The 144,179-nt window shown below is 41.1% G+C and overlaps 4 protein-coding genes across 9 annotated transcripts in view; 3 read left to right on the top strand and 1 right to left on the bottom strand.

Annotated features, from left to right (window-relative positions):
- Positions 1 to 5,487, top strand: part of LOC127983547 (A-kinase anchor protein 7-like) — a 37,061-nt gene extending 31,574 nt beyond the window's left edge. The window contains exons 4-5 of the mRNA XM_052585736.1: positions 2,536 to 2,571; positions 3,450 to 5,487. Coding sequence (XP_052441696.1) covers positions 2,536 to 2,571; positions 3,450 to 3,628 — 215 coding nt within the window. The 3' untranslated portion in view covers positions 3,629 to 5,487. The remainder of the gene's footprint in view (positions 1 to 2,535; positions 2,572 to 3,449) is intronic.
- Positions 5,488 to 25,703: 20,216 nt separating this feature from the next.
- Positions 25,704 to 90,791, bottom strand: med23 (mediator complex subunit 23). Of its 4 annotated transcripts, XM_052586190.1 has the most exons (31): positions 90,596 to 90,791; positions 90,428 to 90,459; positions 90,112 to 90,199; positions 89,846 to 89,970; positions 89,493 to 89,604; positions 88,919 to 89,017; positions 88,377 to 88,478; positions 88,226 to 88,295; positions 88,020 to 88,132; positions 78,919 to 79,014; positions 78,450 to 78,467; positions 71,726 to 71,926; positions 70,796 to 70,939; positions 66,163 to 66,308; positions 65,644 to 65,889; positions 63,140 to 63,282; positions 62,894 to 63,068; positions 61,623 to 61,786; positions 61,325 to 61,449; positions 59,994 to 60,199; positions 46,808 to 46,988; positions 44,504 to 44,674; positions 42,650 to 42,866; positions 41,794 to 42,030; positions 39,460 to 39,625; positions 38,291 to 38,317; positions 37,948 to 38,020; positions 37,471 to 37,685; positions 32,014 to 32,134; positions 27,805 to 27,936; positions 25,704 to 26,124 (listed from the first exon to the last, which is right to left on the bottom strand). In XM_052586190.1, exons 1-31 carry the CDS (start codon positions 90,644 to 90,646, stop codon positions 25,960 to 25,962), a joined length of 4,161 nt encoding a protein of 1,386 aa, XP_052442150.1. In that variant the 5' UTR covers positions 90,647 to 90,791; the 3' UTR covers positions 25,704 to 25,959. The 4 variants fall into 4 exon arrangements, with proteins under 4 accessions (XP_052442150.1, XP_052442152.1, XP_052442151.1 ...); XM_052586192.1 differs by lacking the exon at positions 38,291 to 38,317; XM_052586191.1 differs by lacking the exon at positions 78,450 to 78,467.
- A 2,844-nt stretch (positions 90,792 to 93,635) lies between these two features.
- Positions 93,636 to 100,896, top strand: LOC127983615 (interleukin-20 receptor subunit alpha-like). 2 transcript variants are annotated; one of them, XM_052585814.1, is made up of 7 exons: positions 93,636 to 93,762; positions 94,479 to 94,608; positions 95,614 to 95,819; positions 97,766 to 97,941; positions 98,073 to 98,217; positions 98,301 to 98,428; positions 99,200 to 100,896. In XM_052585814.1, exons 1-7 carry the CDS (start codon positions 93,711 to 93,713, stop codon positions 99,785 to 99,787), a joined length of 1,425 nt encoding a protein of 474 aa, XP_052441774.1. In that variant the 5' UTR covers positions 93,636 to 93,710; the 3' UTR covers positions 99,788 to 100,896. The 2 variants fall into 2 exon arrangements, with proteins under 2 accessions (XP_052441774.1, XP_052441773.1); XM_052585813.1 differs by having other exon boundaries at positions 99,197 to 100,896.
- Positions 100,897 to 101,287: 391 nt separating this feature from the next.
- cfap206 (cilia and flagella associated protein 206) lies at positions 101,288 to 121,019 on the top strand. 2 transcript variants are annotated; one of them, XM_052585791.1, is made up of 12 exons: positions 101,288 to 101,579; positions 101,653 to 101,736; positions 110,770 to 110,860; positions 110,940 to 111,128; positions 112,634 to 112,792; positions 112,868 to 113,070; positions 114,849 to 114,968; positions 116,853 to 117,048; positions 117,408 to 117,545; positions 117,621 to 117,814; positions 120,301 to 120,444; positions 120,524 to 121,019. In XM_052585791.1, exons 1-12 carry the CDS (start codon positions 101,472 to 101,474, stop codon positions 120,737 to 120,739), a joined length of 1,842 nt encoding a protein of 613 aa, XP_052441751.1. In that variant the 5' UTR covers positions 101,288 to 101,471; the 3' UTR covers positions 120,740 to 121,019. The 2 variants fall into 2 exon arrangements, with proteins under 2 accessions (XP_052441751.1, XP_052441750.1); XM_052585790.1 differs by having other exon boundaries at positions 101,291 to 101,579; positions 117,405 to 117,545.
- The last annotated feature ends 23,160 nt before the right edge of the window (positions 121,020 to 144,179 follow it).

Here is a 144,179-nt window from a genome sequence, read left to right as displayed (position 1 = left end):
CAGAGGATCAGGGGGAGGGATGGAGGGCCAGGTTCATAGAGGGGAACAGAGACAGGAAGTGAAAAAAAAAACAACAACAACACAACAAGGAGACCAGGGTGGGTCAGAGCGTTCAGGGACCCAGGTCAGTGACGACCGGGCAGGATTTCAGGGTGGAGCAAGTGGAACTGGAGCCCACCACAGACATGCGATTGAGACAGAGGCCCACCAGGGCGGTGCAGTGGACCACCACAGTGGGATCGGATAAGCAGGAGAGCAAGTCTGGTTAGGCAAGTCTGAAATAGAGAACATGAACAAGTTAAGGGTGGCCTCCGTGGCCACGACAGGATCTTTCGAGTGCTCAGAGAGTTCGACTGAGACGTGAGGAGGCTCTGGAAGTTCAGCAGAGGCGAGGAGAGACTCTGGTAGTTCAGCCGAGACGAGACGAGGAGAGGCTCTTGTAGTTCAGCCGAGACAAGGAGAGGCTCTAGTAGTTCAGCAGAGGTGTGGAGAGGCTCTGATAGTTCAGCAGAGATGTGGGGAGGCTCTGGTAGTTCCACAGAGACGTGGAGCAACTCTGGTAATCTCATGGTGTTTAGACTGGATTCCAGAAGATCAATGCTGACTTGACTCTGCTCATGAAGATCATTGGTGACTTGCATTTGTTCATGAAGTTCATTGGTGACTCACCAGAATCACCAGTGTTCTTCATGGGCCGGGTCAAGTCACCGACTATCTTCATGGGCAAAGGCAAGTCACCATTGATCTTCATGAACAAATGGTAGTTTGTAGGTTTCTGTGTGTGCGTATTCACGCTTCAGTTTGAATCTGAATAGCGTTCAGCGCGGGGGCTTGGTCACATTAGATATAATGAAGGGAGACGTGAAAAACGGACATCGTGTTGTTTTCATATGGATTACTTTATCACAGAATATCTGTTAGCAGCACTTGTACACTTCATTTTAATGACGTGTTTGTAAATGAAGATCAGCGCAGAGAAAAGCTGCAGACAGCACACATACTGATAAGATGCTAATCATACTTCACGTTTTGATTCGGAGATGCTCGTTGGTCTAAATAAAGTTGGTAATGAACCCTCTTTTATGGCCAAACGCTTTGAAAATCCCACCTTGTACTCACCGAGATTAGAAAAGCAGTCATCAGTGAAATGTTGTGAACACAACAAAAGGGATTTGTCGTACTGCTCTGGTATTGTGGTAAAAATGAATTGGTTCTTCTGATCTTCATTCTTTGGCAGTGAAAATAAAACAAACTTGCCTTTACAATTAAAAACACACTGTCTCCTCGACATGATGCTCTCACACCAACCAGAGCATCTGTGTGTGTGTGTGGGGGGGGGGGGGGGCAGGTCAGAGGTCAGTTTCTCCCAAGACGGTAGGCGGAGATTATTATGCAAAGTGTTCTAGTGACGTACATAGAGATGGGCAAAAGATTTGAAATCTATAACGACTCGTTTCAGCGATTCAGAGTCGACTCCTTACTTTAGAAGCCAATAACTTTATAAATCGTGTACTTTTTGGTTTAATTATTTGCACATTGTTTACACTGATGGACAGCTACATCATACACTCTAATACAGGTAATTTTTGATTTCCCATCTGTGTGGCTCTTTAATACGTCATGACTCACGTGTGTTATAACAACACCCTTTCACAACTGTTGGAAAATTATACACACACACACACACTCACACAAAGCATGCATCTTACAGTAGAGTAAAGCTTGATGGACAACAAGGCTTCTCAGCGCAGTGATCTTGGCTGTTTGTCTGCAGTAAGGTCAGTTTATTGTCTCTGTGATTGAGAAAGGGTTTTGTGCAGTGTTGTAAGTTTCTCCCAGACTGACTTCACAAGAATCAGACGCTGAAGCTGGTGGCTGGCTGGATCGTGAGGAGAATGTGTGAGACGTTCAGTGAGTCAAACAGAGAGCAAGAAGTGAATTTCACTATGCATTGATTGATTGGATATTCGGCTGATGTGTTGCCTCTCAGTTTTTAACTGTATTTTAAGTGTGTCCCAAAGGCTCAGGCAGTTTAATGTAAGAATCTTTTTCAGGCGAGAGTCACTGGAGAGTGTGTGTGGTTGTGTGTTGTCCTGTGATTTGAGGGATGATTCAATTAACACCACTCAGTTAATGTTGATGTAAACGAGGCTCACAGTACACTGTGTATTGATATGAGTATCAAATCAACTGTGGAATCAAATAAAGCCACACAATTAAATGTTTTGGCTCTAGTTGAGCTATATTTTTCTTTTCACAGCTGCTCTTGTTCTAAACACCCAGGAGTAGATGTGGCCAAATAAGACATTTAATAATCACAATTACAGTATAAAGGGAAATAATCAATGCCATCATTGTTATGCTCGTGGAGCTGTCGAATCAAAGCCGTCGTAATTGTGGAGAAATCTACAGAAGATGATCAGGAGAGCACTAATCGGCTACATCACCTAATCTGTGTGATTCTGATGGTTTATGATGCTCAGATTCATCATGAGGAAATCACTTCAGGTTGATAATGTGTTGTTTATCTTGCAGATCTTCTGCAAAGCAGGCAGCGTGCCGCACGGACAAGTACGTGTTCCTCCCTTCATGTCTGTGTGTAGTGTGCTTCAACCCCTCACGACCTGAGGGACTAGACACACTGTGTTTGCAGTCTATACCTCATCTTATCCATCATTTGAGGGATGCACAGTATATCACCCAGCAGATCAGCATTTTAACTTCTGATTCGGCTGATATGCAGATAGTATCTCCGTTTATTGTGTCTGTTTTAGCCAGCAGTGAGGTATGATTCTGTGCCAGGTTACAGAAGTACTGGAGGAGGCTTCCTGATTTAAGAAGAACAAGTCTAGATCGTTGATCCAGTCTAACACACAAAATAGTATGTTTTTATACATATACATACAGTATATATATTCAACACTGATAATAATCAGAAATGTTTCTTGAGCAGTAAATCATCATATGTTCATGATTTCTGGAGATTGGAGGAATGATGCTGAAAATACAGCGGAGCATCACAGACATAAAATACACTTTAACACAGATTCACACAGAAAACATTGGTTTAAACTGAAATAATATTTCACATTTTTATCGTTTTTTTATGGCATTTTTGGTTCAAATAAATGCAGCCTTGTAGAGCAGATGAGATGTCTTTCAAAAACATAAACAAACTCATACTTTTCCCAAATATTATTATGAGTTATAATCATAATTATTATTGGCATCAACCAAAAGGTCAATATCTGTGCATCCCTACATTATTCCTGTTGATATCAATCTAATGATGGACAAAAGATCTGAAAGCTGAGAAAGAGCTTTAGCTGTAATTGTGACGCTCCTCATTCACACCTGAAACCTGAAGCAGATATGTGTGATCATCACACCTGTGTGTGTGTGTGTGTGTTGATTCCGCTCTCTCTCTCTGTGTGTGTGTGTGTGCGTAGGTGTTAAGAAGGCCCCGGCGCCGGACGATGAGGAGTTAGTGAGTCTGAGTAAGCGGCTGGTGGAGGATGCTGTGTTTCGGGCCGTGCAGCAGTACATGGAGGAGACTCAGCAGAACGGCGCTGCACCAAGAGACGAGGCTCCGCCGGGGACCGCCAGCAAACTCAACACCACCAAATGAGCGTGCGAGCCCTGAGCTGACCCCCGAGCCGACCGACAGAGAGCTGCAAACACCTCCACCTGCCAGCGGCGTCAGAGCCAAGCGTTGTGGAGCAGGAGTGAAGCCACGATCAGGGCAGATCTCTGGACAAACACTGACCTCAAACTCAACTTTACTTTCTCTGCCTTCCCCGTCCTGCATCACTCCTGTCTGTGGCAATTGGTAACACTCTTTTGTTGATCCCTTTTGAGCATTCTGTCGATTCTGAGATTTTCTGAACGCATTGCGATTCTCAAGTCGATCCTGAGCTTAGTTTTGAACAGCAGATGGCGATGCATGTTTTAGAAACAGACGTACTCCCTTTGTTTCCAAATCCTTTCACACTTGAATCTGAAAAAATCATTCATAAAATTCGGAAGGTTGAAGTGAATTACAAGGCTGTTAGAGTGCCATCTGCTGTTAAAATCAACGCTCAGAATCCATCCTCGAATCGATTCTCCATCGATTTATCATCACAGCTCTACTGTTGACTATAAGTAGCTTTGCACCTAAAGGTCACCTAACTCTCATTAGAGTAGACTGTGTACTTAATGTCTGAGAACTAGTGCGGTCTAACCATTAATCACATCCAAAAGACATAATATATGTGTGTGTACTGTGATTATATAAATACACACATGTGCATGTATATATTTAAGAGAAATTGGCTATATTACATATAGTATAAATTCTATGAATGTAAATATGTACATGTAATTATTTTCAAAATATATACTGTGTGTGCGTGTCTTAATATATACATAATAAATATACACAATACACACACATATATTATGTAAACAAAAACTTTGATTTTGGATGTGTTTAATGGTTTGCCTGCACTAGTGATAACTCTTTATAGTGATGCTGTCCAAACAGACATCTAATGACTTTATATAACTTTACAAGTACATGTGAACTTATTCAAGCCCTTGCAGTCTACTAATACTCTACTAACACTCTGGTGAGAGTTCATTACTTATAGTCAGTGGAATATGTTAAAGGGAGCATCAAAATGAAGTGAAACCTCTGCTTTTATTTGTGACGTACCCTTCAGAGACGACTGCTGTAGTGTCCGGAGGCCGTTTCAGTATGTCAGGGTTGCTCTGTCATCTTCACATCTGACAACTGCTCAGTTTGACTGTCCATGAACCGCAGACCTGAAGCCTGATCCAAAGCCAGAGCCGTCAGAACCGCTTATGAACTCTGAACATGCTGTTGTGTGTGTGTGTGTAACCCTGCATATGTGTGTGTCCGATGATGATGTGTGTGTGTGTTGTTTGTGCCATAGTGTGTGTGTTTGCTCAGAGCAGAATGGATCAGGAAAGAGACGCAGGTAAAGGCCATAAAGACACTGTTAGCACAGAAACACATTTGAGCTAAGAAGGAGTCCACACTGAAGCTCATGGACACACACAACCTTCTCAAAGTAAATCACACACACACAGACCTTCACCGACGTGCAAATCTCTCTCACACACACACAGTTCACACTGACATGTGGCCGGCCTGAAGTAAGCTTACTGTATGATTTCTGAGGGAATTCAAGTGTATATGAGCTGATTAGATTTGAGTGTTTGGTGTCTATAATGCTTCAGATACGCAGCCACAGTGGCCTTAGGGAAATCACTCCTGGTTACATTGCTGAAGAACATGCCCTTTCAGTTTCGATTCATTCATAGATGTGTATTTTCACCAAAATGTGTCTTTTTATGCTGATCCTGTCCTGATCTTTCTTCAGTTCGGCCGTATCGAGGCCGACGCACTATGATGTCATCGTTTAGCGTTTCATTTCCCATCTGCCACTTTTTTACTCTTCAAAATAAAAGGAGGTGATGAAAGCGTGTGGACGTGATTCATTCTCTGTGTGGAGGTTGAGATTGTTCTCTGACTGTAGATCAGTCTTGTGTCTCATCATGTTGGCAGGGTTTTTCTGAGAGCTGCTCACAGCTACATCTGCAACGCCTCCGACTTCATGTTTGACTATTTTTCTCTCGTCATCTGAAATAAGCATATTGCCTGGCGTCTGCTGAGTGTGAGAGAAATGAAAGCAGGAGCCTCAGCACGAGGTCGAGAGGTTTATTGGAGGTGAAGCCGTCACAGGCAGAAGTAGATTGAGTTTCTTAAGCCCTGTTATATGGAAATTATTTCTCAGCAAGGCGTCTGGTGAAAAGTGATTGCATGGATGAAACTCAGCAATTCAGATGCCAAATAATTCACTGAGGACAAGATTTTAAACCTTAAAAAAAAGAAATCTGATTAATTGGATGTTCACTTCTCTCATGGTCATTGCCACATTATAATATGTACTGCATATAACATACATTTTGTGTCAAAAGTTTTATATCAATTTAAAATTGTCAAATTAAAACAACTTATTTATTGAGGGTCATATAAACCTACACTTAATTTTTGAAAAATAAATTCAATACTTTTATTTATGTTACAAAATATTTCTATTTCAAATAAATGCTGTTCTTCTGAACTTTCTATTCATCTGTGAATCCTGAAAAATAACATGTATCATAGTTTCCACAAAAATATTGAAAATTTTTGAAAACTTTTTTCAACATTGATAATAATCAGAAATGTTTCTTGAGCAGTAAATCATCATATTATTCTGATTTCTGAAGATCATGTGACACTGAAGACTGGAGGAATGATGCTGAAAATACAGCGGAGCATCACAGAAATAAATTACACTTTAACAGATATTCACACAGCAAACTGTTTGATATTGAAATATTTCAAAATGTTACTGTATTTTTGATCAAATAATGAGGTATTGGTGAGCAAAGGAGGTAAAATCAGTCCTCCTGACTGCAAATGTCTGAACAGCAGTAAAATGGTGAAATAAACCTAATGAAAAGAAACTTCTTCTTCAAACCACATGATCAAAACATGCTGTAGGAGGTCAGAAACATGAAGCTATACTGTTTTAATGTCACAAATTCATAGGACTGAACAGAGAATGAAGGAACAGAGATAAATTGTGCATGATCTGAGCACTTACCTGAACCAAAGGTAAGTTTTCTGTGAGCAATACTCAACACAAAGAGCACACGTGTTGATTTCAGCCAGCAGGAAAAAGTTTGGATGTGGCAAAGGCTTCAAGACTTTGGTACAAATTAATCAAGTGCGGCGTTAGTTCAGTCAGGCCACGGAGGCAAGTCTGTGAACAGCTGATGAGATCAGCTGTCAATTCGCTCCAATCACCACCTCTCTCCTATTAGACACAGGACATATATATACGTGGCACTACTGCTCGGTAAGTATGCTCAAGGACTTGCAACCCTTCCTCCCTCCCCATTATAAGCATGAGCACACTACTGCGTACCTTCTGGCTGTTGTCTTGTTTGTTTCGGATCACTAAGGCTTCCAAAAATCTTAGCTGGTATGGACCTCACTGCTGAGAGACACCCATCTCATAACCAGGCTACAGGATAGACGTCCCACTGCCACATCTACATGATTATCACTGTTTGCTTTAAAGACTTCATTAAAAGTCTTAATTGTTATGTATTTCTAAATATGGTATTTCATGGTTCCGGGGAGTTAATGTTAAAGCTCTTGTATGTTCAGTTATTCTGGGAGCAAGAACCCCCATAAGGAACCATACCGCCAAAGATAAATATTTAATATTTAAATATGAAACAATAAACTCAAGTAAACTTGACAAAGTGGTTCCTGTCTGAACTGTATATATTGTGGCGGGGTGAAGTAGGACACGACTCGAGGATGAAGGTAAGTTCCCCGAAGGGTGGATTTTATTGATACAAGGGGAGGTGAAAGGCGTTGCTGTGAGGCGGTTTGGTGCTCGGTGCCTTGGCTTGTCGGTGAGCTGGTGCAGTGTGGGTCCGTGCTCTCCCGTGGCATTGGGGCTGGCGGTAACATGCTGCTCTCTATGGGCAAAGGAAAAGACAAAGTTAGCCGAGGCTTGCGGAGACATCTCTTACCTCTGTGCCTGCTTGCGGGGTTTATGAGATCAGTGGCTGATGGGGCACAGGTGTGGCCTCTCAGCACGTGATGAGCAGGTGCAGGTGTGTCTGCTCCGTTCCCAGGCTGACGCTGATGAGAGCTCGGCACACGTGTCACACTACCCCCCCTCCCCCCAAGCATTGTCCTATTCCTCTGCAGAAGCGGGTGATCAGGGAAGGGCGGGGAATGGAGCCTGACAGACCTGCGATAGCTGACCACAGGCAGGAGAGTCCGTTGGCATTGGCCGTTGGCGTTGGCTGTCCCAGCTCGATGTTGTAGGGTGAAGTTAAAGTCTTGGAGCACCAGGAACCACTGCATCACCCTGGCATTGGTTTCCGTCCCCCAGGCCATCCACTGCATTGGAGCATGGTCTGTGAGGAGGGTGAAGTGGCGGCCGAGGACATAATATCTGAGCTCCAGGACTGCCAACTTGACTGCCAACGCTTCCCTCTCTACCGTTGCGTACCGCTGTTCTGCAGGGGTCAGCTTTCAGCTTATGAACATCACCGGGTGTTCCTCACCATCGATAGCTGCTACCTTCTTCTCTTGAGGTTTGATCAGGCCGCGACCCACCTGATATCACAGGTATTTGGCTTTGGCGAGGGCCAGATGACACTTCCGGGGATTGGGGGTATGGCCAACCCGGCGTAGCTCTGTCAGCACCCTCTGCATCCGCTCCAGGTGGTCCTCCCAGGTCTCCAAATGGATAATGACGTCGAGGTAGGCCTCCGTGTAGGCCTGGTGTGGCCGTAGGAGGATGTCCATGAGCCGTTGGAAGGTGGCTGGGGCCCTGTGGAGGGTGCCGCGGGCTTCGGAAACCATGGCAATGGGGCTGGACCATGGGCTGCACAATGGTTCGATTACCCCTAACCTCAGCATCTCCTGTACCTCCTCCTCGATGGCGTGTCACTGAGCCTCTGGGACACGGTAGGGCCACTGACGGATGATGGTTCCCAGTGCTGTGCGAACATCATGTTCCAGAACGTGGGTCCGCCCAGGCTGGAGGGAGAACACAATCGGGAAACTGACTGACCAGGTGCTGCAGCTCCGACTTCTGAGGGGAGCTTGGTCTTGGTTTCGGCCTGCGGGGGTAATATCGAGGTCTTGATCAGGCTGACCGTGCTGCCGGAGTCCAGAAGTGCGCGGAACAGGCGGCCGTTTATTTTCACTTCTGCCCGTGGTGCATTTTCGGTGTGCACGGCGCAGCCCGCCAGCCAAGGTCGTCCGGGGGAGCGGGGAGCTTCCATGGGCATGGGCTCATCCTGTGGGCCAGGAACCGCCGCCTGCTCACCGGATGCTGGGTGCCCTCCGGCGTGCGCAGCTCCTGGACCACCCTTCAGGGAAACGATGGTCTCTCCCCTACCTCCCGGTGTTGGGTGGCCTCCGCCAGCTCTATGGCCTTGACGAGTTTGTCCACGTTGGACGGGTTACGCATGCCAGTGGCCTGACGTAGTAGGCGGGGAAGAGCACATAGGAGGCGGCCGACCACAACACGCTCCACTACTTGGTGTATGGTGGGATCCCTGGTTAGCAACCAGTGTTGAGCCAGACAGGAGAAGCTAGAGGCTTGGGCCCAGGCCAGCTGCTGTGTGTTGAAGGTCCACTCATTGAACAGCTGGGCAGCGCTGATCGGAGACAACCCCATCCGTCCTTCAGGATCTGCTTCCGTAGGTCCTCGTAGGAGGTGCTTTGTTCCGGGGGAGGCGCGAAGTAAACTCACTGAGCCTCTCCCGTGAGCAGGGGTGCAACGATGCATGCCCATTCTTCCCTGGGCCACGCCTCCCGTGTGGCTACGGTCTCAAACATCTGAAGGTACATTGTCACATCATCATGTGCAGTCATCCTAGGCACCAGCTGCGTTGCCTGGACACGGGGGTCAGGTGGAGTTTGCGGGGCTGTGGCAAGGCAGAGCGCGGCCAACTCATGTTCGGTTTCCCTCTGCCAGGAGGCCATGTGCTCTATAATTTGTAAAGAACGTGGGGAAAAAAAAACAAAAAAACAATCCAAACCAGTCCAATCGCAGCCCGCGGTGTGGGGATGGGTCGTAGGTGTCCTTTTCACTGTCCTGCCCGCATTCTCCACCAGTGTGGTGGGGTGAAGTAGGACACGACCCGAGGATGAAGGTAAGTTCCCCCGAAGGGTGGATTTTTTGATACAAGGGGAGGTGAAAGGCGTTGCTGTGAGGCGGTTTGGTGCTCGGTGCTCCCCATCTTGGCTTGTCAGTGCACTGGTGCAGTGTGGGTCCGTGCTCTCCAGTGGCGTTGGGGCTGGCGGTCACACGCTGCTCTCTATGGGCAAAGGAAAAGACAAAGTTAGCCAAGTCTTGCGGAGACATCTCCCACCTCTGTGCCCGTTTGCGGGGTTTATGAGAGCAGCGGCTGATGGGGCACAGGTGTGGCCTCTCAGCCCGTGATGAGCAGGTGCAGGTGTGTCTGCTCCTTTCCCAGGGTGACGCAGATGAGAGCTTGGGACACGTGTGAAAATATCTAATCATAATCACAGCTGACATAAACACATACTGATGCATTAATGAGTATCTGCCCTCTGTCAGCATCATGAACCCATTGATTCTAATATTCAATGTGATTCACAGTCTGATACATTTATGGTTCCAACTTTGAACGAAGACGTAAGTTCGATGTCAGGTTGTTCTGGAGAATATATTACTACCAATATTAAGATCCATCTCACGCTGCGTTTCCACCGAGCGTTTGTAATTCATTCCAATGGAAGTTGAGTAACTGTTCAGATTTAATTTTGCTGTTTTATCCAAAGCTAAATGTCTGCCATGTGATGTCTGTGCGTGATTTTCCCAAATCTACTTTCTAAACCAGGTTGTTTTCTTTGAAAGCTGCTCTTCACTGGGAATATTTGATTGACAGGCGAGTAGGCGGAGCTTCGCATGGTCCAGGGCACATTCAGGACGGATGAATATTTCCCGTACATGCCAAGCATTTCTGATGACCTCCATATTTGAGGGCATGTTTGTCTACAGTTTGTACTGCTACAAAATATACTGCAAGAAATAAAAGTTAAACATCAAATTGAAATACATTTTTTTCACTAGGTGTCACACATTTAAGGAATGTTACACTTTATTGTAATGGACAAAACTACACAATAGCAAAGCTGCACTTAAAAATCTAAAGGGATAAATATGTTTTTAGTAATTAATTCAGTATTTTACTGCAGTGAAGTTGGAAACATGGTCATAGATTTCAGACACCGTTTTCCTTTTCCTTTTCAAGGCATTTGTAACCTTAACAAAAATGTGCCTGAATACCAAAGCAACAACCAGCGGTGTAAATATTTTACTATCTCACCATGCCAGATTTCTAAAGGGTATTTCCCCAGCTCCATCTTTACTGCAGGAATAACTGCAAACATGCACACAGATGAGCTGAATCTACAGCCTTCATGTCCTCTGATGATTGTATTTGTTTGCAGTTATTCATGAGGAGAAACTTGAATGTGTTAAAGCTCATATTTTCCTGGCGCTGGGTTTGTTTGTGACTGCTGGGAAACTGCTGCATTACTCTGTTACCAAACACACAGGCTACATTAAAAAAAACTGCAAATCAGGATGTCTTGTTCATAATAACTATCAAATCAATCTATCATTGAATTACTGCTGCTCCTGCAAAGCTGTGAGGAGATCCATTGGGCAGCGAGTGCGACGTGGGAAGAGTAGCTGCTGTGTTCATGTGCTGGTAATTACACAGGATGATGTCCAAGAGAGAAAAGCTTCATCTCTGACGTCTGACAGTGCACATACAACACATGCTCTGCTCAATACAAGCTCGATGGACTACTGCTGCAAACCACTTCCACTGCATGAACACAAACACCAGTCCTGCTCTCGGTAATGCACTTACAGTGGAGGTCAAAGGGCAGGTGTGCCAGAGGAATTCAAAGCACAGATGTCAAGCTGGTATGTATGTTAAAGAGATAGTTCACCCCCAAAACATAGAACATTTGCTGTTCATTTGCTCACACATAGGCCATCTGTGGTTACCATTGTTTAACTATGGTAACCATGGTTTTTATTTTATTTGTACTAAAACCACGGTTCATTTTGGTAAACATCACTGTAATGGACATCCTGTCGTGATTTACTTTTGTCGTGGTTTCTGATTCAGTGTATTCAAGGTATTTGATACTATCAAGTGATCCAGTTTTGGATACTAAAGGAGAGCCTGAGAAAACAGCACAGAGTTAGTTTTCCAAACAGCTGATATTATTCTACTGTGACATTAGACTGACTTAATATCTTCTTAAACTCAAAAGTCCTAAAATCCTTTGGCCCACAGTGTGAGTCCTGAACAAAGCAATGTTTCTTGTCAGAGTGCATTAGTGAAGCTATTGAGAGTATATAAAGCTGCATAATGTACCTCACTGTATATCATGCCATCCATGTGTTTTAGTCTGACTCACTGCTCATAATGAGAGACAGAGATGTAGAAGAACAAATAGAGCGAGTCTGAAAGTCATTACAGAACAATTGTCTTTGGTGACGTTAACATCTAACAAAGCAGTCGCCCAATATCTGACAAGCACACATTGACTTTAAACCCATTAACTCATAGTTACAGTTCCTCTGTCTGGCCCGTTGACCTCGAATTACTGACCTCATGCAGAACAAAGCTGTCATCATTATCAGAATGCAGTCAGCCAGGCCTCCTTCATGAATGAGATCAAGCCTTTCTCGTGTAAATTGCTGCATTCGGTTGACACGTGCTAAACGTTTATGTAAAGGATTAACACAGATTCATCATGAATGAATAGTTTGATCTGTTCTCTGCAGTCCCTCAGCTCATCTCCTGTGGACGAGCTCACCGGGTTCAAGCAGCTGCTGACTGTCTCAACACTCGCTTCTCATTTGACATGCAAGAGTTGCATCATGATGTACCAGACACCTGCCCAACACACTCACTCACGCAGGGTTCATTCTTGAACTGCTTTGACTATTTTGAATGTTCTTGCACACAGTATGGGAATTTTCTTTGCATACTTCAACTGACACTGAAGAATAAACTGGTGTGAAATAAATTTAAAAAAAAAAAATTAGGTCAAAACAAAGTTTGTTGGGAAATTGTGCTCTGTTTAGACTTTCAAATTGTCATTGGTCTGTGGTGATGATGTCACATGTTGCTCTACCTTCTTAAAAATCTATAAAAACAAAACATAAAAATCTTCTCTGGTTCATTTCCTTCAGTTAAGTCAATCGAGGGTAGAGACCAGTAAAACCATGAACACATTAGAGAACTGTTTTAGAGGTAAAACCAAAGTTGTAATTTTAACTGAAAGCAACACTGACACTGTTTTTCATGTTTAGTACGGTTAAAGGGTTAGTTCACCCAAAAATTAAAAGTAGCCTTTGTTTTACTCACCCTCAAAGCATCCTATGTGACTTTCTTTTTTCAGAGGAATCCAATCAAAGTTACATAAAAAATTCTCCTGGCCCCTCCAAGCCTTTAACCAGGTGTTGGTTGTCAACGGTTCAGAAGATGTGAAATAAAGTGTGTGCATCCACAATAAAATGTGCCTTGCATGGCTCCAGGGGTGAATAAAGGCACAATATGCACAATTTATTTTAAAAAGCCACTCAACTCTCCTGCTCTCAGTTACTGAAACCCTGAGATTGCCAAGAGCAGGTTACAAATCTTTAGTACTCATCTTCCTGGATCTGTCTGCTGTTTCTGACACAGTTCACCCCCAGATTCTCCTGTCCACCCTAATAAAGATGGGCATCTCAGGAACTGCACTCCAGTGGTTCAAGTCTAACCTCTCAGACAGATCCTTCAGGGTGTTTTAGAGGAGTGAGGTTTTTAAGTCACAACTTCTTGCTACTGGGGTTCCTCAGGGCTCAGTGCTTGGACCACTTCTCTTCTTCATCTACATGTTATCATTAGGATCTGTCATTCACAAACATGATTTTTCTTATCACTGCTATGCTGATGACACTCAGCTCTACTTCTCATTCCATCCAGATAATCAGATGGTAGCTGTTCACATTGCAGTCTGTCTGACAGACATTTCTAGCTGGATGAAGCACCATCACCTTCAATTAAATCTTGCTAAGACAGAACTGTTCATGGTCTGTGCCAACCCAGAACCTTGGAGTTGTGATTGCTGTAGATATCATATCCACTGTACTTCGACCTGCTCTGAAATCACTTTGAGATTTTGGCAATAGATTTTCAGAAATAGTATTGACAAGTCAATGGAGCATGACCTTTGCCAGAACTTGGCCTGCAGCTTAAAGGAGTGAGATCGCCTTCCAATTTTCACAGCTGAATAAATTGCCAGTGTTTTTATAAATTGTGGCAATATTTGCATCCTTCCACTGTTGGGGAATATTTTTTTCTTGCTGCCACATTAAGGTAATGAACTGATGGATGGACCTCTTTCCTTCAGGAGCTCAGCAGGAATACAATAAGGTCCAGGGGGATTTCAGTTCCTTTGTTGCAGCATACACTTCATAAAACAACTTTATGCTTGGAAGAGTTGGTAATTCCTCCAGTATTGACAGATCAAGTGATGCCTTCTAGTCTAATAGACTTGAAAAAGTTTCCCCATCTTTGAACAATGCCTGCTTGATCCTTACTGAAGGTCATCTCGTCAGCTGTTCCCAAAGGGAATAAAGAGTGAGATCTTGGCCTTCACCTTGTATTGTAAAAAAACAACAAAAAAAAAACACCATTGATTCTGCAGTTGCCACAAGGTCTGTTGTATTTATTTTCTCTGTTCATGGCAGACCTGATTTAATGGTTCAGAAACAATATTTTTAAGGTAGGCATTGTGGGCACTGCACTGTTTTTTCAAGTAGGGTGTAAATATGTGTGGAATTTTCATCAAGCCAGTACTGATTTCTTTTTTTGAGCTTATACAAATTAATTCAACTGCTGCATCTTTTAATTATTCAAAAGTTAATTATTCCATTCCAAATGTCGCTATTTTTTCCTACTCTTGCATTGAAATCACCCAGCAGCAACATTTTGTTGCCACATGTAGCTGTCCTGAGGGCTTCGTCCTGTTTCTAATAAAACATATCCTTCACCTCCTGTTCTGATGGAAGACTCTGTGTATAAGCACTGAAAACAGTGAAAACAGTGGCATTTTTAAAAAGCCATGCAAAAATATTCACTCCATGAACATGGGAATCAGTGATAGAGGCATTTGCCTGTTGTTTGCAGCGTTGTTTTCTTTTCTCAGCCTCGAGAAATTAAGTTGTTATTCATGCTCTTTCAATCACGTAAATTGTGGGTTTACATTCCATCTGTTTACATTTGTTATGTTGCTGCCTTATGTTAAACTGCTTTAAATGACAATTTTTCCATATTAATCTACACTCCATACAGCATATTGGTAAAGCAAAAAACAAAACAAAAAACAGTTTTTTTTACCTCTTTGCAAATTTATATATATATATATATATATATATATATATATATATATATATATATATATATATATATATATATATAAACATGATTCCATTGCATAAGTATTTGGGACAATTTAAATTCATATTGCTTGTAGATTATACTACATTTCGGGTGAAGTTAATTTGTGGCAAATTCAGTTGAATGTGTATGATTTGGGATGGCACACACATCTTGATAAAAGGTCTAACATCTGAAAATGCATATCAGAGCAACAACCAAGTCCTGAGGTCAAAAGAACTGCTCATCGAGCTCAGAAGCAGGTGTGTGTTAAGTCACACATCTAGAGAAGAGTTCAGAAAAAGAGTGAGCTGCACTGAAGGGTCATAGAAGCATGTTCAGTAGTCTCTGTTACTCTTAATACGAGAAGTATGAAACTACCAGGACTCTTCCAAGAGCTGGACAAACTGAGAAATTGATGAAGAACATGTACTGTATACAGGTTCATAATTAATATGAAGAATGCAGAATTTATCATTAATTCTAAAGTGAAGGTCATGGTAACCCACTAGTAATGACTCAAGTGCCAAATCTTTTAGAAGGAATTACACATTTTTTGGATCAGTATTCTAAAGTGAATATCATGATAACTCCCTATTAATTACTGAAATCACTGTAAACTTTTTTGAATCGTTTTTTGTAAGGTTCTGGTTAGTATCCACTTTGCTAGGTCTGATAACACTTAAATCATTACTAGTGGGTTACTGTGATCTTCACTTACTTTCATTAATGTTGGAACAGTATTCTAAAGTGTTGCCCATTTTTGAAAAAAAACAAAAAACAAAGATTATTTAAAAAGGTTTTACGAAGGTTTCCCCCCAAAGCTGTTTCTTTGTAATTACTTTTATCAGTGTAGCAGCACAGAAATGACACTTCTTTCTTAAACACATCATAGTTGGATCCTAACAGTCACAGTACAGTACTGTCAGGAGAAGCTCCTCACACATCATTGCACTGTAGTCACTGTAAAGCATTCACATGATGCTGATCTCGTCTCCATGGAGACCTAACCAGGCCATTATCACAGGCAGCTCTTCTGAATGCATTCGATCAGTGCTGGCGGCGCGTTTATTTACTCACAGGAGCCAGAGATCTCCTGAGAGCTCTTGAGAACAGCAGCAGGACTCCACTTGTGTCATATTGTTAGTCATTTGAACTGCGCTGCCTCCAGAAAACCAGTGCTCCTTCAGACAAACACCCATCATCACCAACATGATGTGAAAGAAGCAATCAAAATCAATAAAATCACACCTGAATGAAAGACTTTCAGTAACACTATAGTAAAGGGACCCATTCTCACTATTAACTAGTTGTTTAACAAGAATGCTTATTATTAACATATTCTCTGTTTATTAGTATTTATTAAGCATTTGTTTTGCATGGCCATATGCTACACCCATAATCCCTAAACTTAAAAACTAATTACTTGTTTGCTTATATATTTATTTTTGTAAAATGGTCTTTTGTGTTATCATCTACACATGCAAAGCTGGTTGCTAGCTTGCTATATCTAGCCTCTCTGAAATCGTCTACCCTACCTTTACATTCATAAATACCTGCTCTAACACTGTAAAATATGAATGCTGCTTAGTCTCTGATGTGGCAATAGACATCAAACACGTTTCATAAATGAGGCCCCAGGACTATAACAAACTCTCCAGTCTAGCAGTTATAATAATACTGTGGTTAAAACAGTAGTTGTGTTTAGTGCCCTACAGTTACTTGCATAGGCCCGGACAGTAATCGGGCTCTCCACCCGAGGCCTGGAGCTCTCTCTTCAGGACTAATGTTGTTAATAGCAGTTTTTAATAGTGTTGTGTGACTCAGCATCAGTCGGTTCAGCTCTGTAAACATTTCACCATCATGTTCACAAATGTCCACTTAACAGCTCGCCCATAAACCAGCCGCAGTAACAATAAACACTGGAGCGCCACGGCAAACCTCTCAGCAGCCACAGGGGGATCATTAAATCCCACAAATCAGTGTTAAAGGAGCCGCGGGACCCTGGAGGCTCGTTGAGCTGTGCGTATGGCCCAGCACTGCCTCGTCTGTGGAGACATTTCTCTACAATCATTCGCTTGTCAAAAACCAACTGCTCACAGTTATGAAGCACTCTTTCAGTGAGGAGTGGTACTAAAAACGCTAAATATAACTATCCATATGGCATACTGCAAAACAAGAAGTTTATGAAAAGACTAAATAAAGGCAGCTCATAATAACAATAAGAGGAAAGATGACTAAAACAGTCTTGATTAACCCAGTCCTAGATGTGTGCTAGCAGCCTTCAACAGTTATGTGTCATCTTAAACCTAACCTTAAAGTCATGTCATTTAAATCATGTTCATAGAGTTTTATAGAAAACTCAGTTTTTATATGGCTTCCTTAGTAAAAAAAAAAAAAAAAAAATTTCTCTGTAGATATATTTAGTTCTTATTTTCTAATGGATTCAAGTTTGGATTCACTTTCTTTCTCTGAAACCAGTCCAGAGTTTCCTTGGCTGTGTTTGAGATCATTGTCTTGTTTCATCTTCATCATCCTGGTACTTTAGGTGTTGGGACTGAAGCAGCTAATATTAATTTCCACTGCTTTCTAATTACTGACAGATTTCTGCTGGTGTCTTGGCTTTTCATGGCTTTCTGCGCCTCTCTTTCTTCATGTGTTCAATACTTTATCCCTGGGTCAGTCTACTTTATTACGCAGAACTTCATTTCTGAACTTATTGGTATTGTTTAATTTGTATGTATTAATTACTTGAATTGTTACCAACATCTGGTGAAACTTTCATCTCAACAGCAGCTTTAGAAATATATCTACTGAGAAAAATGCTGTGTTCAACACTAATTTTACTCACCATATTAATGTATACTTTGGATTAAATAAATGTATTTCAAATATATTTTAGAATATTAATTTTTTCTAAGGTTGTCATTATAATTAAACAAAAATAAATAATCCATAAACATAAAAAGGTAAGTGCACAAATGTATAACATTGGCCCTAACTATAACCAAACTAATTCTGTAATCTGCATAATTGTATGACATTTCTCAAGTTCCTCTCACTGCAGATGACAAGCTGATTCATTCCCTGAAAAACCTGATGGTTATGGAGTAATTTGCTTCAAATGCAGTTTATAATTGCACAAGAAAACACTAAATATAATGGTAGAAGACAAGGGAAATAACGGGAATTACAAGACAAAGTGTTAAAGATGTAAAGCAGAAAAAAAAAAAAACATTAACACAGGAAAAATGTGTAACACTAGATGCAAACGGTAAATAAGAGTTTTTGTGTCTTTTCTTAAGGGGCGGTCATACTGCACTTTTCGTTCCATTGACTTCCATTCATACGCATACGAATGCGTCAGACCGGAAATGCAGGCTCATGCGAAAATTTTCGCATTTCGCTGCGTTCGAAAGTTCAAGTTTGGTGAACTTTGACCTGCGAATTCGCATCACGTGAAGTCGTGTGAGCAGTAGATGATCGATACGTCACTGCGTGACCTCTCTGTACAGAAATTTAAAAAATGAAGTGCTAATTTTGCCCGTAGCGCAGCATCCTATTTTATATAATACATATTTAAAAGATAATAAAAAAAGAAGCTGCATGGTTCGCAGTGTCAGTGGAAACAGGAACAGATGGCACATTTGAATGAGGACACGTTCTATATTTTTTTATTGTTTAGTGTGTATATATTTATAGAGAGAGAGTGACAGAGTACAATATAATAAGACACTTTCGACGCCGTCACCAAAGACACAGTAAAAGCACAGATTAACCCATGTTGTGATAACTGAGGGGAAACCGTTATATTTTGCTCCCGCCCATATTCGCAGCGGCGTCCAAAATAATTTTGCACGTTCAAAGGCTAGTGTGACTGCACCTTTAAAGGGTTCATTGGATGCAAAACTCACTTTTACATGTTGTTTGAACATAAATGTGTGTTGAGAGTGTGTGTACATAACCAGCCTATAATGATAAATATCCACCCAGTGGTATTTTTTTAATCTCTAAAAATATCCTCTTTCAAATCAAGCTGATCTCAGAATCTTGGCTGTGTGACGTCACACAGACAGGCCCCTCCCACGGTTTTTGATTGACACTGGTGACACCACCCTGAGTAACTGTCATCAGACCTCCATTGTTTCACCGCTGGAGCAGATGTAGACAAGAATGAATCTTAAGCGATTTGGCTGCTTTGTTGTTGGATCTAATAATGAACATAGTAGTTGTCATTTACTCCTGACATCTGAGCAGCTGAAAATGCAGTAGATTACATTTATTTCTGAAGGGAATGCACCCGATCTACCTAAATGCATCTATGTTCACACAAATCATTCATGATTCAGCAACACCAACAGACGAAGTGAGTCTAAGGATTTATTTTTTTAATCTTAGCAAATTGTCTTTCCTTATAATGTGCTACATAGCAAGTTTCACAGCTAAATGCAGCTAAATGCAGCTAAATGCGGCTAAAGTAAACAGGATGACTCATCACCCCACGGAAGAGAGGGGCGGGGTAAGCAGAGCTCATTAGCATTTAAAGGAACATGCAACAATTCAGGTTGCTCTGAAAAGAGCTGTTTTTCCACAGGGTAAAAAGGGTGTTTTTTACGCTACTACTGAGAAATTTTAACCAAACTATGTTACAGACTTTTCATTAAGACCCTAAAGAATCATATCAACTCGTGGAAAATGGGCATCCAATGACCCCTTTAAAATAAAGCTGGTTGTATGTCACATTATTTATTACTTATCATCAGAGTACAGTGACGTTGAAACTGGACATTTACACCACAGTCACATTGAACATTTTGGAACTGCTTTTGGCAAAATAACATCAATCCAAAAGAGATAACAAAGTTGAACTTGCATGACTTTGAATGCAGTGTCAGCAAACGATAATGCAGCGTGGATGTGAAACTGCACTCTTGAACTCATCGTCACATTAACCCTAGTATTAAACAGTGTTTGCTGGTTCTGTGTACAGCCAGTCATGAGTCATGAAGACAAACACAATCCACTTCAGCATCAAACACAGAGCTTGTAAAATCATTCAGACTGACTGCTGACTATGATCTTGATTAAAGCAGAGGAGGCAAGCGTGAAGGACAAACTAATTACATCTGAATGCTTAATTTAAGATCCTCAAACATGATTATCATTTAACTCTACAGCACCCTTCAAACCATGACCTGTAAAAATACACAAAACTCACATTAAAGCGGTCAACTAACTCATCCAGCACATGGGAGGACAGGACACATTTCTCACAGAAGCAAATCTGTCCCCTTCATTTATTGATTTTCTATTTGCTTGTTTGTTTTTACATAACTTTAAAGTTAGGATAATCTGAAGAGTATGCTCACCCACAAACTGACGGCCTGGTGGAAGATTTAATCAAACTTTAAATGCATGATTCGAAAGTTTGTTTACGAAGATGCCAAAAATTGGGACAAATGGCTGGAACCCCTTTTGTTCGTTGTGCTCGAGGTCCCGCAAGCCTGCCCGATCGAACCAATTTCATCCAGCACCATACTGAGACTAAGCCAAAGAAAACGCCATTTTGATTACAACAATTTGTTACGCTTCCTTTCGGGTTGTTCGGAGCGCCAGCCACTTTTCAGCGTGTCATGGACAGAACCCCCTGACTGCATACTGCCTATGCCACTTCCTGTTTGGATGACATCATCATCACCTCCAGTCAGGATTGGCAGCGTCATATGGCACATCTGCGGGCTGTCCTGCGAGTACTGAGAGGGACCGGGCTAACTATCAACCTGAAGAAGTGTGCGTTGGGCGTCTGGAGGTCAGGTATCTGGTAAGGTGGCAGGAGTTGTGAACTGTATGAGAACCAAGACCAAAAAGGAGGTGAGACAGTTCTGGCGGGATATTATAGAAGGTTTGTAACTGATTATTCAGACCTCACCAGGCCGCTGGATTTGCGCATCTTCTCAGTTAACAACGGCTCTGTGTAGTAACAGCTGCTCTATGTGAAATCACGCATCTGATGATATTTACCGCTGATTAGAGAACCAGCTTTACTGATGAGATGCACATTAATCATTGGCCGACATTTACCGCGCACCCCTATCTGTTTCCACACGCAGTCACTGCATCATCAAACTACGCTACATGATCTTTGTTTAATTTTAATACCTCCCTCTAGTGGCGAAAAATTACATATTGTGCCTTTAATAGTGTTCATTGTTTGATTACGTCTTTAATTGTTTTTACTGTTCATTTCTGACATATGTACATAAACTCACAGTCACCACTGATAAGCTACTACTAAATATTGTAGAAACTTAATTTTCTGTAAAGTTCCTTTGCAGCAATTTGTATCGTAAAAAGTGCTATACAAATAAACTTAAATTGAATTTCTACATTTCTCGATTATCGTTGCATTATATGTTTGGATCATTTTAATCTCATTTTACAAAAACAGACTAGTAGAGATATACTGTATATTGATCATTTTATGTCAGTATCTGCTGCACTGTTAAAGATCCTGAAATATTTGAAGGCCAAATTATGATGTTATGATGTTGCTTCACTTTATATCAACATCTCATTCAAATTCCTCAGTTTATAAAAGAAACACGTGATTTGTTCATGTGCTCAGTGATGTCATGGAAATATCTGCCTCATTTACTGACAGAAAAACATGACCATTTATTCAACAACAGTAAAATGTCAATTGCAATATCATAATGACATCTCTTCTACTATGAATACATTTTGAAATGTATTTGTCTGGTTCAGTTTTTAATTTCCATCGATAGAGGTTTAATGTTTTAAGAAGTTGGCTGAACATTGACTGATCTTCTTCTGCAGGTAAATTCAGTATTGTGAAGTGTGAGGGGAGCAGATATACGTCACATGACTGTAAGAGCTCAAACCTCACGCACATGACAAAAACCAGATGCAGGGGAAATTAGTTAGCCAGCGTGTCCTAATGCCCGTTGAGTGCTCGACAGCACTTTCTGCATAAAACATGAAGCTATAAAGACGTGATCTTAACATCTGATCCTTTTAACACTTCCATTGACTGAGTAAAGCACAAGCTCTCCATTATGAGTTATGTAAGCATGCTGTAAATGCTCAGGTGTTTCAGTAATGTGCATTACATTAACAGAGCTTCAGAAACACAAGCACTCCACGCTTCAGTCACGCTCTGATTCCTCCAGTCCTCCTCCAGACAAGCAATAACTTCTGATGTACCTGAGAACAATAATGGCCATCAAACTGTTTTGCATGTTTCGCATAATTTATATTATATATAAACATAATTTTCTTAAATATATACATGCATGTGTGTGTATTTATATATTCAGAAAAGATATACCCAGCACACACACATATTATGTAAACAAAAACCTTTATTTTGGACACGATTAATTGTTTGACAGCACTTACAGTATTGTTCAAAATAATAGCAGTACAATGTGACTAACCAGAATAATCAAGGTTTTAGTATATTTTTTATTGCTACGTGGCAAACAAGTTACCAGTAGGTTCAGTAGATTGTCAGAAAACAAACAAGACCCAGCATTCATGATATGCACGCTCTTAAGGCTGTGCAATTGGGCAATTAGTTGAAAGGGGTGTGTTCAAAAAAATAGCAGTGTCTACCTTTGACTGTACAAACTCAAAACTATTTTGTACAAACATTTTTTTTCTTCTGGGATTTAGCAATCCTGTGAATCACTAAACTAATATTTAGTTGTATGACCACAGTTTTTTAAAACTGCTTGACATCTGTGTGGCATGGAGTCAACCAACTTGTGGCACCTCTCAGCTGTTATTCCACTCCATGATTCTTTAACAACATTCCACAATTCATTCACATTTCTTGGTTTTGCTTCAGAAACAGCATTTTTGATATCACCCCACAAGTTCTCAATTGGATTAAGGTCTGGAGATTGGGCTGGCCACTCCATAACATTAATTTTGTTGGTTTGGAACCAAGACTTTGCCCGTTTACTAGTGTGTTTTGGGTCATTGTCTTGTTGAAACAACCATTTCAAGGGCATGTCCTCTTCAGCATAGGGCAACATGACCTCTACAAGTATTTTAACATATGCAAACTGATCCATGATCCCTGGTATGCGATAAATAGGCCCAACACCATAGTAGGAGAAACATGCCCATATCATGATGCTTGCACCTCCATGCTTCACTGTCTTCACTGTGTATTGTGGCTTGAATTCAGAGTTTGGGGGTCGTCTCACAAACTGCCTGTGGCCCTTGGATCCAAAAAGAACAATTCTACTCTCATCAGTCCACAAAATGTTCCTCCATTTCTCTTTAGGCCAGTTGATGTGTTCTTTGGCAAATTGTAACCTCTTCTGCACATGCCTTTTTTTTAACAGAGGGACTTTGCGGGGGATTCTTGAAAATAGATTAGCTTCACACAGACGTCTTCTAACTGTCACAGTACTTACAGGTAACTCCAGACTGTCTTTGATCATCCTGGAGGTGATCATTGGCTGAGCCTTTGCCATTCTGGTTATTCTTCTATCCATTTTGATGGTTGTCTTCCGTTTTCTTCCACGTCTCTCTGGTTTTGCTCTCCATTTTAAGGCATTGGAGATCATTTTAGCTGAACAGCCTATCATTTTTTGCACCTCTTTATAGGTTTTCCCCTCTCTAATCAACTTTTTAATCAAAGTACGCTGTTCTTCTGAACAATGTCTTGAACGACCCATTTTCCTCAGCTTTCAAATGCATGTTCAACAAGTGTTGGCTTCATCCTTAAATAGGGGCCACCTGATTCACACCTGTTTCTTCACAAAATTGATGACCTCAGTGATTGAATGCCACACTGCTATTTTTTTGAACACACCCCTTTCAACTAATTCAACTAATTGCCCAATTGCACAGCCTTAAGACCGTGCATATCATGAATGCTGGGTCTCATTTGTTTTCTGAGAATCTACTGAACCTACTGGTAACTTGTTTGCCACATAGCAATAAAAAAATATACTAAAAACCTTGATTATTCTGGTTAGTCACATTGTACTGCTATTATTTTGAACAATACTGTATATATTTCTATCATGACAACTCTCAGATTGATTGGCATTGTAATATACATTGCAATATTAATGTGTTTGGTCTTGGAGGAATAGATCTGCTAAGCTGCTGCAGAGCAAACACCGAGACTTGATACTGCCAGTACATCCACAACACGCTGCTGTGAGCATGGAGTAAATACTGCTGCTGCACATATAACATATGAATAACCCCCATATCATACATGATCACCCCAGAGAAGATCTTTACAGGTGGAGCTGGGGAAGGTGGAGGGTTTCTCCATGCCCACCTCCATCTGTCAGTGGATCACCAGCTTCCTGACAGACAGGCAGCAGCTAGTGAGGATGGGAAAACTTACATCCAGCACTCGTACAATCAGCACCGGTGCCCCTCAGGGATGTGTTCTCTCCCCACTGCTCTTCTCACTGTACACCAACCACTGCACATCAAACATCCCTCTGTTAAGCTCCTGAAGTTTGCAGATGACACCACACTCATCAGCCTCATTCAGGACGGTGACGAGTCTGCTTACAGACAGGAGGTAAAAGAGCTGGCTGTCTGGTGCAGTCTCAACAACCTGGAGCTGAACACGCTCAAAACAGTGGAGATGATCGTGGACTTCGTCGACTTTAAGGGGAAGTCGTGGCCTAATGGTTAGAGGGCTGGACTCCCAATCGAAGGGTTGTGAGTTCTAGTCTCGGGCCGGATGGAATTGTGGGTGGGGGGAGTGCATGAACAGCTCTCTCTCCACCTTCAATAACACGACTTAGGTGCCCTTGAGCAAGGCATCGAACCCCCAACTGCTCCCCGGGCGCCGCAGCATAAATGATGAACACTGCTCCGGGTGTGTGTTCACAGTGTGTGTGTGTGTGTGTGTTCACTGCTCTGTGTGTGTGCATTTCGGATGGGTTAAATGCAGAGCACAAATTCTGAGTATGGGTCACCATACTTGGCTGAATGTCACTTCACTTCAGGAGAAACCCCCCTGCACTCCCCCCACTCACCATCATGAACAGCACTGTGACTGCAGTGGAGTCATTCAGGTTCCTGGGCACCACTATCTCTCAGGACCTGAAGTGGGACATTCACATTGACTCCACTGTGAAAAAGGCCCAGCAGAGGACCTTCCTTCACCAGCTGAGGAAGTTTAACCTGCCACAGGAGCTGCTGAAACAGTTCTACTCCACCATCACGGAGTCTGTCCTCCAGGGGCATCATGCATTCATGATTTTTGAGGGGGGTATAAGTCATGGTTGTCATGTGACACAGCAGCTATGATAGCACTGTATAACTGTTATAGTCTTATGTTTTATGTATTTTTCCTTTTGATTCAAAACAATTCCAAACATGCTTAATATATCAGGAAATACCTTGATTCTCAAATACGTGTAAGTAAACACGTTTTGCACCTTTATAGATTGTTATTTGATCAATATATGGTGATGGGAAAAGTATTGTAATCTATTAACATAAAAACCAGGCTTTTTATTTAAGTGTCATATCATGCCATAAAGTATTTATGATGTAGATTCACATACTATGATAATGTGTCTAACAGACACATAAAAGGACAGAAACAAAAGCACAGGCATAAGTTTGGTTACCACATGATTACTCTTTAATACACACACACACACAAAATAAAAAAAAGAGAAGAAAAAAAACTACTCTACCAAAGTCCAAGCTAAAGGCTTCAGGAAAAATCTTGATAATAAACAACACCCCTTCAGGGTCATTGCTCCATGAAAATAAGGCAGGCGCTAGAAGATTGTGCTGGTTTTTAAAATGGAATCAAAGCCTCGCTCGTAAAGCACAGGTCAAGTCACATGATCTTCATACTGTGTCCAGAGCTCACTGGGCCACAGACAGAGGGATGCTGGGAGCCGCAGGGGACGAGACGCTGCTGGACGGAGGGACGGAGGACGCTGCCGCCGCAGGCTCCATCTTACTGATGTGAGTGATGAAGCGCAGACGGAGACACATCGCCGGCCTCAGAGAACAGATGATCCTCTCCACCTGCGCGCGCACACACACACACACACACACACACACATCAGCCCTGGCCACCTTCCTTCACAATCATATTAGACAGAAATGAAGCAGAGCGCCGATCTCCCAGTCGCGTGACTTTCATAGTCAATCATCCCATTACACTCTGAATTATGTTTAGATCAGTCTTTTTACATGATCCGTGGTTCTGTACTGTTTAAAAGTCTGGAGACGGTACATATTAAAAAAAAAAAATTAAAAAACATTTTGAAAGAAGCCTCTTCTGTTTACAAGCTCAAAAACACAGTAAAAGTAAAAATGGTAACATATTACTACAGTTAAGCTGTTTTCTGTGTGAATCTGTGTTAAAGTGTAATGTATTTCTGTGATGCTCCGCTGTATTTTCAGCATCATTCCTCCAGTCTTCAGTGTCACATGATCTTCAGAAATCAGAATAATATGCTAAAGAAGCATTTATGATTATTATCAATGATGAAAACAATATTTTTGTGGAAACTCTGATACATTTAATTTTTCAGGATTCACAGAAGAACAGCATTTATTTAAGACAGAAATCGTGTGTACCATTATAAATGTGTTTACTGTTATTTTTGAACTCCTTATTGAATAAAAGATCATTTTTGAGATCATTTTGGGTAATATTAGCTGTTAGCGTGTGCACGGATCTGCACTTTGAATTTCCAGCAGAAATAGTTAAACTATTCACAAATCTTCTGGTTGCTCATTTCTTCATACTATGATTTGGGACACTCTATTTCTGATATCAAACACTACTCAGGATGGATAGTATGTGAGCTGGAGGGCAGATTTAGTAACATGTGATCTGATGAGTGGAGCTGTTCTCTGAGAGAGAAGCAAACAACACACGCAAACCAGAGGCTCACAAACACCCAGATTCATCTGTGCACTTTTCAGCTGACAAAAGTTTTAAAATCTAGACTCCACTAGGGATTTACAGTAAATATCAGCCGATGATTAATGCACATCTCGTCAGTAAAGCCGGTTCTCTAATCAGTGGTAAATACCATCAGGTGTGTAACAGTTGCTCTGTGAAATCACACCTGATTAGAGAACCAGCTTTACTGATGAGATGCGCATCAATTATTGGCCGATATTTATTGTATTATTATTTATTATAAGGGTCAATTTTTCAAAATGGAAATTTATACATCATCTGAAGCTGAATAAATGATCTCTCCAGTGATGTCTGGTTTGTTCGGAGGACAATATTTGTCTGAGATACAACTAATATAAATCTGGAATCTGAGGGAGCACAAAAATCTAGGCCAACTTTACAACAGATTTTAGTTGTTTTATTATTATCTTCCCTTCTTTTTTATTATTCCATTTAAATCCTTTGTTTCTTTTGTTTTAATAAAAGGACTTACCACAGGTTACACTATTTTAAGGTGACATTGTAAAAGTGTAATTAACACAAGTCTTGAGTAATAATAATTAACTACATTTACTTACCACAGAGTTAGAGTTGGGGTTATTAATATTTATAGCTATTAATATAGCAAGTACATGTAAAGTGTGAACGTCACGTTAAAATAAAGTGTTCCCCATTAGATTTGAGACCTGCTCCACCCTCAGTGTTCATGCTTACAGCTGTGAATCCACAAGAGCGTGTGTGTGTGTGTGTGTGTGTGTGTGCGTGAGTGAGTGTGTGTGTGTGTGTGTTACCTGGTCCTTGACGCTGTCCCCAGTAAACATGTATTTGATGTGGTACAGGAAGTCACAGATGGGGTCCATATAGGCCAGGTGTTTACTGTGCTGGTCCACAGCCTGAAGCATCTCATAAAACGCCACTCCAATCTGAGAGAGGGCCGAACACACAGCGGTCACCACATACAGCACAACACAACACAGTCACAGCTCTGTCATCACCAGAACCATCATCTAACTGAACACCAAACACTCAAACCAAACTCACATCTCATTACACTGACATCAACACTATCAGAACGGTGTAACTATGCACAAACTGACATTATTAAGCATGAATGCACATTTTCAGCAGTTCAATACACAAGATGATATTAACCCTTTAAGCCCTGAAGGTGTCGTTGTTCTGAGTGACAAACAAACAAAAAATTGCTATCGTTAACAATTTGATTCATTTTTCTACTTTTAGCAGAAAAAAACCCCCAGACTCATCTGGACATTCTCCTGCTGAGAAACCGCTGATGATAGTGTGAGGAAAACGTTTTTCATATCACTCTTATTTGACATTCAATACATATATCTCAGGACAGAAATAAGCTAGGAGGGAAATAGGTTCCCCAGCATGTTAGCTGTATCTGTTTCAGGTTTTGTGCTGGCGATAGCATTAAATATCCAAAAGTTACAGCATTTTAGAACAAAAGAGGCCTTTTTGACTCCCTGAAGACATTTAAAAAGCTGATGTTTTCTGTGTGACATGCTGAAAAATAATTACTCAGAACTCCAAGACCATCGCAAGGAGAGTCTAAAGGGAGGTGTCGTTCGATAGAAATCTTTCTATATTAAACTTTACATTTGGACATTCTCCTGCTGAGAAAATGGAAGGAAAATTAGTGTGGTCAAAAGAAAAATATTTATATTCTTATTCATATCTCGCAAAAGAAATGAAATGGGTGATGTATGGTGATATATGGGTGATGTTCCCTATATATGTGCTGTATGTGTATTCACTTTTGTTGTGATATCATGAATGAATCAAAAGTTACCGCATTAGGAACCAAAGTAGCTCTTCTCTTAGCCCTTGACAGGTTTGAAATTAAAGTAATGCCTCACTCTAGTTTAGTCAAAGTCCCAAACAATGATGTGTTTTACTCTACTCTGTGAGAGCTGTATGTTTTTGACATAATAGAGTACATGGCACAAAAAACATTTTGTAAATTAAATAGTTTTTCACTACTTTGTAGTTAATCAAAGTGGCTACATGCATTGTAAAGCTCAGACTCCAAGCTTTCCAATGATATCCATATTTTGATATCCAGAGTTTGGAAAAAGAAGATTAGTAAAATCTTACATTATGTGGGGAATACTCCGACGTTAAGTGTTGATCAAAATGTCTAATTTCATAATCTGAGTTTCTAAGCTCTGAAGTGATACCTATTTTGTGCTTTTCCATTGAGTGGTTGCTTAGTAATCTGATTATGAACTGTGCTGGAAAAATGAGTCTGAATGCACACAAGCTAATTTTGAGCTAAGAAAGAAAAATAAAAAAGGAAGATTTGGAAGCTCTTGGTTGTATTTCAGGTTTCCAAAATGAGTAAATTAAGCCCTCGTTTAGCTATTATAATTTGCTATTATACTCCATTTAACTCCATATACAAGCCAGAAACTAAGCCTTTTTTTGCACAGGCCTATCTAAAGGGTTAATGGTCCCACCTAGTGATCAACTGTAAAAATATTTTTTTTTACCTCTTCCCAAAAGGGAAAACCACAAACAATCAAGAATGCATGATTATATGGTGTCATGGCTTTGCAATCAAATGTCGTTATAATGGAAGTCAATGGGGCAAAAACAGCCACCAACAACTAATTGGAGAGAAATTTTTTTAAATCTAATGCGGCACAAAGACTAACAATGCATCAAAGCCAATTTTGTTACTAATCTTTGACATGCTCAAGACTGTGATAAAAGGTAAAAAAATATCCAGTCCACAATCACTTTTTATATTGAAAAAATGTGATTTTGTGTGTTTTTTCACTTATGAACTTGATAATTAAAAAGTTAAAATCTTGGAATCTTTCTAAACATTTGGTAGTTTTGATCAGGATTAATAGAGTTATCCAAAAAAATGTGAAAAAAATATTTATCTGGTACATTTTTACAGCAGTTTAATTGAGTGGATGTTTTCATCCACGAACAACTCGAAAGGGTAGTGAATTTGCCCACAGTGTACCGTTGAGTTTTTGAAAAATTTCCCGAAATATGGGTCAAAATAAGATTTGTCACCAAAAATCATTCCATTAGCTCAAACACAGAGAAAGTTGTGGCCAAAATAAGACTCAACTTTACCCCCTAGTGGACGAAAACGTTCCCAACAACCCACAAGGGTTAAACATCTAAAATGATCTTTATTTGTACATTTTATGAGAGGAGTACCCTCTTCTCTACTTACTTCTAGCACATACTGTAGAGACAGAATTACAGTACATCAGTAGGCTATATGTTTTAAATGGACATTTGGGGAACTGCTGGGAAAAACATCTGTTGTGTAACATCATAGATGGTTTCTATGAACGGCAACAAAATAAACATGAAAATGCATGCTTTTGTAGCCCAAACTAGACTTCTGGTAGAATTCTGCAAAGAAGTCCCTGTAGAGTACATTATTACTGATAACAAACTAAATGTGTTTGCTGTGTAAATCAGACGTGCTTACTGAACATGCAAACTCATTCTCTGCCAGCAGGAGGTGCTTTTGTAGCAGCAGAGATAGAGGTTTCCCGCTAACAGCTATAGCTACACAAAGCAGAGCTCCGCTCACAAACGCTGCTTTATCAGACATCACAGGCAAGATGAAATTAACTTGATATCCAACATTTTCTGAAGACGGTCGGTTTCCTGCAGAGATACAGTGCCAGGTTTTGATTTGGAAACATGCAGTGCTCATGTTTATTCATGTATGCTCAAAGCCTTTTGGAAAATCAATTTGTGGCAGTCAGTTTTGATATTGTGACGGGCCACCATAAATAAATCAATGCATGAAAAACATCTCTCAGCACAACACCCCAAGCCCAACTTCAGTCTACTCTAAATCTTTTGCTCATTGTGATTCATTTTTCCAGCACAGGTCACAAGTTTTAGTGGGTTCTACATGTTAAGTCACATTTTAAGCAACACAATATTATCGGTTTTTGTCTATTTCAGAAAACAAAATAAATCCAAAGCCACAACAGAACCATTGCATGTCTCTGATCATCGCACTGGTGTTCGGTTACTAAATTAATTTTAATTAAATTAAGCAAATCAGTGAATGATTCAATGACACACTCATAAAAACAGTCACTTTCTTTGCTATTAAACGAATCATTCATCAATTTGAATGAAATGGTTAAGAGAATGATTCAACGACTCGTTCTGACTGTCATAATCATTATTAACCATCATTTTAATCTTCATATTTTAATTATAACACATTTAATAGCTTTTATTTTTGCTCACATTTTCATTTTTAATAATGAATCTACATGACGAGCATATAGCCTTATGCATTTATTTATTTATGATGAGAACAGATGAACAGAGACTGTGCATCACTCTTCATGATCAACAGCAGAAAAAAAGAGCAGCTGTTGACTTTTCTGACTGGCAGGATTTACTAGGCACTGCAGTTTACTAGATGCTCATTCATACTGATACAAGTGGTCCATCTCGGCTATACAGTCTCTGATATTATGACATGTTTAACTGGTTCTAGTAAGAGTGGTAGGGGAGCGCAAGCAGAGCAGGGTCTTCACTGGAGTAGTGTTCAGAAACCCTCTACTGCCACTCCTGAAAACTGGTATGTGTTCATTTTTGATACTAGCATGTTTGATCAGGAGGGTGTGAATGCTGGCAGCGACATTCTGTACTGGTGAAACAGATGCGATCCAGACCTGTTAACCAAAGCAGAGTGTTCAGTGATGTAGAAAGAAGCGTGAGGGTTTCTGGGTAAAAGTGCAGTGTGTATAAAGCACTTTCATTAGCTGGACTGCTTCAAACAGCCCCAGAGGAGTTCAGCATGAACTACTCGCCTCGGCTGGAGCGCTCTCTAAATGTGTGTGTGGGCTGCTTCACAGGCTTGTGTATAATCAAGTCAGCTCCCTCTCCCATGAGGCTCTGCTTTGAAGAGTCAAGGTGAGTGACTGTGAAACGGGCAGGTGTGTGTGTGTGTGTGTGTGTGAGAGCATCTCTACCTCCAGCATGCATCTGGTCCTCTCCTGCTGGAAGCGCTGCAGAAACGGCCCCACCAGGTGATACACATACAGCAGCTGGAACTCTGTCTTCACGATGGGCTTTAGGACCTCCGAAAGGAACCTGACAAACACACACACAAACAGAGACACACACACAGATGGAAACCATGTTGAAATCTCTGCAACGCCAAAATGAAGACACCAATGATCAATCAATGATAAACTATTCAAACCACATGATACTAACTGCTGGCCGTTTATGGAGGAAGAAATGCAGCAATTTCAGCATGAATAGAGAATGAATCCATCTTTATTTGACACTCTAACTCTATAGCACTCTCTATTCTAATTCTATTCTTTAAAAAAATTAAAACTTTAAACTTGAACTCTATTAATTTACTGCTTGTTTTCTAAAAAAATAAAAAAAATAAAAAAAAAACAACTACCGTATTTTCCGGACTACAAGTCACACTTTTTTTCATAGTTTGGCTGGTCCTGCAACTTATAGTCAGATGCGACTTATTTATCAAAATTAATTTGACATGAACTGAGAGAAATGAACCAAGAGTTCACATTACCGTCTCAAGCCACCATAGGGCGCTCTATGCTGCTCAGTTCTCCTGTAGTCTACACTGAACACATAGAGCGCCCTCTCGTGGCTGGAGACGGTAATGTTTTCTGGTGGTTCTAAATAAATGCGACTTATAGTCCAGTGCGACTTATATATGTTTTTTTCCTATTCATAACGTATTTTTGGACTGATGCGACTTATACTCAGGTGTGACTTATAGTCCGAAAAATATGGTAGTTTCTACATCCTTTAAATTTAAGAACAAGCAAAAAAAAAAGGCCTCTAACACTAGCGGGGCTCTATACTTTTACGGTTTTCTTTTTATTATATATAATAATAAAAAACCTTGTTACGTGTGCTGTGTTAAGTTAACAGACTGATTTTGTTGATGTTGATTGCTTCTATTGTACTCATTTGTAAGTCGCTTTGGATAAAAGCGTCTGCTAAATGACTAATGTAAATGTAATGAATTTGTAGTGGTGTGTTTTACTACTGCACTGAACACATTTGAGTCTCAGTGAGTGTGTAATGAAGATCTGTTCACAGCGGATGACATCATCATGAATCGTGACATCATGATCGATCTGCCCTGAGCTCAACCAATCATTAAACCCCTTTTCATGACTTTTTTGAACTCGTCGGCTTCTGTTATTGATCACGTGAGGACCGGAGCTTCATGAATCTGCTCACGGTGCAGTGTCACTCTGCTACGTTCAAACGCTTTCTCTCTGTCGTATGCTCAACACTGGAACTCAAATGAAGCGCGTCTCATTCACATGAGCTGCAGAGGTGTTTCATCAGACGTGTGCTGATAGACGGAGTGTGTCAGACTCTCACAGCTCCTGCAGATCCCAGACGTCACAGTGCTGTCAGCACAGGGCCAGCAGACGCATTCACACAGACACATCAAAACAAACAGAGCATGTGACCGCTGCACTGACGCCTCACAGCACGCGCACACACACACACACCCACCCAGCACAACCAGGGCCCCATGAAATCAATTCTGTTCCCAATTTCATTTTTTTCTTGTTTTATTTTTTTCCTGGACTTTTTCATGGCTGAATTAAATTGTATCAACCAAAAGCATGTCTAATTAAAATACTGAAACATACAATTCAACATCAATTTATTAAAAGTTTAACAAAAATAACATCTTTAGGGCCCAATGAAATGTTCTATTTTTTTCTTACTTTTTTTTTTAATCAAATGCATAAAAACAGCTTTGATGTATTCTTAACAATAGCCTTATGATTTTTTTTTTTTTTTTCAAAATTATGTTTCCAATCAAATGAAAACATGCTACATTAATTTATCTTTCAATTAAGGAAAATTAAACATTTTATTTTTTGGCAAACAAAGAGGATTTACTATTAAAAGTAAAACATGGAAGAAATAATATGTAATTATTCCTTAAAAAATAAAGTGGTAATAATTGTATTATTAGTAATATTACATTCTACTGAACATGCGTAATGTATTTCTTGCACAATGTCTTCAAGTTAAACTGAACTTTTATTTTGACAGGTTTCTGTTAATACCTGTCGTTTTCTGTTTGTATATGATATGATGCTAACCGTTAGTGTTAGCCGTTCTGGAGATGTTCATTTCCTCATTCAGTGAGGCAGCAGATGCTGAAGTCACTTCAGTATGTGTGTAATAAACAAGTAGCACAACTGTTTGATAATCAGAAATGTGTCTTGAGCAGTAAATCATCATATTTTCATGATATCTGAAGATCATGTGACACTGAAGACTGGAGGATGATGCTGAAAATACAGCTGTGCATCACAGAAATACATTACCTACACTTTAACAGAGATTCACTCAGAAAACAGCCGTTTTAAACTGAAATAAGATTTCACAAAATTATTGTTGTTTTTACTGTATTTTTGATCAAATAAAGTATCGGAAACTTCAGAAACTTCATACCGACCCCAAACAACAGAAATTATAAACTGATCTTTTATTTACTTTTATAATGCACAGCTCCTACTGTGATTGAATAAACAGCATGCTAAGATGCTAAAAAATGTTTGTTTTCATAATCTTCTATTAGAACCTGCTCTGTGACTGAAACTACTTTTCAGATGATGTTCCGAAATAATCTTTTTCAAAACCAGCTTCACTGTGGTACAAAACTGACCATCATTCAAAACCTCAACCTATTACTGAAGTAAAATGCATTGTGAACAACTAATGAAGAGTCGGTGCATGCACAGGGGGCATTCTGTCATAAACACACAGACTCGAGCACAGAAGCGTGTTCATACTCCATCTGAGCCCACAGATGCGTCTCTAAATGAGTTGTGTTGTGAGGGAAGAGATGAAGAGTGTGTGGAGGCAGCAGGTGAACTGATCTCAGCTCATCACTGACTCATCCTCACACAGCTACTCAACACAACATTTATCCATTCATCAGGGGATCTGCGGGGGTTTACAATCACAGTTTAGGCTTTTTAAGATCTGCACTAATAAAATGAATACTGTTTGTCCATTCAGAACAATCACATACAACCACTAGCAGCACCAGGATTTTTATTGTAGGTGGGCCTAAAGAAAACCTTCTCAGCAAAACAGGGTAACTGCAAGAGCATATTCAATATTCACTGAAATTAGGGTTGTGCCGATAGACGATAGTATCGTGTCTCGACGATAGTCAGAGATATCAACGTAAGCAGATTTCTCTGTCGATAGTCAAGACAATATTAGGCTCATTCTCCTATTAATGTATTAAATTACAATAATAACTATTATTATTTTTATTAGGCTGCCTATTATAATGCGGCTATCAAACTGCCCAGCTATTTCACTTCAGCACCGCATTTCTCACACACACACACACACACACACACACACACACACCGCACACGCAGGAGGATTATGGCCTGTATTTGGTGAAGTTGTAATGCTTTGACTCGAATAATACATAATATCCATGAAATGAACGAGATAGAAAATGACGAGTTGGTGTCCCACACATTTAACGGCTGGTTTACGGCATTGCCCTCTTTTCATACATGAGAGATTAACTCTTTCTTGCAGTTTCAAATAAAGTAATAATAACAAGGTGGCAGAGCAAACTTATCGTCCATAGAGGTTCTCACGCCTTGTTATTATTTTCATGCACTCCGCATTATAATGTGATGCATGCAAAATACATAGTTTTGGCCATTACAAAGCCTCCATCCACAAACAGATGTACATCGTCTGCAGATATAAGGTATTTCATTGCACTTTAACAAGTAATCCGAACGGCCTACATATGTGTGTAATATTTTAAAGAGTCCTCACTAACTGAGTTTAATGACACAGTTATGTTAGAAAGCATCTCATTCTTGTTTCTGTGGCGGTGCGTCGAGCTCGTCATGAGGCGCGCGGAGCGGTGTATGACTAATGCATTGGTTCAATTAAACTTTACTCCAAATATATGAGCTTACCTGTTCTTAATACTTTATATTTAACGTGTTCGTTTATGCCCAATATTAGTGTCAAACTGTTGGATTTTAAAAGAAATCTACTATTGATTTTCACCGTTGACATTTAGACTGATAACTTCCATACGCAGATGTGGCAGATTTGTCACAGGACGAGTGATATAACAGATACATCCGACTATATATGAACTAGCTGTTTTAAATACAGTATTTTATATTTAACGTTAGTTTATCAGTTTGTTTGAAAGTGTATTTTTTAAATTATTGGTGATTCCATAGTCTCTCTCTCGTGCACCTGCGCGGTTTAAAACACCAGATCACCCATACCCTAACTGTAACTGGATTATGTACCAATATATCATTACATACTAAATATGGGTCAAGCAATATAAGATTTTGCTGATACAATAATAAAGCATTTGATGGGTTACTTCACCCAAAAATGTAAATTTTGTCATTAATTACTCTCTCTCAAGTCGTTCAAGACAATCAGAAACACAAATAAAGATATTTGTGATGAAATCCGAGAGCTCTCTGACCCGCAGTAGACAGCAAGGTTCCTAACATGATTAAGGCTCAGAAACATAGTAAGGACATCGCTAAAACAGTCCATGTGACATCAGTGATTCAATCATAATTTTACGAATACTTTTAGTGCACAAATAAAACAAAAATTATGACTTTATTTAACAACTCGTCTCCTCCGCATCACCCTGTAGCGCCGTTTTAGAGAGTATCATGACACATACGTGTTCTACATCAACAACATGTGTTGTTTACATACGAGGACAGCATACGCATGCACATACTGTACATTATTGTTACTTCTCTATGCCCCGCCTTTTTTCATTTTTGAAAAGCGAAGTGTGCTCTGATTGGACAGCTATCAGTGTGTTATCAGGACAGTTCGTTGTGATTGGCTGAATGCCTCAAGTGTGTGATGGAAACGATACGCCCCTCACCATATCTGGAAACACACAGCATCTGCACGGCAACAATACTACAGTGAGAATCAAAGTTACTCCTTCTGTTATGTAAATCTTCCCACACAGTGATGTAGACATGTGGGGGCGTGTTTAAATGAGCCGTTTCAGGGGGAGTGGATGAGTCTTAACTTTAATAAAGAATATCTCTATGGATTTGAGATTTTAGTCTTTGCAACTTTACAGATCTTCTTTATGCACCAAGAGCATGTTACACTCCAAAGAGAAAGGAACAATTGAAATCACATCATATGACCCCTTTAAACTGAACTCAAGGCTGTTTAAGAACCCACAGGGAGACTGTGTATTGGTCAGAAATTATAATGCCTGTGCTTCCTAACTTTAACAACGAAAATAACACACAATCCAGTTTAATGGCTGCTAATAACAGTTCAAGGCCAGTAATGTCTGTCTGGCCCAGCGGTTCAGTGTGCAGGGTGTGTTTGAGACGGGCGTGAGGTCTTACTTGGGTATGAGTGAGAGCTGTCCGATGCTGGAGTGATGCCAGACGGCGTGAGACAGAGCCAGAACGTAGCTGCAGTGCATCTCTGAGTACGAGCGGTGACAGGCGGTGAAGTCCAGCAGCTGGAACGGGTAACCCACCCACTCCGTCTCCGAACTCAGAACCGCACTGCTGACCACACTCACGATACGGTCGTGAAGCACGATCCAGTACGGCTCCTGACACACAGAGACAGAAAGCTCCAGAAAATCACTTTACCTTGAACAGAGATGCTGAGTTCAAATCATCTGTCAATTACGGTTCCCAGAACAGTGACTACAAACACCATCAGGGATTGTAAATGAATTAGGGTTATTACAGTTAACTAAAATTAAACTTGACTCTTACAGTCTCTAATGCTGAATGTAACCCTAGCAGTAGAATACACATCGTGAAGCATGAGAGTAAGACTAAATAAATGAATGAAGATGGTGTGCGTACAGGCAGAGCTGTGATGACCAGGCCGATAGCATTCATCCACGCCGTGATGTTCTCCCGAGGAACCAGCGGCTGACTGCAAAACACACATCATTTATCATTCACAGGACTCTAATACAGGAATGAGTATAGCCCTATTCAGACAGGACTAGCTCCACTGGGGGTCGTTAGAGAAATCTGTGCTTCACAAGCCCTATTCAGACGGTAACTGTTTCTCAGGGGGACAGAAGTGATTTTCACCATTTACAGAGGTAGTGAGTGATTTAATCACCATCTGAATCCACATGACGTACGAACACTGTACGCTAACTTTTGTAGACTACTTTGGTGTATTGCATAGGCCTACCTATTTATTTCTTCTCCACCGCAGCGACTGGGAGCAGAAAGAGAAGAAAAGCATGCATACATTAAAAATGAGTCTTTATTATGCAGCAGCAGATATGCAATACAATTTCAAAATGTGTATCATAAACAAACACATATATCGTGTATAATTATATACAACTGTAGCGCATCTATTTTCCTTTTTCTAAACAGGAGATTTAAATAATCATATAATGAACAGGATTATGTGTTACAAATTATGCTTGGAATAATAAAAATACATTTTATTACATATTAAGGATACATTTTTAAATAAAATGTATTTTATTTACAGCAGATAATTATGTGGTTCGGAGGATCAGAGAACTTGCTCCTCCACTGTGAATAAATTGAGTTTTATCAATGAGGTGATATGTAGATTTATGTTTACAGATGTCAATATGAGAAACAATTACCATCTGAATCGGGCTACAGCTGTATTTCGTGATGTTAATTCTTCCATGTCTGTGTTTTTCCTCACACAGTCTCTGTAATAATTCCAGAGCAAATGACCTACTCTTTTACAGTGAACTCTGTGATCTTCTGAGAAATCTAATCCGTCCTAATGTGAATATCTGTGATTGCTGATCATGTTTGTTTCACAACACGCTTCCTTGAGTGTTTTGGCCAAAGTGAATTAACATATACAGTCTTACCACACGCATGTTTGATATGTTTGCCTCCCGGTAAAGAAATGAAAAATACCAATAATAAAATGAAGAGCCAGATCACGTAAACTGTAAAGACTGGCTTCTGTAATATCAGCATCAGTTACTCACCTTCATTTCTGAACTCAATTACACCATGTGTTAATTACAGATGTACCTTTATTAAATTAAACATGGGTTTACTACTAATAAATGAAATAGTTAAACTAAAGTAGCCACACGTTAACATGGTTTTACTGTACTACTAGCGATACAGCTTCACCATGATATCTGTAGTAAAGTTTTTGATTTACCATCAATCTGAATGACTGTACTGTACACAATGCATCTCTGTGACACCCAGGTGTCCAAAACAGACCCTCACACCTCTGTAATAAACACTGAGATAGATTTGAAATTCACAGTTTAGAAATCTAGTCCTGTCCAAATAGGGTTTATGTCTGTGCATCTCCTGACACAACTCTCACAGCTCATGAACTCTGACCTCTTGAGCACGACATTGAGCAGAGCGTTGCCCACATCTTTCCCTGGCACGGCCAGAGCCATCAGCTCCACACAGGTGACGTGCAGCGCGTGAGCGGCCGGATTGGGGAACTCGTTAAACCTCCAGTCACAGTTGGGGAACGGCCCTGGAGATTTACCTGCCATGGGTGGCATGGGTTAAGGAAGTGATTCATGACTCGTCTCTCACCACATTCAACACGAGACAACATCCACTGAGTGAACTTTGACCCTTCTGCAAGACTCTTTAAACTAGGAGTTCAGCTCCAGCCCTGATCAAACTCACCTGGCTGCAGGTTACTGTTTAGTCAGCCTTGATTCGCTGGTTCAGGTCTGTTAGATCGGGTCTACATCTAAATCTACATCGCTCTGTTTAGCCCCGCTCACCAATTCTACATCACTTAGTTTAGCCCCACCCTCTAATTCTACATCGCTCTGTTTAACCCCACCCACCATCTCTAAATCGCTCTGTTTAGCCCCACTCACCATCTCTAAATCGCTCTGTTTAGCCCCGCCCTCCAATTCTACATCGCTCTGTTTAGCCCCGATCACCAATTCTACATCCCTCTGTTTAGCCCCGCCCTCCAATTCTACATCACTCTGTTTAGCCCCGCCCTCCAATTCTACATCGCTCTGTTTAGCCCCGCTCACCAATTCCACATCGCTCTGTTTATCCCCGCCCTCCAATTCTACATCGGTCTGTTTAGCCCCGCTCACCAATTCTACATCGCTCTGTTTAGCCCCACCCTCCAATTCTACATCCCTCTGTTTAGCCCCGCCCTCCAATTCTACATCGCTCTGTTTAGCCCCGCTCACCAATTCTACATCGCTCTGTTTAGCCCCACCCTCCAATTCTACATCGCTCTGTTTAGCCCCGCTCACCAATTCCACATCGCTCTGTTTATCCCCGCCCTCCAATTCCACATCACTCTGTTTAGCCCCGCCCTCCAATTCTACATCGCTCTGTTTAGCCCCACCCTCCAATTCTACATCGCTCTGTTTAGCCCCGCTCACCAATTCCACATCGCTCTGTTTATCCCCGCCCTCCAATTCTACATCGGTCTGTTTAGCCCCGCTCACCAATTCTACATCGCTCTGTTTAGCCCCACCCTCCAATTCCACATCACTCTGTTTAGCCCCGCCCTCCAATTCTACATCGCTCTGTTTAGCCCCGCTCACCAATTCCACATCGCTCTGTTTATCCCCGCCCTCCAATTCCACATCACTCTGTTTAGCCCCACCCTCCAATTCTACATCCCTCTGTTTAGCCCCGCCCTCCAAATCTACATCGCTCTCCCGCTCACCAATTCTACATCCCTCTGTTTAGCCCCGCCCTCCAAATCTACATCGCTCTCCCGCTCACCAATTCTACATCGCTCTGTTTAGCCCCGATCACCAATCCTACATCGATCTGTTTAGCCCCGCCCTCCAAATCTACATTGCTCAGTTTAGCCCCGCCCTCCAAATCTACATCGGTCTGTTTAGCCCCGCCCTCCAATTCTACATCTATCTGTTTATCCCCGCCCTCCAATTCTACATCCCTCTGTTTAGCCCCGCCCTCCAATTCTACATCTATCTGTTTATCCCCGCCCTCCAATTCTACATCCCTCTGTTTAGCCCCGCCCTCCAATTCTACATCGGTCTGTTTAGCCCCGCCCTCCAATTGTACATCGCTCTGTTTAGCACCACCCTCCAATTCTACATCCCTCTGTTTAGCCCCGCCCTCCAAATCTACATCGCTCTCCCGATCACCAATTCTACATCCCTCTGTTTAGCCCCGCCCTCCAAATCTACATCGCTCTCCCGATCACCAATTCTACATCCCTCTGTTTAGCCCCGCCCTCCAAATCTACATCGCTCTCCCGCTCACACATTCTACATCGCTCTGTTTAGCCCCGATCACCAATTCAACATCGCTCTGTTTTTCCCCACCCATCATTTCTATATCACTGTCTGTTTCGTTTAACAGATAATTTGTACTGTACTGAGTATTTATGCGTTTTTAACCTAAATCACAGCAGCGTCCATCTGTGAAGGACAGAGTGTCAATCATACACAGCTCTCAGCCAATCACAGCAGAGGGTGTTTACTTCTGAGTCTACAATCCTCTGTTTCTATTCGACCAGAGTGCTCTGATGAATGGGGTTAAAACAGGACAGAAAACAGTCTATTACTTCCAAATGATGATGTTATTTGATGTAAAAGTCTTGATAACATTATAAGTGGACCTCAGAGATCAGTACAAAATAAAAACCTGAGGCAGCTCATGACCCCTTTAAGGCCGTTTGGTGATCCTCACACACTCAGTAAAGGATATTATCCACGAGCCGCCCGATGAGTTTGCAGTAGTACGTGTCGTCGGGGATCCAGACGTTGTCTTCCCGAGGGTTCATGCCACACTTCAGGTAGGTCTCGCTGAGACACCAGCCAGGCGTGCGGTTGTCCTTGAGCGAGCTCATGATGGCGTGCACCAGCTTCCTCTTCAGACTGGTGCGATCCCGCAGGTGTCTCTCGTAATAGTGCAGCGTGTTGTACAGGTACGTCACTGGACGATCTGTACATAGACAGTTTTAGGATAACAGCAAAAAAAAAAAGGTAAAGTGTATAATGCTACAAAAGCTTTTATATGAGATAAACACTGATCTTTAGATGTTTCTATTCATTAAAGAATCCTGAAAAATGTACTCAACGGTTTTAAATATTGATAATAAAAATGTTTCTTGAGCAGTAAATTATAATATTATTCTGATTTCTGAAGATCATGTGACTGAAGACTGGAGGAATGATGCTGAAAATACAGCGGAGCATCACAGAGCATCACAAAATACATTACACTTTAACAGAGATTCACACAGAAAACAGCGGATTTAAATAGTACAAATATTTCACAATATTACTTATTTCGCTGTATTTTGGATCAAATAAATGCAGGCTAAGTGAGCAGAAGAGGCTACTTAAAAAAAATAATAATAAAGAAAAACTGATTCATTCAAACACTTGAATACAACCATACCATATTTAAATATAATTTTCTTATGTGTTGTATTCTTTAATGATTGCACTGTCCATGGAGTGGACCTGCCTCACATTTCACTGCTGGTCTCATGCTCTCCATATAAACACGTGTGTGACAAACTGAATCTCTACAAGCCCGTGCCCATCATGACTCTCACCGTGGAACTTGTAGAGCCCCCCCAGGTGATCGAGCAGCGTCTCCAGAGACTTGGACACAGGCAGCAGCTCCAGGAAGCGATGGATGACGATGTCGAACACAGGAAGGAAGCGCAGACACACGTTCCCGAAGTAGATGGGCAGGTACTGTAAGGGCAGCTGAATGGGAGGGTTGACCTGCTCTGCCAGGCCTTCGAAGTACAGCTTCTCTGGGTACTTCTGCACGGGACACAGCGGAGGAGCTCAGTACGAACATAACCACCGTCCCAGAATAATATTACATCTTTACAACCTTACATGCGTCATGGTTTGAACATCATGCTCGGGTCAGATCAGGTCAAACTGTGTGCTGAATTATGTTTGCCATTCAGCACAAGTACACAACAGATGAAATGTCAAGGCAATCTGAGGTCAATCTCTCTTTGAAATGCCACAGAGAAGTGAAGATGGGAGGAGGATAATAACTGTGTGCTCGTGACATTTCAGACAGCCATCAAGCTTGATATGCAGCCGAATATCTTGAACTGAGATGGTTTCCTGTTTCATATCTAAAGGTCGAGAATAGTTTTATACACAAATCCATGACTAATGTACACCTGTGAGAGGACGGCTGCAGTATCTGGGGTGTGTTTCATTATTTACACAGGTCTGAGAGTGAAGGGCACTAAGGACGGTAAATCAAGCACAGTACGGTCAGAAGAAAAGACACTGAATGACTGGAAGGAGACGGCTGCAACAACGAGTGTTCACTGAGAAGGTTTGTGAGCTATACGCCATCAAATCTTCACTAGATATTCAGAGTTTTGCTGGTTAGGAAATGGTACATCCACACACACACTGTATTTTCCAGTTAGTTTAGTTATGTCTGGTAAATAGTCAATAGTGGATGAAAGGAAAATCTGAGCACAGACTCACCCCACCAATTCTACGGTAATAATTTGCGGTAAGAGCTTTATGGACACTGCTGCTGCCGCCATTATCCAATGTGTGCTTGCTGTGTGTTGTTAATGCTTGATCTTTCCCCTGTCAGTTCTAGTGCTGAATCCATACATAACGCTGAAACTACTGACCTTAACCTGTACGGGGAGCATTAATGTTTGCTGCACTGCATCTTAGTGAAACGCATCAAATGTGAGCTGTCACACAGAGGATACTGGATTTTTTCCACTGTAGATTATAAAATGACTTGTTATTTCTCACTTCCCAAAACTGTGCATTTAAATTTCATCAAATGTCCCATAAGATCTTTTAACAAATGTGACCGTGGACCACAAAACCAGTCATAAGGGACAACTGTTTAAAACTGAGAATAAATGATCTCTCCAGTGATGTGTGGTTTGTTCGGAGGACAATATTTGTCTGAGACACAACTATTATAAATCTGGAATCTGAGGGAGCACAAACATCTAAATATTGAGAAAATCATCTTTAAAGTTGTTCAGATGAAGTTCTTAGCAATGCATATTACTAATCAAAAAATAAGTTTTAATATATTTACAGTAGGACATTTACAAAATATCTTCATGGAACATGATCTTTACTTAATATCCTAATGATTTTTGGCATAAAATAAAAATGTATAATTGTGACTCATACAATGTATTGTTGTCTATTGCTATAAATATACGTCTGTGATACTGATGACTGCTTCTGTGCTGCAGGGACACGTATGGAGTAAGGGACATTACCGTTAAACAATTTGAACAGTTTTTACCATTAAAATTAGGCACATGTTTAGCATCCATGATATTACTGAACTCTGAAATGAGCCTGACTGGGTTGCCTAATGAAATCTGCTGTGGGCTGGGTTTGCACTGATCCCGTGTTGTTAGCGTGTAGCAGGCGGTGTGTGTTACCTTGTGGTAGGTCATGTGTTTGGTGTGCCAGTCGCTCTGCAGCCAGTGTTCGGGAGCGTTCTCCTTCACGAAATCACCGACGCGGTTGCGGAAGTCGTTGGGTTTGAGGAGGAGGAGCTGGATGATGAAGTAGCAGACCTGAGCCTCGTTCCCCTCGTGACTCCTCATCGCCTGCGTGCAAACACAGCCTTCAGTGCATGTCTCAAAACGTTTGCTCAGTGAAGCGTGTTGAGACAGCAGTGCTCTCAGGAAATGTTTTTCAAAAGTTCAGGTTTTGGCCATCGGATTGGATTCAATCTTGAAAATGTGAAAAAAAGAGGATTACAAATCCTCTGTTTGTGGTGTTCAAAACATTTTCGTAAGATTGGGATACTTTTGATCCAATAAAACATGATTATTCTGATCCCAGCAGAAGGGTGTATTTCAGGAACAAAAATGTAATAAAACTGGTTCAAAAATCTGTAACGTGTAAATATCCCCAAATATTATATTTAATTTAAAGTTTTGCTTTTTTTTTTCATCACTGATTGTAAACTACATTGGCACAATCATCAGAGATGAACCAGAAATAGTTATTTGTGTAAATGCTGTGCTAAACATCTCATTGTTCCCATCAGCATGTCCCTTTAGGGGCTCCGTAGAGCACTAGTAATCAGATCTGGAAATCTTCAAATCAAATCCAATTTTGCTCTAAAAAAACGGTACAAAAGTAAGATGGGTTACGTGATCCTGGATTCCTAAATCCAGATGAGACGTTCTGCACAGCTAGCCCCAGGATCTGCACAGAAGCGCAGCAGGGTCAGTGTCACTGATGTGATGTTCGATCGGACTGATAAATGCAGCGTGTGCGGTCCAGCAGGAAGCTGATTGATCAGTGCATGAGAAGGACAATCCTCAGGCTGTTTACTGGCCTTCTGTTAGCTTCTGACACACAGATCATGTTTCACATGCACTTGCTCTCACATGCTGTGCTTAAAGGCCAATACATCCATGAGTCAAACATGAAACGAAGCACAGCTGAATCACTGGAAATACAAACATACCGCTTTTTGGTAACAATTGTGTATGTAAATCAGAAACAATGAATCTGCATTGTGGATTTTGGAATTGATTTAAATAATGCCTCAGTAAACACAGTTTACTTTCCATTGATTAGGTCTTTTCCAACTATTTAATGATTGGTTTGAGTAATTGCTCACTCAAGTCCCATTGTCTCAGCTATTAGTGTCTGTTTAGCTTTAAATAAAGCAGCACTGCAACCAGAAAGAACTAAACCTGATGCTCATGTTCACCAGCATGAACAGAGACCTTCCACAGAACAACCTGAAGAAAATCACATGATCAGTTACGTTCTCTAAGTTTACTGTTATTTGATTAGTCATTAAAAAATAGTGGCCAAACTGATTTTTTTTTTAGTTGATGGTACGTAGGGGTGGGTGATAAGTCCTCCATAAAATGCACTGCACACATCTGAATATTTGGGTAGAACTGTTCTGGAACAGTGTTGAGATTCAACTTAACCACTGATTTCTAGTTGTGTCCTCTTTTGGAAGAACAAAGTATTTTCGCAACAGTGAAACAGAGACTCCACGACATGCTGCCAGCGGCAACAGAGAGGATAAAAGTTACGCCTTCTCTCTTTGCGTGAACATTTGGGCGGGGTTATGTAAATCTTCCCACACTGTGATGTAGACATGTGGGGCGTGTTTAAAAGAGGCGTTTTAGGAACCAACCTTGATGAAGAATTTCTTTTTGGATCTGAGACTTTAGTCTCTACAACTTCTTTATGCACCAAGAGCTTGTAACACTCCAAAGAGAAAGAAAAAAAAATGAAATCACATCATATGGCCCCTTTAATAAAGGGTTGATTCTTATAATAAGCACAGCATTTTCGACTCATGGCCAACACATGTGCCTTGCACTTGATTTCTTTGTTCAAATCTATTACAGGATTAAAACAAACCTAGAAAAGTGAGTGACCACATTGCTACATTAAACTCTGTGAAATGTTGAGTTGGTCACAGTGCCGTTCTGCTGCCGATCTAGACGCACATTAATACTGAATTAGCAGCGCGCTTACTGGATGAATTCATTACAGCACAACTATAGCACATAAATGGAAATCATTTAAAGAAAATATGGATACACTCTATTGTGATAGTCCACTTTAGACATTCTAGTAGAATAAGTCGACATGTACATGCAGAGTTACGTCCAGTCAGCAGAATGCAGTCTGCAGTGTTAGTTGTCAGATATTAAGACAGTGTACTGAAACTAGCAGAGGCTGCAGAGGTCAGGGCTCACCAGGCACAGGATGAGTCTGTCCAGCGTCACAATGTTGTACTTCCACACCATGTCGTTGAGGATCTCGATGCACTTGTTGAGCTGCTGTCCTCCTGCAGACGTGCTGAACTCGTACACCAGGAAGTCTGCGAAGGTCCGCACGTGTGCCACCAGCGCCCGCGCCCCGATGCGCTCCAGCACCCTGAGGAGAGGACACAGAACATGGTGCTCGGCCGTTATCACACCGGACTCCTTCTGAGATCAGAGATTGTGTGTCTGGCTGCTATCAAAGATGCTTTTTCACTCATTTCATTTTAATAGGCATGTTTGATAGACACAGTGATCAGCACGATCAAAACATGTTTCACACAATCTACTGCATGTCTTCTGTCTCTGATTCACAGTTCAGAGTTTTTATCCAGGCAAAGCTCTTTTAGTGTGATTGTACAAGCGTCCAGATTCAGCTGCTGCTTCTGGCGTCTAATCTTGAGAGGTTTTGTTCAAGTAAAGCTCAGAATAACTGCAGTAATATTTCCAGATGAACACTTACTGGACTGAAGCAGATCTCATTGAATTACATTACAAGCATCAGAACTTCACCATATACTCATCAGTATCTACACCAGATTGTGAATAAAATTGAGCTGTTTTTAATCTCTATATTCTCATTATATCAGACTATATGAGCCAGAAAAGAGTGAAGCATCCATCATTTCATCAATGTCTTACAGGGCTTTGGCAATGTCACATTATCACATCCCCTCTCTCAAGAGACAGAGAGAAACCAGAGAGTCAGGAGAGACGGACATCTCTGATTATCATCAGTGTTGAAAAAAGTTGTGCTGCACAATATTTTTGTGGAAACGGTGACGTGTTATTTTTCAGATGAATAGATAGTTCAAAAGAACAGCATTTATTGGAAATGGAAATCTTTTGTAACATTAGAAATGTCTTTAAAAGATCATTTGTGATCCCAAACAGTGATGTACAAGTTCACTGAAATCCTCTCATATTTGATAATACTGCCGTAAAATGTGCCAATAAATGTTATTATTACTGTCTCATTTACATACAACACTCTTAAAAGTGTTCAGCTTAATTGTAGAGTCAGGAAGAGGGTGGAAACCGACCATGAAAAACTAAATGCTGAAGGAAACCTTGAACAACAAAAAGTGTCAGGAAAGAAGAAGAGACGGAGAATAAGAATGAGCGGAGCACACAGGATTACATGAGGACTCGGTCAGAGGCGTGCAGTGGGATGACAAGCAGAGTCTGTGTTGACTGTCATCTGACAGGCTGAACATTCAGCTCAACACGTCCAGTGATTTAATAGCACACAGCCTGTGGATCTCTCTGATTGCTCAAACACATCTGTGCCCGCAGCACTGCTGGTGTAATGAGGCAGAGCTCGTGACTGGGGAATAAAGTGGATCACACATTCAGCCCAGTACAAACAGCCTTTATACAGCCCAGAGCAGCTGCAGCCTTTGATGACATTAGACCACACACACACACACACAACATACTAACATCAGCCATTCAGAGAGAGACAGATGAGCGCTGGAGACAGTACAGCACTAGCCAGACAATCCTCTGCAGGGTCAGTGATTTCAGAAGTCTCAGTACAATGAAGCAGTGTTTCTGCTAAACTAATTAGTGAGTCCCTGGAGCACAAACACAGTCTTGGGTCGCTGGGGTATATTTGTAGCAATAGCCTAAAGTACACTGTATGGGTCAAAATGATACATTTTTCTTTTATGGAAAAAATCATTATGGTAATTAAGTAGAGATCATGTTCCATGAAGATATTTTTTTTAATTTCCTACCGTAAATATATAAAAACATATTTATTATTTTATTATTCATATCTTAATTTGATCAGCACCATTTTCATAAATACAGAAAAACTAAAATACACCAAGAATATCTTAAGAAATATTTAATTGGGCCATATTATTGTAAATCATTCATTTTTGAATTGAAGTTTAATTAACCAATTAAAATTGAATCCAGATAAATGAAAATGCAAAACACAGAATTTGGGAAAAATGTATTTGATTACAAATCAATTTAATCATTAAAACGGAGTACTGAAAATGTAAAACTGAAAGGGGAAAAAATAGAATCCAGAAAAATGTACAAAATAATTTATTGGATTTCATAGGGCCCTACATTGCTTTATATAATAACTAGAAAATTAAGCAAAGTGTTAAATTTATATTTGTTATAGTGCCACTTCATATTCACATGGATTCATTCCACAATACTGCCAAATAACAGAGAAATGTATGTTTTTAACATGAATCTGAACATTAGCCAAGAGAGATCCTAACTGGGGTTGAACGTTTGAGGCAGCCCTGTGAGAGCCTTGGATCTCAAGTTGAGATTTACTTAGCTTCAATAGCTTGGCTGCTTGCCATCTATGGTTCAATTTCCTCAAAAGATTCAATCATACTAGAAACAATGCCATTACTGTCAGGGTTATTGGAAAGTAACTGAGTATCACTGGTGTAGCAAAGACGGGAACATTTTTAATTTCTGAAAAACTGAGCTCAGGTAAGCATAAAGAGTGCAAACAGCAGAGGTACTAAAACAGAACCCTGAGGGACCCCGCAATCTACCTGGACAGCAAAATTCCTACTGCTTAAGGAGGTGGTGAATCATAGTATAGCCATACCCTATCACGATTCTGGTTAAAAGTGGTCAAAGCAACCTCTTCCTGATGGAGAAGAAAAGTTTAAAGTCACAACAGAAGCCTTAATTTTCTTTTCTTTTTTTTTTTTGGATGAAAAAGTAGAAGTAACTTCCGGTAGGGTTTAGATGATGCATTCCGTTAAGTAGCAGAAATAGGATGTACAACTGATGATGGTTTCAGGCTACTTTCATGCTCTGAAATTAGTTAATTTACAAGATGGACCCTTTAAATTCCTTACTTGAGGTCTAGAGTTTATTATTTCCTATCTTTGTATTCAGGTTCTTTTTCTAACTTCGCTCGGTGTTTCACTATGGGAATCGCTTTGGGCGTGACCAACTACGGAAGCTCCTATGCCACCACGTCTGTCTTTGACAGACAGGTCGACCTGAGATCAGGCTCCGCCCCCACCTATATTACTCAGGTCGACCCCTACGAAGTCATTCTCGCTTTCTTCCCGTGAGGGACTACAAGCTCTCTCAGCAAGTCCGAACTTTTCGCTGATTTCGCTTAACTGTTCAACTGGCGGGCCGTCATTGGAGTACGCTACCGAACGCGACATCAGTGGATTGGATTGGTACTGTGTTGAGTGTCACACCGAATAGTGTCCGCGTCAAGGCGAGCTATTCTGTTCAGATTATCGCGTGTTATCACGACGATAGGATTTTCAGTGGTGTCAAGCCACCATAGGCTTTACGCGTCAGGGCGAGCCGCGAAAAGGGCTAACTACCCTGTGAACCATTAATCGGACTAACGTGTTACGACGAGTCTTCGAATCTCTCTTTCTCTCTCCAGCCGTCATGTCGACAGTCATTACCCCCGCCAAAGGGAATGAGTCGAAGAAGGAACCCGCACCCCGCCCGTGTCCATCATCATGTGGAGCAACCGTCTCGGGCAGGGATCCCCATCCCATGTGCATTGTGTGCATGGGCGCCAAGCACGCTCAAACGTCGCTTGCGGACCCACAAACGTGCGTTCACTGTGCGTCATTGCCGGTTAAAATTTTGGAGAGAAGGCTGAGAGTGGCGGTGGCTAGTCAGCAGGACCCATGTCTGGCTGGAACCATCGCGAAAACTAAGGCTAACGATCATCAGCGAGCTACTACGACGAGCTGGGCTGAGATGATGGAAGCCGAATCCCCGGATATGCCTCCTCTGTTCGATGGCCTTCTCGCACACGAGGATGAGGAGCCGGGAGACGAGGACGCAGAGGGCGATGCTAACTCTGACCTCCTCGACTTGGACATGGACGAAGAGGAGGAGGAAGACAACTCTCTCTTCCCTGTCCAGCAGTCTAGACCTCCTAGCGCGACTGACACTGGCTCGCAGGCAGACAGTAACCTGCACGAGGTATGCAAGCGAGCCGCGGCAAAACTGGGCCTAGCGTGGCCCGCGGCCCAGGATTCAGAGGGAGCAGAGAGGGACCTTTATGACGGGAAAAGGCTACCGCCTGCTCTAACCACAACGAGACAACTCCTACCCGCCGTGCCGGCGTGCATGAAGGAGATGTCCCGCCATTGGGGTAGCCCCTTTAAGAGCAAGCTCCCGACCAAGGGATGCTCTAAACTTGAGATCCAAGGAATGGGAGAGCTGGGGCTGGCCGGACCCCCAGCGATAGAGTCTTCAGTGGCCTATCACCTCCATCCATATCGTCGATCTATTTCTGCCTCTTCCCAAATTTCGCTGCCGAACAAGATGGAGCGCCTGACCGCGTCCATCTATCAGAGGATGTACAAGTATGCGGCGCAGTCAGTGTGCTCGCTGAACGCGGTGACTTTACTGTCAGCGTACCAGGCGGAGATTTTGGAGGAGATGGGGCGACAATTAGATACAGGAGTGCCGAACCCAGCTCTCTGGGACGAGATATGTGTGGTAAACGACCTAATTCTCCGCTCTTCTCGTGGCGCGGTTCAGGGCTGTGGCCGTGTTATGGGCTTGGCCGTTTCAGGTGAGAGAGCGTTATGGCTGAACCTGTCTGGTTTAGGCGACGCTCAAAAAGCTGAGGTGATGGACGCTGCGTTCGACCCAACTAAGGGCCTTTTCGGACCAGCTCTCGAGAAAATGAGAGAAACCAGCACCCTCAGGAAACAGGAGGACGAGGCTTTTAACCTCTGTTTACCGCGCAAGCAAACACCGCGACCACCCTCTCAGCCAGCACGGCAAGGTTTTGCAGCAGCCGCTGCGGCGAGAGGAAGGCAGACGGGAGCTAGGAGTGTGAGACCGCCTCCCAGCGGACAGCAAGTGGGCTATCGTCCGAGATCTGATGGCTCCGGACCCGGGGGGAAACATTCATTTGCGGCCGCCGCGGCGAGAAACCGCCCACCCCACCCCGAGGATCGGAAGAAGAAGCGTGCGACCTGACACGCGAATGTTCCCCGTCACTTCTCTCTCCGCCCGCAAAGAGAAAGAGGGGGTCCAGCCCTGTTGTTCTCAGTTCAGTAAGGGCTCCAGCTATAAGCAATCAAGTTCAAAACGTTCTCAAGTGTCACCAAGCACTTACACTGGGTTTTCAAACGCCCATCAGTTCAGGGGAATGTTTAATAAAAAATGCATTATCGCATCCAGGCCACAGGCTGAGGGCGACGTGCTCCCCCAACTCATTAAACACAATAAATGTTTCACTATCGCAGCCAGGCAGTCAGCCGAGGGCGATAGATGGCAAAAAAATCCAAACATTGAGATGTGTATCCCTAGCCTCTCCGCTGGAGGGAGCGCGCGCACCTCCAGAAGGGATCAGCGCGGAGACGGTAATGACGTCATCAAAACGGCGTTGGGGAAGTATACAGGGGACCTCTCTCGGCTCGCATACTCAGTTGGCGCGCATGCGCAGCTCATCCGTGGGTTGTAAACACGATTTCACGGGGATACAGGCTTCAATTTGCCATGAAACCACCCAGATTCAATGGTATAATAGCCTCAGCGGCCGAGGGAGAGTCAGCTCGCGTCCTGACGGCCGAGATAGACTGTCTTTTAGAAAAACAAGCCATCAGAGTAGTGCCAAAGGAAGTGAGCTGTCAGGGCTTTTATTCCCGTTACTTTGTGATCCCAAAGAAGGGGAGCATATCTCTGCGTCCAATTCTAGATCTCCGTGTGTTAAACAAGCACCTACGGAAATATTCATTCAAAATGTTGACACACAAGACACTTTGTCGATCCATCCGCCAGAACGACTGGTTTGTGACGATCGATCTGTCAGACGCGTATTTTCACATAGATATTTACCCGTCTCACAGGAAGTATCTCAGGTTTGCTTTTCGAGGCACTGCTTACGAATTTCAGACAATGCCCTTTGGTCTGTGTCTAGCACCAAGAGTATTCAGCAAATGTGTGGAAGCAGCACTTTTCCCATTGAGAAACAGGGGGATAAGAATACTGTCGTACATAGACGATTATCTGATTTGCGCCTCGTCGAAAGAGCAAGCAATCAAAGACGCAGATATGGTGTTATTGCATCTCAACAGCTTGGGATTCAGAATAAACATGGAAAAGAGCCGCTTAGAGCCAGCTCAGCACGCAGAATATCTGGGGCTCAGTATAAACTCCCTCTCTTATCGAGTCACTCTGACAGAGAGGAGGATCGCGTCATTCACTCAATGTCTCTCCCGTTTTCAGACGGGGAAAGTTGTCCCGTTCAGACTGTGCCTGCGAATGCTGGGCTTAATGGCTTCAGTGATATCTGTAGTACGACTGGGACTACTAATAATGAGAGACTTTCAGCGCTGGGTCGCGCATCTGCGTCTGTGTTCTCGGCGTCATCTCAACCGACAGGTGAGAGTGACGTATGCGTGCGTCAGAGCGCTCAGACGTTGGAAAAGCCCCGCGACCCTCAGATCGGGGATTCCCCTGGGGGCAGTGTCGTCGAGAGTCACTATGACGACGGACGCATCATTAAAGGGCTGGGGAGCGACTCTAACGGGCAGAACTGTGAACGGCGTTTGGCCCCCTCAGCTAATTCACAAACACATAAATTACTTGGAATTGTTGGCAGTGTTTCTAGCGCTGAAACATTTTCTGAGCTTCATCAGGGGTCAGCATGTTTTAGTGAAAACAGACAATTCCACAGTGGTTGCTTATATCAACCGACAGGGAGGCACACGCTCTCTTCAGCTGCACCAGCTGGCAAAAGAGCTGATTGTGTGGTGCGACATAAGTTTTTTATCCATCAGGGCAACCCATGTTCCAGGGATATTGAACAGGGGGGCAGACTTGTTGTCCAGAGGAAATCCCCTGTACGGAGAGTGGAAGTTTCATCCCCAGGTGGTGAAGCAGATATGGCAGAGATACGGCCAGGCGGTCGTAGATCTCTTCGCCTCGCAGGAAAACGCCCAATGTCCTCTGTACTTCTCTCTGGCAGACGGAAATGCACCATTGGGTGTGGATGCTTTAGCCCACCAATGGCCAAATGTCCTGCTGTATGCATTTCCCCCTCTGAGCCTGATTTCACCCACTCTAGCCAGGGTGAGGGAAATGGGATTGTCGCTGATACTGATAGCCCCACGTTGGCCTTCCAGACCTTGGGTGGCCGAGATTGTTCAACTACTGTCGGGTCAGCCGTGGCCCCTCCCTCCCCGGAGGGACCTCCTGTCACAAGCGGGGGGGGAAATCTACCATCCTCACCCAGACAGGATAGCTCTCTGGGCCTGGCCCGTGAAAGGTGGAATTTAAGTGCAGCAGGTCTGCCCCCATCGGTCATACACACTATACAGAGTGCAAGAGCCTCTTCCACTCGTTCACTGTATAGTAATAAGTGGCGAGTCTTTGATGAATGGTGTGGACGGATTCATATTGTCCCTTTTCAATGTTCAGTGAGGGACATTTTATGTTTCCTGCAGGATCTGCTAGATAAAGGGAAAGCTTTTTCTACAATAAAGGTATACTTAGAGGCTATATCTGCTTGTCATGTGGGTTTTGGTGAGAAGACAGCAGGTCAGCACCCTTTAATAAGTCGATTTATGAAGGGGGCACGACGTAAGAGGCCAGGGGCCAGGCGAATGGTCCCATTGTGGGATTTGTCTACAGTCTTAGAGGCCCTTTCTCAACACCCTTTTGAGCCATTGGAAGCTATAGGGTTAAAGTTTCTCTCGCTCAAGACAGCACTACTGTTAGCGCTGGTGTCAGCTAAGAGGGTGAGTGACTTACAGGCACTGTCGGTCAGCCCATCTTGTCTGCAGTTTTCTGCAGGGTTTACAAGGGTTTCCTTTCGCCCTAACCCGGCTTTCGTACCTAAAGTAGTGGATTCGTCATATAGATGTCAAACTACAGATCTTGCAGCTTTTCACCCTCCTCCGTTCTCTTCTCCAGAGGAGGGGAGGTTGAATGCCTTGTGTCCTGTACGAGCACTTCGTGTGTACGTAGAAAGGACAGCAGGTTTCAGGAAAAATGACCAACTGTTCGTGTCATGGGCTACTCCTCACAAGGGGAAGCCATTGTCACGTCAGCGACTGTCCCACTGGATTGTAGAAGCTATTTCCTTAGCATATGCATGCAGAGGTTCCCAACCTCCCGAGGGCTTAAGGGCCCACTCAACTAGGGGCATGGCGACATCATGGGCCTTACTCAGAGGTGTTTCGGTCCAGGAGATCTGTGCTGCAGCAAGCTGGGCCACACCGCACACTTTTGTGCGATTTTATAGACTGAACGTGTCTGAGCCATCCTTAGCTCATGCAGTGTTAGGAGTCAGCACGTCAAGTCCCATATGATTGGTATAGCGTATGTTGCAATCCGGGAGTGGTCTATATCTCCCATAGTGAAACACCGAGCGAAGTTAGAAAAAGAACGATGGGTTACTTAACGTAATCCCAGGTTCTTTGATAACAGAGTGAGGTGTTTCACCAACACTTCCCTCCTTGCATAGGAACGGGAAGAAATCTCTCTTAATGACTTCGTAGGGGTCGACCTGAGTAATATAGGTGGGGGCGGAGCCTGATCTCAGGTCGACCTGTCTGTCAAAGACAGACGTGGTGGCATAGGAGCTTCCGTAGTTGGTCACGCCCAAAGCGATTCCCATAGTGAAACACCTCACTCTGTTATCAAAGAACCTGGGATTACGTTAAGTAACCCATCGTTTTCTATACTCTTTTCTAAGAGAGCATTTAGTGTCATTTATCCTTAAAGTCTCAGTCACAAACAGGAAATATAATGCTGGTTTAAAAAGGTAATGTAACCAATTTATAAAGAATTTGTTCAATATCATCCCTGCAATCAATAATGCCATGTTAACAGTTAGTGGCTCAGAGAAAAATTACAGATGGAGAGCAGTATTTCAAGTATCTCACCGTTGCTGCAGTGAGCTTCTGTACCCTGAGCAGGGTGATGTATCAGAATGAGAAACTTGTCATCGCAATTCCAGATTGTTGACTGAGCACACAACAACAACAACAACAGCAACATGATCCACAAAGGACCTAGTGAAAACGTTGAGTGATTCCCAAGAGCCATGCACTGATTGAAAACTTCAACTGAAAGTCGATATAAATCCTTTAGACAGTAAAGATCCAATGTAGATTAATAAAAGCCTGTGGTGGAAAGAAACCAAGGAGGAGGCACACATTTTCTGAGCTTCATCAGGGGTCAGCATGTTTTAGTGAAAACAGACAATTCCACAGTGGTTGCTTATATCAACCGACAGGGAGGCACACGCTCTCTTCAGCTGCACCAGCTGGCAAAAGAGCTGATTGTGTGGTGCGACATAAGTTTTTTATCCATCAGGGCAACCCATGTTCCAGGGATATTGAACAGGGGGGCAGACTTGTTGTCCAGAGGAAATCCCCTGTACGGAGAGTGGAAGTTTCATCCCCAGGTGGTGAAGCAGATATGGCAGAGATACGGCCAGGCGGTCGTAGATCTCTTCGCCTCGCAGGAAAACGCCCAATGTCCTCTGTACTTCTCTCTGGCAGACGGAAATGCACCATTGGGTGTGGATGCTTTAGCCCACCAATGGCCAAATGTCCTGCTGTATGCATTTCCCCCTCTGAGCCTGATTTCACCCACTCTAGCCAGGGTGAGGGAAATGGGATTGTCGCTGATACTGATAGCCCCACGTTGGCCTTCCAGACCTTGGGTGGCCGAGATTGTTCAACTACTGTCGGGTCAGCCGTGGCCCCTCCCTCCCCGGAGGGACCTCCTGTCACAAGCGGGGGGGGAAATCTACCATCCTCACCCAGACAGGATAGCTCTCTGGGCCTGGCCCGTGAAAGGTGGAATTTAAGTGCAGCAGGTCTGCCCCCATCGGTCATACACACTATACAGAGTGCAAGAGCCTCTTCCACTCGTTCACTGTATAGTAATAAGTGGCGAGTCTTTGATGAATGGTGTGGACGGATTCATATTGTCCCTTTTCAATGTTCAGTGAGGGACATTTTATGTTTCCTGCAGGATCTGCTAGATAAAGGGAAAGCTTTTTCTACAATAAAGGTATACTTAGAGGCTATATCTGCTTGTCATGTGGGTTTTGGTGAGAAGACAGCAGGTCAGCACCCTTTAATAAGTCGATTTATGAAGGGGGCACGACGTAAGAGGCCAGGGGCCAGGCGAATGGTCCCATTGTGGGATTTGTCTACAGTCTTAGAGGCCCTTTCTCAACACCCTTTTGAGCCATTGGAAGCTATAGGGTTAAAGTTTCTCTCGCTCAAGACAGCACTACTGTTAGCGCTGGTGTCAGCTAAGAGGGTGAGTGACTTACAGGCACTGTCGGTCAGCCCATCTTGTCTGCAGTTTTCTGCAGGGTTTACAAGGGTTTCCTTTCGCCCTAACCCGGCTTTCGTACCTAAAGTAGTGGATTCGTCATATAGATGTCAAACTACAGATCTTGCAGCTTTTCACCCTCCTCCGTTCTCTTCTCCAGAGGAGGGGAGGTTGAATGCCTTGTGTCCTGTACGAGCACTTCGTGTGTACGTAGAAAGGACAGCAGGTTTCAGGAAAAATGACCAACTGTTCGTGTCATGGGCTACTCCTCACAAGGGGAAGCCATTGTCACGTCAGCGACTGTCCCACTGGATTGTAGAAGCTATTTCCTTAGCATATGCATGCAGAGGTTCCCAACCTCCCGAGGGCTTAAGGGCCCACTCAACTAGGGGCATGGCGACATCATGGGCCTTACTCAGAGGTGTTTCGGTCCAGGAGATCTGTGCTGCAGCAAGCTGGGCCACACCGCACACTTTTGTGCGATTTTATAGACTGAACGTGTCTGAGCCATCCTTAGCTCATGCAGTGTTAGGAGTCAGCACGTCAAGTCCCATATGATTGGTATAGCGTATGTTGCAATCCGGGAGTGGTCTATATCTCCCATAGTGAAACACCGAGCGAAGTTAGAAAAAGAACGATGGGTTACTTAACGTAATCCCAGGTTCTTTGATAACAGAGTGAGGTGTTTCACCAACACTTCCCTCCTTGCATAGGAACGGGAAGAAATCTCTCTTAATGACTTCGTAGGGGTCGACCTGAGTAATATAGGTGGGGGCGGAGCCTGATCTCAGGTCGACCTGTCTGTCAAAGACAGACGTGGTGGCATAGGAGCTTCCGTAGTTGGTCACGCCCAAAGCGATTCCCATAGTGAAACACCTCACTCTGTTATCAAAGAACCTGGGATTACGTTAAGTAACCCATCGTTTTCTATACTCTTTTCTAAGAGAGCATTTAGTGTCATTTATCCTTAAAGTCTCAGTCACAAACAGGAAATATAATGCTGGTTTAAAAAGGTAATGTAACCAATTTATAAAGAATTTGTTCAATATCATCCCTGCAATCAATAATGCCATGTTAACAGTTAGTGGCTCAGAGAAAAATTACAGATGGAGAGCAGTATTTCAAGTATCTCACCGTTGCTGCAGTGAGCTTCTGTACCCTGAGCAGGGTGATGTATCAGAATGAGAAACTTGTCATCGCAATTCCAGATTGTTGACTGAGCACACAACAACAACAACAACAGCAACATGATCCACAAAGGACCTAGTGAAAACGTTGAGTGATTCCCAAGAGCCATGCACTGATTGAAAACTTCAACTGAAAGTCGATATAAATCCTTTAGACAGTAAAGATCCAATGTAGATTAATAAAAGCCTGTGGTGGAAAGAAACCAAGGAGGATCTTTTTTTAGTTACCTATGTTTTGTTAGTAGCTTGTTTAGTGTGGCATATGAGCAGATTCGCTGAAGATTGACAACTTCAAGTTATGAGAGGAAAAAGGAGAAAAAACAGGCTAATCATGGAGATCTTTCTTGGTGCAGTTTTTATTATTTTTCTGATCTGGTTTTACCTATTGCACTAATGCAATATGAAGAAACTTATGAGCATCATATGAGACAATGTAATATGATGTTGTAATTACGACTTGCCGAAAATAAAATCTATAGGTATAAAATAATTACAGCATATCACAATGTTAGTTTAAACATTTAACCTAGATAAATTAGAGCTATTAGGCACATATCCAATTGTTTGTGCAAAGAGTGGAAGCTAAAGCACTTCAGGACATCAGTGCAAACAAAATAAAATAAGCCATTATTTTTGTTCATAAAGGTAACAATAATAAATCGTTCGGAATTGTAAATGATCTTATATTACTTTTATTTGTGTGTACTTACAATATCAACAAAGCGTTGTGCTTTTGTAAAATAAAGTAAACAAATAGGATGCGCTTTCTTGTCTTTAGCAGGAGCCCTCACAAAAATGAAACAAAGACCTCACAGACATGATTAATATATCAAGAGATAGCTTTGATTATTAAAAAAACTAAATTCAAATATAAGACAAAAACTCTTACTCTATGTAATCCATGAAGATGCAAATCTTTCTGAAGGTGCATCCAATGAGGAGATGACGAATCAGGATTGTCAACTTCATCTTTGTGACACTGACTCAGAAAACAATCGTTTATTAATTATTCAAATATCTCCTCACTATTTCCCGCCGACACATTCATGGCATCTTATGCTGGGGCTTTGCTGCACGACTTAGCCTATTTAATGCGCTCATGTCACGTTGCTGTGTGCCATGGTCACAAAAACTCATTTGGACACATTTTTAAGCATTATGGTTTAAAAACAAGTGATTTAAGCCACTGAAACGCAAACAACAGCACTCTGCAGTCTGTTTCTGAGCATGATTTCTCCATTTAGGTCGGATCGAGGTTGGGTCATGTTAATACCTTAAACTAAGTGTACCAGAGTTTGTTTGGAAGCGGACTGAGACCACCTCTTCAGCTAGGTCTTGGTACAGTTGTTTGTTGTGCAATTGCTGTATTCACACCAGCCCAAAAGACCAGCACCAAGAGGGGAAACAAACTTGATTCAGTCGAATCAAGCAAGACAGATGTGAAAACACCTTAAGTTCACATCCCAGTTCAGACACACCAGAAAAAGCACAAACAGGTTTTAACAGCTTAAAGAGTGAAGGAGGCTTTCTTAGATGGTACACTTTCAGGACATCCTGAAAAGAACAGGATCTGGATGCATGAACCATACTTTAAAAATCACAAATCTAGTGAGGTGTACTGAAACAGGTGGTGATAGGTGACGCACCTGAAGCCGATCTGGTTGATGTGGTCCGTCTCCAGCAGCATCTTCCACAGCAGACACAGGAAGAGGGGCGGCGAGCCCTGCATTGAGAAGTGTGTGATGATGTCGTTCTCAACGGTCATAGACTTCCACTTCCTGTACTCCTCCTCCACGTTCTTCTTCAGGTTAAAACGGCTCTCCTGTGGAACGTTATTCTGCTTGAAGAACGCCTGGGAAATGAGCACAAGAGAGAAGAGAAGTTATTATGAATCTCATTAAAGCTCCACCATGAACTATACAGACATCTATGACAGTAACTTTATCAACGTCCACAGCTCCAGCTCTTTAAAGTCAGCTGACGATTGGGATTTTTTTATTGTTCATCAGCTGGAAAAATCTTGCTGAAAGTAATTCTAACAATATTGTTCCTCTGTGCCGTTATCGTAATAGCTTTGCTGTGGACCATCCTTGGTGTTAAGCATCATTGAGAAAATCGTTGGATATTTCTATATTCTTGGTATCTCTGACTTTCAGGTTCCAACTATAAAAGTGTTCAAGAACCAATGCTCAGATGACAGCTCATAGGGAAACAAAGTGAACTTCACCAGTGTTCCTGCATCACGTTATAGATGTTCATTACAAACACAGCACTGACGATGGAGAATTCTGAGAGGAAGTGATGTAAACCAGTGCATTTAAACTTTCTATCATCCTTTAGATGCATTGCAAAGATTCATTTTGTTGATTGATACTTTCATTTGCTTCACAGCCCAAGTATTTTATTATAATTGACCGAACTTGACTCAAATGATAATGCACACTTTTAGAAAAAATGGCTTTAAGGTAAAAATGACCATAAAAGGTAAAAATCTATTTAAACTTATTGGAAAAGATTCATTTCTGTCACTGCTGTGAACTGACCAGCACACAGTGTGAAGAGTGTGAAGAATATACAAGACTTAAGAGTCAGTTTTCAATAACTGCCTTCCATCCGACTTTAGGTACAAATCTGTAAAAGATAATACCTCAAAAAAAAAATATGTTTAGCAGACATATAATAATCCTCACTTTTTCCAATCTGCAGAGGTTAAAATGAGTTTTTTGTTGCCAATTTGTTGTAAAAAAAAAAAAAAACACTCAGCAATCTGTACCGAACCAAAAAATGTGGTTAAAAATTGAGGTACCATGGACTAACTGGATTGTTGCATCCCTAGTATTTACTATTATTGACACACTATTTTCCTATTTAATATTGTAAAGCTTCTTTGACACAATCTGTAGTGTTAAAAGCATTATATAAATAAAGGTGACTTGGCAACTGTTGTGAGTCGGAGTGTGCACAGGTGTATGAGTACCTGCAGCGGAGCGGGGAAACAGCTGAGAGTGTGAGACGCCCAGTTATGAGGTGTGAAGTTCATGATGGTCTGCAGGATGTCCTTACACCAGGTGCCCTGGATGGAGTCCGAGCCAGTGAAGAAATCTGCACCACACACAGGCACAGCAGTTAGGGACAAACAGATTTAGAAAAATAATATTATCAGATCTTATTTTAAGCATGCAAGTTACTTGACCAAATACTAAGTGAGAGAAGACTACTCATCAGGTCAGTTCTGTAATGTGTGTTTTTAACAGTGTGTTAGCGGTGTGAAATACCTGTGACGTGTGTGGCTCGAGCCAGCGTGAGGATCAGCGCTCGGTTCAGCTCCTCTGACTCGGCAGACAGCACAGTTTTAGGGTCATTGAGGAAGCGTGTGAACTGCGGCTGAACCTCTGAACTCCCCAGAGCCGTGATCAACCTGAGAGCGGTACTCTCGACACTGTCCACACAAACACACAGAATGAGTACAGACAGCAGGCCGGCACACGGGCACTGACACACTACAGATGCTACAGCTGCAGCTTACAGATGCAGGAACTGAGATGCACTGGATTAAAACAAAAAAAACTATTCTAATAGAGATCACGATTATGATGATTCTGAACTAAGCTAAATAACATGGAATTTACTACTAGAGGCTGTGACAAATTATCAATCGCCTAGTTCTATTAAATTTTTTTTTTATTTAATTTGAATTATTTAAAAAATGTTTGAATGAATGATTCAATGACTCACTCATACATTCTTCACTGGTTTCATTCCTGAATGAATCAGCATTTTTTTATGAATCTCTTGAATGACAAGTACTGTGCAACACTGTATTGTGATATTTTTTCACTTCCAGAAATGAGTAGTTTGTGATAACTATTAACTTTTGCTAATTAACTTTAAGCATGAGGTAGTGGAAATACTAGATGCATCTCAAGAAGGCTGTGTCCTAAATGTATTTGTCGGCTGCATACTTCACCGAAGCTGCTTTATTTCAGTATGAAACCACTACATTCCAATATGTGACCCTGCACCACAAAACCAATCATAAGGGACTACTTTTTTTTTATTTTTAATTGAGAATAAATAAGCTTTCCAATGATGCATGGTTTGTAAGGCTAGAGATACAACTATTTGAAAATCTGGAATCTGAGGGAGCAAAAAAAAAAAAATCTTAATATTAAGAAAATCATCTTTAAAGTCCAAATGAAGTTCTTAGGTATTCATATTACTAATCAAAAATTAAGTGTTTTTATATATTTTATGTAGGAAATTTACAAAATATCTTCATGGAACATGATCTTTACTTATTATCCTAATGATTTTGGTTGATAATTTTAACCCATACAATGTATTGTTGGCTATTGCTACAAATTAGTGCTGTCAAACAATTTATCACGATTAATCGTTTGACAGCACTACTCAAACATACCCGTGCTATTTGTGACTGGTATTGTGTTCCAGGGTCACATCTAAGAAAGTACAGTAATTGACGCCTCAGGAGAAATAACAATTAATTATGCAATTATGCATCCTCCAAGTGTGTGCGGCGACTCACCAGAGGTGCAGCTGGTTCTGATTGGTCTGTGGAACCGCGGCGAGCGAGTGAAGGTGTGACAGGAGCTGCACGCGGTAATGAGGCTGAATGTGGTGCATGCGGTAGCTGAACATCTCCAGCAGCGTGTGCAGAATCCCCCACGCGTGCGACTTGAACACGTTCGGCAGAAGCTGACCTAGTAGAGGAAGCACATACAGTCACACACAAGGACAGTTAAAACATCGCTGAAGTGTGAGTCAGACTTACTGATAAAGCCCTTAATGCCGAGGGACTCGATCTCCATGTAGACCAGCAGTCGGCTGTACGTCTCCACCAGGGCTGGGGCCAGGGCTAGACTAGACTTGGCGTGGGCCAGTTTAATGACACGGGTTGCAATGCTGTGGATCAAGCTAATGGGAAAACAAGAGGTCATCTGAGAATGTGAGCACAACTATAATACATAACACACACACACCTGCATTCATCCATGGTATACAGGATCACCATGCTTTGCTGAAGAAACCTTTATGCAGACAGGACTAACAGCCTTAAGGTCCATGCATTTTCATGTGTTTTTACATATGTCATCCAAAAAAAAATTGTCTGATGCGTATTAATCAGTTGCAAAATAATTCACAAACAATACCAAATGGAGTCTTCCAGCAGTAAGGATGATTTTGTTGTCTTCTCTTCTTAAAAAGAGAGGAAGGAGGTATCCTCCTTCTCAAGGAGCAGCAGGATTGGTGCATGCGCTCTAGAACGCTTCATCCGTGTCCAGTGTCGGCTTTACTTTTTCTCATTAAGTTATGACCGATATCAGATATTTCTGAACTCTTTTAAGCTCTCACTCACAAGTTCTTCTCAATATGAGCGTCTGTTGTTGTTGCAGTCTCAGCTAGCGCGGCACGATAAATAGAAATGAGTGACAACGATGATTGTTCTCCATTTGTTTTTCTTCTCTAGTTACGGGTGATCTCGCGAGTCTCCGTGATATCTTGCGTCACTGTGAAATCGTTCCTAAAGTCGACATTCAGTGTGTGCATTCAGAGGATTATAAGGCTAAAAATCAGTTGAAACTGTCTTCATGTCTGTGGTCTGCCATGGTTTTATTGGTTGGTCAGTAAACATGGATCATAACAGTAAAAACACTGTGATGATAATGCTGAATCGTAGGCTATCTTTGGTAGAAAGACTTTGAATCTCTCTCACTGAATGACACAGGAAAATCATGCAGTGTGTTTTCAAGTTTAATACAAAAAACTTAATACTGGGGTCAGCTCCAGCCCTGATCAAACACACCTGAACCAGCTAATCAAGGTGTTCAGGGTTACATGAAGACTACAAGCAGGTTGGATTAAGGTTAGAAACAGAAACAGAAGTCTGCAGGATGGTAGCACTCGGGGAGCAGGGTTGGAGATGTCTGATCTGGAGGTATCCAGCACCAAAAACTCATGAGGGGACCGTTAACTTAGTAACAAAACAATTAGACCAGAAAAACAAACAGCAAGTGTGGCTACGTTGACCTTGGACCTCAGAAAACACAGTGGACCAACACCAGCAGATGACATGGCACCCAAACCATCACTGGCTGTCGAAACTTTACACTGGACCTCAAGCAACGTGGATTGTGTGCCTCTCCTCTCTTCCTCCAGACTCTGGGACCCTGATTTCCAAAGGAAATGCTAAATTTACTTTCATCAGAGAACATAACTGTGGAGCACTCAGCATCAGTCCAGTCCTGTTTGAAGCGAGACGCTTCTGACGCTGTCTGTTGTTCAAGAGTGTCTTGACACAAGGAATGCGAAGCTGAAACCCATGTCTTGCATACGTCTGTGTGTAGTGGTTCTTGAAGCACTGGCTCCAGCTGCAGTCCACTCTTTGTGAATCTCCCCCACATTTTTGAATGGATTTGGTTTCACAATCCTCTCCAGGGTTCCCTTCTCCTCTCTATTAATGTGCTTGGACACAGAGCTCTGTGAACAGCCAGCCTCTTTTGCAATGACCTTTTGTGTCTTGCCCTCCTTGTGCAAGGTGTCAATGGTCATCTTTTGGTCAACTGTCAAGTCAGCAGTCTTCTCCATGATTGTGTAGCCTACAGAACTAGACTGAGAGACCATTTAAAGGCTTTGCAGGTGTTTTGAGTTAATTAGCTGATTAGAGTGTGGCATCAGGTGTCTTCAATATTGAACCTTTTCACAATATTCAGATTTTCTGAGATACTGAATTTGGGATTTTCCTTAGTTGTCAGTTATAATCATCAAAATTAAAAGAAATAAACATTTGAAATATATCAGTCTGTGTGTAATGAATAAATATAATATACAAGTTTCACATTTTGAATGGAATTAGTGAAATAAATCAACTTTTTGATCATATTCTAATTAAATTGACCAGCACCTGTATTTAATAAATGATCTATATTTTATGAAAATAAAACTATGATAAAAAAATAATATTCATTTATGGGACTGCTGATTGATTTGTTTGTTCCTATGTAATTACTGACTGTTAACTTGTCTTTAACACTTTAATATTTGACATTTATATTAGTCTAGGTGTTTTTGCTGTGGTATTTTTCTAAAACACAGGCAAAAGTTCCTCTTCTGTAGCTGCAACCGAATACTTTGTAAAAGACACAGAATAAATGTTTGACTTCATTTTTTTTTTTTATCTTACTGGAATCAAAACCAGGAATCGGTAAGCAGAATCTGAATCAGAACTGATAAAATACAAACGATACCCAACCCTAAACTAAAGTAATGTCCTCTCACCTCATCTTAGCGTGGACGGTGAGGGAGTCCAGCAGGTTCATGGGTAAAGGCGTGACCGAGCCGGACGCCATGCAGTTGGTGCCGGGCAGAGTGATGCGCATGCTGCCGTTCCCGTAGATGGTCTCCACCAGCACACCCATGGGCAGCGTGAAGCACTCGGAGTTTGTGGAGTACGCGTTACACAGCAGAGCGATCTTATAGTCAGTCATGGGCAGACTCTTATTGCGCAGACTCTGCTGGAGAAACCTGAACACAGAGAGGAACAGGAAACAGATGAGCAGTCAGTCTGTGTTAGTGATGGAACAGTTCTCTGTAAACACCTGAACCCTACAGTCCGGCACACAAGAGGAGCGCAGTTCAACTTAAATCTGACGTAAAACAAAAAGGGTTCGGCTAATGTATGTTTCGGTTGATGAATACGTATTCTGACTTCCCAGTACATTACAACAACAGCGATTAAGAAAAAAGAAATGTCTCTTGTTCAGTGTGAGTGTGTGTGTGTGTGTGTGTGTGTCTCACTCGTGGTGCAGCTTGAGCGAGTGTGGGATGGGGATCTGGAGCTTGGAGTTGTCGTTCTGAGCTTTGCGGTTCAGGTGAATCCAGATGCAGGTCATTGCGAAGGCGTGCGTGGACTGAGGCTTGTTGATGTCTGGGACTGGAATACACTACAAAACAAAACCACAGGCAATTCAAAATACTGTCAAGATGCATGCAAGAACCAACTAGCACATACACCGTTCTCTTCTCCTCCTCATCCTGAGCCTGAAGAGAGCTGATCTCATATGCATCACAATATAGGAGTGTAGAAGGGACGTTTCCTGTGGATAATCCAATAAATGTCAGTTGCTTTCTCAGAAAAAGTCTGAACTATTTTTAATGTGGATGCTGTCTCTATGTGACAGAAAGCCAAGATGTGACAGTAAATGCATTTCTAATGTTACAAAAAATTTCTATTTCAAATAACTGCTGTTCTTCTGATCTTTCTATTCATCTGTGAATCTTGAGAAATAAAATGCATCACAATTTCCACAAAAATCTTGTGCAGCACAACTGTGTTCAACATAATCAGAAATGTTTCTTGAGCAGTAAATGATCATATTATTCTGATTTCTGAAGATCATGTGACACTGAAGACTGAAGTAATGATGCTGAAAATACAGCAGCACACGACAGAAATACATTACACTTTAACACAGATTCACACAGAAAACAGATGTTTATATTATAATATTTTACCATTTTACTGCATTTTTGATCAAGTAAATTCAGCCTTGGTCAGCAGAAGATAATAACTTCAGAAACGTTTCTAAAATCTGAACTAGCAGCAGGATTTAAAGAGATGTGAAGTCTATAGGATCATCAGTCGGTTCATGCAGTAGCTGAACTCATCTGTCCTTCGCAGATGCTGTGGGATGATGGCTGGATCACAGCAGCTCGTCTTTCATCAGCTGTCCTGCTGGGCTTCACAAAGCTAACAGCTCTGAGGGTTTAAATAGCAGACACCATGTGCAAACATCCCTAATCACAGCATCTTCCCACAGGACTAATTCAGTGAGCTAATACTGGCAGCACTAATGACAGACAGTTTACTACAGGGTTCCGTGTAGGGATGCACCGAAATTTCGGCCACCGAAAATTTTCGGCCGAAAACGGCCTTTTCGGTTTTCGGCCGATAGACTTTTATCACCGAAACAACACGGCCGAAATGTTGTGATGACGCAAACAGAAACCGCGACCTGCACGTGCACCTGCATAGCCCAGACCACGAGCTCCCCGCGACATTCACTTAACACCAGTGAGAACATTCTCTATCTTCGTATTCCTTTATTCGCAGCACTAAAGCGTCTCCTAACAAAGAGATTAAGACGGACCACGAAGTGAAAACAAAGAAAAGTACAGTCTTATAGAGTCTGTTAGCACACGTCTCACGGAGATCTTTTCGGATCCTCTGCACTTCATCGCGAATGTGCTTGATCCGCGTTATAATGACCATTACTTGGATGCGGAAATAAGGCAGCGCGCACGAGAAATGATCCAGGCCGCGCTGGATGCGGAGAACCCGCGTGGAGACGGAGAAGCGCCAAGTGCAGGAAACAGATCAGAGCGCAGAAAAAAAGACTGGTCTCTGCACCAGATGAGTGGCATGCACCATCGCTGTCTGATATGTTCAGTGGAATTCTGCAAGAAAGTGCCTCAAATAATAATAATACGTTGGCTATTTTGTTCTTATACACACACACAAACATATATACATACATAATATCAGATTGTAGCCATATTTATGCTAGATTTTCTGCTAGATTTCTGCTTTAATTTGATAAAAATGTTTATTTATGCCCTGGCCCTATTTAAATACACTCTCTCAAATATTTCTCAAATGTCAGGCAGATGACAAGCTCAACTGCTCAACAGCTAGATGGTTATCCCTCCGAAGTCCCCATCCCCAGAAGTGATAACAGTCTTGCAAACTGGAGAAGTGATGCACTTTCTAGTCCTACAGAGAAAATTTTCAAATGCACTTCACCTAAATGCACTTTGTTTTTATGAGAGAACTGTTCATTTTAAAACCTTTCTGCAGGCCAGTAGGCCTGTACATTGTTATTAAATATACACATGAGTGGGATAAATTTTTAGTTTGAATTTTATTTTATACTGTGCATTGTTGCAATGTGCTTAATAAATATTTGCATCATTTATAATTATGTATTCTTATGTTTTTTTTTTTTTTAATAAGTTATGTAATTGTAATTATCTTTGAAACTTTAATATTAATTTATGCAATTGCAATTTTAGTAAACTTAGTACACGGTCATAGCAATAAATGCAATGGTACTAATAATTGGCATAATTTCTTTCGGTGTTTCGGTTTCGGTTTTCGGCCTTGGTTTTGTCTTTTTCGGTTTTCGGTTTCGGCCAAGAATTTTCATTTCGGTGCATCCCTATTTAAAACATTCCTAGGGAATTTAATAAGAATGTTCTGAATCTGTGGAAAGAGCTGTTTATTTGCAAGTGCTGATTTAGGGCCTGATTTATAAAAAGATCAGACAATGGGTCAACACAAAAACTGTGCTGAATACTAGTGATGCATCTAACCATCTGGCCGAAATTAACTTGACGATGACAATATCAATCTCCATCAATATAATCTTTTAGTCTACGCTGTTTTCAGTTGATGCATGATCAAAACTTCATTAAATAGCGATCAAAATAAGTTTTGTGCTCTGTTACTTGAAACAAATATGAAAAGTTTCAGCTTTCAAACTGTTAATTTCATAACAAAAATCAAAGAACAAAAATGTGTTTTGTCACGCTTTAATGAGTGGTGGCTGATCACAGTTTCTCCTCCTCTACTAGTTCTAGCAGCAAATAAACACAAATGAACATCAGATGTTGTTGAAAGAAACACCACAACTTACTGAAATGAATCATCTCTCTTTCATCACTCACTCAGCGTTTCAACCACAGAAAGACCTCAATAAATCTGCTCATGAACAATGCCATGCAACGGCACATTTATGCTCAGGAGAGACATGCAACGACCATAAACTCCATAGTTGACTAGAAAAGTAAAAATACTTTGTCATCTAAAGTATAAGTATGTATATTTTACACATGTATTTTTTTCATCCATTATCAAATGATTTCAAATTTCAAATTTTCAAATATAAAAATATATCGGCTTTATATCGGCCCCCTGCTTTCCAAGATATCGGCATCCGCTGTCAAAAAAACTATTTTGGTCCACCACTACACTATATTGAATATTAAATACAAATCTTGGCATAAACACGTAAATTATATTCAATAGATTGATTATCAATGAAAAAAAAAAACAGATTAAAAGACTTACTTCAACTAATTAGGTTCATTCTGATGTTATTCTTCAGAATATCTCTTCACCGATCCCTGAGAATGTGGACTTCTTAAGGCTTCTTGCAGACATTTAGTCAACTAGATGACTACAGCACAATGAAACCAGCGAGTTGTGCTATTTGAGAACGTGGGTCCCCTCTTTTTCTCACTTTCCATTGCTTTTTAATTAAAGATGCTTCGATCACAGTTTTCTTGGCTGATTCTGGTTTCTGATTCTTTTGTAAGCATGAGCTGCCGATACCGATTTGTGCCAATTCAGCTGACAGCATAAACAAACAAAAACCTCTGAAAACTAGTTTTTAATGCAAAAAACTATTTATGTAATAAGCAATGATTAAACATTACAGTTCCCCCAACCGGGAAAAAGTTACAGATGTTCTCTCACTTAATTCTCAAAATAAAGTGATTTGTTACAGCTGCTGTACTGTTTAACCTGTGGTTACATTTCAACTGAAATCCGTATCAATAAACTCCATCTTTCCACTGCAGAAACACTGAAGCTGCATCTGAAGTGGCATTAAATGTGTTTACAGATGAAGCAGAGGTGCCATAAATTCATTTACACTGCAACATTTTTAATGCATTAAGAATTTTATAAGATTCATATTTTAAATATTTTTAAACATACAAATAATAAATGTTAGGAAAAATGCAATGATAGTTTTAAATATGACACCACACCAGTAGGTGGCGGTTTGAATGAGTGAGTCCTAACGTCGTCCTCCATTAAACAGATTAGTTCAAATTACTGATTCATTCAGAAAAAAGGCAAGTGACTACTGTCTTTATGAATGTTACTGAATCATTGACTCACTTTTGGAATTTTGCTCGTAAAATGCTGCATTTATTTCCCGGTCCCTGGCCAGTCGAGTGGTGCAGCTCTGTTTTAAATAGCTTGTAAAAACGGGGAGCGCATTTTACTTTCACTTTCAAATTAGTGGCAATTCTGCAAAAAGCAATTTCCTTGCATTAAAATGTACTATAAGTTTTACTTTCACTTTCGAACTAGCAGCAATTCTGCGTCAATACAAGCAGCAACAAAATACAACTTCAAACTCAACTTGGTCTGTAAATTTGTCCGTCTCACCTCACTCTCCTCACGTGATAAATGATATCTGATCTGGGATTTGATTGTGCACTGAGCAGCCGCATTCAGTTTTAGACCGGCTGAATAAAAGAGTATAGCAGGGCCTGCTAGCACTTAATGAAGCCTTCATCAGATGAGCATGCATTATGAATTCATGAACCTTCACAGCCTGCTGTGAACGGAGTCACTCACCTCTTTCTCGGGGTACAGCAGGTCAAACAGCTTCATGACGGGGAGGAAGTCAGCCAGAGCATTCTTCTGAATACTTCCTGAGATGAACTGCAGGAGCACCCACATCAGGTGATCCCTGCCCTTGATCAAACCCCGACCGGCCAGCTTTTCACACCAGGAGAAGAAACAGAGACAATGAAACACCGCAGAAGTGTAATTCACTGTGTGTGTCTGTGTGTGTGTGTGTGTGTGTGTGTGTGTGTGCGGCCCCGTCCCAAATGGTGCACTCTGTGTGGAGAATCGTTCAGACTAGTTTAGGTCTACCCTTGTCCATGAAAGCAAAAGGTGGGCTATTGGTCATTTTATGGTTGTGATGAAAATTCATCACGTTAAAACCATTTTGAAATCAGATATTTATAATTACAACTTTTCTTATCTTAAAAAAAAAAGCAAATATTGTTGGAAAGGTCTTTATCTCAAGGTTCCATTTTTGGTGACTATTATGTAAAAGAAGTTCATATTTTGAAATACAGGAAAATAGTTTTTAAAACATTCAATTGCGCTTGGGTGTCATCTGGTGGCTATTTTTGGTACAGTGCCTCAATTTTTGTGATCGACGAAGGCTTTATACAAGTATATTTTGAGCTTGTACAATCTATTGATATTTCAGTGGAATGAGGTAATACTGTTTATATGATTCAACTGTTTGATACAAGCACTTCTGAAAGATAGCAGAGGACGCAGAGTGAGCTAACGTGGGGAAAGTGCACAATCCAATCAGTTGTGCACAGTTTGTAGCAGTAACAGTAAAGTGACTATTGCAATGGAGTCTGTGCTTTAGTTTTTTTCATTATCAGTCGAGTGTAATTTCAGCTTTTACGGTTAACGTTACGTCCCTGAAGAGTGTGAATGCACCGTCTGGGACAGGGACCCCCCCACCCCACGCTGCACCTTCTGATGGAGCGACAGCACCATGTGAGGGAAGCTAGCGAACTGGAAGAGAACGAAGAAGATGAGCTGACTGGAGAGATGCTGCCACAGGAGCTGACTGGTGCCGCCGTCGTCGAACTGCTCCTCCGTCTCGGACCGCTCCATGGCGTACACCACCAGGTCCACCAGCTGGTCCTCCAGAACCGGACACCTCTGCTTGTGCTGCAGGAGGGCAGAACAGCGCACAGAAGCGCACTTTACACAGACCACAACCACTGCAAACACACCAGTGACTGGGCCTGTGTCTCTCGTCTGGAGACATCACTCTTCAGGTCACTGCATGCAAGCTGGACAGATGTACTTCAGTACACTAGCAGACCTATCACTGTCACATTCTGGTGTTCAGGAATCAGGACCTATTAGACTTCCTCCTCATTACATCAACAGGCCAGGACAAGCATCGCTGACATATGAAAGCAGTCGACATTCGGAGCTAACATTTCATAATAGCAGAAGACTTTGCAAATGACCTGGGCTCGTATTCACAATATATTTTATCTTACTTCTAAGAGTTCTCCTAAACAGCAGTAAAAGGGTTTTCTCTTCAAAGCTGTTCTCACAGCTGCTGAGACTAACTTGTGGTGAGGAACAGAGAGAAGTCTTCAGCTCAGAGTGAGGACAGGTGGATGATGTCACTGGGCTTATTAACTATGCACACACTGATTGGCTGATAGTCTCTGTCAGAGATTCATTCATAGAAATACTGTAGAGTGCAATATTATGTTGCCATATTCAAATAAACGTTTTAAAATACAAATGTTAATTGTCACAGTAAAGTCATGAAAAATAATAAAATCATGTCAACATATGAAAAGTCAACCATCGATTAATTATGTTAATTAGGGTGACTTTCATCCAAACAGCAGGGGCACTTTTACCCTAAATACCAAATTATTTCATTATTGAAAAGTATTGCTTTGATTAACTTAAACAAAACTGAAAATTATTAAGAAGACCATTGTCTCAAAATATATTCAATCATTTTTAGAAATTATCATTTGATACTTAAATGTACAAAGTTTTTAAAAGAACATTAAATATTAGACTCAGCCAAATTTGCACATGCATCTTGAAAAGCGAATGCTTTGGGAAGTGCTACACAAAGTTTTTCTGTTAACCAGTGGTTTAAAGAAGATATTAATAACAGAATATATATTTTATAATATAACATTCTTTAGCCCTGTTGTACCCTACTATTTACAAAAAAGGCCCTTGGTTTTTACATGAAATCCAGGACGTTTATTGACAGGTGATTTGAGTAGTTTCATTTTAATCCATGTGTTTTTGGAACGTTATTATTTATTATAACATGGAACCTGGAACTGTTGCGTAAACAGTTATGAGATGATGAAATTATGAGAAGATCAGTTTTACATTTTCATTTTTGGAATGAGGAGGAAGCTTATAGTTCTGAAACCTACTGTACGTTCTCATGATTAAACTCATGTATTCTAGGAGCTCAAAGAAGCACTGATTTCTCTGAGTGTAATTCACTGTTCTTTAGTTACCCTGTCTATTTAATCTTTTCCAACATCATTTCAGTTCATAGGTCTTTAATACGATTACAATAGATACAATACAATACGATTTCTGACCACATTTGCGTGTAGTGATTGATTACAGCTACAGAAGCAGCTATAATCTTACTCAGGGATGGTTATGGGCAGTCTACACATGATAAACATGAGCTGTTGTATTCACTGGACACACAGAGCATATCCAACACGACCTCACGACGGTCACAGGAGATGGTCAAACACAAATGGGACACGCTTCAGAGCAAAACACACCCATGAAAGCATGACATGAAGATGCTGACAGAAGCCCTGATCGCAAGGAGAGCTGCAGCACATGGTCAGATTAGATCAGTGTTTGTTGGGCTGATTTCCAGGAGCCTGCTGCTCGAGGGTCAGGAGGGCAACAGGTGCACATGATACAGGTACGCTGCAGCTTCCCCTGTAAGGAGGCATGCAGGGATGATCTCTCAGCGATGCTGGGGCGCTGGGTGTGACTACACTCGGTTTATGTTCAAAGAGCCCATGAAATGCAGGAAGCCAAAACCCGGATAGGAGGATTTTAGCACTTTTGATTACATCACCCTGAAGTCAATGGGGGATTTAATGGGTTTTTGGTTAAAAGACTCAAACACGTTCTGGGGTTAAAGGAAGAGTTCATTTAAAAATAAAAATGCTAACTTTCTGGGGAAAATGTTCATAAAATCTGAAAGATTATTCTGTATCTTAATGGTCGTGATGTTGAAGTCATGTGACCATGGTTTAGTTTATTTATAGCCTACATTTAGCGCTTTACTTCTGCCAAATATATACAGGTTTCAAATTCATAAAAGTTGTGTTGATGTGTGAAGATGATTAAACATGTAAGAACCATAAACTTGTGCTGGATATAGAGCTTATTTCCTGCGCTGCAAAGAAGCTACGTTTATTTTTTTATTGTTTCCAGCCAAACTATCATTAAATCAAGATGGATTTTCCAGACAAGTAAAACAGAAAGCAAGATTATTTTTCTTAAATAAAAAAACTTTTGATTTTTTTTTTTGTCTAGAAAATCCTTGATTTAAGAATTTTTTGATAGTTTGGCTGGGAAACACGAAAAAAAAACTTTGCTTGAAAAGCATTTTTTTTCAGTGTGCAATAATCCAAAAGCCAATGGAAAACTCCTATTGGGTTTTTGTCAATAGAACCAAAGTGATGCAAATGCACGAGCTGACCTACAAAAACACATCATCGCTGCAGCACTCTATTAATCCGTTCATTCACTCTATTGTTGATGTTTTTATTTTTTTTCAAACAGTGAACAGACTTAAAGAGATAGTTCCCCCAAAAATTTTAATTCTGTCATTAATTTCTCACCCTCATGTCATTCCAAACCTATAAGACTACTTCTTCAGGAACACAAATTAAGATGTTCTTGATGAAATCCGAGAGCTCTCTGACTGCTACCATGATCAAGGTACAGAAACATAGTAGGGACATCATTAAAACTGTCCATGTGACATCAGGGGTTCATCCGTAACATTAAGAAGCTACGAGAAATACTTTGAAAGCAAAAATAATGACTTAGTCAACCATTTCCTTTCTTCCGGGTCAGAATTTGATGTGCGTTCACAACAGAACCATGACGCATTTAATTTATCAGTGTTTAAGGGTGGATGAGCTCAAAATTAATAGACAGATAGCATTAGACTAAAAGACACAAGGCTCCCGTTATATTTCATGGGGTCTTTAGAAGCACACAGCACAACAAACTGACTCACAGTTTAATAGCACCAGCTCCCATACAGTCGACATTAGAGCCTGACCAATATATCGTTTCGCCGATTTTATCTGCCGAAACGAGCCTGTCGCCGATATATCGGTATCATGGAATATACTGCCGATATTACTTTTTTTTTTCTACAGAACACAATGCAGGTAAAACGTTTGAAATGGTGTAATTACTTGGTTTGTCCAGCAGAGCATGCTGCATTGTTTGGAGCATTCATTGACCTGGTTGAAATGCTTTAAAGCTCAAGTCTATGTAAACCATTGAAACTCTGCATGGCCATATCTCAGTAACGGCGTGGCAAATCCGCACCAAATTCGGGGGATACCTTTAGATCAAGAAACCCTCTCGGTTGCATATCAAGTGTACATCTAGGCTCTCTTTCGAAAGAGACCATCCTTGCATCGATAGCCCCCGGGGTTCGGGAGTTACGGGTGGTTAAATTCGCGGTCTGGTGCCGACGTATCTAGCGATCCCAGGGGGCTACAGATGTGCAGAAGGTGGTGTTCGTGAGGGCTCCTCGAGCTGAGGGGATCTTCCGAATTTGGTGGAGATCCGCCGGCGTGTTTGAAAGATAGTGACAATGGTCAGCACTTACACTTCAGTAAGTAGGTCTCTTGTTCAGGCAGCAATACAATTTGTAATGTATTTATTTACAGCGATGGGGAGAGCAGGACACAAAGTAAATTTTTTGTCTTTCTCAGTTTGTGTAAATCCAAATATGGTTCAGTATTTTTGTTTTTGTTTTAATCCACAGTAAATTTACACTTGTCTAGCACAAATGTCACTTTGTTTCATAATTACAGTGTACATGTTTTTCTTTTACTCGCAAAAAATGGAAGTTAAATTTGACAACATGCCCTGTAGGTGGAGTACACTGTGACATCCGAGGGGCACGTTGTGAGGTATATATATATATATATATATATATATATATATATATATATATATATATATATATATATATATATATATATATATATAGCCAAATAAAATAATGGTGTTTTTTATTAAATAAAAATAATCTGATTTTGGAGTTTGACAATGAACATTACAACCATGCTTCGGACGTCCCACATAAACGAACAAAAAAGCTTTACATGCCTTGAAATAATAATTTCTAAACATTAAACACTGATAAAAAAGACTGATACTTAAGCCAGATTTTCATTTTACTACAGTAAAATAAATGTGTTAAAACTAACCCTGCATTACTTTGTGCCCCACGCTCCCCTATATTATGTTACACTTCAGTTTTTTTTTTTTTTTTTTCTGTGTGTGAAGACAGTAGCGCAAATCGATGAATGAATGTTCCGAAGTGAAATACATTCAACGCTTCAAGTTTAATGGAATTGAAATTAAAGTTGAATAAACTTCAACAACTTAACTGTTCAGGGCACTAATGTCAGACTCATTTTGGATAGGAAAGTTTATTGTTAAATTGCTAAATGCACTGCCTCCACTACATATCTCTGTCACGTCATTATTAGTGTTGGATCACCACATATGAGTGATCATTGCAAAAGAATGTGTTTATGCATATATATTCTCTTCATGAATAAACTTTATTCTATATATAGTGCCAGTCAAATGTTTGGACACACAAATGGGAAAGTGTCCAAACTTGACTATTACTGTACTATAATATACACAAAGACTATCGGCCGATATATCGGTATTTGCATTTTTTTTTTCACTCCCTAATATCAGTATCCGTCCCAAAAAACCCATATCAGTCTGGCTCTAGTCGACATGTGCAGTATTTTCATCAAATTCATCCATGTTTACTGAACAGAGATGAATAACTGTGAGGTAGGTTTGTGCTTAAGGAGTGGTGTTTCCCTTCATGTGGGAGTGAAGCATCTGCACACAACACCCAGAGAGAGCCATCAACACCAACAGAACACACACACAGCATGCGCCGATCAGGGCTTGAAATTAACAGATTGGCTTCATTCTCAGGTACGCTTTATCATCCCTGACAGAGGGACAGTGATGTGTGTGTCCCTTACTGAACAGCTACACCAGGACTGCGTCTGTGATTCCAGCCTGGATTCATATTAGTGCAAGTTAAAGGGGTTTTTCTGTTATCATTTACTCCCCCTGTTGTCATTCCTTTCTTCTGAGAAACACTAAACAACAATGTATTTTGAGATATTTCAACAAAAAAAAATCCCAACGCTGGAAAGTCAATGGCCACCACAACCATTTGGATTTTAGCGTTCTTCAAACTATCATCTTTCGGTTACAGAGAAGAACATTACACAGATTTGAATGACTTGAGGGGAATAGATGGTGTCAGAAGGATCATTCGTGGGTGAAAAATCTATTACACTCGGGTATGTTTATTATTTCATAAAATCACACTCATTAAAATATGAGTATGTCATTTCTCATCTATTCATAGGAGATTAAGGGTCAGTCTCAGGAAAAAACACCATGTCTGTCCAAATGACCTCCTACTGATATAATAACCATCTTTATTAATCTTCACAATATTATCACCATACTAAATCGTAAAAGAAAAGCATTGCTTGTTTTGTTTTTTAATGTGAATATCAGTTTCAAAATATCAGAATATCAAATATTTTCCAATGCAGATTATAAATGTAACATTTTCTCCTTTAAATGGTGATTTTATTTGTAAAACATCAAAATATTTTGGCCACAATGGTATCAAGTATCAGTCTTTATCAGCCTTTCATGAGATTCACACGCCATGTAAACAGGCTTTATAGCTACAAAATTATTTTGTAAAAGGAACACAAATCGTCCTTGGAAAGAATAATGACTGAAATAACAAATGATATGAATCCCAGGTTTACTGTGATGGTGTTAGTCTAAGAGATAAGTTAATGCTGTTAACACACATATTGGGTTGATTTCAAAATAGTTTATAAATCAACCACTTAAAAAAACTAACTACAACAAAATAGGAGGGTTTATTTTCCACCAATGTCTGTGCAAATGAGCATCAAAACATGCTTTTTTGTAAATAATAATAAACACTGAAACATTTTAGCTTAAATGGCATTGTTTCCTGTGAATGACCCACATACTACAAAAGTATAGAGGACTTTTCTGATCTAAAATGTCACTGAAAAGAAACGGAGAAGTTGGATTAAAACAATCTAAAAGGTTGTTTAGTTTAGCGAAAGAGAGAAGGCAGTTTTGAGCAGTTTGTCTGAAGGTGCAGAAGATTGGTGTGGAAAAGCTGATGAGTTTCTCGGCCAGTCTTTGCACGCAGCAGTCAGTAATTTCAAGCCCTATGTTTGTTTTCTGTTTTCACTGGAGTTGTTCTTCATGGGTTTCAATCGTAATAAGATGTAATTGTTCGTTCTGGCTATGAGGAAGCTTCCAGAGTCTGGTTAGTCACAATACAACAGTAAGATTGTGAACATACCTGAGCAATGTTCAAGGTCTAGAGCATTGGAGGAGGAGGAGGATGGGCGGGGAGAGACAGGACAGAACAAAAATAAAGGAGGAAAAAAAAGAAAACACAAATACAGTGACTAGGAGGCCAGCTCCAAGTAACCCTGTCAGTCAAGCCAAACCACACCCCCAGAGACAGGTACGAGAGGGACAGGTGTGCGATACTCCCTACCAGACAGACCAAAGCACACAGAGAGAGAGAGCGAGAGCGAGAGCTGGCGGCTCATAGAGGAACTAGGCTAGTTTGGCAGGGAGTATGGTGGAGGCTGGCCAAAGTCATTCACTTCCTGTGGGACTACTCAAACTACAGCAGCTGATCTCTCCACCTCCACCAGCCTCTCTTCACAGAGAAGAGGATGAGCACGTGAGGCAGAGGAGGGAGAGAGAGCACTGGGAGACAGAGAGAGAGAGAGAGAGAGGGGGGGGGGGGGGGGGGGTACCTGTTTGTTGAGGCCCAGCATGTTGCACACCATGTCTCTGGAGTACGGCTGCTCCAGCACATACCTCAGCAGACCCGTCTGCGGCTCGAACAGGTCCTACACACACAAACACACAGGACTGTTTATAACCACACACATGGCTTTGGTTAAACCAACATTCAGATGAAAATACATGACATCTAAAGCTGCACTATATCGGTGTCCTTGAAACACGAAAGCAGTCATAAGTAGCACAGGTATATTTGCAGCAAAAGCCAACAGTGGGTCAAAATTATAAAATTTTCATTCATTCCATTAGGATATTAAGTAAAGATCATGTTTCGTGAAGATATTTTGTAAATTTCCTACCGTAAATATATAAAATCTTAATTTTTGATTAAAGAGCAACTAAACCCTAAACCAACTTTTTTTAGTTAATGATCTGTAAGAATGGGGCTTTATTAGTGCTGTTCATTGATTCGAGTAACTTTTTTGACATTTGAGTATAAAGTGTTTTAATTCTACAATATATGGTGTAAAAACGTCTGAGTGCTGCCCTCTTCAGGTTGCACGGTGGCTACTGCAGTTAATGTTTCGTATTGGATGTTGCGGTGGCAAGTGATGTAAGCGGTGGCAAGTGACGAAAGCAGTTTCCAGCTCACCACTCCCCTCTGTACGAGCTACCACGCCCCTGGCAGTATAAAACCATCTTGTTCCGTCAAAATCACTGTAGTGAGTCAGGAGTTGGAATTGCGAGTATTGAAAACGACTAGGATAGGCTATTATAGCATCTATTTAGCATAGCAATTATATAGTTATTTAGATCTTCAAGTTGGTGTAGATTTATCTGTATTTAGTACAGTGGTCAGGATGGTACGGAGGTGTGTTGCTGGTTGTGACAGCACTGCTGGATTGCATAGTTTTCCAGCAGACTTTAAAATTAGGCGCCAGTGGTTGCATGCACTTGGCCTGGAAGACCGCAAGTTCCCGCCAAGAGCTGGAGAGTGCAAACTGCATTTTACACGGGATTGCTTTTCCAACGCAATGGAGGTGGAAATGGGCTTCTCCACATAGCTCGCGCTGAAAAGCGACGCGGTGCGGGAGTTAATACGGCAGTTTGAGCCAGCTGCTCGAATTGATATGAACAGACACTTCGACATCCTCCACTTCAGGTGAAAGTGGGGGAGAAAAGTCCTCTACTTCAAATGACCGCTCTGTAGCAAAGCTACTTGCGTCATTACGGTCCATTTTAGCGTCTCTGACAGCAGCTGTCAATCAATCCGTCACAGCGGGTCTCAGGTTCACGCCACACTCGCTCAGCCCTGCCCTCGGTTCGTCCCCTCTATCTGCGCTGTTATCTGCCCACTTTTCAGCATTTTTCAAATATTGTCAGTGGGTGAAGTCGGGCTCTGACCAGGGGTTTAGTTACCCTTTAATAATATGCATTGCTAAGAACTTCATTTGGACAGCTTTAAAGGTGCAGTGTAATTTTTAGCGGCATCTAGTGGTGAGGTTGTGAATTGCATCCAATGGCTCAGTCCCCCACTCAGCCTTCCCTTTAGAGAAGCTACGATGACCGACACAGGTTAAGATGTTGTTGGCAAAGACAGCAGAGAGCAATGAGTTCCCTCTCAAGGTGGTAACTCAACATCATGTCAGCTATTGACGTGTATGGGAACTCCTCCCTTCTCCACTTTTGCTGAAATCTTATGGGCAGGGTGCGAGAGGTCCAACACCACACAATGCCCACCGTGAACCGCCCTCTCACCAGCGCTTCTAGCCTCGCGGGGGCGGGGCTCCGGTCAAAACATGCCATCAGTAGCTATGGCGGCCGTAGAGCCAATGCGTCCACTGTGTCACTTCCTGGACGCGTGGAGGGCTATCCCAGGAATTTCACTGTGGATATTGGGAATAATTCAGCATGGATATTCTCTTCAGTTCAAATGCAGACCTCCCCGCTTCAATGGTGTTGTCCCGTCACTAACTTTGCACCAAAACCTTTCCATTCTGAGACAAGAAGTTCTCAGTCTGCTCGAGAAAGGAGCGATAGAGCAGTGCATTCTACTCTCAGATCAAGCGCAATGCACATCTTGAATTATCTGGACGATTGGCTGATTTTAGCCCACTCAAGAGATGTGCTAATCAGTCACGTGGAAACACTGCTTCACCATTTGGATACGCTGGGATTGCGTGTGAATATGCAGAGGAGCGTGTTTACACCAAGTATGCTTGGACTCGATGGGGATGCGAGCCCGCATCTCTCAATAGCGCATAGAGGCACTGAGGGAATTTCAGAGGCTTCTGGGACTGATGGCGGCGGCTTCTTCAGTTTGCCATCTGGGTCTGCTGCATATGTGGCCGCTGCAGTTCTGGCTGAAGATTCGAGTTCCGCCGAGGGCGTGGTCTTCACCATGTACTGATTTGAACCGACAACACGTCTGTGGTCTCGTACATAAATCACCAGAGCGCTGTGTGTTCCAGGGCTCTATTCAAACAGGCAGTGAGTCTCCTGTTGTGGGCTGACCGACACTTTCTCTACATAAGCCCTGGTTCATGGACCAGAGAGAGTTAGTGGTGGCTCCCCCATGGCAAATCCCCCTCAGGAAGCCACTGCGAGGACCCTAAATGAGTGGGATGATCTGCAAGCACAAGTGCTGAGCAGACTTACGGAGGCGCACGCACCTTCTACCAAGCGCCTCTATGCTCTGAGGTGGGGAGTTTTCACAAAATGGTGCCAGGACATTGGTATTGACCCGGGAACCTGTTCTGTGTAGGATGTTTTGCGCTTTTTCTACAGCACAGATTGGATTGCAGGAGTTTGCCATCCACGCTGAAGGTGTATTTGGCCGGTGTATTGCTGCTTTTCATTCCCCAGTTGACAGGCAATCGATTGGTAAGCACCCTCTGGTAATCAGTTTTCTAAGAAGAGTGAGGAGTTTGTGTCTTTCATGACCACACTCCGTGCCGCCGTGGGATCTAGCCTTAGTTTTGAGGGCTCTATCTTTAGCACTATTCGAGCCCTTAGCTTCAATAAAAGATAAAGAGCTTTGCCTGAAGACATTGGAGACTTACACGCGCTTTTGGTGAATGATGATTGCATCTGTTTCGGACCTGGCGACTGTAATGTCACTCTCCGGTTGAGACCAGGTTACGTTCCGAAGTCACTCAATACACCGTTTAGAGCACAGGTTGTTTCCCTGCCCGCCTTATCTGCTGAGCCGTCAGCCCCACTTGACGCTGATGCTCAGAGCGCTGTTTGCCCTGTTAGGGCTTTGCAGATCTATGTAGATCGCTCGGCCGCCTTTCGTCAGTCGGACCAGCTGTTCGTGTGCTTTGGTGGTTGTGTTAAGGGACGTGGTTTTTCAAAACAGAGACTTTCTCACTGGATTGTGGACACATATTGCTTTGGCGTACAAATGCCAAGGAAAAAATTGTCCCCTCAACATCAGAGCTCATTCTGTGAGGGCGATTAGTAAATCACGGGCCTGGTCTAGAAGTATGTCTATCCAGGATTTATTTCTTGCTGCTGGCTGGTCATCCCAGAACACATTTGCCAGGTTTTACAAGCTGGATGTACCCTCTGTTGTGTCACAAGTACTTTTGTTGAGTTAAGTTACTTTCATGTGTTGTGAACAGTTATAACCGGCTATACAGTAGTTGCCATGGCTGCTAACTCTGTGTTATGGTTTATAAGGTTTATGCAGATGTCATCGTTAACGCTGTCAACTCTTGTGCTTCAGTGCTCATAATGTTGTGTCTGCCCTTCTCAGTGCAGCCTTCGTGTTCATTGCATTAAGATATGCAAATTTTGTTAGGGTCGGAGCAGATGTTTCATTGGTCTAGTTCCACCTATCAGATGAGAGTACTCTTAGCGACGCGGCTATAGGCTAGAACTGTCTTGCTTATGTGTGGGTGTGATTGACCCCGTTCAGGGCTTATCTTCACTGCTCTTACAGCAGGATTTAATACAGTCCCCTTATATATCAATAGCTGACATAAAGTTGGGTTACCACTCCGAGAGAAAACGTCTTCGGTTACTATCATAACCTCGTGATGCAGCACGCTCCGTAGAGCAGTTTGTTCGTTTAGGGCTACTGTAGAAACATGATGGCGACTTCCGTGTGAAGAGACCCGCGGTGTATGTAGCGTTTGGTCTCGTACTTTATCGCATATGTTGTCAGTGTTGTGCACTTGCTTAGACCTTTGTTGTGATAAACAGTAAAGTGTGTTCAAGCACCAGCCAAGAGAGTGTAAAGAAATACCCTTTGTGAGAAGCAGTTAAATCAGCGGGAGTTAAAAGCAGATCGTAAGTGTATTTATTTCTTGTCTCATAAGTGTTGAGCGCAGTTGTCGTTGCTCTGAAACACTTGTTTGTTTACTGTTTTGAGACGTGCTGCGTTTGGTCTCGTACTCTATCGCATATGTTGTCAGTGTTGTGCGCTTGCTTAGACCTTTGTTGTGATAAACAGTAAAGTACGTTCAGCTGAATTCAATTTCCGTTTTGTCGGGTTTAAAAAAAGATTAGTATACCGCGGCAGCGGTCGCGGCAGCCCTCCAGTTAAGCCCTCCTCGTGTGAAGACCGAAGAGTGTAAAGACCATCAACTCTACCGTGCGACTCCACCGGGCAGGGACCACCGGCAGGGGATATAAGTATTTTTTTGATTACTCTTTTTCCTTTCTGTTTCAGTTGTTTTTTGTTTATAACCAAATCTTACTATGTGTTTCCAGATCCCTACTATCATTACCACTCGTAAACCATGCAACACACAATGTAGACAGCGCAATCTTAACAACATGCACACTTTGCCTATGTCTGCTAATACACTACTTTCTTTTCCTATTGGTCTCTGGAATTGCCAGTCTGCTGTAAGCAAAACCGATTTCATTACATCTATTATTAGTCATTCAAAGCTTAATCTCATGGCCCTAACAGAGACCTGGATCAAACCAGAGGACACTGCTACACCTGCAGCACTCTCCAATAATTTCTCATTTTCCCACTCTCCCCATTTAAATGGAAGAGGTGGAGGTACTGGTCTGCTCATCTCTTATGATTGGAGATTTAATCCTTTACCATCTTTGGGTATCAACAGCTCCTTTGAATCTCATTCAGTTACTGTTACCTACCCTTTTAAAATACATTTTTTAGTTGTCTATCGACCCCCAGGACCACTGGGTAACTTTTTGGATGAATTAGATGTGTTGCTCTCAACCTTTTCTGAGGATGGTACTCCCCTAGTTATGCTTGGAGATTTCAACATTCATCTAGATAAACCTCTGTTTGCCGATTTCCACACTCTGCTTGCCTCTTTTGATCTCAACCGAGTGTCAACTACTGCTACTCACAAATCAGGCAACCAACTGGACCTTATTTATACACGAAACTGCTCTACTGATCATGTTCTGGTTACTCCACTGCACACGTCGCATCACTTCCTCCTCACTCTTAACCTCAACATGATCCCTGACACATCACTTACCCCTCCACATGTCATCTTTCGACGTAACCTACGTACACTTTCACCCTCCCGGCTATCTGCAATGGTTTCATCTTCACTTCCTTCCCCTAAACTGTTTGCATCTTTGCATCGTTTGCATCTCTGCTAATGTCTCCTCTGCTAAAAGGACATACTACCATAACAAAATTAACAATTCATCTAACTCTCGCATGCTTTTTAAAACCTTTTCCTCACATCTTTGTCCTCCTCCTCCTCCTCCTGCTTCATCTCTAATAGCTGACGACTTTGCAACGTTTTTCATTAATAAAATTAAACACATTAGTGCACAATTTTCCACACCACAATCAGTCAAGCTCATATCACCAGCAAACTTACACTCATTTACATCCTTCTCTTCACTCTCTGAGGCAGAAGTGTCAAAACTCATCCTTTCTAATCACCCTACAACTTGCCCACTTGATCCAATTCCATCTCATCTCCTTCAAGCCATTTCTCCTGAAGTTGTACCTGCACTCACTCACATCATGAACACTTCCCTCCACACTGGTGTTTTTCCCTCATCATTTAGACAGGCTCGTATAACTCCACTACTTAAGAAACCCACCCTCAACCCATCTCTTTTAGAGAACTACAGACCAGTTTCCCTTCTTCATTTTATTGCAAAATTCAAAGTATCTTGGAGAGGTGAGGTGTCCAAGTCTCAACATCTAACTACTGGGGTGCCTCAGGGCTCAGTTCTTGGACCACTTCTCTTCTCTGTCTACATGGCATCATTAGGTTCTGTCATTCAAAAACATGGCTTTTCTTACCACTGCTATGCACTCAACTCTACCTCTCATTCCATCCTGATGATCCGACGGTAGCTATTCGCATCTCAGCTTGTCTAACTGACATTTCTTCCTGGATGATGGACCATCACCTTCAACTCAACCTTGCCAAGACAGAACTGCTTGTGATTCCAGTAAAACATTGTTTCATCACAATTTCACCATCAAGTTAGGCACATCAACCATAACTCCTTCAAAAACAGCTAGAAGCCATGGAGTTATGATTGATGATCAGCTGACTTTCTCAGACCACATTGCTAAAACTGTCCGATCCTGCAGATTTGCTTTATTCAACATCAAGAAGATCAAGCCCTTTCTTTGGGAACATGCTGCACAACTCCTTTTTCAAGCTCTTGCAATGCTCTCTTGGCAGGTCTTCCAGCCAATTCTATCAAACCTTTACAATTAATTCAGAGCGCGGCAGCAAGATTAATTTTTAATGAGCCAAAAAGAATACACGTCACACCTCTGTTTATCAATTTGCACTGGCTTCCAATAACTGCTCGCATAAAATTCAAGGCATTGATGTTTGCCTACAGAACTACCACTAACTGCACCCATTTACCTAAATTCGTTACTTCAGACTTATGTGCCCTCTAGAAGCTTGCGTTCTGCAAGTGAACGTTGCTTGATTGTCCCATCCCAAAGAAGCACAAAGTCACTTTTACGTACTTTTAAATTAAATCTTCCCTTCTGGTGGAATGAACTCCCCAACTCAATCCGAGTCCTTAGCCATCTTCAAGAATTGGCTTAAAACACATCTCTTCCATCTTTATTTGACCCTCTAATTTTAACACTCATTATTCTAATTCTATTCTTTAAAAAATCTAACTACCTTTCTAATCTTTTTGTATTCTATTTTCGGTAACACTTTAGAATAAGGTTCCATTAGTTAATGTTAGTTAACTAGTTTCGTTAACATGAACTAAGCAAGAACAATCCTTCTACAGCATTTATAAGTCTTAGTTCATGTTAATTTCAACATTTACTAATGCATTATTTAAATCAAAAGTTGTGCTTGTTAACATTAGTTAATGCACTGTGAATTACAATGAACTAACAATGAATAACTGTATTTTCATTAACTAACATTAACGAAGATGAATAAATACAGTAATAAATGTATTATTCATTGTTTGTTCATGTTAATTAATACATTAACTAACATTAACTAATGGAACCTTATTCTAAAGTGTTACCCTATTTTCTTTTCATTTATTATGCAATTGTATATGTGTGTGTGTGTGTGTGTGTATGTGTAAAGACCTCTAACTAGCTTGCTCTATTCTTTTATTTTTTTATTCTATCTGTTTTCTTTTTATTTATTATATTAGTTAAAATCCCATGCTACGTGTACTGTGTTAACCTAACTGAGACTTGTTATAGCACTTATATATCATTGCTCTTTCTGTTGTTTTTGATTGCTTCCACTGTCTTCATCTGTAAGTCGCTTTCGATAAAAGCATCTGCTAAATGAATAAATGTAAATGTAAATGTAATGTAGATAGAAATAGCTCAATTTAAGGCAGCGGTTCTCAATTCCAGTCCTCGTGCCCCACTGCTCTGCACATATTGCATGTGTCTCTTTGTTAACACACCTGATTCAGATAATCAGCTCGTTAGAAGTGAGCTTCGTGCATGAACTGTGTTCAGATTGACATGGTCTCTACACAGTGTTTACTGCTCCCTACTACCTGAGCAGGGAAATATGTTGAAGTTTACTTCACTTCGGAACAGTCATTCACAGATTTGCGTTGCGCAACGTCCGTCTGCACACACGGACAAGTATGACATCATATACCTCTGTAAATCAATACAATTTAAATTCACATCTCACACACTTCCAAGCACTTTGAATGGAAAATATATGTTCGCTTCGAACTGGAATCATGAATATCACTGAATATGCTGTAATGTCCACTTCGCAGGGCACTTATTTTCAAATAGAGCAAATGTCTGAAGCAATAAGAGAAACATACAAAATGTGCAAAGCAGGAACTGAGAACCGCTGATCTAAGGTAATAAAAACATATTGGTTCATTAACAAAGGACTTTATAAAGTCTTTATAAGGTCACACACACACACATAAATATATATATATATATATATATATATATATAAATGATACTACAATATGGCTAAATGTATAGTGAAATCACAAATGCTTTTAATTAAATAATATGTTGCCAATTAAGTGACAAAAACCAGCTGTGTATATATTTATTTGCAAACAAGCATCCAAAATAACAGCTTGATGGAGAAAGGTTTGAGTTGGTTCATGTAATGAGTACACCCACATTTTTTCAACAAAAAAAATGGTTCATGCTCAAAGCTTTTTTAATATTATTTTTTTATATTGCAATGAGTATTTTAGAAAAACGAAATATTAAAATGAGAGTTTTTCCAAACTCTGCAGTCCTACAGGCTGTTAATTGGCCTCGATTCTTCCATCCAGAATATAAATAATGGCATTTTCTCTTTATAGTCAAAAAAGGTTTGTATATTATTAAAATGTTCTTCACGCCAAGAAAAAAACATTTATTTTAGGAAGCGGTCCCTGAAAGATTCTGTGAGGAACCAGAAATACTTCTGGACATGGGAACCCTGGGAAACCCCCTTGTGGAAACTTTATTTATAAGAATGTGTAATGAAAAATCATTTTCTTTATTAATCCAGTGCCACTGATCAATCAGTCACAGTAATCCGAGAGTCTGTGTGCTTGGATTAGAGTTGTGTGTCTGTAACCATCCATGATTTCACATGATCTTAATGCTCCTCTTGATGTTGGATGAAACATGACCGTGAGTGTTTTTCTGCGAGGTGGAGAGCGGTACCTTATCGTAGGGCAGCATACCCCTAAGCGGGAAGCGCAGAGTGCTCGGGTCCAGTTTCCACGAGTTACAAATGGCCCCAGAATTATTAACCACTGGGAGAAGACTGCAGCGCCCTGCAACACATTCTGACATGTGACACTGCCGCAGAGGCTCATGGGATACATCTTCCACACAACATGAGACCAGGATGTGTGAAGGTGTCTTACCGCAGATGGAGTTAATACGGGCAGTCGGTCTGAAACTATCGACGAAGTCAGATATCAGGCTGCCCAACAGCTGAAAAGAAGCAGAGGGTTGGGTGTCATTAACTGAGGATGAATCCACACTGCCTTACCTCAGCAGTCTGAAGAGCGTTACCCAGTGTGAGAGCGTGCCCTCCGGATACAGCTTCCTGATCTCCGTCACAGCGAAGTACGCCGGCAGCAGACAGGCGTTACGGTCCAGGATGTACTCCACCACCTTCACACAGGAAGAAGAATCCAGACAGGTGAAGTCAGAAGTGCTCTCTTAAACATATCTGCTTTACATGCTCACTGTAGTTCCTTTAAGGTAGTTTTATTTATTACCATATATGTCCATAACTGTCATTTTTCACACACAAAACAAATCTTGTTGTGACATTTTACAAAACTCAAGACTTGGTCAAAATCTCATGTTATAAATTATGAAGTGCTATGCAGGCTATTAAAGACTATATTAACTGATTAGACAGCAATGCTTATAGATGATTGACTTTTTAAGGCTAAGAAAATCGATGCTGAATCGTTTCTCAATTTGTGATGCATCTATATATTTTCCCAGCCCTACAAAAACAGTGAGCTGTCACTGAAAGATGAGGAGTTTGCATCCCAGTCAATCACAACCAGGAAACACTAGAAGGACCATCATCAGACGCGTACTTCTCTCGCTGCCAGCAGCTGCTGGACCACAGCCGAGCTCATGAAGTTTGGGACGGTCTGAATCTTGTCCAACACGGCCTTCAGCAGATCCCTCACGCCCTGAACATCCACAGAGAAGAAGACGTAAAGAAAACAGAAGAAACACAGAGAAGAGAAGACATAGAGTAAATGATAAGTAACACAGCTATAATAACAACTCTTCAGGTCATTAACTGATTACAGGTCAGCTATATGATCAAAATCATACCACATTACACATGAAAACCTTCAACTTTCATCTGTTATAAATATATCCTGCTTTCCTTCACATAATAAATGTGACATACTACAGAGCAAATCTCAACTATTTGTTGTTTATATCATCACAAATGTTAAACTATACTATCAGCCAGCTCTAAACATGGCACATTAGGCATTAAGCTGTTTTACACATGAATATGATGATTTTCTGTAAAGCTGCTTGGAAACAATGTGTGCTTTGAAAAGCATTCTACAAAATAACTCGGATGCCAATCTGTGAACTCATTAAAACACACTTTAACTGGAAAACTATGGCATTAGTTTTATTCCTCACCTTGTAGTCGACTCCTCCGATGATTTTGCGGATGAGTTTGAAGGTCAGAGCCCAGAGCTGAGTCCTCTCCCACTCCAGACTGTCCGAGCTGACCAGAGCCTGACACACCATTCTGGAAAACAGCGTTACACAGTCAGAGTCCTGATCTCCATCAGTGAGGACGTCAGCTGCTGTAATAGTACTGGAGAAAGACTGTACCACTACACACCATGGATGACAATGCATGTGTGTGCATAACATGACTTGTTTTAGAGAGAACACAATTTGTGTGTACTACGACTTTCTTTTTCCAGTAGTAGTTATAGACTAATAGACTAACCTCAGCATGATGTCAGACCTCGAGGTGTGTTTACCTGGGAGGAAGCAGACTGGTCTCCACAGCCATGGCCAGACAGTCATAGAGGAAGGCGATGCGTTTGGGGCTGTGCTGACTGTGGATGAAGCGGACGATCCACTGCACACACTGATCATGTGACTCCTGCAGTCACACACACACACACACACACACACTGATCATGCGAGTAGCTGTAATCTAATACTATAACTCAGGGTGTATTCAAGTTGAGCCACAAATGTGTGACTGAGGAACACCTGTATGTGCAGATGAAGAAGAGCTGACCTGAGGAAGAGTGCTCCAGTACTGTCTGAACGCTCCTAAACAGCTCACCAGCTTGGTCCTCTCATCCTCCGGACTGTCCATAAACATGCTGCACACACACACACACACATATATGTATATAACACTCACACACACACACACACACACACACACACATATATGTATGTATATAACACACACACGCACGCACGCACACACACACACACATACACACATACATACATACATACATACATACATATATATATATATATATATATATATAAAACACACACAGTCCTCAGGTGTGTATTCGGTCATGTTTTTGTTTACTCACCCAGCAAACGCCTCTTCAATCACTTCAGTTTTCTGACGTAAACAAACAAACATTACAAGTTTAAATTTTATCCTGGGATATATTCGTTTGATAAAAGAGTCTTGTCTGGACGTGCTGTACGTTATATGAGGCATTATATTTGTTTAAATGAATGTCATGATCACCCACCACTACATCCTCAAAGATACTCTGCAGCTGGCTTTCCATTGGGCCCGCCATAACGACAGCAGAACAGGACTGCACAGACTCAAATGTTCATGACTGAAGTGTGTGTGTGTTTAGATGAATTAGACGCTCTCGCGAACACAACAGAAAACTAGCGCCAGAGACAAACCGGAAGCTGGTGCGCCGCCGGAAACACTCCGTCGGTACGAACATAGTTACACAGCGATGGTTCCGGTTTCTGTCGTGTTTTCGAGATAATACTAGAGCAAAGAAATCGAAAAATCAATAAACCTCCTGAAAGAAATGCCTTTTTTTAAATATATAAAAGATGATTAAATAATTTGTGTTACAAATATATAACACTCCTTGTATACTTGTCTCTGTACAGATTTATTTTTTAACACTATTTTACTCTTATTTTAGTTTCTGTTTTGCTTTCTCCTGTATGCTACATGGTAAATAAATGTGTCTATTTTAAATGTACGTTTTTTTTTTTTTTTTTTTTTTTTTTTTTTGATAAATAAAATACAAAATAATTGATTGATTTAGCGATGGAGCACTTTTAGGAGTTAATAGTTTATGTGCAAATTTTCTGTAGTCGATTGCCTAACCTCAATTGTAGTACATGTATCATATTGTGACGCTACACTGGTTTACACAAGACTTTTCAGTCTTGATCACCTCTAAAATACCCTCTTCTGTTTGGGTGCTTTCTAATTCAGGGCTCTTGCCAAACCAAGTTCAGGAAAAGATTTTCCTTCCATGATCCAAAATACTTTGTGATCAGTACTGTATATCCAATCACTGTCCATATTAATAATTATTAAATAATTACTGTTGCCAGCCAAAGTGTACAAACAATGAAACAGAAATTACACCAACAACTAGTGATTATAAGCAATCTCATCTCTTTATTAGATACCAACAGGATCCTACAGGACTAAGCGCCGTATTTCCTTCAAGAAATATCCAAAAACATTACCTCCTTTTACTGTAGGTCCTTCCCTGATCTCTGGCACGCTTTAGTAGTTCTGCTCAGTCTCGGGCCTCCCCATCCCGGACGAGCCCCCAACTGATAAAAAAAAGTGTTTGAGAAGATCTAATCTGGTTGAGTGATGGAGCACAGTAAGCGGGTAGGCTACCCAGGACCAAGAATGACAGACACAAATAGTGTTGTTCACTCAAGGTTCATATCTTTATTGTGTGTGGCATATTTATTAGAGTTGGGAAAATAAATCGAAGCATTGCGAATCAAGAAATTATTCGGCATCGATTCTTAGATTTCCTGAACGCATTGCGATTCTTTGTCAAGTCGATCCTGAGCTTAGTCTTGAACAGCAGATGGCTCTGCATGCTTTAGAAACAGCGTCATAAAAGCATTCTGAGCCGAGGAGAAAGCACAGGCTCAGTCGAACACACAAATGCTCTTCAGCTCTTCTTCACAATGTATTCAGAAGATCTCAAACTACATCCACGAATCAAATCTGCATCAATTTATCATCACAGCCCTAATGTTTAACTGGGTAATAGAGGAAGTGAAACTGTCAGCTCAGCACAAGTAAAGGAAAAGGACTGCCAGCTACGGAAAACAACATATGACCCACTGATCTATGTGTGATTTTATAGATCAGTGCATATGACCATGATGCATTGCTGCATATAGGAGGACACAGAAGAGCACAGGGTGTTACAGCACATTACAAATAAATAAATAAGATGCATAGAAAAAAAGCAGGTATGAACCAAAACCAGTATAGACCATGAATGGATATCTTTCACAAACTATGTCATTTAACTTTTGACTCAAAAGCTGGTAGCTATTGAACATGTCACAATTTTTCTGTAGGACTACAAGACTCGCTTTATAATTGCTTTACAATAGCTACTCATGTGGTGTAAAGGACATAATTATCGTTCTCATTTTCTGTGTGTATAAAAAGAGAGAACAGATCTTTTGTACTTTGATTTGTGTTTACTTTCAGATCCCAGGCAGAAGAACTAAACGTGACATTATGTTGACTGAGAACTGAGAAGAATGCCGTTATAACCACACAGTTACAGGACCAGAAACAGAATGTCATCAGCACATTTTCTGTGCATCTTTACACAGTTAAGGCTGCAATAATCTGTGTAATGACATAATGCAGACTGAATGATGCCAGCTCTGACCCACCTCAGTATCAATGTATATGGCGCTCATTGCAGTGTAAATGCATTCATGCCACCTCCGAGCAGCCTTAAACACTCGGTGTAAAGATTAATAAAAGCAACCTCAGAAGCGCTCTGTGCCAAATTTAGGTCAATGTGTAAATTTGACCAAAGAGAGGTGTGACAAAAACACATTCTTCAGTGTTTGGAGCACAGGTAATGAAGTCACACCTGTATAACCAGTCCACTGTCATACCACACACTGAAGGAGAAAAGCACTTAACTTAACGCTGCGATGAACACCGCTGTCATTTACAAAAGGAAGTGTTACACACATAGCATTTTGAATACACAGCATCACACACTCACCCCCCCCCCCCTCCCCCCACACACACACTGATGCCTTGATGCTGCACACAACCATATATTCATCATAACAATCAGCAACTACACTTTCACATACACACAAATATATTTATACATATAGTCAGATTCACCCACCAACAAACAAACCTTTTTCCCCCCACAGTTTTATTTTATTGTTATTTTCAAAATCTTAAACATAGTTCAACTATAGTGCACAGGCTGGATACAATACAGTGGACATGAAAATAAATCTAATAAAAATGTGAGTCGATACACATCTTGAGTTTTAGACTCAGTTCTATATTGGAGAAGAGCAAATATCAAGTGGATTAAAAAAAAAATATGATGTGAAAAAGTCCAGATCTGAAGGGTTTAAAGTTTTGAAGAAAACAATAGGAATGCGTAACTCATGAATATTAATCAGGTCGCGTTGGTATTTGTTGGAATCCTTCCAATTCTCTTCACCGGTTGGCTCGTGCTGGTTATGCCCCGCCCACCGGCGCTGCAGTAACAGTGCAGTGCGCCTGCCACACACACCTGAGGGACACACACCTGAGTGACACACACCTGAGATCAGAATGAGAACGACGGAGAGTTTGCAGCGATGGAGCCAGTTTTAGTGATCGCACTCTGTTTGCTCTGGACAAGAACATCAGGTCAGTAGAAAAATCTTTCTTTTCTCTCTCAACAGGAGTCGGTGATTTAGTTTTTTTTTTTTTTTAAATAATTTAACTCTCCTGTTCGCTATGTCTAACCTCTAAGTCTTTCCCCAGCCATGATAGTTATATGACATTGATATGATATGATATGATATGACATTAAATTTCTTATTTAAATTATAATGTCATGTGTGATTGCTTAATAAGGATATACATTAGAACCATTAGAAGTCAGTTTATCTGTCATTTTCAAGACTATCTGGAGCTATTTCAAGAAAGCTGTTCATTTCCTGTTTGATGACAGTCAAAGCTTATCTTTCCCACAAAGCCTCTTTTATGGATGTATTACAGAGCATAATAAAACCGCATCCACAAACATGTGTTTTCACATTGAAGCGTGTGCTCTTATAATGACAGCAGCACTTTTAAGAAAGCACCCTGCTATTTGATTTATTATTATTATTGCTATTGGTGCTATTGTTTGTTATACACACATTCATGCTTTGATTTTTTTTTTTTACATCAGCTTCATAAACAACAGGAAGCAGATTCTCTTTTGTGCACCGTCCTGTGGTTTTATGAAATCTGATTTATTTTAACAATGCCTGAAGCTTCACTGCCATGAAGCTCTGAAAACTGGTACAGTTCAATCAGATGCGACGAACTTCAAACGATTAGCACGGTCTTGACGAGCAGCTGTTGTTGTGTTGCAGTGTCATCGGTCGAGCGACCGCCTGAGCCTCGTCATGTCCACTTCTACTCAGAGAACCTGAGGAACACTGTGAGGTGGACGCCAGGAGCAGGACGTCCCCGGGACACCGTCTACACTGTGGAGTACGCCATGTGAGTGACCACAGAGAACCACACACTCTCAGCCTGAAACATTAGAACATATATCTTATAATACGCTCTTGTTTACATCATATATGTGTGTACTGTGAATATTCATTATGTATATATAAATACACACATACAGGATATGTTTAGAAAATATTTACATGTATTTATATTCATATAGTTGATATCATACATAAATATTTAATATATAAACAAGATATTTTCTTATATATATATATATATATATATATATATATATATATATATATATATATACATGCATTTATATATATATATATATATATATATATATAAAATATACACAGTACACACATAGGCTATATTATGTAAAAAATAAAAACGTATTATTTTGGATGCGATTTATCATGATTAATCATTTGACAGCACTAATTTCAGCTAATGTTTATTATATTTTAAGCAACAAAATGTTGTTTTTTTATGGTTTTAGTATTAGTTAGCTATAACAATCCTGCTTAAATAGATGCATCTCATTATGAACGCTGCATCCTCTGTAGGTGACATGTCCAGATGAAAAAATATAGTAATTTACATTAAATACTATAGTGTTTTAGAACCATACTACAGTAAAGAACTTGAATTACTGTGTTGTGGTTCTTCTATAGTGGCTGTGGTAAAATAACAACTATAGTCATATATGCAAATTACTTTACTCAAAACTGTACTAAGTTTTATACAATTAAAGGGAATATTTTATGACAGTCCACTACAGTTATTACAGTATTTATTACAGTTTATCAGTAGTTAATACTGCAGTATGATGTAGCATTCAGTAACAAAGTGTTGTGAATACTATAATACGTATATACAGTATAATACACTGATATATAGCAGATAGGCCTATGTCATCCGCTGATTCAAAGACACTTAAAACATGATGAAGAACAGAGACGTTAGTGGAGAAGGAAGATATCTCACACAATGTTGTCGAGGAGCTGTTGATGTGACGTGAGGTCTGGTGTTGTTCTGCAGATACGGTGATGAGGAGGAGAGCGGCTCTGAGCGGGTGAGGTGGAGGCGTGTGGAGCACTGCTCCTCCGTCACACACAACGAGTGTGACGTGTCTCAGGAGACCTTTAACCTGGAGGAGGAATACTATGCCAGAGTCAGGGCCGTCAGTGCAGACACACAGTCTGTGTGGACCGAGAGCACGAGCCGCTTCAGCCCTGCGCTCCACAGTGAGTGTCCTGTCTTCTGATGAGCACAAACACCTTCACTGAACCTTCATACAGCTACAGCAGCTCCTCACACACACACCACTGTACCTTCTTATGCCTGACTGGTGCATAGTCATACCTTACAGTAATACATGACCAAACCAGTCATAAGAGTCAAGAGAATAAATCATCTCTCCAGTGATGTGTGGTTTGTTCGGAGGACAATATCTGTCTGAGACACAACTATTATAAATCTGGAATCTGAGGGAGCAAATATATAAAAATTGAGAAAATCATCTTTAAAGTTGTTCAGATGAAGTTCTTAGCAATGCATATTACTAATCAAACATTTAGTTTTCATATATTTATGGAAGGAAATTTACTAAATATCTTCATGGAACATGATCTTTACTTAAAATCCTAATGATTTTTGGCATAAAAGAGAAATGTATAATTTTGTATTGACACATACACTGTATTGTTGGCTATAGCTACAAATATACATCTGTGATAGTGATGACTGCTTCTGTGCTGCAGGGACACATGTGTACTCTTATGGCACTATTATACACTCTCTAAGGGTCAAAAGGTAAGGGTGTCTCTATCAGGGCTCTGTCCCAGGGACAAGCTGTTGTAGCCCTAAAGGTACAGTTGGTGCTCATTTTTTCTGAGATTGTGGATGGATGGATGTTTTTGTAGTTTGTTCACCATTGTTTATTTAAGCCTAGATAAATAGAGAATAGCAGTATGAAGATGAATAATGATCAGCTTGACACTGTATGTATGTGAATGTTCAGACTATTTCAGTCCATCTCATAGTAGAGATAGTTCCTGCCAAAATAGCATAGTTAATGCCATCATTGTTAGTTAAATTTCTATAAAACATGCCCCTTCAGACTGTGTAAAAGCCTCACTAATGTAAGAAGTAACAAGAGTAAGAAGAGCTCTAGTGATTATGGTGGATATAATTACTGTACATACAGATTCTGCTTCCTCAGATTTGGAAAGGACTCGTTTGTATTCCTAATTGATGCCAGTAATAACACTGTGAAACATGAAACAATAATGACACAACGAACAGGTGCCGTATTCAGATATTTCTGACTATTGTCCACTGTTCATGGCAAATCATTAAACTCCGCCCCTAGAGCCACGCCCACATCTCAGCATCCAATCAACAGCTGATGCACAGAACAAAGTCCCTGCCTTTTCCGAAAATCACTGCAATACATTTTTATCAAGAATTGACGTCCACATATTTATTAATTTGCTAAGTAACAGTGTTATTAGCAGATAATACACAGTCAGCCGGTCATTACTGCGAAATAATCCGGTCGATCAGTTCAGCTTTGCCTTTCCTCTGGTGTCATAAAAGTGTAATACAGTTGAACTGAAATCAATCTTTTCATGTAATAATAATTGAGATAATGGACAACCATAGGTTATTGTCTGTGAGTAAACCTTGAGTTCAGATCACCCCGTCAGTTTATTTTGTGATTATGACCAGCTGACTGCACGTTGTGCCGGATGTCAAATATGTGTTGCTAAGACGTTTCAGTTTTTACACGCCGCGTCACAACAGTCAACAGAGAGAAATCTGAGCTCCCAGAACATCTTCCAACAAAGACCTGAGCTTGTTTTACAAGCCGTACACTCGTCCCGCCTCCTGCAGCAATAGGGTGTTTATTAGGAAAGTAAATGTGTTAAAACCACATACATGACATTCATTTAGAGTGAGCTATATAGAGATAACACCCCTTCACCTGTCAGCATGGTTTTCTGAAGTGTTGTGACTCATGATTTATCAGATACTTCAGCTGTGTCATGAACTCATCGTGTCAGGTGTTTATATCGAGCTGATTCTCACAGACGTCTCTGTTATAAACAGAGCTCCTCTTGATCAGGCATGGCTGAACTCTGACCCTCATAAAAGCCAATGATTAGCTTCTAATGGACCTGTCTCGCAGCGATCCTCGGCGCGCCGCTGCTGGAGCTGAGCGTGCTGCAGAACTACATAAACGTCACCATCAAGGGGCCCTTCAGATGGAGAACCAGGAGGACCAGGAAAGAGAAGTCACTGTGGAAGATCTTCCCACACATGATCTATAACGTCTCTGTGTTCAACGGCAGGAGCGGTGACACAGTGAGTCCAGTCACCTTCATCTATACAGTGCTTTTAACAATACAGATTGTGTCAGTATCTAATAGGAAAATACTGTATTTCCAAAAGAGTGTGCAGAAGAACACTAACATGCTCTTTTGTGGCTCTGCCAGGCCTACATGGTTCTTAAAACTGGGAAGGTGACGCTGGGCCCTCTGGAGTCCTCCAGCCAGATCTGTGTGAGGGTGCAGGCGCAGTCCGAGTCTCTGCCCCTGGCCTTCAAACCCAGCGAGCGGCAGTGCGTCGAGACGCCCAGAGGTAACCCAGCTGGACCTCCCCATGCGTGAGTCTGCAGACGCTGTGAGTGTGTGTAACCCGCTGGTGTTTCTCTCCCGCTGTAGACCAGCTGCTGTCTTCTCTGCTGGGCGGCGTGCTGCCGTCTGCTCTCTGTCTGTGTGTCCTCGCTGTGCTCGGGGGACTCGTCCACTGCTACATCACTGACCACAGACAGACACTGCCCAAGAGCACGGTATTACAACAGACACACACCATATTCAGACAGCACAATCTCACAGAGAACTGAGGATGGGCTTGTTTGACTAGATAACATAGATTCAGACGGGCTGGGACAGAATGATGTTGTGAATGCTTCTACTGTCACTTTTCAATAACCTAATGCACCCCTACTGAACAAAAGAATAATTTGCAGCTAATGCAACTGATGTCTGGTAGACAATACTATTCAAAGGTTTGGGGTCAGTACAACCTTTTATTCATCATGGATGCATTAAATTGATCAAAAGTGTTATACGAAATATTTCTGTCTCAAACAAAAGTTGTTCTCTTAAACCTTTTATTCATCTGTGAATCCTGAAAAATAAACTGTATCTCTGCTTCCCCAAAAATATTGACAGCACAACTGTGTTCAACATTGATAATAATCAGAAATGTGTCTTGAGCAGTAAATCATCATATTATTCTGATTTCTGAAGATCATGTGACTGAAGACTGGAGGAATGATGCTGAAAATACAGAAATACATGACACTTTAACACAGATTCATACAGAAAACAGCTGTTTTACATTAGAATAATATTCAACAATTTTACTGTATTTTTACTTAAATAAATGCAGCCTTGGTGAGCATAGAACACTTTTTGTTACTAACCCCATACTTTCGAATAGATGCCTATGATTACAGTATTATCACAGAAGGGCTTCAGAATAGATCTTAATGTGAGGATGGGAGTCATATCATCAGTAGTTTTGATCACACACTGTACTCCTGTCGTTTCAGCAGGTGGTTGATATGAGCCAAAGGCTTCACACTCTCCAGCCAGAAAAGCCTCCAACCATCATTGTTAACATAGTCAAAATGGGAGAGGGGTGGGCTGTGCCTCAGCTGGTGTGTGGTGAGGACTGGTCAGCGGCGGATGCTCCAGGGTCGGTGGGTTACACTCAGCAGCTCGCTCTGTTACCGGACGAGGAGGAGTCTGTGAGCGTGGACCCTGAGCCGCAGGAGCAGCACAGCGAGGCCATAGAGTACGGCATCGTCCAAGCCCACAGCAGCCCATACCGGACACAACAGCACACAGTGAACGCCTGTGAGGACCAAGACCAAGCACAGATATTCCTGGACTGGAGCCCAGAGACCCGAGAGCTGAAGATCCCTCTGACGGGTCTGTTAGGTCTGGAGGACGAAGCTCAGATCCAGACTGAAGCAGTCACACTGCTGCCTAACCTCATCCTGAGACAGAGCTCGGGGGAACACAGCGAGCCGGAGCCGGAGCCGGAGCCGGAGCCGGAGCCGGAGCCGGAGCCGGAGCTGGACGGCTTCATCAAGATGGAGCGAGACTGGGGTCTGGTCATCCACTCCGGCCCAGACTGACAGAGCAATGATACTGCTGCTTCAGACTCCACACAAGATGAAGATCGCTTCACCAGGTTTAAGGTTTACACACCAGACAATATTAGGGCAGCAAAACGATTAATCGATTCAAAACCAAAGTTTATGTTTACATACTACTGTATATGTGTGTGTGTAGTGTGTATATTTATTATGTATACACAAATACACACATATGTATATATGAAGAGTTAATTTGCAAAAACAGATTACAGATAATCATGTTTTGATTAACTGCAGTTGTGTTGTTTCAATTAAATAATAATAAACACAATAATGAAACACAACAAAAACATGATTCAAGAAAATAAAAAAATGAAGTTCTGTTTTTGCAAATAATTTCTCTATATATTTTAAAATGATCTGTATGTAAATACTTTATATTATATACTGTATTAATATAGATATTTAACATATAAACCAAACATATTTTTCCTCATTAATAAATAAACACAGTACACACACATATAGAATATAAACATAAACATTTATTTTTAATGGATTAATCATGACTAATCGTTGTGCAGCCCTTGAGGACACAATAAAGGATTTCCAGATTCACGGAGAACATTACATTTAATCATGGCCAACACTTTTCCCCAAAAGCCCCAGACGTGCACAGACAGGAAACTGCTCAGGGGAAATAAACTCAGTGCTGGAGGCCATGTTTGAGCCACGCATCAGAAAACATCCGTACTCAGCTATTCAACAGTCTCTTTCACAGCAAAGCCCCTGTAACACATCTACTGTAATACAGTCAAATACGTGCAGACATTTCTTCTTGTGCATTAGCCAGATTTCATTTGAAGGGAATGGACACAAGGCAAGAGTTTGAACGTCAATGACTTTCTGATAATGCATTGGTTTGTGAACTTTAGAAACTGATCAACAATGATGAAGGAAAAGGGAATTATATTGAAGGAATTCACATTTTATATAATATTGTAAATATCTATTTCAATTGTACATAAACCAAATTATAATTTTTTATTGAAATATTAATAATTGTACTTAGAAAAACATTTATTTATTGTAAAATGTGATGAACATCCAGATGAATAAAAGGACTATAAATAATGCAGATTATAAACGTTTCTTTTATTTATGCAAATGAGAGAGCTGCACTGAAAGGGAGCTTCATCTTGTTATATAATCATTAATTCAGCACCATTAATTATTAAAAGATCAGATTTCGGTTCAGGCCCTCTTCTTTTGGGTTGATTTGATTATATAAAATACATATGAACCTGAGAAATGTGTTCAGTTGAAGCTTTTCTTCCCATCATCACTAATAAAAACAGCTTTATGATGCGATTTATTAATGTTCAGTTACACAGTGATTTATAACCAGTGCCTTTAACAGTTAAAACATTGACCTTAAGACAAGTAAATAGCTTATCTAAATGATTTGCAACTAATGTAGCTAATAATGAGGGTCAGAGTTGATGGATTGCTGAAGCAGTAAGAGCAATGTAAATGTCAGCGGTGTGTCACTATATGAACATGCGCTCAGCTTCAGACAGTAAAAGTATCTCTTCCGTGGAGATCGTTACAGTGTTACAGTCCGTCTCCATGACAGCCACAACACAACACAACAGTCCGCCGCGACGGGCTCGAGACAAAGCTGTGCACCGGTACCGTTACCGTTAACTGTCGTCGTGTAAAGATGTCGAGCTCTCAGGCTGCAGGCGTTATCAGAAACATCATCCGAGAGATCGCGCAGACGTGTTTGAGCAGAGGACACACTCTGTCCGAGACGCTCATCGCCTTCATGGTGAGGGACTGGGACTCGGGGAACGGTACTTTAATCAACACATCAGCCGCTGAATGTTTACATGTGTGTCCAGGTCAAAGCTGTTGTTCTGGACCCCAGGAATCATTTTAACGTGGACAGGACTCTGACGAAGCAAGATGTGCAGAAACTCATAGAGGTAACTGCTCTGTTCGGTTTTCAGTAGTTCAGTTAGGACATTCAAGTAATTTATATGAACTTGCCTTAGAAACAAACATCACTGTGTCCATCTTGAGACAAAACAAAGGCACTGATATATTTTAAGATCAATCAGTGCAAGTTTTTATTCCATTGAAAGCTCAGACTTACAATGTAAGTCTGTTCCCAGACTTACATTTTAGTCTGGGAACAGGTTTAACCCTTATGCGTTGTTTGGGACGTTTTCGTCCACTAGGGGGTACAGTGGAGTCTTAATTTGGCCACAACTTACTCTGTGTTTCAGCAAATGGAATGATTTTGGTGACAAATCTTATTTTGACACAGATTTGGGGAAAATGCTTTGAAAATAAAGAAAAAAACCTCAACGATAAACTGTGGGCAAATTCACTTCCCTTTCGTTATGTTTGTGGATGAAAACATCCACTAAAGTAAACTGCTGTAAAAAAAAAAAAAAAACTCCTGGAAATTTTTAAATTTTTTTCTTTTTTTTTGCATAAATCTATTAATCAACATCAGTCCTGAACAAAAATACTAAATGGTTAAAAAAAATCCAAGATTTTAACTCTTTAATTACCAAGTTCATACATTATGTCACTGATTTGCAGAATTTTTTTTTTTATTTTCAATATAAAAAGTGATTGTGGACTGGATATTTTTCTCACCTTTTATCACAGTCTTGAGCATGTCAAAGATTAGTAGCAACATTGGCTTTGATGCATTGTTAGTTTTTGTGCAGCATTAGATTAAAAAAAATGTGTCCCTCATTTACTGTTCGTGGCTGTTTTTGCCCCATTGACTTCTATTGTAATGACATTTTTCGTTTGCAAAGCCATGACGCCATATAATTATGCATTCTTGATTTTTGGTGGTTTTCCCTGTTGGGAAGAGGTAAATGTTGTTATATGGGACCATTAACCCTTTAGATAGGCCTGTGCAAAAAAAAAAAAGCTTAGTTTCTGGCTTGTATGGAGTTATATGGAGTATAACAACAAATTGTAGTGTGTGTTAGAGCTGTAATCAGGCCTTAAAAGTTAGGCCCGACAGGACCCGAGCCCGACAGATTTCAGCCCGAGCCTGACAAGTACATTTTGATTGACAGCTTTTTAAAAGCCCGAACCCATTTACAGCCCGACATTATTCAAATGTTTGCAAGCACACAGCTCTTTTGCCTTTTGTCAAGAATGAGTCATTTAAACATGTTTTAACAATGTATTCATGACTAACATAGGCTATAGGCCACATGGAAGTCAGAGCAAAGAAATAAGTCCTCTGTAATATCGTAACATCTCAGCACTCTAAATAGGCCTAGGCTCATTTAGCCTATAAATAGGCCAACGCACCAATAAAAATGATTATTTCTATACAAATTAAATTGAGATAAATACTAAATTAAGATGGGTATTTGGAAATAATGAAATTAAGATATAGGCTCTGCCGGATTTGCTTTGCCACTAGCAGCTGGGCCCGGTTGCATGAAACTCCTTAAATGAGGGTTTCCCTGAGGGAGAAAAAATATCCCTAAGGTAAGGGATTTCATTAAGAGCGCTGCAAGAAAGCTCTTAACTGTCACCCTTACCTAAGTGTTTATACTAAGAGTTTCACAGTAGTTTCTGACAACATACGGCAAAGATCACCGCGGTTGCTATAGTGACTACCTCTAACAGTAAACAGAACATAACGAAGCACAAAGCCAAACCCCTGCTAAAATCACACTTGTATTAATATATTTGTGCTATGGAGAGTACAAACATAACAGAAAACAAACAAACGTAAACCAAACCGGACAGAGGACGGAAAGGCAGTTATTGTTTTCGTAAGCGGTTATAATAATAATACTTTTCAGCCTTTCATCAACCATTCATCGTCTCCAAGGGATTATTCAGTTAACACTAAATCAGCCATCATATTTTGAGTTTAAGTTGACTTAAGGGTGCTGTTTTGGTCCCTTAAATTTATTAAGGTGAAATGGTCACTAAGGACTTTGTAGCAACGCTTAAGGGAACACTTAGATAATTAAGGGGAAAAACGTAATAACAGCCTTAAGTTCCTTAAGGAAACCCTTCGGGTTTTTTCTTGCAACTCACATTTCACTAAGGGTACCCTTAACCTTATATCTAAGTGATTTCTTAGCTTAAGGAATTTCATGCAACCGGGCACTGATATTTAATAAAAGAAATAAATAGGCTAATCTGTCTACATTATGCATTTAAGACTCAATATTTAGTTATTGATATTAGTTATTAATATTAGTTATTGAATTCTTGGTCATCACCATGGAGTGTCGGTAAGAACACGGAGACAGGAATTCCAGTTTGGTTACTTGAATATCCATCAAGTTTGCTGGTTACATTGGTATGTTGGCATTGGTCTATACAAACTTGTGCATGGTCATATGGATATAGGCATGAGTGTGTGTTTGTGGTCTAAACAAAGGAAAGGAGAAATAAAATTACATAAATTAAGTGATTTAGAACAAACAGGATAACATTATCAAATGTAAATAATCAGTTTAGCATATAAACTTATAGAATGTAAACCTTAGAAGCTAAGCAGCACATGTAAACATAGGTAGATATACATTAAATGTAAATTTGAAACATTAACCACACTTCTGAACTAATTAGCATTTGAATTAGGTGGACATATTACACAATCACAATAATAAGTTGAATATGATGATTCTACGTATAGATATTTGGTCTACAGGGCTTATGTTTACATAAACAATCGATTGTGCAGGGCCACGGGTCTTCCGCGCAGTCGTCTAATCTTATACATAAACATCTCAACAATTGATCTTAATCAGCGTTAACAACACTATCCAAGATAAACAAACACTTACTTTTGGTCATTAACGTACACGACTTTGACAGGAATCAGGAGAAAACAACACAAACCATTTCTTTCTGACCAAGCAAAACAAAGCTTAAAGGTTCTATTTTAACATTCATCCGACAACACAGTGATTAGATTGGCTGTCCTGTCCATAGACAGTAAAAGAAATGGACACAGCGACCCCATTGGAACTCAATTGAAGCCCATTTTTAGCGTTTTTTAGCACTTCCGTTTCTGACGCGCAGACTCAAACGAAGCTTGACGACGTCAGCAACCTGTCTGCCAGATGTAAATCTTCTAGTAGCTGTGCGTGAAAACTGCCATCGTTAATCTTGCAGAGACGGCGAGCTTGAGCGGGGACTTCTTTGTCGTGAGTGAGCAGGAGTAAGTATTCTGATTAATTATTTTGTATAGTATTTTAAAATGTAACGCCAGTACGCCATATTAAGTTAATTGCCTGCGAGCTTCTCCTCCTGTCTGTACGGTAATGCGACAGAGAGACGAGTGGTTATGACGCAATCGTTAGCCTATTTTTACAAAAACTGTTTGTATGGGGCCATAATGTAACATAGAAGGTAATGGAGCCCTTTATACATTGTTGTGTATCTTTAGAAATAAATAATGGACAAACGGAGTCTTTAAACGCCTCAGATGTAAAGTTATTCGCTGTCAAAGTCATTGGGAGTCAATGGGAACGCTAACGCAAGTTAAGTTCTGCTACAAGATTGCGGCACCCGGCCGACTTCAACTTCCGGTCGAATTCCTTGCCGCCTGGTCCTGTCGCGTGATCAGTGCATGATAACTACGGTGGCCTGGATGCTTGTTAACCTGGATACCCATGAGTGTCCAGCAGATGGTGCAGTTGACTTTCCTTTTCTACAGTTATAATTTGAAAAACCTTTATCCACAGAGATTAGGCTAGGCCTGCATGTTTTTGTGGAGGAAAATGATTGAATCCACTGTAGATGGCTTCAGCGCGTTCCTGCGCTTACTGATGTTGCATCCAGCAATATAACCCACTGGCTCATTATACTCATTATAAACATGGTCAAAACTTTTCCACACCTCAGACTTTGCTTTAGTTGCTGGTGCAACCAAAACGTAATCGCCAGAGGCAAGCCTCCGTTTCACCTACTCAGCATCCATTTTTGCATCTTTCTCGTGCTAATCGAAACACATCACATGACCGCTCATTTACCTCGCAAACCGGAGCGCAAGCCCGAGCCCATGTAAAATTATATAAATTAAACCCAAACCCGACCGAACTCGTCTGGTCCTATCGTATCCCCTCGGGTTCGGGGTAAAGATCTTCAGCTCTAGTGTGTGTGTGTGAGAGACGTAGAGAGAGAGAGTAAGAGAGACCTTTGTGCACTTACCTTGATGTGTCTGAGAAAATCAAAATATACACCTCAGCTCTCAGAACTACATGGAGTAAACAAAAAGAAAATAAGTGTGTTTATGCACCTGGTGCCTTTTGATGGTGAGGAGTACAGACTAAACAAGAACAACTGGATTTAAACACTTGCATGTCATACTGCTGGTCATTTGATGACCATCATGAGAAAGGGCTTGAAATGTTTGAGCAGCTTGAACCCTCCAGCGAGCTGCAGGATGTATTGTCTTTTCCCTCTGACACCACAGACTCAGGAGTCAGATACTGATTTTGTTGTGGCACCCTCATCATCCTCCCCAGCTTCCACTGAAGGTGAAGAGGATTCAGAGGATCCTGTATCAGGGTGGATTGGGAGAAACGGTAAAGTGTTGTTTTCCACCAACGTGGAGACAACTCACTTCCTTCAACCTGCCAGAGGCGTGACTCCAGGGACGACATGTTATGCCATCGCAAGGGTCCAGAAGTGTGTGTCTGTGTATGTATGTGTGAGAGTGAAAGAGAGACCTTTGTGCACTTATCTTGATGCGTCTGAGAAAATCAAAATATGCACCTCAGCTCTCAGAACTACATGGAGTAAACAAAAACAAAGTAAGTGTACATATGCACCTGCTGCCTTTTGATGGTGAGAAGTACAGACGGCCATTGTATAAAATAAAATGTATTTTCTTGATGGTAAAGCCAGTTTAAAACTTTCAGTTTTTTTCTGTATAAAAATCTACTTTGCATCAGATTAATGAACATTATTTATTTTGAACCAAAATGCAACAACAACTTCAAATAAACTGCAGCTCGCTGGAGGAGTCAGGCTGTCACAGTGTCTGGTTCGTGTATCCCTGGGTGTCCACTAGAGGTCTCACTTCCCCATATCGTCAACCCACTTCAGGAACTGCATTTCGCACAAGCCTTTGTCTGGACTCATCACTGTTAATTGCACACAGCGGTTCCCACTTACATTGTTTGCTTCTGCCTATCAATACCCTGGTTCTTTCTGTCTTTGTTATGGAGTCTTTGTTTAATGTCACCCTGTTATTTTGTGTTCCCTGGCTTATGTTCGTGTTTCTTGTTTTGGACTGCTTACCTGGATTTTGACCTTTGCCTTGCTGGATTTATGATTCTGATTATGATTACCCTATTAAACACTGCGTTTGGATCTACCTGTTTGTGTGCGTTCCGTGACAGAAGGACTCCATCATGCCTAGATCCAGCGGTGTGGGATTTAGAATCCGTTCCCCAGCCACCAAGGAGGAGCGGAGGGGGAAACACCTGAATTTAACCACCCTTCGTCAAAGGTAGTGTGAGGTGGGTGGTCTGGCTCAATGGTTTTTGACCATGGCAGTAGGGCTGGAGTATAACGATGCAGCATTGAAGGACTTGTTTAACCACTGCCTTGATGACCCTTTGCCTCAATGGAAGATGACGGGGCTTGAAATCCTGGACTTTTGGGGCTTCACCAGATACCTACACCATCGTAGTCAACAAAATACACCAGCCACACCTGTGTCTCCAGACAAGATGGCCACCAGCCCAGTGCCACTGTAAAAGAGATGGCCGCCAGCCCAGCGCCATTGCACAAGATGGCAGCCACAGTTGATCTTCCAGAGTCAAGTCAGGTCCTCGTTGATCTTTCAGAGTCAAGTCAGGTCCCTGTTGACTTTACAGAGTAAAGTCAGGTCCCTGTTGATCAGGTCTCTGTTGATTTTCCAGAGTTTAGTCAAGTCACCGTTGACCGTCCACAGTCAGGTCAAGTCACCATTAACACTCATGAGTCAAGTAAAACCAGTTAAACTTCATGAATCAAGTCAGGTCACTGTTGATCTCCATGTAAAAAGGCAAGTCACAGTTGATCTTTATGAGCCCAGTCAAATCACTACCATTCTTCCAGAACTTCATCATGTCTCAGTAGATCTTCCAGAGCTTTGTCATACCACAACAGATCATCCAGAGCCTTGTCACGTCTCAGCTAAACTTCCAGAGCCTCGTTGCATCCTGTCTGTTACACCCAGCAATGTTCTCTCAGCCTGTTGTATTGCTGTCAAGGAGACTGTTACTGCTGCAGAACCTTCGGAGGTGTCAGTAGTATGCATCCATGAACTTTCATCGTGTCCTGTCACTGCTATGGAGGGCCCCTATGAACTCATTGCCTGTCCTGTCATGGCCATGGAAGCCATCTGCCATCTCATCACGGCCACGGAGTTCGCCATTAACCTGTTCATGTTCTCTGTTTCAGTTTTACCTGACCAGACTTGCTCTCCTGTGCCATCAACTCCACTGTGGTGGTCCTCTGCTCTACCCTGGTGGGCTTCTGTCCCGTCTGCTCGACTGTGGTGGTCCTCTGCTTCAGTTCCACCTGCTCCACCCTGGATTACTGCTCTGTTAGCACTGCCCTGGCCCTCTGAACTAATCAGGCCTGGCCCCCTGGACTGTCTGATCCACCCTGGCTACCTGCTAAGCCATCACTTTCTGTCCCTGTTCCCCTCCATGGACCTGTGCCCCCCATCCCTCCCCCGATCCTCCACCATTCCTCCTCCCTCCTGGAGTCTTTAGTTTGTTTTTGTTGTTTTTTTTCAGAGGAGCAGCTGGAAGCTGCTCCTTAGAGGGGGGGGGGGGTGTATCCCTGGGTGTCCACTAGAGGTCTCACTTCCCCATATCGACACCCCTCTTCAGGAACTGCATTTCGCACAAGCCTTTGTCTGGACTCATCACTGTTAATTGCACACAGCGGTTCCCACTTACATTGTTTGCACCTGCCTATTTATACTCTGGTTGTTTCTGTTTTTTTTTATGGAATCCTTGTTTAATGTCACCCTGTTATTTTGTGTTCCCTGGCTTATGTTCATGTTTCTTGTTTTGGACTGCTTACCTGGATTTTGACCTTTTATGATTCTGGATTACCCTATTAAACACTGTGTTTGGATCTACCTGTTTGTGTGCGTTCCGTGACACAGGCTGCATATTCATTTCTAAAGTCATGTTCAATTAAATTCAAGTTTATTTGTATAGCGCTTTTTACAATACAAATAGTTACAAAGCAACTTTACAGAAAATTATGTTTCTACAATATTTAGTAATAGCTTAAAAGTGATGACTGTCAGTTTGTGCACGTTTGACAGGATTTGTAGAAAAAATTATACAAGTTGTAGTCAGCCAGACGATGAACATTATTAATATTATGAATTAATAATTGTTATATCATGCAGTCACATGTGTAGCAATATTTGTTAGTTCTGTTGTTGATTCAGGGTTAGCATCATCTAAGGTCCTCTGAGGGTCAGCATCATCTCTTCTCAGGTGTTCTGGATCCAGACTGGAGCTAAATAGAGACATCATTAGCATAGCTGCTGTTCCAACAAAGTAAACTAATTAATTAGTTTAACCCAAGGTAAAGAATAAGAATGCACATTTGATCAGATGCAACTACACTCACAATTTACAATATTCGAATGCTTGGCGAAGATATTCATTTTTTATCTAGATTTAAACAAAGAGAGCGTGTCTGAACCCCGAACATTATCAGGAAGGCAATTCCAGAGTTTGGGAGCCAAATGTTAAAAAGCTCTACCTCCTTTAGTGGACTTTGCTATCCTAGCAAATGTTGCTTGCTGCTCTTCTCACCTTCAAATGACCAGCAGGATGGCATGCAAGTGTTACTATCCACATACCTTGTTCTTGTTTAGTCTGTACTTCTCACCATTAAAAGGCATCAGGTGCATAAACACACTTACTTTGTTTTTGTTTACTCCATGTAGTTCTGAGAGCTGAGGTGTATATTTTGATTTTCTCAGACACATCAACGTCTCTCTCACACACACTCTCTCTCTCTCTCACACACACACACACACACACACTATAATTTGCTGTTATACTCCATATAACTCCATATACATAAGCTTTTTCTTAGCACAGGCCTGTCTAAAGGGTTAATGGTCCCACCTAGTGATCAACCATAAAAATGACAAATTTTACCTCTTCCCAACAAGGAAAACCACCAACCATCAGGAATGCATGATTATATAGTGTCATGTTTTTGCAATCATAAAATGTTCTTATAAAAGAAGTCAATTGGGCAAAAACAGCCACGAACAGGAAATTATAAAAATAATAATAATCTAATGCTGCACAAAAACTAACAATGCATCAAAGCCAATGTTGTTACTAATCTTTGACACACACACACATATATATATATATATATATATATATATATATATATATATATATATATATATATATACTCAAACATAACATTTTGTTAACTTTAGTGACATCTGATAGTATAAAAATATAACAGAAATCAATGGCCACTATATGGCTGTAGTACTCGATGGCTGCAGATACAGTAGACTGAAATGTTGTAACCTATTTAACCTCTTAAGTTTTAGATTTCATCACTAGTTCAAATTGTACAATTTAAAAATATACAAAAAATCCACAAATAAACTAGTAGATGACAGAGTATTTTTCAAATGTCAATAACTCTTAAAAAGGAAAAATGTATTTACAGTAAGCCTAAAAAATGACATGTTTAGTTTGGAAGCAGCAACAAATCGTGCAGCAGGACTTTGATCTGACTTTGAAGAATGTTTGTGTGGACTGTGGCTGACTGGCAAAAAAAAAAAAAAAAAAAAAAAAAAACCTCAAAAAATAATAAACCAGCTGTGTGTTATAGGCTCATAAAAAAAAAAAAAAAAAAATGATTTTGCCCAAATTTGTCCAGAAGGACACTTGAAGGATTAAAAGTTTCAAAGTCTTGCCAGACCTCTGTAAAAGATGACTGTGTGTCTTCAGCTGTGTGTGGACAGACTGATGGACCAGACCAGTCCCACTCTGAACACCATTAAGATGCAGGTTTACTTCGACATGAACTACACATCTCGACGTAAGTGTAAGAACAAACAGATGATCTAGATCTCCTCCAGCAATCCTTGAGTGTGTGTGACTGGCTGTCTGTGTGTCAGGTGAGTTTCTGGAGGTTCAGCAGAAGGTCCTGCGCTCCCGTTTGCTGTCGCTGAGCAGAGAGATCACAGACTCTCGAGCAAAGACCAGAGAGGACCTCAAGAACCTGTACGGCAAAATAGTCAGCTATGTTATCCAGCGCTCCAACCTGGGCTCGGCCACAGACATCAGCACCGTGAGAGAAACCACAGGTACTGCACTGATTCACTGACTCTGGAGACTCCTGAATATACACATGCAGTACTGTTCAAACACTGGAGGGCAGATTCAGAAAAGAAATCATTTTTTATTCTGCATGGGTAGATTAAAATTATTAAAAAATGACATTTATAATGTTGAAAAGAAAACTGTGTTCAACATTGATAATAATCAGAAATGTTTCTTGAGCAGTAAATCATCATATTTTCATGATTTCTGAAGATCATGTGACACTGAAGACTGGAGTAATGATGCTGAAAATACAGCTGCACATCACAGCAGTAAGAAGAGTCAGAAGTAGGGCTGTGCGATTTTCCGCAGCCCTGACCTCCTGCAGTATGTTATCTGAACCAATCAGGATGCAGCGCACCTCAGTGGAGCGCGAGAACAGAGCAGACTGGGCATATGCCTAACTCCAGGTTCACACACTCTGTCTGGGATGCGCAGCCTTTTTTTTCGAGCCATGTTAACGGATCAGAACGTTCACACTGCGCACAGTAAAAAGACGAGAACAGAAAAGGTTATAAATAGAAAGGTGTGAAAAGATTTAATATCTTGCGCTTGAGCGCAAAGAGAGTTGTGAGTGCACAGGACACAGGTTGAATGAGAGGAGACACGTTGTAAGGCAGCGTGTATCTGAGCCTTATACAGTCTATGATCTGAGCACGTGCATCTGGTTTTGTTAACAGAGCAAAGGAAATCTGCGTGCATCTGCGTCTCGTTGCTGCTTCTGAACCGCGTACACATAACTGACGGAGTACATGTGAACCTTGGCCAATAAATACATTGGGCAAAACATATAACACCTGAGGCACCTCTACAGTGAGCTCTATGACCAATGCATGGCAAAAAAAAAAAATCCCTGAACGTGATAGGTCTTTTTTTGTCCATATCGCACAGCCCTCAGAAGTGATAATTTCTCATGCAGAATAACACAGTTATTATTCATTCATTATAGTGCTTGGTGCTTGGATTGAACGAGCTCTTTCTCATCAATAAATGCAGAGAAACTGATGATGTACACGCATACTCTCCAGTCATGGGAGCCAATCACCACAAAACATATGTCATATTTCATGATGCTTATTTCGAAAACATATAAAAATCTGCCAACAATTTATTTAAAGCCTTTATGCAACATAAAATGAGAAATTATAATGCATTTAATAACCATTCATAATGATTTTACATAAGGGCTATAAGTGTTACCCTAAATATTTGATGAAAATTTTGACCAGTAGTATATATGTACATACTGTATATCTAAATCTGGTTGCACTTTATTTTACAGTCCTGTTCCTCATGTACATACTATGTACTAATTATAGTAATTACAATAACTAATCAGATTTAATGCATAATACTTGCTCAGCTGACTCATAAATGCATTATCCATTGCCAAGTGAGCAGTGAATACTCAGTAATTGATCTTGTGTGATGAGGCTGTGTTCATGGCACCAGGTGTCAGTACAGGATGACTGCATGTTGTGTGTTGCAGCGGCTCTGCAGAGCGTCTTTCCTCAGGCTCAGCTGGCGAGCTTCATGTCTCTGCTGAAACAAGACAAAGAGCAGCAGCTGAGCGAGCTCACTCTGATCGTCAGTGGCATACGTCTCTTTAATAAGGACAGCAGGAAAGGAGGAGAGGGCATCCAGAACCGTACGTGAGTCTCGCTGATTTCACTTCTCCTGACCTCATACTGTCAGTACTCACTTCTCCATGCGTCTCCTGCAGTGCCAGTCATTCTGAATGAGATGCTGCCAGCCGCGGCCGCAGATATAGATAGTGAACTGGTGGGATGTGAGCGCTTGGCCTGGCAGTACACGGCCCTGCTGGAGAGGATCTGTGAGCGCACCGAGTGTCCCGTCCACCCCGACCTGCTCAAACAGGCTCTATACAACACACGCCAGCACGAGGCCTTCCTCAGACTCATACTGGTGGGTTTCACTGTTAGAGACAGTCTCATCAAGTCTCTGCTGGCTGACAGACAGACAGGGCATTAGCTCTTAACCACACTGTCTGCTGTCTGTCTGAAAGGGCTCATATGATGTCATTTCAAGTGTGTCTTTGGACTGTTAGCAGCTGTTTGTGAATATATAAGATCCATAAAGTTGCAAAGACTAAAGTCTCAAACCCAAAGAGAGATTCTTTATAAAAGTCAAGTCCAACATTTGCATAAAACTGCCCAAATGTTTATGCAGAGAAAGAAGATGTAACTTGTGTTTCCAAATAAGGTGAGGGGTGTTATGTTTCCATCACACGCTTGAGGCATTCAGCCAATCACAACGCACTGGATAGCTGGCCAATCACAGCACACCTCACTTTTCAGACCGATGAGCTTTTAAAAAATCAACACGTTTCAGAAAGGCGGGGCATAGAGGAAAAACAATAATGTACATTATGTTATTTTATATAAACTGCATAAACACTTAAATTAGTCTAATATAAGCTATCATACAATTTGATATTCAGCAGATCTACAGCCTAAGGGAAACATCAGTTCTTAGTTCAAACACACATTTGTAAAAGGTGCATATGATGCTTAATATATCAATTAATAAGACTAAGTTTGATACTGTACGTGTCTCCTGTTTAAAAAAGAGTCCTGATGCACTCTGGGACTGAAGTGAGTTGATGAGAAAGAGCAGTTTGAATCAGAGGATCTTGATGAATGAATAGTGAATAGTGAAGGCTGAAGCCTGGTGCAAGGTTAGGGTGGTTTTTAAGACTCTTAGCTCAGCATCTTCTCCTGGGATTCCTGAATCTAGAAGAAGCGCCTGATCTGGTGATCAGTGATGTATACAGGGGGATGATGTCACACCCTCAGGATCTGAGTGAGCCAATGAGGAATGGTGCCTTTTGGAGGGAAGTTTTACAATCTTTTGTGACTAGTGTGGTGTCTTACGTATGAAATTAGATTGGGGGCTTCAAGAGAACAAGCTTTAAGATTCTTATAAAACTAATACATATGTTGTCTTTTTTCAAAAAAGTTACAGCGCAGTAGGCTTGTTAGGGAAAAGGAGGATAGATTCTAATACTGTAGAATGCAATGCTCTTAAAATCATCAAAATGTGCGTTATACAGATATATAGTGTAAAATAGTCCATTTGTGATTGAACTGAATGTAAATATAAGTATATTCATATTCAACATTTCTCTCAACTTGGCTGATTGTTACAGAAGTATTTGGGCTGTAGCTACAGTATACGTACCTAAGGAAGTACTGCATGATACGAGGTAACTACATGGGTTAGGTTCGGGGTTAGTATCTAGTTATTACCTTATTGTAATTCATATAATTAGTACATAGTATGCACATGCCGGACAGTACTGTAAAATTCAGTGATTACCAATATTTCAAGAATATATAGCCTTTGATTCAGTACTGCAATGCCTCAGAATGCTGCATTGGCACAGGAACAGCTGTAATATCTGATGGTAGCTGGTTTACATGGTTTCTAGCTGGTGGAAACTTGTGGAAACTAACCCATCAAGTTGGTTAGGGCTGGTTAAAGCAGCCAGGTTTCATAAACCAGATTGTGGAAAATGTGATTGTGATTGCGTCATGCTCTAACCCCTCTGACCTGCTTTTCTCCAGTGTTTCCAGCACTTTTTCATGTGGGAGATGGTGAAAATTACGGGAATATGAAGTTGATGTATGATGAATATATGATATATATGATGCTGATGTGATTTGGCGTTCATGTTTCATCAGGCGGACATTATCCAGAGTGCAAAGGAAGTGATGCATTTACAGTCTGATCTAAAGACTCAAATGACGCTCCTGAAAGACACCGTGCACACCAAGACCACAGTGCCCACATCACAAGTGTTTGTGAGTGATTTCTGTAATGCTGTTGTCCATCTGTTTGTCCTGAGTGTTTATTGATAGTTCACCATTTTAATTCATTTTTATTGTGAATTTCAAAGCATCTTTACAAAGAACAAGATAAAGATATTAAAATAAAAGTGAAGACTCATTCATATGAGGGAGAAATAGTGTAGTAATGGGGTTGAATGTTCATTGTATAATTGATCTGTAAACTATGGAAACTTGTTCCTGGCATGGAAAAAAAACATTTTTTTAAGTTAACTGTGACTTTTTATCTAAAAATTCTGAGTTCTGAGACCATTCTCTTTTTTTTCTCAGAATAGCGAGATATAAATAAACTCTGAATTGGAACGTAAAATCGCATAACGTAGAAAAATTCCAACAGTCTACTAAATCCATAAATCCAACATGAATACACTGGAGATCAAAAGCACAACCTTAAACAATAACAACCTTAAAGAGAGACTCCACCCTAAAAGTCATTTTCTGTTTTTTCATTAATCACTTCCCCCCATGTCGTTCCAAACCCGTAAAAGCTCTGTTCATCTTCGGAAGACAATTTAAGATACAGTATTTTGGATGAAAACCTGGAGGCTTGTGTCTGTCCCATAGACTGCCGAGTAAATAACAGTGTCTAGATCCAGAAAAGGTTTGAAAAGTCATCGTCAGAATACTCCATCTGCCATCAGATGTGTAATCTGGGTTATATGAAGCGACAGGAACATTTTTTGTAAGTGAAGAAAACAAAAATAACAACTTTATTCAATAATTCCTTTGTCAACGGTCTCCTTGTCAGGACAGATAAGGACCCAAGAGCGGATGAGGCTGATAAAGGTAGTTTTATTAACAGAAGGAAGGCGAAGGCCTAAAAAAACATAACTCAGCTCCAGAAAAATGGCTCAGTCTTTAGCTTCCAACTGCACAGCGTACAGGCTCATGTGCTCAACCTCTGTAAGCGAGGTGCAGACAGGGCTGAGAACGGCAGGGAGCAACGGGGGCAAAAACAGGTAAAAGTAAAAAAGGACAGATCATACCTGAGTCCTGACACTCCTCTGTGGAACTCCATATCACTGTGCTGCATGTGCTCTTCTGTGTCCTCTACGTCTATTTAGCTTTGATATGAAATAAAACAGCACATCTTTGTGTTGCATTACCTGTAAAAGCTAAGAATATTCAGGGGGGGGGGGGGGTTTAAGTGTTTAATGACAAAAATTTCATTTTGGTGTGGAGTAACCCTTTAACAAAGAACTGAAATACAAGAGGAACCTAAATACACAGTGATAACCACCTGAGTGGAACAGAAGTGAGGAAAATAATAAATTATCATAGCAATTAAAGATCTACCAGGAACAGAGAACAGAAGAAACAAAGGTTAGCAAACTAAAGGTCTTTGAAAATAAAACCAAAACTGTTACATGGAAGATAAAAAAGGTCACATTTAGCTTTTTATTTTCTTTATTCCAAACAGGCTTCCACAGTGAACAGATATTTAGTGTCCTCTAAGCTTTTCCAGTTATTTTACATGGAGCAAATCATTGAATTCTAAAAATATTGTAACTGAAAGTTGGATAAGAAAAATAATTTAAAGTGATTTTGTTTTTGTGAAATGTGCTTGATAATTGTGCTTGTGCATTTAATGAAAGGCATTCAGAACTTTCTATACACTATATATTAATATAATATTCCACTGCTGTGTGGTCGGGTGTCTATATATTGGTTCTTTTGCAACCACTTTGAGCACATTAGCATATAATTTGTGCAAATTAGAGTCAGAACAGTCTGTTTGAATAAGTAGTAATCCTGGTCTGTCACAGAAAGTGTCAGTTTTTACAGCAGTGCCACTCTTGTGATCGCATGTAGATTTAAAAGCGTCGCTCTTCTTGTCAGCCTCATTTCACAGCAGTGGCTTCGCTCTGGACGGGACTGGAAGACGAGATGCTGCTACTGAGCATGCTCACTAATGTGGCGTCCGGTCTGAGAGCGTTCCTATCAGCACAGTCTCTGCTGAGCCCAGATCAGCTGGAGCTGCTGATGCATGGACTGCAGGTGCAAACAGATGCGGACAGATGCTCTGTGACAGCAGGTGCGACACGAAACCAGACAGAAACACCTGTTCAGCATTCACTACAGATCACACAAGTGCAAGCCGCCTGCTGGTATTAAAAAGTGTAAAATTAGTGATGAAAAGGCATGGACAAAGCTATTGTTGCATAATTCCTTATTGCATATGCAGTTGTATTTAATAAAGAGTATATGAATGAATCACAAATTCACGAACTGCATTAGTTATTATGGAAATGAGCTGCACCTGTGTTCTTTGATCTGCTCATTTCCAGTCCCATCAGCACATTAATGGGATTTCAGCCTCACGTTAATTTGTGCGGTTCAGTAAATCTTCAGTGTTTCAGTGTCAGATGAAATAATGTGTGTTTGTTTCAGAAGAGCGTGTTGTTGAGTCGGATATGAGTTGCTGTGAATGGTGTTTTCCTGAGAGCACAGCTCACTTTGAGGACGTGGCGCTGCAGTATAAGGGCTTCTGTGGCTTCACCCTTGTGAAGAACAATGGTCTTTTACTGCCAGGTACAAACTGTGAAACTGTGTGCATTGCATTTGATATTTGTTTTCTTGATAAGACATATTAGTGTCTCTTCTCAGGCAATCCAAAGATCGGCGTCCTAAAGCACAAGGAGAAACACTACGCTTTCAGCTCCAGGAGCGCTGCGTACGAGTTTGCCTCTAAAGCAGATGAGTTTATTGCTGCTGTGGTGGAGATGGCGAAGAGACAGCCGGAGCTCATCCAGCTGCTGCAGCTGCATCAGGAGTTCGCCAGTGTGACGCCCTACTCGGAGGTAGAATCTGCCGCAGGGCAATGAAAGAGCCCGTCTCCAACAAAAAACAACCATATAGATCGTTTCTGCAAGCACCTTATTACAACCTATATTTATGTTAAGTTAAATGCCCTCTAGTGGGTGTAAAAATAATGACAGTATCGTGTTGCGTCTGTCGTCATGAAATAACATATAACGCCATTACCAATCAAAATGTGCGTTTATTTAAATGTAATGTGTGGACTGAGATGTGTGCAAAATTGTGATTTATAGATCATATACATTTTATGAGAACACGCGTTCTCTGGCATCAAACCCATTATCACATGATTGCATACCGTCGTATAACGCATTTTCAAAGCATATTCTGTCATGACAACTCTCGGAGTGACTGGCATGGTAATGTACATGACTATGTTAATTAGGGGAGTAACAGTACACAGACACCATATGTCCCTTGGCTTTGACGTCTTGGTTTGGTATGATTTCAGTACAGCAGGAGGAAAAAAATTAACATAAATTGGTTCACTGAACAAATTGCTCTATCTTTAAATAAATTAAATTACAATAAAATGTTCTTAGGGATACAGTCTCCTCTGTGCTTCTCCACTTCACTCAAGCTGCCTACGCTCTTCTGTGTCAGCCGCGCCACAAGGATGTGCTGTTTCTATGTGTATTTATGCTTTGATTTGAAAGAAAACAGTGCATCCTTGTGGCGCGGCTGACACAGAAGAGCACACGCAGCACGGTGATATGGAGTGACACAGAAGAGACTGTTGACAAAGTAAAGTATTCTTGTCACTTCATAATGTTACGGTTGAACCACTGATGGCAGATGGAGTATTCTTACAACGTCTTTCATACTAAAATTCTTGTTTCACAGTGGCTGACATTATTTGTTTAGAAAAAAGATTTATTTAAGCATACATTAAATAATTAAGACTTCACTAACAAGTTAAGTAGGACATAATGCCTATAGCCTAGTCTAATATTTTACATAATGCTGTTCATTAAACTTAATTTCTCTAGCAAATAATGAGCTGTTAAAACACAGAATGAGCGTTTACATGAGGGGTGAGATGTTCATTCATGTATAATTCACTTTAAAACTACCGTATTTTCCAGACTATAAGTCACACTTTTTTTCATAGTTTGGCTGCTCCTGCGACTTATAGTCAGGTGCAACTTATTTAGCAAAATTAATTTGACATGAACCGAGAGAAATTATCCAAGAGTTCACATTACCGTCTCTATGCTGCTCAGTGCTCCTGTAATCTACACTGAACACATAGAGCGCCCTCTCGTGGCTGGAGACGGTAATGTTTTCTCTTGGTTCTAAATAAATGCGACTTATAGTCCAGTGTGACTTAAATTTATTTTTTTCCTCGTCATGACGTATTTTTGGACTGATGCGACTTATAGTCTGAAAAATACGGTAGTAAAGATGAAGGAATGATCGCGCTCTGTGCTGCTGTCAGAACTGAAGAGTTTATACAGCAATCCGTTGCCCCATGTCAAAGAGCGCCAAAACTGCATTTATTGTCTGAATTTCCTGGGGGAATAAAATGTGAAAAATTTGTTTAGTACATGTGCACGTAACGAACTGAAGGACCTGGAATACGTGTACCATTACACCCCTAATGTTAATGTATTTGGTCTTGGAGGAATAGATCTGCTACACTACTGCTGCAGAGCGAGTACTAGCTATGGCTGATACATCTACAACACGCTGCTGTGAGCATGGAGTAAATACTGCTGCTGCACATGTAACATATGAATAACCCCCATGTCATACATGATCATCCCAGAGCAGATCTTTACAGGTGGAGCTGGGGAAGGTGGAGGGTTTCTGAAGTGCATTGCTACAGCAAGCTTTAGCTAATTTGAATATATTATTTGAATGTTGAGCAGCGAGCTGATTGGCTACCGATACAGGAGAGAACCAATCAGCTGTGCCATGTAATGATGTCATTATATCAGATTGAGTTAGACCTATCAGAGTGCGTGATCTAGAGTTTCATGCCAGAACTTTGTATTTGAGTTCCAGTTTCCAGAAATGCCTTTAATCAGAATCTAGAGAATTCTCCAACCCTCGACCAGAGTTTAGTGTTGGTCTCAGCCTCGGAGCAAGGTCTTATGTCAACTCATTGAGAGTGTCAACTCTTTCTTCACGACCAGGAAAGCCATACTCTGTTCCACTTTGAGAGCGCAGAACAGTCCGTCTTGACTGCACTTATTTCGCTCCTCCCCTCCCTGCAGGTGCCTACTCTCACCTACATTTCAGGCGAGGCGCATCTCAAACAAGCCTGAGGTTATGTTTAAATAGACTGCAGCAATTAATATTTTTGTTTAGTTTAAAATCGTGGGGAGGTCGTGATCTCAATTTGAGACAAAATAATAATAGTACAATAAAAGTACAAGAAATGCAACTGTGTTTGATTTAAAGGTGCAATCTAGAAGCACAAGCAGCTGATGTAGAAACTCACGCAGTACTGCTTATGTCTCAGATGCAGTCAGGAGAGAAGCTGCTGGTGAAAACCATCTCTAAAAGTGATGCCAGCATGCAGACAGAGATACACCCTCTGGAGACCAACATTGTGAAGTCCTATGAGTGGAACGAGTGGGAGCTCAGAAGAAAAGCCATTAAACTGGTGAGAGGCGTTCACACATATGGTCTCAGTCAAGACAAGCTTTACAGAATTTAACCCTGTCAGGAACTCTCTTTCTCAGGCCAATCTGCGAAATAAAGTCACCCGCTCAATGCAGACGCACTCGAGTCACATGAGACGAGACAACAGCACACAGACCTTCCTCCCTAAAGACGCCGTCAGCCAGACCAAGCGGGACGGAGAGAGTAACGTTCCCAAACCACAGGTGTACCTGTCAGGCCTGAGAGGAGGAACAAACATGATAAAGCTGGATCTGACCAGAGCTGTTGATGAGTGAATGTGTCAATCTGCTTCAGGACACGCCTCCGTAATAACAGCTGCGTCTCAGGCTCTTCAGACGTCTTTGGTGAACACAGGACGAGATCTTTATATCTCAAATATTTCTCACTATTGCTTCTGTGTTGATAGAAGGTTATTTTTTCCATTTAACAATTAATCCCTGCTAACCTCTTCCTACACCCATAATCCTGGTGTCTGTTCAGATGTAGCCTCTTCACTGTGTGAAATGTGCTATGAAACATTCTTCTAATCAAACAGTAAAGAGAATATGAGTGTAATGCAATGAGAAAGACTCGTTCATCATTTTGACTGCCTGCACTGGCAATGAAAAGATTACTGGTTTGATTCAAAATGTTTGTATTCATTTTTAATACATTTATAAAATTACTACATTAATACATTATTAGTTATTAGCAGCATTCAGAAATATAAAAATAGCTAATTTGATGTCACTAATAGAACATCTGAAAATCATCTGACTCGATTTTGGTGAAAATCATACCAATGATTGATGAGGAGTTTTCAACATAAATCAAAATGGCGGACAGGAAGTACAGCTTACTCTGGTATATTTGGCATCTATGTTGTTGTCATACCCCACTGAATATTGTGAGACCAGTTTCATTGCAATAGGCTAATGCAATAAAAAGTTATTAGCATTTTATAAATGTAATTATAAATAGTTAATGAACGGTTTATTACTCTCGACCAATAGGTGGCACTATTACCAAATTGATTCGGCATGGTCAGTGTGAGGTGACAATGACATACAAAGTTTAGTGTAAATATGTCAAAGCTTTGTAGAGATACTGTCTCAGAATCATTTTGGCACCTTGCCTAAAATTTTTAACGGTGCTGTATGAAAACGGTTTTGTCAATCGACACGACATGCATAACTTTTTGTCAGCACTGTCTGAAGTTGATCTGACTTGATTTTGGTGAAAATCGGATCAACAGTTGAGGAGTAGTTAGAAATAGTACGTTTTTAATTTAAATATTTAAATCAAAATCGAGGACAGGCAGTTCAGATTTCCTAAACAAATTGGTATGTCTGGGAATATTTTAAGACCAGTTTCATAGCCTAATGCAATCAAAAGTAATTAGCATTTTTGTAAATTTCATAAAGGTTAATGAATGGTTTATTACTCTTGGCCAATAGGTGGCACTGTAACCAAATTGATGTGCGTGTTCAGTATGAGATGGCAATGTCACATGCAAAGTTTGGTGTAAATATCTTAAATTATTGCAGTGATACAGCCCTCAGATGCAGTTTGGCATCTTTCCAGCAAATTCGTTCATGCGCTAAACGAAAACCATATCATGTATCAGCATGAAATCCTTAACTTTTTGTGAAAGTTTAGATGAGTGGTGGCGCTAGAGAATTTGAGTTAGAGACTTCAGATTATTTTCTTTTCTCAATGTCCTCTGTCAGTGTGCTAATTTCACAACTTTCTCGCAAGCGGTTCTATGGGCTGCCATAGATTTGCGGCAGAAGAAAAAAATCATGCTAACGAATAAAATAGTTGCCTAAACACTTGTTTGAAGATAATCAGAGCCAAATTTGGTGAAAATCAGACCAACAATCTAGGAGGAGTTCGAAAAAGTAGGTTGTCAACATGAATTAAAATGGTGGACAGGAAGTTCAGCCAATATTGGTAATGGTATCTGTGTTCTCGTCATGATCTAAGGAATCTATCAATATCAGTACAATTCCAATAGGTTAATGTAAGCAAAAGTTATTAGCATTATAAGTTTGTTACACCTTGACCCTTAACTTTTTGAGTACCATTAGGGTATGGAGCCAAATATTTGTGTAATTAGTTTCGGAACGATATACGAATATGTTCATAAAATACAGCATTTTAGAACAAAATTCAAAATGCCTGATGCGCAAAATGGCTAACATGGTAAAACTGGTTAATCATTCCATTCGGCATGATGCACCGAATCTAAAGAGAATTTTGGACAAAGCATTCAGAAGTTATAAGCAAAAATATGCATTTTTCATATCTCCTGTCCACTATGGGACACAGCGCTGAAACACTGCAGGTCATCTCAGGTCATGGTTATTATAACACACATTAAGTTTGGTCTCAATAAGCCAAACCGTTGTGGAGATATAGCCTCACGTCCACTTTTGCATGCTTTTCCTAGAATTTGTTCACATGCTATTCGGAAACGGTATGACTAATCAACTTGAATTCCATAACTTTTTGCCAGCATGGTCTGAAGATCATAGGTTAAATTTTTTGTGCTAATCGGTTCAGTGGCCTAGGACAAGTTCAAAAGCAGCGGGAAAAAAATTAATCTTGCAATTTTAAGATTTTGGTGACTTTTCGGATCGGCATGATCCAAGGAATCTGAAGAAAAAAGTCCTATTAATTTTGTGGCTTACGATTCAAAAGTTATTAGTATAAAATTTGTGAAAGTTTGAGTTTGAGGCTCCAATTTTTTTTTCTTTTCTCACTGTCCTTTATCAGAGTGTTAAATTTCACAACTTTCCAGCAAACGGTTCTATGGACTACCATAGACTTGTGGTGGAAGAAAAAAATTACGCTAACAAATACAATAGGTGCCTAAGCACCTTGTCAAAGAGGTCAAACACTGAAGTCAGACCGAGATGACTGCTGTTTATTTCCATCTCACCTGCTAGGCTGTTGTCCTTCATTTCATAGCTCAGATCGACTCTTTCTAAGCTCGAAGCTTTCGAAAGCCCAGGCCGCTCGAGTGACCGGTGTGCTCTCAGATTCACTGTTGCTGTAGACATCGCTTGATTATAACAAAAATCTGATTACAATGATAATTATGGACACTATGGGCCCTTATTTTAACGATCTAATCGCAAAGTGTAAAGTGCATGGCGCAGGTGCACTCAGGGCGTGTCCAAATCCATTTTTGCTATTTTTTTTTTAAGGAAACACGGTCCGTGCGCAAGGGGCCCATTTTTGGAATGGGTTGTCCCTATTCTCTTAATGAGTAATGGCCGTTCAATAAAACAACCAAAGTGTTATCTCCCATTCCTTTTAAGAGCGAGATGCACTCGCGCCATGGCAGATCGCTATTTACACGGAGGAATTTGTTGGCGGAAAAGCTGAACGCTTCTCAAGCAAAGAAACTCTGCTTGTGCGGGAAGTTAAAGCTTCGAAATTTTATTTTTTGTCCAATTTCGTTCATCATTTTAACTAGTAAAAGGCTGAATTGCAAATAGGTATCCTAATTCTAATACACGCAATGACTATCCATCATTACATTTTTCTATTTATGTAGCCTACACAATAATAATATTTGACACTGTAATCCTTTTGTTTTTAATATTTGGCATGTTTGTGTGATGCACCCCTGTGTGTAATAAGCAAAGTCAACACACACTTTGGACCGCCCAGAGGCGCAATTTCTACCAATGCATTCTTTAAATAACAAAACAATATTGCGCCATTGACTTTAGACTTTAGACCAGGTTTGAGTTGGTCTGTGGCCAGTGTTGTGGGTAACGCGATACAAAGTAATGCGTTAGAGTACTCTAATTACTTTTTTTCCTGAAATGTTTAACTTAACGCGTTAGTTTCCTGTGTAAGTAATCAGTAACTTCGTTATTTTTTTAAAAAAGTAATCCGTTATTTTAAGGAAAGGAAAATCCCGACTGCAGCCTGCTTTTTGTCAGACAGTAGGCCTAGGTATTATGTCCTGCCTGCGGATGTACAGTATCAGCGGAGCCGAAGCTCTGTAATCGTAAAGTCAATGGCTGTGATGCGTCTGTGCCCTGCGCCTGACCCTGTGTGTGTGTGTGTTTCTTTCGAACTCCCGGCAAGATGGCAGAGAGGACAGCGTTTGGTTTATGGAAGTACGCACATTATTTTCAATTTGTCAACGAAAAAGAAAAGAACATAACGGTAAAATGCACACTCTGCTTTGGTGAAAAGCTTCTGTCGACCGACAAAAATTCTACCTCAAATTTAACGCTACGTTTTAATCACTACTTTGAAGAGTAAATGTAAGAGGACTGTGTTACAGCGAATTTAGGCTTGTGACTGTGAGTGACACTTTAATAATAATTAGTTCGGCTATTAAGCGATTTGTCATTTGCCTGTGTGGCAGTGAAGGATTTAATTCGGTTTGTTATCATTTTTGTTTGACAGGCAGCTGTTAATTTCTGTTAGATCATTGGCTGGCTGGTTGTTCATCATTTCTAAATGGATTTAAATCTGCAAGCCTGTTTAAGGTTGTGTTTACAAGTAAGCTGTCACAAACGAGACAGGAGGCAGACAGGATGGACCGTATGTGAGTTTTATTAGCAGAATGCTCCGAACCAGACGGGAATATCAGAGTGAGAGCGAGTATGGACCAATATCAATACAACGGAACGATCTCTGATCACAGTAAGTGGAAGTGGAATCACCGAAGGAGGACTGAAGGCAGAAGAAGATTGGCCGATCTTTGAGGGTTCTCAGAAGATTCGCGGATTCTCAGGCGAGTGTTGAGATAGAGTCTGTAAGCCATGTAATGACGAGATCAGACGGAGACTGAAGGTTGAGAGTGGGTATATAAGGGTGAGCAGTGATGAAGGATAGCAGGTGATGGTGATACGAGGATGAAGAGATGCAGGTGATGACAATTAATATTCAGGGGATGACGAACGAGTGGGTGGAGGGAGTGATGATGATGGTGGTGGAATCCTGACAGTACCCCCTCCTCCCGAGGCGGCTCTTGACGCTTGAGAAGAGGGGCATTGGCGACGGCGAGGCCTACCACGACCTCTGGGGGCAGGACGATCAGGATGGTCTGCATGAAACTGGGTGAGGAGGGTTGGGTCCAGAATGTCTTCGCGGGGTACCCATGAGCGTTCCTCGGGGCCATAATCCTCCCAGTCGACTAGATATTCCAGCCGGGGGCCTCGTCGCCGCGAATCCATGATGTTGCGGACACGGTAGATAGGCTCCTCTTCTACTGGAACGGGAGGAGGAGGTAAGTCCCTAGGTCCTGGATCTGAGGGAGGAGAAGTGACAGGATCAATGAAGGGTTTTAACAAGGAGACGTGAAATGAGGGTGAAAACTTGTAATGAGGTGGGAGGTTGAGCCTGTAAGTGACTTCATTCAGCTGCCTCTGCACGGTAAATGGTCCGATGTATCGGGGACTCAGCTTACGGCAGGGCAGGCGAAGGCGGATGTCTCGGGTTGAAAGCCACACCTTCTGACCCGGTTGGTACTGGGGAGGGTCTGTCCGTCGACGATCGGCTTGGGTCTTGTGCCTTCGCACTGCCTGTTGGAGGTGAACGTGAGCTGAGTCCCATACCCTCTCGCTCTGATGGAACCAATAGTCAACGGCTGGGACCTCCGAGGGCTCCCCAGACCAAGGGAATAGAGGAGGTTGAAAACCCAGGATACATTGAAAAGGAGTGAGCCCGGTGGTGGATTGCCTGAGAGAATTCTGGGCGTATTCAGCCCAGGGGAGGTAGCGGCTCCAGCTGTCCTGGTACTGGTGGCAATATGACCTGAGGTACCGTCCTATCTCCTGGATCTTCCGCTCAGTCTGGCCGTTCGTCTGAGGGTGGTATCCTGAGGATAGACTAACAGTTACCCCAAGTAGTCGGAAGAAGGCTTGCCATACCCGAGATGTGAACTGCGGACCTCTATCCGATACTATATCTTCGGGAATTCCAAAATTTCTGAAAACATGGTGGAACAAAGCCTCCGCGGTCTCAAAGGCGGTAGGGAGTCCAGGTAAGGGGATCAGCTTGCAAGCCTTCGAGAACCGATCCACTGCTACTAGAATACAGGTGAAGTTGTTAGATTTAGGAAGGTCAGTCATGAAGTCTACACCTAGATGAGACCATGGACGACGGGGTATAGGAAGAGGTACGAGTTTACCCTCCGGGAGTTTTCTGGGAGTATTAGAGATGGCGCAGACTGAGCACCCTTGGACAAACCGGGAGACATCTTGGGAGATAGATGGCCACCAGTACCGTTGACTGAGGAGCGAGAGGGTACGCCTGCTACCTGGATGACCAGAGCCCGGAGCTGTATGAGCAGAGTCCAGAAGGGCGGTGCGGAATTGTTGAGGTACAAAGGTGGACCTCCCGGCGGAGCGGGATGGAGACGGTTTTCCTGGGATATCTGATCGTCTATGTCCCAGAGGATTGGACAGGCGAACACGGCTGGAGGGAGAATGGGTTCAGGGCGGTACTCCTCAGACGAGGAATGATGGAGGCGAGAGAGAGCGTCAGCTTTTCCATTCTTACAGCCGGGTCGGTAGGTAACAACGAAATCAAAACGGGTGAAGAAGAGAGCCCAGCGGGCCTGACAAGGATTGAGCCGCTTGGCTTCTTTGAGGTATTCCAGATTACGATGATCGGTGATTACTTGAAATTGGTGATTGGCTCCCTCCAGCCAATGCCTCCACTCTTCCAAGGCAAGCTTGATTGCAAGCAGTTCCCGATTTCCGATGTCATAGTTTCGCTCCGCCGGGGACAGCTTCTTGGAGAAGAAGGCACATGGATGGAGTCTGGAAGGTTCACCCTGCTGCTGGGAGAGGACTGCTCCTACTCCAGTAGAAGACGCATCAACCTCGACGACAAATGGCAGATCTGGATCAGGATGGGCGAGGACGGGAGCGGTTGAAAAGGCGTCTTTTAATTGTTGGAAGGCTTGGATGGCTTCGGGGGAGAAGGATAGAGACTTGGTCTGGCCCTTCAAAGAGGAGGTCAGAGGAGCACTGATAATGCTGTAGTTATAGATGAATCTCCTGTAAAAGTTGGCAAATCCGAGGAATCTTTGAAGCTCTTTCACTGTAGTGGGCTGCGGCCAGTTCCGGATGGTATCCACCTTCCTCTGGTCCATTTGCACACCATGCTGATTTATGATATAGCCCAAAAACTGTACCGACGTGGTGTGAAATTCACATTTCTCCAATTTCAGGAATAAGTGATGGGCTCTCAATTTCTGCAGGACCAGAGTGACATGGCGTCTGTGTTCAGGAAGTGATGATGAATAGATGAGGATATCATCCAAGTAGACTACAACAAATCTATTGAGGTACTCTCGGAACACTTCATTCATATAATTCTGAAAGACTGCAGGGGCGTTGGATAGGCCGAACGGCATTACCCTGTACTCATAGTGGCCGGAAGGGGTGACGAAAGCAGTCTTCCACTCGTCACCCCGACGGATACGGATTAAGTTGTATGCACTGCGCAGATCCAACTTGGAGAATATACGGGCCCCACGTAGTTGTTCCAGGGCTGCTGGGACCAGAGGAAGGGGGTAGCGAAATTTGACCGTTTGGGAGTTGAGATGGCGGTAATCAATACACGGTCGCAAGCCTCCATCCTTCTTAGCCACGAAAAAGAAGCTGGAAGCGGCAGGTGAAACCGATGGTCGGATGAACTGCTGCTGAAGGGCTTCTTTCACATACTCCTCCATGGCCTTCTGTTCCGGGATGGAGAGAGGGTAGATACGGCCTTTAGGTAGAGTGGCTCCAGGTAGCAGGTCGATGGCGCAGTCCCATGGCCGATGGGGTGGTAACTTGGTCGCCAACTGCTTGCTGAACACATCCTGGAACCCCCTGTACTCAGCAGGAATCTCCACTTGATGCTGGACTTCTGGACTCTCAACTGAAGTCGAACAGACTGGGAGTTTGGGTTTGAGCACGGAGGACGAAGAAGAGGGAGAAGATAGGGCTTTCTTCTTGACTGGAGCTAGACAGGTATGTGTACAGTTTTCTCCCCAACGAAGAACCTCCCCGGATTTCCAGTCAATGGTGGGCTGATGTTGGATCAACCAGGGGCGTCCCAGGATGAGCTCAGCAGTAGACTCCTCCAGCACCAGGAATGAGATCTCTTCTGTGTGTAAACAGCCAATGCGGAGCGTTAATGTGGGAGAGACATGACTGATTCGACCTCGACCCAGCGGCTTTCCTTGGATGGTTTGAACTCTGAGCTCTTGAAGGCTGCGGTGCTTGCGGACGTTCAGTTTTTGGAGGAGCTGGGTTGAAATGAAGTTCCCCGCTGAACCGGAGTCGAGAAGGGCTTGCGCTGAGACACAGATATGCGGGGTTAGTAGATGAACCATGGTACGATTTAAAGATTCCACTTTAGGAGGGATCTGAATGGAGCTTACCGCAGAACGTTGAGGTCGAACAGGACAGGAGCAGATGAGGTGATTGTCGCTCCCGCAGTACAGACAGAGGTGAAGCTGGATACGACGCTGGCGCTCAGAAGGAGTGAGATGGGTGGAGTCCACTTGCATGGGCTCAGGTGCTGGAGGAGAAGCAATGGGAATCGAGGACGGAGGACTGACAGCGGTAGACGGATTGTCACAGGCAGATAAGCGTTGTGAAACTCGAATGGTCTTCTGAATGAGGTTCTCAATTCCCATGGAGTCATCATAAACAACCAATAGCTGACGGATGTTCGGATTCAGGCCGTGGCGGAAAGCGGTAATCAGGGCCGACTCGTTCCAGCCACAGGATGCCGCCAGGGTGCGAAACTGGAGGGCATACGTACTGACAGAGGAGTTTCCTTGACGGAGATTGTAAAGCTGATCGTGAACTGAGAGATCTGAAACAGCCTGGCCAAAGACTTCCTTAAAATGAGACATGAAACCTGACAGGGACTTTAACACTGGGGAGTCTGAATTCCAAAGAGATTGTGCCCACTGGAGAGCTCTGCCAGAGAGTAGAGAAATAATAAAGGCCACCCGGGCGGAATCATCGGTAAACTGATGCGCTTGCATTTGGAAATATAGTGAAACCTGAAGCAAAAAACCGCTGCAATCCTCCTCCTCACCACTGAACGGCGCTGGTCGGGCCATGGGACTCGCAGAGGCAGCCGGCGAAGTAGCGGGTGTTTGCGGAAGTTGATGTTGGCGTGCAGAGTGAAGGATTGCTTCAGGGATGGCGGAAGGGTTGTCCGGTAAAGAAGAGAAGATTGACTGGCGCACTGCTCGCACTAGTTCGGCAAACGGGTCTTGAGATGGATTTCCCCCAGGCTCCGTAGGATTCTGCATCTTTGGTCTGATCTTCTGTCACAAACGAGACAGGAGGCAGACAGGATGGACCGTATGTGAGTTTTATTAGCAGAATGCTCCGAACCAGACGGGAATATCAGAGTGAGAGCGAGTATGGACCAATATCAATACAACGGAACGATCTCTGATCACAGTAAGTGGAAGTGGAATCACCGAAGGAGGACTGAAGGCAGAAGAAGATTGGCCGATCTTTGAGGGTTCTCAGAAGATTCGCGGATTCTCAGGCGAGTGTTGAGATAGAGTCTGTAAGCCATGTAATGACGAGATTGAGAGTGGGTATATAAGGGTGAGCAGTGATGAAGGATAGCAGGTGATGGTGATACGAGGATGAAGAGATGCAGGTGATGACAATTAATATTCAGGGGATGACGAACGAGTGGGTGGAGGGAGTGATGATGATGGTGGTGGAATCCTGACATAAGCATACTTGTACTTGTGATAACTGCATTATTTAAAGTAAAAAAAAAAATCAGGAGTTATCTTGTGGTGCTCATAATATACAATAGCCTAGGCTACCCGGGCTGGGTAGGTGCAAATTTTGATTAATAATATGTTCTGTGATAGTAAATAAATAAAACGCCATGTGGAATAGCCTATTGCTGACTGTCTTTCCTGTTATTGTTATCCTGCAGTGTTAATTTAGTCGGATGACTGACGTTATTCATTGTCGGGAGTCACGACTTCTAGGTGCATTTAAAGGGGCCGGGGGCTATGTCTGTCGTGTGTGAGCCGCTGCAAACGGCTTTTAATTTTTGGTAACGCATGAGTACTCTAACGCGTTACTTTTATGAATAGGTAACGCTGTATCATAACTGATTACTTTTAATTGATTGTAACGTTGTAACCTAACTAACTACTTTCCAAAGTAACTATACCCAACACTGTCTGTGGCACAGTCTATTTTACAGCTCATTAAAATAGCAATATTCCTGAACACAACTCTTTTTTTTTAGACCAGCACGTCCTAGGGTGCACAAATGTGTGCAAATGCATTTGCTAATTAAACGACGTGGCGCTGGAAAGGAAAATGGACTGAAACTAGCAAACACATGTGCGCTGCTGCGCCTTGAGTCGCATTTGGCCGGGTGTATGATAGAGCCCAATGTGTGTAAACTGTGAATAGTCTGAAAAGACTGTGTAAAGCGTGAATCTGAAATGTTTAAGTCAGTGGAATCAGTCACTGATTCTAAACACTATTCACAGATTCAGACATCTTCAAGAAAAGGGCTACAGCTGTCACATTCCTAAAACCAAGCCACTCCTGAACCAAAAAAAAACAAAACATCGGAAGCATTTCACCTGGGGTAAGGAGGAAAAGAACTGGACTGTTGCTCAGTGGTTCACGGTCCTCTTTTCAGATGAAAGTACATTTTGCATTTCATTTCTAAATCAAGGTCTGGAGAGGCACAGAATCCAAATTCCAGTGTGAAGTTTCTGAAGTCAGTGATGATTTGAGTGCTGTTACGTCGGCTGGTGTTGGTTCATTGTGTTTTATCAAATCCAAAGTCAATGCAGCCATCTACCAGGAGATTTTGTAGCACTTTATGCTTCCATCTGCTAACAAGCTTAATGGAGATGCGGATTTGATTTTGCAGCAGGAATTTAGCTCCTATGTCAGGGATCTAAGAGGGAGGACCCAGTTGCAGTGTGAGGTAATGAGGTTTTATTGACAAAACAGACTGATACAAGAGGGTAGTGAAGTGAACAATAGATACCACAACAGGAAAACAGTAAACAAGAACAGCTAGGGGAGGCCACTGGGAAAGCTTCAGGAAACAACTGGCAGAGTGCTTGTCAACAGAGGGGGCAGCAAAACCAGGGCCCGTATCCCTAAAGATTCTGAAAATCCTCTCAGAGAGCTCCTAACTTAACCTAAAAATTCCTTGCCAGGAGTTTTAGCTTCAAAGTGAATCCAGAACATTTTCAGTGAACTCTGAGCAAGGAATGGATGGAAAATCCTATCTTAGTGAGGAGGTGTGGTTGACCCCGTTGCTAGGTATGAGTCATCATTTCAAAAGCCGTGATTGGTTGATCCTACAAGTTTGATGAAAATGAACTTTTGGTGATAATGAGCAAAGGATGTACCCTCAAATCAATAAACATAATTATACACTCTAATCTTATGCAGACTGTAATTGTAAATAATATTTCACATTCAAGAAAATATCTGGAAAATGAATAGTAAGCTGTAGGGGTTATAGCCTAACATTAGAATCTAAAATATGTGAAAACTTAAGCTCGTTACACCCTGTTCAAATAATGATTTGTGTCTTATTTGCTCATATTAATATCCTAGCTGGCATATTTTGTACTTTCACTCCCATATGGACCCCATTGAAAACAAAATGGCCTATCTCAAGGGGCTGTCCTTAATGAAGTAGAAATTACAACGTTACAACTCAGTGTGGTCTTAACGAGGGTAACACGGCTCAGCTTTTATCAATGTCTGTAATTGCTGGCTGGTCTATTTATCAAGGCTTGTTAACAAATATCCTACAAACACAGAAAATGGAGAAAAAAAGGAATCGTAAGCCGAACTGGACTGAGGAGCAAGGTTTGTTGCTGGCCCAGTTGGTGAAGTAATTGCATCTCTAAGAAGATCCACCACAAACATGATTCCTGCAAGATCCAATCTGTAGCGTCTCAATAATTCCCTGTCATCCAGTGTTTGCAGGACATCTCTCCTGCCTCCTCTGTTGGCCATTTTGTGCAGCTGCTTAGGGGAACTCCTAAGCCACTAAAAGTCCTCTTCCCTGCTCTTAGCAGATCTCGCCTTAGGAGCCCTTTGAAGCGCTAGGAATCTTGAGGAATAGCTTTTATATTAACTGGGATTTTCGTGTCACTTTTAAGGGCAATTCTAAGAAAACATCATGACTCTGAGAATTTTCTTAGAATTTGGCCACTAGGAGCCACTTTTTGCACAAAAATTAATTAATAGGGATACGGGCCCAGGCTGATGGAGAAGACCACACAAGGCACCACAGAGCAGATCTCAGACACTTGTTGACCACTGACTGTGAAACAGACCAAGTGCCAGGTAGGTAGAACCAGGGCAGGACACAAGGGGACAGATCAGGAGCTCGAACACAACACTAGACAGGACAAAGCTCCACAACAACACAAATTAAACTAAAGACAAGGAAAGATATTGGTAAATTAACTAATAAAAGGTTAAGATATAAGAAATTACCAATTTAACCAACTTCGAGAATAATCAAACAATACCAAGAATCAAGACTAAATAAATATTACAAATAAAAGCCAAAAGCAAGAACAAACAAATTAACTAAAATAAGGAGCAAGACAAAAACATAGAACTACAAGGACTAGACAAGGGCACAAGACCAACCAGACAAGGACACATATTCAGAGACAGAGAGAGTGGGAATGACCATGAACCAGCAAACACAAAAGTTTAAAGGGCACTATAAATAGGGAGGAAAATACACGAGGGACAGGTGAGCACAATAAGACTAACCAGGCTAACAAGAGGGTGTGGTAAAAAGGACACAAGGAGGAGGGGCTAAAGGAGCACATGGCAGAGAAAACAATTATCAATGTGCTTGTTCGACTTCATGCAGCTCTGCACAAACTGATCGTCGGCTGACTTGAAGCAGTGCATGCCGGTTAGAAATTTTGTCTGACTTGATACAGCGTGGACGCCACGTTACTGTGACGTGCGCCATGAAAATACAGCGAGAGCGATTCGAGAGTAGCCAGAGAACTCTGAAGAGCGGCTGCACAGGTTCTGATGACGACACAACTGATCCACGATTGGCTGGATTCACTGATGACACCGATGACGTGCGTTTCAAGTTTATTGCGACTTCAGTTTCAGAAATTCTCATATGGACTTTTAAAACAGTTCAATACGTTTTTATGTCGTCTTCATCTTATAAATCATATTTATTAACTTTTGTTTTACTGTATATACTTTATTGTTAATATAACGTTTGTGTATGTTTATTTTGCATGACTTTCTTTTTTATACAGACCTTTTACAGTATTCAGCAGCATAACCTATTCAAATTAGCCTTTTTAATAACTAAAATGTTCATCTTAAAAACATACAATCTAATGTGGTCATAAATGTATGCTCCTATACAAATGATACATAATACATTATGTTCCTCAATTTGTTTGGTTTCTTCATATTCTCTAGTTTATTTAGCTGTGTTTATACTTCACCTGCATGTGGTTAGCAAACTGCTAACAACTTGCTGTAACTTCAACTTAGCAACATTCTGTTCACTTTTAAATAGTTGGTCTAAATCACAATATAAATCCAACAGAATTTTGCTTTTCTGTATATGAAAATCAGTGGTGTTATGTTTAAAATTTTAAAAAGAGCTCAGCAGGAGGGTACTGTAAATCTTGTTGCTGAAACCTTCTTAAAAAACACATACCCACCAGGGAATTTGTTTATAGGTTACTTTTATCATTTTGTATTAGCAGAAACACCCATGTCATACTGCTGAAGTATACAGTATATCCAATATGGTATCTTGTTTTGGAAGACACCCTTTCAAAACACCACTTATACACACATCTTAAATGCGAAAAAGTAAGCAAACCCCACGTGATCTGCCATGACTGACGTGATTGCAGCAAACTACGGGAGCCATGTGGCTTCATATCTCCGTTTGCAGCTCCTCCCCACCTGCACGCGGCTACTCTCGCCGATCGGTTGCATCCAGCCGCAGCCGATGTCGAACACACCTAAAGCCATGTGCTGACACTAGACACTAAAACCACTTCAAAGTGATTTGCTGACCATGAAATTACTGTGCTTGTTTGGCCAGCCAATTCACCTGACCTGAACCTCAAAGAGAATCTATGGGGAATTGTGAATAGGAAGATAAGTAACATCTAACAAACAATAGAGAGGAGCTGAAGGTGGTTATCAAAACCACCTGCAGTGCCACAGACAGTAATTGCAAAAGGAGCCCCAACCATGTATTGAGTGCATAATTAAACCTACTTTGTAGAACTTGAACATTTCTGTTTTGTAAATCTTTTTTTGATTGATCTTTGATAAAATATTCTAATTTTTTTGAGATACTGAAGCTGTAAGTCGTAACCATCAGAACTCAAACAAAAAAATTATTTAAATATTTCAGTTTGTGTGCAATGAATCTAGATTATAAAAAAGTTTGCTTTTTTAAATTAAATTACAAAAAAATTAAAGAACTTTTCCATGATATTCTTTTTTTTTTTTTTTTTTACATGTACCTGTACTTAAAGGAAATTGTACATATTTCTCCCATAAATATGCTTGTAACCAATTGCTTTAATATATAATTGGACTTGTAATCACTTATCTATCATGCAAATATGCTAATTAGAATCAGGCACCAATATTTCTGGTCTAGGAGGAACACAAAGGAGTGATGGTCATTTTAAGGACCTGGCGGCTGCCATTTTGAAAACGGGGCCTTTCTTGGAGTCAAACTTTGGTAAACTTTTAGTATGTTTTTAAGTACATTTGATACTACTGTAAACCACTGAGAAACCTTTTGTTAGAATTTTTTGGGGGTCATGACATATTTGCAGCTGACTATAGGCTACTTGCATAATTGTTTAACAAATCCAATGAGCTGCTTCCGATAACATTTCAGAAAATCTTGGTACTGTCATTGTATTCGAAAATTAAGTGTACAAAAAATAAATCAAATTTCCTGTGCCAGTGTACCCAAAATAAGTGCCATGAATCATTGATATGGTCATTTGTCAAATCATCATATTGTCAGCACGTGAGATCGACAACACATATTGACGATATTATCATGCATGGGTGGAGTAAGAGAGAGACTCTTTATTCTTGTCATAGTATAACTATTTGGCGTTATAAACCATGCATGTGCGAGAGAGAGAGCCTATAGAATCATCAATAATCAAAAAAAAAAAAAAAAAAAATAATAATAATAATAATAAATATATACACACACACACACACACACTTTCAGGTGTAATGATAAATTGGCATTAAATATAAAAATACTATATTTAAAATAGTATAGTGGAAATTTTAACTCAACTTAGAATGAAAAACCAAAAAGAGTTTTGTCTTTTGCTTTAATTCTCTGCAAAGAATGATCAAGTTTACACACAGATTGAGTCTGTGTGCAAAGAGATAACACACAGACTCACAACCCACCTTTTATAGTATGTAAAAAGATACATTGAAGGACATATTAGGACCTTTGAGCCAATCATGTTGCTCACTGCACATCACCCCATAACAAATGCACATCTCATGCACATTACATCGTAAATGCCTGGTTTCTCTCAAAACTGCCCGTCCCTGGTACACAGTTTCCCCTTAAATGTTGTTTTTCAACCTAAAGCAGTTACGTGCACAAGTAACATAAAATAACTCAATGTCCCTATGGACTATATATGCTACCTTGATCTGTGCTGTGGCACTGGGCTGGCCGCCATCTTGTGCTGTGGCGCTGGGCTGGCGGTCCTTTTGTGCTGTGGCGCTGGGCTGGCGGTCCTTTTGTGCTGTGGCGCTGGCTCAGCAGCCATCTTGTGCTGTGGCGCTGGGCTAGCGGCCATCTTGTGCTGTGGCGCTGGGCTTGCGGCCATCTTGTGCTGTGGCTCTGGGTTTGTGGCCATCTTGAGCTGTGGCACTGGGTTGATGGCCATCTTGTGCTGAGGCGCTGGCTCAGCAGTCATGACGTGAACCGTCTTGGGAATTTCTAGGATCCTTGATAGCGTAGCGAAATAATCCAAGAATGAGTCAGCGGCCATCTTGGGCGTCGGCGCTGAGCTGGTGGCCATCGGGTACTGTGGTGTGAGGCTGGCTTCCATCTTGCCTCGTGATGTGAGTTTGGTGGCCATGCACCGCAGCGGCCATCCCACATGAGCCCTGGGTCGAAGGGAGGCCATGGTTGAGAGTGGTGCTGAATCTCCTCTCGACCACTCCCTCCTCGGCGACCTCCCCTGGTCCCCCGGAAAACCACCAGGCGAGTTCCCTCAAAACCCCCTCTGTCCCGCTCTGTGGCTGGGGATGAGGCATGAGCAGACATACCGCTGGTTCTCTGTTTGACGGAGTCCTTCTGTCCGTACGGTGTACAGGAATGAGAGAAGGAACCAATAGCAGGTAAGTATGTTTTATTTAGGGATAATCCAAAGGGGTAACAGTCCAGGCAGGGTCAAAACCAGAGAATCCAAATCAGAACATAAACAGGACACGAACACAAGGCAAGGCAAGGCAAGGCAAGGCAAGGCAAGGCAAGGCAAGGCAAGGCAAGGCTGACAGACATGAATTAACATAACATTAAACAAGGACTCCGTAACACAGACTAAGACAGACTGGGTATAAATAGACAGAAGGATAATGAGGGAACAAGAGAACGGTGGGGGACAATCAATTACACAACGAGGAGGAAGGTGACCAAATAAGGGAGGAGGAAGTGATCTGGTGACAGACACCTTGAGCAAAGAGGACATCTAGTGGAACCCCAGGGAACAACAACCCAGACACTGTGACAGTGTAAACATAAAACCATGTCTGCATTTATCAGCAACAAGCGCTACTCTACACTGCTCAAAACTCGTTTTTGAATCATCAGTGGCTAACTATTTAAATATGTAAGCATACTTACAAGCTGTGAGTCAGAAGCCCAGACTGTTCTTGCAATGTTTGAACTGCCCCACTTTATAGAAACAGTCTTTGTGCCACAGACCCATTGTAGGCTAGTTTGCAGGATCAGGAAAAAGTCCTCCATAAAATGTTCTGCACACATCTGAATATTTGTGCTGAACTGTTCTGGAACAGTGTTGAAATACAACCTAACCACTGATTTCTAGTTGTGTCCTCTTTTGGAAAAACAAACAAAGTATTTTTGCTTTCACAATGAAACACACAGTGACTCCACGACATGGCGCCAGCGGCAACAGAAAGAATAAAAGTTATGCCTTCTCTCTTTGTGTGAACATTTGGGTGGTGTTATGTAAATCTTCCCTCACTGTGATGTAGACATGTGGGGGTGTGTTTAAAAGAGGCGTTACAGGGGGAGTGGATGAGTCTTAACTTTGATAAAGAATATCTCTATGGATTTGAGATTTTAGTCTTTGCAACTTTACAGATCTTCTTTATGCACCAAGAGCTTGTTACACTCCAAAGAGAAAGAAAAAATTTTTAATCACGTCATATGACCCCTTTAACTAGCTGGTTTAGGTTTAATTAGGGTTGGAACTGCTGTTCAACAAGTTCAGCTTGAGACTAACAATTGTGAGTACTGAATTCAACATGAAATCATAACTGACTGCTTTTATGCTGTCCTGTCATATTGTGCATGTTATTTAAAAATGTCAGTCAAAACTACTCCACCTGGATGTTCATGTTGAGCTGACACAGTTCAGCATCATTATAAAACATATTTGACCACAGAATGCATATTTTAACCAATCACAATTATCAATATATCGACTTATTGCGCAATTGCTCATTATATTTACATAAAAATTAATGTCACCATGTTTTTCTACATTCCATTTACACCTGTGTCTTTTGCAGCTTATTGTATATAATGTGGTGTAGTCATGAGGAGCTAGTTCAAATTTAAAAAATGCTTCTACAAAAAAAAGTTTTCATGTGTATTTTTCTTTTTTGTACTTAATTTGCATTTTTTGTTAGAAAATGTTTATTTACTATTTAATTTAGATTTTAAAGGTATCTTATATTTTGATACAAAATGTTCATAATCTAAATATTCTTTCAAATTTAAAGTTTGTTGTCATTTGGAAATGTGTAGGCCTTCTTGCATTATTATGGTGTAACTTTGTGATTATATATTTAGTGGCATAAAAAATGGTCTTTAAAATGACAATAATATTGCTTGCTTATTGCAATTATGTCTGGGGTCATATATCGCACAACAAAAAGTTGTTATCATGACATGCCTTATCACAATCAGGTATTTCAGTGAGATGTGTAATAATACAGCATTTCCTTGTCAGGCTGGTGTTAATCCAAACTAACTGGAATAATGTGTTTAATCTACATAATGTCAAGAAGTCAGATGAATCAAAATGCAGGAGGAAATGTCATAGCATGACAAAGATAAAACATAAATTCAGTATTGTTTACTGGACTTTGAGCAGAGCACTTCAGGAGGGTTGTTTGTATGTTAGCTGTATTGTACATCACCTGATAAACAACTGCATTCTTGATAAAGAGTCCAGTCCTGTGTTGATCTGAACAGCTGATACTGATGAGAGAGAGCTTATGTAAGTCAGGCAGTATATTCTACCCAAGACACGGACTGTCACTTAATATATTTGTAGCACAAGCTGAGACACACAAAAACACACTCCATAGGTTTATGTCCATTCCCTTCCCACAAATCACCGTGACGTGATAAATGTCTCTCCTCCATGTCTCCCACCAGAGAAAGCTTTTATTGCTGTCTATTTTTGTAATCAAGCAAGATGCTGCAAAGCATAACTGTATAAGTTAATGAAAAAATACCTTGAATAATAAAAATAATAATATTATTATTACTATTATCATTATAAGAATCATATTTTTGTATACCTTGGTAATATATTTCTGTTATAATTTCTTCAAGTTAAACCAGACTTTTATTTTGACAGATTGCCGTGAAGATCTTTTAGGTTGATTGTGTGTTTAATGGTAGTTTTTCTCAATGTAAACAGTGAAAAGCTGCTGAAGTGGATTTGGAGATGATGTTCATGTCCTCATACTGTATATTATAGACGAGTGTTATGTGTGTTGATGATATGATGATATGAAACTATGCCATTCATTCACAGAGATGTGCAGAACATGCAGAGTTAAAGCGACATGCACTGACTGATGCTGTAGACTTTGTTTCTGCTGTGTGGCAGACTGTTGGATTAATCCATGTCTAGTAAAAATGTCCAGAGTTTATCATCGTTATCAACATAATGTTATTGTGATCTCAGTATGATATTGTTTATCACCCAGCTCTAATCTTGAGCATAATCTGTGATAACTTCTGCAGTTCAGGTAAGATTACAGAGGTCTTTTCTCAGGAAAATCATTCTAGAAGCAGGAGACTTCTCCATTTGCTTTCCATTTAATTTGATGGCTGTGGTGTCAGAGACAAACGGAATGATTGTTCCTTTCCTCCAGGATCATGTTAAACTGTAAATGCAGCTCTTCACACTGTGTCCTTCATGTGGATGTGTGTGGGTACATCACACTCATTGTCTCTCTCAGCACTCCTCTTTCTCACCCTCATCTCGCTCTCATTTCTGTGTGAAGACAGCATTTCTCTTTGACATCTGGTCAGATTTACAACTCTACAAGACTTCTGTCAGGAACAGACATGCTTGGACCTGAGCTGTTTTTTGTCTAGACCTAAATTAATGGAGACAGCAGAGTCGTTTGCAGCCTTCCATTAGTAAATCTCCATCCGAAGGCCAAAATAAAGCCCAAATATGCCCTGCAGAAGAAAGCTAATGCACATTATTCCAGGAAATTAGATTGAACTGCTTTCATTGATTCAACATGACTATTAAACACAGGACTATGACAATATATGGTTTATCTGAGTTCTTCTTAATATACTTTACATTATAATAAATTATATTTAATTATATTTTAATTCCAATGCTTGTTTATTAAATGTGGGACAAGAGGTTCATAAATCCTTTTCATATTTGGAAAGGTGTTTGCCACATGTGTTTTATCAAATGCATGTTATAAATGACTCAAACACGCCGGGTAAAGGCTTGATGGTAAACAGAAGTGGGTTCAGATACTTACTAGAGCCATCGTTCATTAACCAGCTACGCAAACCACTTTCATAATTGCAGAACGATTTAATCGGTTTCATAATTGTGCAATTAAATCATTCTGTGATTATGAAAGTGGTTTGCGTAGCTTGTCTGGTTGCTTACCACAACCCTGAAACGATGTGCATTACCTTTGATTTGTAAGCATATTGGATTTTCAGCACAAGAGTGAGCTCTGTCCTTCGTATGGAGATTTACTACTGCTCACAGAACCGTTCTTGAGTCTTGAGTCTTGGCTTTTCTGCAATGGGTTGTGAGATGATAGTTTTCCCTTATTATTGTTCTATTTCGATCTCGAGGGCCTATACTAATCTTGTTGGATTTTATTAATGTCATTGTACAGTTTACCAATTCTGTGGGCTCAGTCTCTTTCAGACATTTCAGGTCTCTTTCAAGGTGTTTTCAGGGCCACTGGAACTTTCCTGGGAGGATGAATCACTGGCTTCCTCCAAATGTGATGTTACACAACCAAGTTCACTCAGAATATCTGTCGAGTTATATCCTCTCATTTCATGCATCCTTTTAACTACACCCAATGTGTTGCATTCTTCTTCTTTTTTTTTTTTTTTTTATAATTTTTTTATTGTTTTTAGATCAACAAAACTACTTCCATTCAAACACAAACAAACAGGGAAGGGGAAGCAACAGACATATTATCAACAATTTACAATCTGAAGGAGGAAAAAAGATTAAAAATATATATATATATATATATATATATATATATATAGTCAAAAATTATATATTCCTTTATATATTCCAAAATGTCAGAAGAAAAACATTGCCAGTTGTCAGTGGTACTAGGTTTAGCCTTGTTAAAGGCTATGAATGCAAAATGTTTTTGCACACATGCGGAGTACACCAGTTTTGTATTAGTGTCTTCTTGGCAGCTGTTAAACCAGCAAACTACATTGTCTTCTTTAATGAACTCATGCAGTTAAAATCGCCAGTGAGAAGATATAAACCTGGATTAGACATGTAATGTCCACAGGTTGAAAAAGATTTGGACATTCTCAAAATATGTGGAAAAAAGTACCTGATGATACAGTGTTACAGATATGACAGTTATAAATCGATTAGAGTTTCATTTTGTGTTGCGTGATTCTCTGCCCAGAATTGCATAAGCTTTTTGCTCATCTACAGCTTGTCTTTGTTTAGGCATTGAAGTCTTTTCTTACCCAAGGTTGACATCTTGTGGCCTGAATATGTCACTAGATTACATCGTGACTTTCTCATGTCATTTATGTCCATTATCAATGCTTCCAGATCATGCAATGATATGAGACTGTTTGCACCGGTGTCTAGCATTACAATCAGTTTCTGGTTGGTTACCTGGAGGATTTGTAGTTCTCTCTTTTTTCCTTCATCCTTCTCATTGATTTGGCACAGTTCAGTTTCTTTCATCTCATTGGATCCAGGGAACTTTTCATTATCTTGATCGATTTCATGTAATCTATGTTGTTGTTGTTTTTTGTTTGTTTTTTTGGGGGGGGGGGGGGGTGCTTATATCCACATCTTGTTCATTCTGCTGCTGACTTTCTTAGGTTGAATGCATCCTTTTTCCTTTTTCATATTCTTGCTTGTGAATTTAATGCACAGGAACTTCAGTGTCATTCTGCAGTGATTTTAGTTGGGTTTCACTCACTTCACTGGCAGGGCAACAGAAACTGCTCTTTGGAGAGTTTAATTGGGTTAGTGTATTAACCTTCCTCTTATTTGGTCATTTGTGATAAGCACAAACAATACAGTCCCTTTATCAGTGACTTCATAAGCTATCCAAATTAACTATCCTTCTCTTTGTTTTTTAAAGGTCCCATAAAGTGCCTTACTTATTATTATTGTACTACTACTAATAATACTAATAGTAAAAATTGTACTTATTGTTATTATAAGTGGTTATGCAATTTCAACTGAAACAGGAGTGGGCGGGACATATAGAGCAGCTCCGCCCCCTTTTAAAATAACCAATAGTGTTTGTTTATATCTGCTCAGGCTAGAGCTGTTGAGCTCGGTAAAGCCACATTTGACAGCCACAGTCTAATAGACCCCCTAGATTTAATATGAAACTTTTAGTAAAACAAAACAGTGATCATAATTATGCTGAGGCTGTGTAGTTTTAAAAGTGTTTAATATGATCCATCCTGTCAGCGTGAAACCAGACCTCATTTGCCCCAGTCGAAAGCATATTTACACCGTCTGAATCACTTCCTATTCACTTCGAGCCATTCACTGTACAGGAAATACTACACAGTGAACAAGTGTCTGATCTCAGCTGCAGCTTCAGTGTCATTGCATTCAACAAATTATATAATGAAGAACTGGATGCCCTGGGGGTAAGCAGATAAACATCAAATTTTCATTTTTGGATTAACTATCCCTTTAATAGTATGAAACAAATACATTTCGAATTCGTCCTACACAGTTAATTTGACTTTCACCAAAATTGACACTAATCATCTTCAGATCATCTTGCCAAAAAGTTCTCAAAAGCTTTTAGATAGACCCCTCCATTCTTGAAATTGACAAAACTAATTAGACTAATCGAATTCAATGAAAAGCTCGCCAAATTGGACATGAAGCTGTACTTCTCCAACACTTTGTCATATTTAGACCAAACTTGGTGTGTGTTATGATAGCCATGACCTGAGGTTACTTGCACAGTCTTGCTGCAGCGCCACCTAGTGCCCAGGAAATATGAAAACTGCCTAGTTTGGCCAAAAATCATAAGACTGGTGTCTTTAGATTCAGAGCAGCATGCAAATGTCGAATGATACCCAATTTTAAGAATGATTTGACATATCAGTAAATTTGGTAGTTCATTTTTTTTTTGTGCTTTATTTTCTTTATTGTTTTGCTGATCATATAAGATCCCAATGGTATTTTCATCATGACAACTCTTTAGCATGTTAACGGAGCATGCTAGGTGTATGAAAAACAGTAGATGTTTGCAGTTGGAGCTGGGGGGTTTCAGGGATACTCTGATAGTGTGCCACAGAGAACCAAGTCATAGCAAACCCTGAATCAGAATAGTTAAATGTTGAGCAATCTTGTGTCTGCAGAATCAGCAGAAGCCAGTCTGTGCCATGTAAATGATGGGATTGCTGACAGATTACATGTAAAGAATCAATCAGCCTGCACCATCTGGAGTTCCATGATTTTAATATTCATCCAGTTTTGAGAATATTGGTAAACTTTGGTAGCTAGTTTTTATTTTCTTTGGATATTTGTCCATGGAACCTGTTGCTCCAATTACTGATACATAGTATGGCATCAGATGTGAAATTTTGTTTTGCAGTTATTCTTAATGTTAGTTTACCGTGTATACAGAAGTAAATTGTGCTTACTGGACACCTTGATTGAAACTCAAACCATCGGGTCACTCTGTCAGTGCACTACTATCCTCAGGTGTAACAGATAGACAGTGGGGTAAAGTGAGACACTGATCACCTGTCATTGGCTGTGGTTCTAAAACACAATTCCAGTCGCTACATCAGTGTCATCTGTGCTGGATTAATAAAAACATCATGTTAAATTTAGTCAGAAGAATATCATGACAGATGACAGAGCACAAGTGTCCTGCTTTATCTGCACTGACTCTAATTCTGTCCTTCATTTAGACAAAG

This window comes from Carassius gibelio, chromosome B20 (assembly GCF_023724105.1).
Source record: "Carassius gibelio isolate Cgi1373 ecotype wild population from Czech Republic chromosome B20, carGib1.2-hapl.c, whole genome shotgun sequence".
In the NCBI taxonomy this organism is placed as follows: domain Eukaryota; kingdom Metazoa; phylum Chordata; class Actinopteri; order Cypriniformes; family Cyprinidae; genus Carassius; species Carassius gibelio.
The sequence above is the reverse complement of the archived record's forward strand: the minus strand, read 5'-3'. Positions and strand labels throughout refer to the sequence as shown.

Coding starts and splice junctions, on each gene's coding strand:
- LOC127983615 (XM_052585813.1), top strand. CDS start 93,711: ATGGAGCCAGTTTTAGTGATCGCACTCTGTTTGCTCTGGACAAGAACA. Junction 93,763..94,478: donor GCTCTGGACAAGAACATCAG/GTCAGTAGAAAA, acceptor GTTGTGTTGCAG/TGTCATCGGTCGAGCGACCG. Junction 94,609..95,613: donor TACACTGTGGAGTACGCCAT/GTGAGTGACCAC, acceptor GTTGTTCTGCAG/ATACGGTGATGAGGAGGAGA.
- med23 (XM_052586190.1), bottom strand. CDS start 90,646: ATGGCGGGCCCAATGGAAAGCCAGCTGCAGAGTATCTTTGAGGATGTA. Junction 79,015..88,019: donor GTATGCTGCCCTACGATAAG/GTACCGCTCTCC, acceptor TTGTGTGTGTAG/GACCTGTTCGAGCCGCAGAC. Junction 65,890..66,162: donor TCGCTCAAGCTGCACCACGA/GTGAGACACACA, acceptor CTCTGTGTTCAG/GTTTCTCCAGCAGAGTCTGC.
- cfap206 (XM_052585790.1), top strand. CDS start 101,472: ATGTCGAGCTCTCAGGCTGCAGGCGTTATCAGAAACATCATCCGAGAG. Junction 110,861..110,939: donor CATGAACTACACATCTCGAC/GTAAGTGTAAGA, acceptor TCTGTGTGTCAG/GTGAGTTTCTGGAGGTTCAG. Junction 117,049..117,404: donor CAGATGCTCTGTGACAGCAG/GTGCGACACGAA, acceptor TGTTTGTTTCAG/AAGAGCGTGTTGTTGAGTCG.